Below are 144,179 nucleotides of genomic sequence, written 5' to 3'. Positions count from 1 at the left end.
ATCAATTAGACACATTAGTTCCAGCAAAGCCAAATTTATGGAGAACAAAAGAGTGTGGAGTTTGAAAGGAACAGGAAGTGGTTCTATGGTCATGTGATGCTCCTGTAGTTTGTATGGACTCACCTGTGGCAGGTATCAGGTGATACCGTCATCGTGGACACGTCTGCAGACACAGGAAGCAGCGTGGAACGCCGTGGAAGGAGATGCCACAGGACGCCACTGCTGACAGGAAGGAAAAACAGCTGAACTTACCCATGATCCTTCTGGGAGACCATACCATGAAGAGATGTAAAGAACATCAGAGCAAAGGGGTTGTGGGAGTGGCTTAAAGTCTGTCCAATCACAGGTCTTCCACGCCGTCCTTAACCATAAACTCTAACAAACAGGACGGTTTAAACCCCTAAAGACAGAGACGGTGTCCACCTCCAGAACTGAAACGAGGAGATGACTCCGTGAAAAAAGCCCCCCCCCCCTCAGTGAAGGGACGGTCCCCTGAAGGACTGGGGAAGTGGTGTTTTTCAGCAGAACTTCAGCTGGCCTCCTTTGTTTTGATGCTCGGAGCTTCATGAACCTCCTTTCAAAGGATGAGGACTGAGAGCACAGAGAGGAGGAGGAGGAGGAGGAGGAGGAGGAGGAGGAAGAGGAAGAGGAGGAGGAGGAGGAGGAAGAGAAGGAGGAGAAGGAGGAAGAGGAGGAGGAGGAGGAGGAGGAGGAGGAGGAGAAGGAGGAAGAGGAAGAGGAGGAGGAGGAGGAGGAAGTACCGACAGAAGGAGGCAGAAAAGCAAAGTGAGCGTTTAGCCGCTGGTGTGAATTGCCTTTCACACAAGACAGATTTCCTGAACCCATAATGGCTCGAGCTCGCGTTTTCTGGTGCAAATTCTTGGTGGCGCTTGTGTCAGCTGCACATGCTCCGGCGGCCTAATGAGGCAGCATTAGCCAGGGGAGACGCGGTAATTAGAGCCAACGTCAGCGCCGAGGACAGATGGCACGCTAAGACAAGCCTCTCCACTTCACCTCCTCTGTGTGAGTGAGTGTCTGCCCCGACAGCAGAGAGGGGAGGCGAAATGTGTCAAAGACGGAGAAAAGGAGGATGGAGGAGGCTGCCCAATGTGCCAGGAGAAGCTGCAGGAGAGAAAAACAGAAAAATAGCCGTCACTGAGAAAAAAAACAACAAAACGGAGATTCAATCCTTCAGATGTGTTCTCAAAGTGAGGAACACAGAAGCTCCGGCATGAGAACGTCTGCTGGAGGAACAGAGGAGGCGCAAAGGAGGAGCGAGTCAGGAGTTTATTCTAGACACAGATCCATTAGAACCTAGAAAACACAAATGCCTCCCTGAAGAGCCACAGTGTGCATGAAAGTTAAAATGATCCAATGAAGAACCAGAGCTGGGCGTCCTCCTCTGGATCTGGACCACCGTGACCGGACTTTAGGCCCGGTTCAACCAGACAAAGCAGTTTGTCACAGCTATCTTTGGTTTCTGGTTTGGTTCCTAATCACAGCGTCTGATTGGCTCCTGGACCATGTCGAGATGAAGAACAGGAAGTCCTTCAGAGATGAGAAGCTATGCTGGGGAAGATCCAACAACGATTCCTGCAGAGCTTGTCCCATTCCTCATTGGAGCCTTCACCTGTTTCACCTGTAGAGCCTGACTCCACCCACCTCATCCACCTGTGAAGGAGCCTCAGAGGATCCAGAGGAAGCGTGTATGGGACCACCCCCCCGCTGGTTACTCTGCTACAGTCGCTTTGGTTTCAAACAAGATTCAGTCTGAAATCTAACACTGGAACTAGAAGGAGCTGCATTTCCAGCAGAACGTGCAGCGTTGATGCTTTATTGCTGAATGAAGATGAAACTTAAAGGTTGTAATTAGAAAATAAAGAAAAAAAGAAATGATCAAAGTTGACCTTAAATAATGTGAAAACAGCACAATGAAAAAAAGATACGTTTGTGAAAAATGCCAAGCCGGGTATCGAACCAGCAGGCTTCTGCACCAAGGATTCCCCATTTATTTAATGGAGGCAAAAATCCTGGAAATCCTGGAAAAGTTCAAGGATTTGAAGGAGCAAAAGTCACAGCTGGAAAAAGCTGAAAGAGCTGAAACATTGTAGGAGTTAAGAGACAAACAATGGAGGAAGATACCAGAATAAAGAAAGAGAAACAGGAAAACAATGGATGGTTGAATACTTCACAGCAGTCACCCCACTATGAAATCTTAACCCCCTCCCCCATTTTTTTGCTTCCTTTAAACACAGTTGAGCCGTGAAGATCATCTGAGATGAGGAAAAAACATCAAAACAATGCATATAATGATCATTGAACATGTTAAATATGTTTTTAATGAAACATTTTTAATTAATGTGAAGTTTACCCCCCCCCCTTTACTAAGGATGAACTGACAGAATGAGTGAAACGTTTGTCTGTTTGGTGCTTTTAGAAGCCAGCGTGTTCCTGAAGTGATGCGGCCGCTCTAAAGATCCAGGAAATTAGAAAAATGTTGTTTTGAAAGAAGAGAATACAGATAAAAAAAGCTGATTTACCTCCAAAGTCTGCTGCAGTGGGGGGCTGAGGGGGGGTGATAAGTGAGAGCGAGGAGAAAGAGTGCTAAAAGAGGCAGAGGTGAGGAAGAGGAGGATCTAGTGAATAAGGGGAGGACAATAATAGAAAGAATGAAGAGGAAGAAGGAGGTGATTAAACCAGATGAATACAGGAGGAGGGGGGGGGGGGGGGGGGGTCCAGCTCTTCCTCTCCAAATCCCCAAACTGCCAGGCAAATGTCCGTGAACCCCGGATGTCAGCGCGTTGAGTCTGGGGTCCCAGGTTTTGGGGAGGCCCCGTTCCCCCTCCTAAGTGAATCTGGAGGCTCCTCCCTCTCGGAGCGGCGCTGAACTCCTCCATGAGCAGGTTCACTCAGGTGCGAGCTCCTGCTCGTTATCTCGTCTGCTCAGGTGTTGTTGACGTGCTGGTGTAATTAGCGTGGATAGCGCGGGAGCTCGGTGTTACAGCTCTACCTGTCCCTGCTGCCCCCCCTGACACCCCGGCTTCAACTGTACATAATTATTCCTGTCAGCGTTCTCCAGCGTGCTTGGTGTTGTTGGTGGTAATTTATTGTTCATGTAATCAAATATTGCCATGCGCTCTGCCTCTGCCCGCTGACACGTTTAGTGTTAATTAGGCTGCAGCGGAACAGTGAGGAAGAGGAGGAAAGCAGCAAAGTTGTTGACAGACGACCAACTTGTCACGTTCAGAGGAGACCGTGCAAATGGTAGCAGAGGCGCCGGTGGCAAACGGCTGCAGATCTGCAGCCAAGCAGCCTGTTTGGTGTCATTAGCGACTTTTCTCCTGTTTGTGTGGAAGGAGGGATTTTAATATGGTTTGTCAACTTCTGAACATATGAATCAGTGTTTGCTAATGAGACGCTCCGGAAAAGCTCTGCATCAGTCCTGCCTTCATGAGTCAGCATGGGTCTGCCTCACGTTCTCCTGAAGGAAGTTCTCCGGTGAACGGAACCACAGTCGGGTTTGATCTGGATCAACCCACGAAGAGGATTCTCTGCAGTCACATGACGCTGCCGTCCAATGCAGATCCAGAAAGAGCAGGAAGTTCTGTTAAGCAGATGGTGAACCGGAGAAACAGCAGGGATAAAGAAAACTCTCCTCCCACCCTCTGGGGGGGGGGTTCTCCTCCAAGCCGGGGTCCTCTACCAGAGCCGCTCCAGGGTGTGGCAGGCGTTTCCTGTCATTTCCAGACACTCCTTCAGTTCAGGGGTCACTGCCCCGAGGGTTCTGATCACCACTCTCACCTCCACCTTCCAGGCCTCCTTCGGTTCTTCCCAGAGTTCCTGGTATTTCTCCACTTTCTGCTGTTCCTACCTCGTGAAACTGTTCCGTTTGATGTGTCATGATTAGGAAATATGTGTGTTTTTGGAGGGGAAGAACACCATACCCACTGTGGAGCACGGAAGCGGGAACATCATGGTTTGGGGGGCAGCTTTCCTCCAAACGAGAAAAACATCCGTGCAGGAGGAGATTATGGACCAACATCACAGCTCTGGAGAAGATCTGCATGAATGAATGGACCAACATACCAGAAACAGTGAAAAGCTGCTGAAGACCTACAGGAAACCTTTGACCTCTGACCCTGAAACCAGCTTACATTAGAGTGTTTAGAGGCGGACTTTATTTTCTGCTCCATCATACAAAGACATTGTGTTGAGATAAAAATGGTGTTCTTATGTTCTTGCAGCATTTTTCTGATGATGAAGGACACAAATCAAAAGATTAAAACTAATAAAACGGCTTTTTGGAGTTTTCCTTTCTTCGAGTCGCTGTGAATCAGGAGCAGATGAAAAAAGGACAGTTGAAAAACATCTTATTTATGACGAAGAAGGCGGGGCCAAAGTGTCCCAGCTCCGCCCCTTTCTGACGCAGACCAATGGATCCATGAACGTCTTTGTTTTCCTGGTCTGAGCTGGAATCTGGATCAGAACTGGACGGACGGATGGATGTGATTCTGTTTTTGGTAGACCACTAATGTTAGCTTGGGGCTTGAGGGGCTGTAAGCTAGCAGAAGAGAGTAAACAGATGGATGATGGGAAAAAAACTCTTCTGCTCCTCTGTCAACATAAATACATTTATGTCAAATACAAACTGGTTCCAAATGGTTTGTGTTTTCCCGTCTTGGGTGACAAAGGTTTCCTGCAGGTCTTCACTGTTTCTGGTGTTTTTTTCATGACATCGACTTTTGTTTCTGATCATAAAGACTCCGACGGGATGCTGCAGTTTCACACAAGTCAAAAACACACAACAAGACAGAAAACACTTCCTGAAACGCCTCCATCCCGCCACTCAACAACACCTCCAGCGTGTCTTCTCACTTCTGAGTCTCAGACACACAACTTAGACATCCGTTCGCACACTGACACACAAAGCGGCAGACACACGTTCCATGTCTGAAAGCTTCTCAGCTCCAGGGGATTTTTAACTTTCCATATGTGCACCAGTCTATTTTTATGAGGATGCTGGCTGACATCAGGTGATTTCCAACCACACCAACCCTCTCATCATCCTTTAACTGCTGGAGGAAGTTCCCCCTCTGTGTGGAGTCTTCATCAACGTGAAGAAGGGTTTTTTCACTTTGACAGGTCTGGTCCTGCTCTGATCCAGGCCTGCTCTCCTCTGATGGTCCTCCTGGTTCTGCAGGTCTGAAAGCTCACCTGGACCAAACAGGAGAAGCAAATGCCTGCTGGGTAAAGGAGGAGCACTGAGGAGCAGCAGGAGCTTCTTCAGAGGACGGCTCCTCAGGAGTGTCTCAGAGCTTTTCCCACTAAAAAGACATTTATATCAGACAGAAACAGCTCCTTTCAGCATGGCTGCTGCTTGTGACTCCAAACTGATGAAGACTTTGGAGGATGGATCAGAGAAGACTGCAGCCCCAAAACCTTAATCCTTATGGTACGAGGTTAGAGGTCAGAAACCCGTGGAAATGTCACAGCATTGATGTGGCTGTTATTCTTTTGGGACTGACACACAAAGTCAAAATGATGAAGACGATGACTGATAATCTATGGGAGGTGACAGACTTCTGCGCTGCAACAGCACGTTAGCATAACTTCCAGGTAAACCTTTAACCATGGAGAGGTCGCCCGTGACACACGTGAAACACGCTCTTTCAATCCCCGCAACACTTCCACTTTTTGGCTCCAACGGATCCTGAGGCGGAGAAAAGCGGCTCTGGGCCGTTATCAGGAAGGAACTTCTGATCCAAACTTTCAATTTTCAATTTGCTCTACAATCCCATCAGAATCGGACGACTGTCTCCAGTTTGAGATCAAATGAGGTCAAAGCAGCAGTGTCTGGACCAGCAGCAGCTTTCCATATGCAGGTGGATTTTACAGAAAATCACAGCCTCCTGACACCAATCCCAGGTGTTTTGAAATTATTATTATTTTTATTTTTCCCAGGTGTTTCTTTTATTTATTTTTATTTTCTTTTTTAACTTAATTTTTTTGTTTTTCTATTTATTTATTTTATTTTTACCAGTTTTTCTTTTAAATGTATTTTATTTTATTTTTACCGGGTGTGTTTTATTTATTTTTCCCTTTTTTTTCCAATTCTTGTCTTTTCTTCTTATTTATAAATGTTTCTTTATTTTTTATTTTATTCTATTTTTTATGTTAATTTGACATTTTATTTATTTCTCCCAGCTGTTTTTCTCCCAGTGCTGCATGTTTTGTGACAGGTGGATGAAACTATGTTCAGACATGAATGCAAACGGTGTTTTTTCAAATCCAGAGAAGTATTTGCTCCTCTGTTCTGATTGGAGTGACTGGAGGACAGAGGAGTACCTGAACGGACGAGCTCCACCTCCCTTTGACGGTCACCTGCAGACGAGCGTGGCGGTCATGTGAGGTCATGTGAGGTAACTGCTTTGAGGCCAGTTCTTGTGAACATCCGAGACAAACCTCTTCCTGTCTAAAAAAAGGCGGGAAAACACACCTGTCAGTCACTGAAACAGAGCTGCAGGTTGAGTTTGTGTCACGACTCTAAAAGTGTGCGTCAGGAACCGTGTAAATATGGCGTCCATGCTGGGGGAGGAGTTACCGCATGTGGTGCATGGAAACTCAGAGAACAATCTGTGGTGACAACAAGATGCTACCTTCATTATCGTACCCCCCCGTACCCCCTCCTCTCAGCTCCACACCTTCCTCCCAGCAGCCTGCCGAACAGCTGAGGTGTCAAAGCTAAACAAGGCAGCGCGCGGGGGGGCGGTGGTGGTTAGAGGGGGCGAGGCTGTGGGTAGCTGGGCAGCGTTTGGTTCCCACCAGTGTCACATGAAAGCCCAAATCAGAAAGAGGGGCGGGTTCTTCAGCAGGAAGGAGAGGCAGAACCGTCTGTGTATTTCAGGCTTCTGTCTGCCTCAAAACGGTCCCGGTTCTGGTTTCAGATTCCCTCAAACCAAAGGTCTGACTCAGAACGAGTAAACTGGCCGAGGGGGTGGGGGTGGAGGGGCCCCGGTCCATCAACAGTCAGTGGTTCAAATCCCAAGTCTCCAGTGAGTGACAGTAGATGAAAGCGTCTACATAAAAACATTAAAGTTCTCCTCTGATCGTTTACTCAAACATCCCACCCCCACCCCCACCCCCAGAAGGAACTTAAGGCTGAGTCACTCGGGGGGGGGGGCAGAAGTCTTATGTCAACTCATTTCCCAGAATCCATTCAGATGACTGCCACCATGGAATAGAACGTAACCGAATAGAACTGAACAGAATTTACTACAGACTTGAGGCTTAAATGTTAACACTATAAAAGCCCACAGGACCTCCAGAAGATCTTGATGGCCACCATAGTCCACTGTTGCGTGATAGTTGTGATTGTTTACTAATGATGTAATTTCCTGAAGGATCACTAAAGTTTTTAAGAAAAACAGCCTGAGACAAAATTTGAACTAGAATCTTTTGAAGTTTTGAATGTCAGAGGATCTCATGACGATCTGGGCTTCTGAACAGAACCGCAGGATTGTCTCTGCAGACTGTTTAGTGGGTCCAAGTGTGTGTGTGTGTGTGTGTCAAGGTGTGTGTGTGTTTGTGTGTCAGGCTGGAGTTTGTGGTGGACGACAGATCGGCCCCGAGGCGCTTCAGGTGTTTGAGGTGAAGAAAGAGGAGGAGGCATTCAAAGACGGACAGACAGGTAGGAAAACAGACGGACGGTTGTTTACTTTGCTGTCAGACTCAAACTGTCTAGAAGATCGTGAGACCCTCAGGATCCCACTAGCCTTTAGGATCCCACTGGCCTCAGGATCTCACGGCCCTCAAGATCCCATCTCGTCTTTAAAAACAAATCTCACTCAAAGTCGTCTGGTTGTTTCTGTGTGTTTCTAGGCTGATGTTGAGTGTTTATGTGTGACCTGCACAACAACGGATGGTAGTTCATGGTGGCCAAGTTTGACACAAGCGGTAAAGATGCACATGTGTGTTAAGTACATCCTGGGCCAAATGTTGTTGTTGGTTGTAAACAGTCACTTTGTTTTTTCTGAAGGAAATTCAGAGTTTCTCAAAGAACATCAAACGCATCCTGGTGGGATCTGAAAGGCGCTCGGACTGGCAGCTGAGATGGACAGCTGCTCTGAGAACAGAGATGCTGGAGAGGCACCTGAAGGCATCTGTGGGATCTGAGGAGATACGTCAGTGAGTCACTGCTTCCTCTGCAGCTTTTCTGTCTCCAGTCAGGCCTATCTTGGTCAAATCCAGCAGCTCCTCTGGAACAGTCTGCTCTAGAATAGTCTGCTATGGAAAGGTCTGCTCTAGTATAGTCTGCTCTAGAACAGTCTGCTACGGACCAGTCTGCTCTAGAAAAGTCTGCTATGGAAAGGTCTGCTCTAGAACAGTCTGCTATGGAACAGTCTGCTCTAGTACAGTCTGCTATGGAACAGTCAGTTCTAGAACAGTCTGCTCTAAAACAGTCTGCTATAGAACAGTCTGCTCTGGAACAGTCTGCTTTAGAATAGTCTGCTCTAGAACAGTCTGCCCTATAATAGTCTGCTACGGAACAGTCAGTTTTAGAATAGTCTGCTATACAACAGTCAGCTTTAGAACAGTGTGCTATGGATCAGTCTGCTCTAGAATCGTCTGCTATGGCACAGTCAGTTTTAAAACAGTCTAATCTAGAACAGTCTCCTATGGAACAGTCGGCCCTACAGCAGTCTGCTATGGAACAGTCTGCTCTAGAACAGTCTGGTCTAGAACAGTCTTCTACGGAACAGTCTGATCTAGAACAGTCTGCTCTGGAATAGTCTGCTATAGAAAAGTCTGCTCTAGAACAGTCTGCTGTAGAAGGGCCTGTTATAGAGCAGTCTGCTCTGGAATAGTCTGTTCTAGAAAATTCTACTCTAGAACAGTCTGCTCTGGAAAAGTCTACTCTAGAACAGTTTGCTATGGAACAGTCTACTCTAGAAACAGTCTGCTATGGATCAGTCTGCTATGGAACAGTGTACTCTAGAACAGTCTGCTCTGGAATAGCCTGCTATAGAAAATCTGCTCTAGAACAGTCTGCTCTAGAACAGCCTGTTATGGAACAGTCTGCTCTGGAATGGTCTGTTCTAGAAAAGTCTTCTCTAGAACATTATGCTATGGAACAGTTTGCTCTAGAACAGTCTGCTATGGAACAGTCGGTGCTACAACAGTCTGCTCTAAAAGGGTCTGCTATAGAACAGTCTGCTTTAGAACAGTCTGCTTTAGAACAGTCTGCCCTATAACAGTCTGCTACGGAACAGTCTGCTCTAGAACAGTCTGCTATGGAACAGTCGGTCCTAGAACGGTCTGCTCTATAACAGTCTGCTCTAGAACAGTCTGCTATGGAACAGTTACCTCTAGAACAGTCTGCTATGGACCAGTCTGCTATGGAACAGTTTACTCTAGAACAGTCTCTTATGGAACAGTTGTCCCTATAACAGTCTGCAATGGAACAGCTTGCTCTAGAACAGTCGCTCTAGAACAGTCTGCTATGGAACAGTCTGCCCTATAACAGTCTGCTATGGAACAGCTTGCCATGGAACAGTCAGCTCGAGAATAGTCTGCTCTAGAACAGTCTGCTATGAAACAGTCGGCCCAGGAACAGTGTGCTATGGAAGAATCTGCTATGGAACAGTCATTCCTAGAACAATCTGTCTTCGAACAGTCTGCTCTAGAACAGTCTCCTCTGGAACAGTCGGTCCTAGAACGGTCTGCTCTATAACAGTCTGCTCTAGAACAGTCTGCTATGGACCAGTCTGCTATGGAACAGTTTACTCTAGAACAGTCTCTTCAGGAACAGTCGGACCTACAACAGTCTGCTATGGAACAGTCTAGTCTAGAACAGTCTGCTATGTAACAGTGTGCTATGAAACAGCCTGCTATATTACAGCTTTTGAATAGTAAGCTCTAGAACAGTCTGCTTTTGAATAGTCTGCCCTATAACAGTCTGCAATGGAACAGCTTGCCATGGAACAGTCAGCTCTAGAATAGTCTGCTGTAGAACAGTCTGCTATGGAACAGTCGGCCCTAGAACAGTCTGCTCTAGAACAGTCTGCTATGGAACAGTCTGCTCTAGAACAGTCTTCTATGGAAAAGTTTCCTTTAGAACAGTCTGCTGTGTAACATTCTGCTACGGAACAGTCGGTCCTACAACAGTCTGCTCTAAAAAGGTCTGCTATAGAACAGTCTGCTTTAGAATAGTCTGCTCTAGAACAGTCTGCCCTATAACAGTCTGCCCTATAACAGTCTGCTATGGAACAGTCTACTCTAGAACAGTCTGCTATGGAACAGTTAGCTCTAGAACATTCTGCTAAGGAACATTCAGTTTTAGAACAGTCTGTTCTAGAACAGTCTCCTCTGGAACAGTCGGTCCTAGAACGGTCTGCTCTATAACAGTCTGCTCTAGAACAGTCTGCTATGGAACAGTTACCTCTATAACAGTCTGCTTTGGACCAGTCTGCTATGGAACAGTTTACTCTAGAACAGTCTCTTCAGGAACAGTCGAAACTACAACAGTCTGCTATGGAACAGTCTAGTCTAGAACAGTCTGCTATGTAACAGTGTGCTATGAAACAGCCTGCTATATTACAGCTTTTGAATAGTAAGCTCTAGAACAGTCTGCTTTTGAATAGTCTGCCCTATAACAGTCTGCAATGGAACAGCTTGCCATGGAACAGTCAGCTCTAGAATAGTCTGCTGTAGAACAGTCTGCTATGGAACAGTCGGCCCTAGAACAGTCTGCTCTAGAACAGTCTGCTATGGAACAGTCTGCTCTAGAACAGTGTTCTATGGAAAAGTTTCCTTTAGAACAGTCTGCTGTGTAACATTCTGCTACGGAACAGTCGGTCCCACAACAGTCTGCTCTAAAAAGGTCTGCTATAGAACAGTCTGCTTTAGAATAGTCTGCTCTAGAACAGTTTGCCCTATAACAGTCTGCCCTATAACAGTCTGCTATGGAACAGTCTACTCTAGAACAGTCTGCTATGGAACAGTTAGCTCTAGAACATTCTGCTAAGGAACATTCAGTTTTAGAACAGTCTGTTCTAGAACAGTCTCCTATGGAACAGTCGGCCTTTCAGCAGTCTGCTATGTAACAGTCTGCTATGGAACAGTCGGTCCTACAACAGTCTGTCTTCGAACAGTCTGCTCTAGAACAGTCTGCTATGGAACAGTCGGTCCTAGAACAGTCTGCTATGGAACAGTCGGTCCTAGAACAGTCTGTTTTCGAACAGTCTGCTATGGAACAGTCTGCTCTAGAACAGTCTGCTATGAAACAGTCTGCCCTATAACAGTCTGCCATGGAACAGTCAGCTCGAGAATAGTCTGCTCTAGAACAGTCTGCTATGGAACAGTCATTCCTAGAACAATCTGTCTTCGAACAGTCTGCTCTAGAACAGTCTCCTCTGGAACAGTCGGTCCTAGAACGGTCTGCTCTATAACAGTCTGCTCTAGAACAGTCTGCTATGGAACAGTTACCTCTATAACAGTCTGCTTTGGACCAGTCTGCTATGGAACAGTTTACTCTAGAACAGTCTCTTCAGGAACAGTCGGACCTACAACAGTCTGCTATGGAACAGTCTAGTCTAGAACAGTCTGCTATGTAAAAGTGTGCTATGAAACAGCCTGCTATATTACAGCTTTTGAATAGTAAGCTCTAGAACAGTCTGCTTTTGAATAGTCTGCCCTATAACAGTCTGCAATGGAACAGCTTGCCATGGAACAGTCAGCTCTAGAATAGTCTGCTGTAGAACAGTCTGCTATGGAACAGTCGGCCCTAGAACAGTCTGCTATGGAACAGTTAGCTCTAGAACATTCTGCTATGGAACAGTTAGCTCTAGAACATTCTGCTATGGAACATTCAGTTTTAGAACAGTCTGTTCTAGAACAGTCTCCTATGGAACAGTCGGCCTTTCAGCAGTCTGCTATGTAACAGTCTGCTATGGGACAGTCGGTCCTAGAACAGTCTGTCTTCGAACAGTCTGCTCTAGAACAGTCTGCTATGGAACAGTCTGCTACGGAATAGTCTGCTCTAGAATAGTCTTTGATGGAACAGTCTGCCCCGGAACAGTCTGCTCTGGAGCAGTCAATCCTAGAACAGTCTACTCTATAACAGTCTGCTATGGAACAGTCTACTCTAGAACAGTCTGCTACGGAATAGTCTGCTCTAGAATAGTCTTTGATGGAACAGTCTGCCCCGGAACAGTCTGCTCTGGAGCAGTCAATCCTAGAACAGTCTACTCTATAACAGTCTGCTATGGAACAGTCTACTCTAGAACAGTCTGCTATGGAACAGTCTGCTCTAGAATAGTCTTTGATGGAACAGTCGGCCCCGGAAAGTCTGCTATGGAGCAGTCAATCCTAGAACAGTCTACTCTATAACAGTCTGCTATGGAACAGTCGACTCTAGAACAGTCTGCTATGGAACAGTCTGCTTTGAGCCACTTCATCCAGATGTTTGCATCTAAATGTGCTTCATCTGACACCTCAGGAAATTTCAACAGTTCCCGTCTTGTTTCTGCTGTGCAGTTAGAATGTCGGAAACACCAGTTACATTTTTTTCTGCACTTTCATCACTTTTCATTTTTTCAGGGGGGTGGGGGGAGGTTCCCAGAGAAAGGAGGTGAATATCAGAGAGGAGCAGCTGAGGACAAGAACGTTTCAAATGTCAGATATTGAAATAGACTTTTTTACAGCTAAAACTTGAACTAAAATAGGTAAAAACATTCAGATTCAGTCATGAAAAAGGTTGAATATTTCTGCAGCTGATTGAAGCTGAAAGAAGCTGAGAGGAAACATTGATGAGGAGATTCAAGCTGAAACATGAACAGATCAAAAGCTGAATAAAAGTCCTTAGCACAAACATAGAAGGTCATTTTAGGTGCTTCTGTCTGCTGTCCATCAGACTGTCCTTCAACTTCAGCTTCAGCTTCGGTTTCAGCTCCAGTTTCAGCTTCAGCATCAGTTACTCTGCAGTTCAAAGTGAAAATCAAAAATGTTCGTGACACGTTTTCAGACTCTTTACTTTCTTCTTCCCAGTGGAAATGTGGAATAATCTTTAAAGAAAAATGTGGTTGGCAAAGATGGATGAACCGTGACCCCCCAGTTCCAGGACGCCGTGTCTCATCGCCATCAGCTGCTGCTAATTACTGAGCAGCAGACGGTCGGTTCTCCCACACCTTTCAGTTTGCTGGCAGCGACATGTGACAGAAGATAATTTTGGAAAGTTAGTTCGTGCAAAGATGTCCTAGTTTGTCTCCTGATGGTTTCATTTGACTAAACTTTAGAATGAATTAAATTGTTCTTAGTGATGAAAGGCTTAAGGCCAGACGTATAGAAGGATAAAAAAGACTTTGGGGGCTTTTATATCAGACAATTTAAAGATATGTATCTGATTTGTATTTGTGGACACAAAAACTACTAAATGCTTGTCAAACGCAAGGAGCAATTCTCCATTGACTCCCATAGTAAAGTCCGACTGACTATGCTTTTGGAAAGTAGGTGGGCGGGGCTAACCCTGTTCAGCCCATTGAGGATTTGCTTTGTGCAGAATCCAAAGGCTCATGTCAGGGATTATCCAGTTATAAACATCTATGAATGAACGTGGTAGGGTAAAAATGAAAATGTGGGCTTGTAATATACCATCTACTATTATGTAGTTTTTATACTAGTCTGAGGTACATGAGGTTGGTCATGTAGATGTTGGTCATGTAGATGTTGGTCATGTAGATGTTGGTCATGTGGATGATGGTCATGTAGATTATGGTCATGTAGATGTTGGTCATGTAGATGATGGTCATGTAGATGTTGATCATGTAGATGTTGGTCATGTAGATGTTGGTCATGTAGATGTTGGTCATGTGGATGTTGGTCATGTAGATGTTGGTCATGTAGATGATGGTCATGTAGATGTTGGTCATGTAGATGATGGTCATGTAGATGATGGTCATGTAGATGTTGGTCATGTAGATGATGGTCATGTAGATGTTGGTCATGTAGATGATGGTCATGTAGATGTTGGTCATGTAGATGTTGGTCATGTAGATGTTGGTCATGTAGATGTTGCTCATGTAGATGATGGTCATGTAGATGTTGGTCATGTAGATGTTGGTCATGTAGATGTTGGTCATGTGGATGTTGGTCATGTAGATGTTGGTCATGTAGATGATGGTCATGTAGATGTTGGTCATGTAGATGATGGTCATGTAGATGTTGGTCATGTAGATGTTGGTCATGTAGATGTTGGTCATGTAGCTGATGGTCATGTAGATGATGGTCATGTAGATGTTGGTCATGTAGATGTTGGTCATGTAGATGTTGGTCATGTAGATGATGGTCATGTAGATGTTGGTCATGTAGATGTTGGTCATGTAGATGTTGGTCATGTGGATGATGGTCATGTAGATGATGGTCATGTAGATGTTGGTCATGTAGCTGATGGTCATGTAGATGATGGTCATGTAGATGTTGGCAATGTAGATGTTGGTCATGTAGATGTTGGTCATGTAGATGTTGGTCATGTGGATGATGGTCATGTAGATTATGGTCATGTAGATGTTGGTCATGTAGATGTTGGTCATGTAGATGATGGTCATGTAGATGTTGGTCATGTAGATGTTGGTCATGTAGATGTTGATCATGTAGATGTTGGTCATGTAGATGATGGTCATGTAGATGTTGATCATGTAGATGTTGATCATGTAGATGATGGTCATGTAGATGATGGTCATGTAGATGTTGGTCATGTAGATGTTGGTCATGTAGATGTTGGTCATGTAGATGTTGGTCATGTAGATGTTGGTCATGTAGATGATGGTCATGTAGATGACGGTCATGTAGATGACGGTCATGTAGATGTTGGTCATGTAGATGTTGATCATGTAGATGTTGATCATGTAGATTATGGTCATGTAGATGTTGGTCATGTAGATGTTGGTCATGTAGATGATGGTCATGTAGATGTTGATCATGTAGATGTTGATCATGTAGATGTTGGTCATGTAGATGTTGGTCATGTAGATGTTGGTCATGTAGACGATTGTCATGTAGACGATGGTCATGTAGACGATTGTCATGTAGACGATGGTCATGTAGACGATGGTCATGTAGATGTTGGTCATGTAGATGTTGGTCATGTAGACGTTGGTCATGTAGACAATTGTCATGTAGACGATTTTCATGTAGACGATGGTCATGTAGATGTTGGTCATGTAGATGTTGGTCATGTAGACGATGGTCATGTAGACGATGGTCATGTAGATGTTGGTCATGTAGATGTTGGTCATGTAGACGTTGGTCATGTAGACAATTGTCATGTAGACGATTTTCATGTAGACGATGGTCATGTAGATGTTGGTCATGTAGATGTTGGTCATGTAGACGATGGTCATGTAGACGATGGTCATGTAGATGTTGGTCATGTAGATGTTGGTCATGTAGACGATGGTCATGTAGATGTTGGTCATGTAGATGTTGGTCATGTAGACGTTGGTCATGTAGACAATTGTCATGTAGACGATTTTCATGTAGACGATGGTCATGTAGATGTTGGTCATGTAGATGTTGGTCATGTAGACGATGGTCATGTAGACAATTGTCATGTAGACGATTTTCATGTAGACGATGGTCATGTAGATGTTGGTCATGTAGATGTTGGTCATGTAGACGATGGTCATGTAGACGATGGTCATGTGGATTATGGTCATGTAGATTATGGTCATGTAGATTTTGGTCATGTAGATGTTGGTCATGTAGATGTTGGTCATGTAGACGTTGGTCATGTAGACAATTGTCATGTAGACGATTTTCATGTAGACGATGGTCATGTAGATGTTGGTCATGTAGATGTTGGTCATGTAGACGATGGTCATGTAGACGATGGTCACGTGGATTATGGTCATGTAGATTATGGTCATGTAGATGTTGGTCATGTAGATGTTGGTCATGTAGATGATGGTCATGTAGATGTTGGTCATGTAGATGTTGGTCATGTAGATGTTGGTCATGTAGATGATGGTCATGTAGATGTTGATCATGTAGATGTTGATCATGTAGATGTTGGTCATGTAGATGTTGGTCATGTAGATGTTGGTCATGTAGACGATTGTCATGTAGACGATGGTCATGTAGACGATTGTCATGTAGACGATGGTCATGTAGACGATGGTCATGTAGATGTTGGTCATGTAGATGTTGGTCATGTAGACGATGGTCATGTAGACGATGGTCATGTAGATGTTGGTCATGTAGATGTTGGTCATGTAGACGATGGTCATGTAGACGATTTTCATGTAGATGTTGGTCATGTAGGTGTTGGTCATGTAGATGATGGCCATGTAAATGTTGATCATGTAGATGTTGATCATGTAGATGTTGATCATGTAGATGTTGGTCATGTAGATGTTGGTCATGTAGATGTTGGTCATGTAGATGATGGTCATGTAGATGACGGTCATGTAGATGACGGTCATGTAGATGTTGATCATGTAGATGTTGGTCATGTAGATGTTGATCATGTAGATGTTGATCATGTAGATTATGGTCATGTAGATGTTGGTCATGTAGATGTTGGTCATGTAGATGATGGTCATGTAGATGTTGATCATGTAGATGTTGATCATGTAGATGTTGGTCATGTAGATGTTGGTCATGTAGATGTTGGTCATGTAGATGTTGGTCATGTAGATGATGGTCATGTAGATGTTGGTCATGTAGATGTTGGTCATGTAGACGTTGGTCATGTAGATGTTGGTCATGTAGATGTTGGTCATGTAGACGTTGGTCATGTAGACAATTGTCATGTAGACGATTTTCATGTAGACGATGGTCATGTAGATGTTGGTCATGTAAAAGATGGTCATGTTGATGATGGTCATGTAGATGTTGGTCATGTAGAAGATGGTCATGTTGATGTTGGTCATGTAGATGTTGGTCATGTAGAAGATGGTCATGTTGATGTTGGTCATGTAGATGTTGGTCATGTAGACGATGGTCATGTAGATGATGGTCATGTAGATGTTGGTCATGTAAAAGATGGTTGTGTTGATGATGGTCATGTAGATGTTGGTCATGTAGAAGATGGTCATGTTGATGTTGGTCATGTAGATGTTGGTCATGTAGAAGATGGTCATGTTGATGTTGGTCCTGTAGATGTTGGTCATGTAGACGATTTTCATGTAGACGATGGTCATGTAGATGTTGGTCATGTAAAAGATGGTCATGTTGATGATGGTCATGTAGATGTTGGTCATGTAGAAGATGGTCATGTTGATGTTGGTCATGTAGATGTTGGTCATGTAGATGATGGTCATGTAGATGATGGTCATGTAGATGTTGGTCATGTTGATGATGGTCATGTAGATGTTGGTCATGTAGATGTTGGTCATGTAGAAGATGGTCATGTTGATGTTGGTCATGTAGATGTTGGTCATGTAGATGATGGTCATGTAGATGTTGGTCATGTTGATGATGGTCATGTAGATGTTGGTCATGTAGATGATGGGCATGTAGAATAAATAAATTGATCATTTAAATTCCATGGTTCAGAGCAGTAAACCCCAACAGAATGTTTAAAAGACTGAAAGATCAAGCTGCTGCTGTTCTTCTGATCTGCAAACCTGAAGCAACGTGAAGAGGAACGAGCAGAGTTCCTCACAAACGCCGTCAATGATAGGATTATCATAGGAGCTGATCACATCAGAAGTGTCCTCTGCCTCCTTCTGCCTTCACTGATGGTAAACGCGGGTCAGAGTCCTGCTCTGCGCCCCTTAAGAGTGGACCATTTGAGGGAAAGGCATATGCGCGTGCATCTGCCAAGCCACTACGGGAAGAACCGTCGAGCCGCTGAAGACCCGTCCTAAAGCGAGCGGCCATCTGTCCGCTTCATCTCTGAGGCTTTCTTGGCATCCGGGGAGCAGCCGGTGGAGACGGGGGGCAGAGGAGCTGACCTCCCCTCAACTCACTGAGAGGAAAGTCTCTAAAGAAAAGAAGAAGTCGTCCAAACGGCTCCAGAGAGGACAACTCTTCAGAGACGGATCAGACAGCAGGGGGCGGGGGTCCGGGTTCAGACTGCAGCCCGTTAAACAGGATTCTTCCTCCTGAAACTGATGATCGCGGATACGACTGTCACATGTGAAAACGTTTGTGTCTCCAAAGAAAACTGCTTTAATAGCTGGAGTTAGTATTTACACAAACTAACAAACATAAAGGCTCCTGACTACACTATTACACTGCAGCTCCACAGGAGAACTTTGGTTATTTTAGATACGCTGCTCTTTAAAGAACATTTTATTCTGAGAAGATCTGGTGGTGAAATATGACATGTGACCTTAGCTGTTGTTCACCTACGGCGGTAAGTGAACAACCTCATTCAATGGCGTCCACGTTCGATTCCCGTCAGGGTTTGTTGCTTCTGGTCTAAGTGTGAAAGACGTTAGCCCCGCCCCCCAAGAAGAGTGGAGCATAAAGGCAGGTGAAGGTGTGAAAGTTAGTAGAATTCCCCGCCCATTTGGACCCGTGGGCCAGAGTGTGAAAGCAGCTGGGGGGGGCTGCGCTGAAGCAGTTTAGTCTTTCGGCTTAGCGGAAATAGCCACCCCCCCAAACATGAGGCTGAAAGAGGGGGGAGGAGCAGCAAATGTTGGCGTGCACGGTCGTGACATGAAACTCTCATCAGGCTTTCACGCCACCGCTCACCTCTGCACAGGAAGTGATCAGCGCACGCCTTTCCTGCTAATTGAGGAGCAAATAAAGGGGCGCGCACCCCTGGCTGCGGCCCTACAAATGAGAGAGGTATTTAGAGAGTAAGAAGTGGATGGGGCCCAACAGCAGGGGCCCCTTTGTGTCTGCACAACACCCAGAAGATCAGCAACCGCGAGGGGGGAGGAGTTTCCCCGTAATCCAAAAGGAACAAAGTGGGATTATCGGGTTCCCAGCGGCATGGGGCTTCTCCTCCCATAACGTCATTAACGCTTTTCTGTGAGCGCAAAGCCGAGCGGGCCGGCAGGAGATTAGAGCCCCGGGTCCGACTGACAAAGCGGGCCTTGCCTGTTAGTGATGTGATGTTATCCCCGCTGGCGCTGAGAGGGCTCGACAAAAAGGATTAGTAACGCTGATATCTGCAGGGAGACAGAGTTTACCTTTAAGATGTGGAGGAATGCGCCCTGCTGCCAACGCCACGCCAGCAGAGCGGCTTCAGCGGCCTGCAGCATCAGCAGAGGGAGTCCGGGTCGTCCTGCAGCAGAACCGGAGCATTGTTCAGGAAAAAAAAAACACCACAAGAGAAACGACGAGATCTGAGGCCTGTTCAGATCCAGCTGAGCATCGCCCCACACCATCACACTCCCACCACCGCTGTGAGCAGCTGTGCCACAAACATAAGCAGGTTCTCAGAAAAATTAAATTCACCTCACTGTTTAAATATTACCCATGAGTCTTAGCAGCTATGCATCCACATGGAGGTCACTTGTTACCAAAACTCATAAATTAATGCATAAATTAAGACATTTCAAACAAGACAAGCACAAAAACCAAGAGAGAAAAAGGTCATAGGTCAGCGCCTCCTTTAGCAGCTGAGATGATCGAGAGCGTCCAGCAAAGATGCTTCCGTCACACCTGAGCTCATCTGATCTCACAGAAATGTCCAGAATGAATTCTGTTTATGAACAGAAAAGTTCCTCAACATTTTTACAGCTGGTCTAAAGAAGCTGCAGCGAGCAGGAAGTCGTCTGTGCAGGAATTAGACCGCACCCTGCTGAGCTTCTCTGCAATCAGCCGATGAAGCCCAAACGGGATTGGTTCCAGAGCCCACCTGAAGGCCCGGTCCGGCGCGCACGGACGCAGGCCGTAATTAAATGATGATTAAGAGGCTGGAGCTTGATGAATGGGGGCCCAAACAGACCCCGGGCCCCCATGCTGCTCTGCTGTTGGACACAGCGTGGAGGACTTAATTGAATCGGGCTAATCAGTGGTCAGAATTAAAACTGTCACAGTTGTCTGAGGGAGGGGGGAGGAAAGTGAGTGGAAACCAGAGAGGAGGAGGAGAACAGAAGGTTGAAGTAAAGTGAGTGGAGGAGGAAGAGGAGGAGGATGCGTGTTATTGTGAAGGAAGGAGCGGCTCGGCAGACGGCGCTCGTATCGTCCTGCATAAATTAAGGAGAGACTTTGTAAACACATTGGCAGACAGGAAAGGAACAGTTTGTCAGACAATTAGGTGATATGAGGACTCATTAGTGCGGGACGTGACGGCCAACGCCGCCGCTGGCGCCTTCGCTTCCCTCCAGACCCAAAATCTGAGGATGGTTTCGGGTTCCATCTTGGATCGCACGCCGTCAGACGCTGATCCAAAGAAACCATGTCTGACTTTCAGTCAAGAAAATAAAGCCTCCCAATGCTCTCCAGCATCCTGGAGAACAGCTCAAGAATAACGGAACCAAAGGGTCCAAAAGACCAAAGAGGTCAGAACATTTCCCTATCAGGAAGGACGGATGAACCAATGAGGAACTGCTGTCCTCAGAGACACAAGCGTTCAACGTCTGACCATCAAATCATCTGATCAGAACCTCCATGTGGACGTTCTGGTTCTGCAGGTCCGAAGGCTGTGAATCCAACCATGGCTGAGCGGTTCCAGCGTGAATTCATATCGCGGTCACGCCGTTCAGAGCTCTGGATTCTGAAGCGTTCACCGCGTGCACAGAGGCGCTACAGGAGTGAAGTAGTGAGCATCCAGAGCCCAGCTGACAAGTGTAGCTGTGCAGTAAATGTCTTAAATACACAGCTAAAGACACAAAAACAGAAAAAACTGTCAATCATGTGAATGCAAAGAGAGAGCTGGTGGGAGGGGTTCAGAGAGACCCAGCAGTGGGAAACTGGATTTATGGTAACGACCCCAAAACAGCATTTGGGGTCGTTACCATTGAGGAGAAACCGTTGAGAGGAGCCTGTGAGGTGCTGTGGCCGAGCTTTGCATGTTTAGCAGACGGTTGGAAACCGTGTTTGTTGAAAATCGTCCAGTGTTTTAGAAAATGTGTAGTTCTACGTTCTAATGATAAAAAAGACTAACAGTGCTCAGAGAAAATCTGTGGGAAGCCCCTCCCCCTGTCACTGCAGACAGCCAATCAATGTGGAGAAACAAAAAACAAAGGTTGCTGATCCCTGCGGACTCTTCCTGGTCTCATAATTCGCCAAGTTCTGGATGTTCTGCATGTTTGAACTCGCCCTCAGCGGTTCCTTCTCTTGTGCTGCAGCTGGATGTCAAGGCGTCCATACGGCGTCCCACAGGAGGAGCAGAGCTGCCTGGAGACGGCAGGCTCCGCCTCCTTCACGCCACACTTCTGCATTCTGATCCTTTTTATTTCTGCAGAAGGAGACGTGAGTTCTGGTTCCTCAGCAGCTCTGAAATAATCCAAAGACCGGTCCTTGGTTCTTTGCGTTTCTATGGAAACGTTGTTCCAGGAGGAAAACAAACGGTCCTTCTCTCATGGTTCTGATGGATCGGTTCCGTCAGAGTTTCTGTTTGGTCTGCTGGAAAACTGCATCAGGATGAGAAACCAATCACAACTCGGATGAAAAGGGGGGGCATGGTCTCTGATAACCTGGCTGTGGTTTTCCTTACCGAGAAGGAAGGTAGGGGCGGGGGGCCCAAATCCAGGCCTGTAGCCCCGCCTCCTGCTGGTCCTGCAGAAACCCGGCCTTACCTGCTGCTGATTACCTGGTTCAGGTGTTTAGCCAATAAGGAGCTTCAAGGGCAGGTGGGCTGGAAAACAAGTAGAATGCCGCCCCCCCAGGCCTGGAGTCTGACCCCCCCTGGTCTAAGAGCAGGGAGGGTCCAGTTTAGTTTGTATTTTATGACAGATTTGATGTTTTGTCCAGTTAGTGAAGCCCGTTCAGACGTCTGTGTTGTGAAATTGAACTAAACTGGTTTGGTTATTGATGAAGGCCAAAGCCACAGATGGTCAACAGGAAATGGCGGCGGCGCCCTGCACCGTCATTCTCCATAAACGTCATCTGTCAATCTTCACAGGAGATCAGCAGAAACATGGAGAGGAACACAGGTAAGGACAGGTAAGCCTTACCTCAGCGTGTCCCTGAAGGTGAGCATTAACCGCCTTTAACATCTGCAGGGAGCTAGTTAAGGAGCGGCCCCAGGGTCATCATTAGTGTAACTAAACTCCCCACTTACCCCGCCTGATGAGGGGGGGCAAACATGGTAAACAAACAAAGGAACGAATTGGAGGACGGCGGGAAAAACAGCATCAGAGGTGCAGCAGGGATGGGTTCTTTACAGCCGGACAGGAGAACCGACACGGGTCCATGTGGAACGCCTTCAGCAACCGGCCGGTGGTTAGAATCCAGTTTTACAGACTCCTGTGGTCGACCCTCACAGGCTCCACAAAACTAACATCATTCTTCAGAGACCAGGACGGGAGGCGGCCATGACACTTTTAGGACGGTGGTAAGATGTAAGATGTACGATCAACAAAAAATCCATCAGAGGATCCGATCATGGATGTTCTGGAGATCCATGCAGGGAAGGAGACGGTTGGGAGGAGGAACGGGATGAAAGGATGCTGAGGGAAAGAGGTCTAGAGGGACCGAAGAGGAGGAGGACGGAGGACATGAGAGAGGAGGATGAAGAGGAGGAGGAGGACATGAGGATGAAGAGGAGGAGGAGGACATAAGAGAGGAGGATGAAGAGGAGGAGGAGGACATAAGAGAGGAGGATGAAGAGGAGGAGGAGGACATGAGGATGAAGAGGAGGAGGAGGACATAAGAGAGGAGGATGAAGAGGAGGAGGAGGACATGAGGATGAAGAGGAGGAGGAGGACATAAGAGAGGAGGATGAAGAGGAGGAGGAGGACATGAGGATGAAGAGGAGGAGGACGGAGGACATAAGAGAGGAGGATGAAGAGGAGGAGGAGGACATGAGGATGAAGAGGAGGAGGAGGACATAAGAGAGGAGGATGAAGAGGAGGAGGAGGACATAAGAGAGGAGGATGAAGAGGAGGAGGAGGACATGAGGATGAAGAGGAGGAGGAGGACATAAGAGAGGAGGATGAAGAGGAGGAGGAGGACATAAGAGAGGAGGATGAAGAGGAGGAGGAGGACATGAGGATGAAGAGGAGGAGGAGGACATAAGAGAGGAGGATGAAGAGGAGGAGGAGGACATAAGAGAGGAGGATGAAGAGGAGGAGGAGGACATGAGGATGAAGAGGAGGAGGAGGACATAAGAGAGGAGGATGAAGAGGAGGAGGAGGACATGAGGATGAAGAGGAGGAGGAGGACATGAGGATGAAGAGGAGGAGGAGGACATGAGGGAGGAGGATGAAGAGGAGGAGGAGGACATGAGGGAGGAGGATGAAGAGGAGGAGGAGGACATGAGGATGAAGAGGAGGAGGAGGACATGAGGGAGGAGGATGAAGAGGAGGAGGAGGACATGAGGATGAAGAGGAGGAGGAGGACATAAGAGAGGAGGATGAAGAGGAGGAGGAGGACATAAGAGAGGAGGATGAAGAGGAGGAGGAGGACATGAGGATGAAGAGGAGGAGGAGGACATAAGAGAGGAGGATGAAGAGGAGGAGGAGGACATGAGGATGAAGAGGAGGAGGAGGACATGAGGGAGGAGGATGAAGAGGAGGAGGAGGACATGAGGATGAAGAGGAGGAGGAGGACATGAGGGAGGAGGATGAAGAGGAGAAAGAGGACATGAGGATGAAGAGGAGGAGGAGGACATGAGGGAGGAGGATGAAGATGAGGAGGAGGACATGAGGATGAAGAGGAGGAGGAGGACATGAGGGAGGAGGATGAAGAGGAGGAGGAGGACATGAGGATGAAGAGGAGGAGGAGGACATAAGAGAGGAGGATGAAGAGGAGGAGGAGGACATAAGAGAGGAGGATGAAGAGGAGGAGGAGGACATGAGGATGAAGAGGAGGAGGAGGACATGAGGGAGGAGGATGAAGAGGAGGAGGAGGACATGAGGATGAAGAGGAGGAGGAGGACATGAGGGAGGAGGATGAAGAGGAGAAAGAGGACATGAGGATGAAGAGGAGGAGGAGGACATGAGGGAGGAGGATGAAGATGAGGAGGAGGACATGAGGATGAAGAGGAGGAGGAGGACATGAGGGAGGAGGATGAAGATGAGGAGGAGGACATGAGGATGAAGAGGAGGAGGAGGACATGAGGGAGGAGGATGAAGAGGAGGAGGAGGACATAAGAGAGGAGGATGAAGAGGAGGAGGAGGACATGAGGATGAAGAGGAGGAGGAGGACATGAGGGAGGAGGATGAAGAGGAGAAAGAGGACATGAGGATGAAGAGGAGGAGGAGGACATGAGGGAGGAGGATGAAGATGAGGAGGAGGACATGAGGATGAAGAGGAGGAGGAGGACATGAGGGAGGAGGATGAAGAGGAGGAGGAGGACATGAGGAAGGAGGAGAATTTTTAAGTGTTTGAATTTTCAAAGCTCATCTGAGCTGGAAGTTGTTGTGTACTTTCATCTGAGTGTGTGCATGTGTGTGTGTTCATGTGAGTGCACGTGTGTGTGTGTGTTGTGGACTCTGCATGGAGACTCGGTATAATCATCTCTGTAATTATCCTGTATTTTGTAAAGTGTCGGCTCTTTTAATTCCTGATTAGATTTTCTCACCTGCAACGACCAAGAGCCTCACCTTCACACATCTGCCCCCCCCCCACACACATGCGTGCACACACACACACATGCGTGCACACACACACACATGCGTACACACACACGCACGCACGCACGCACACACTTTTGTCCCAATGTGAACATTGTCCAAACAATGACAGGGAAAGAAACGCAGGAACACGTGCGCCCCCACTGGCCCCTGACGGTACTGCAGCCGTCGTTCATGGAGCACAGAGCGACAAGGCAACAAGTCACACGCCAACTTCTTCTGCTGTCCTTTGGTCCTCCAGGCAGGACGAGTCACTGATCCACCTATGATGCTGCACAACAGACCCACACAAACAACAGACACACAACAGAACCGTGCAGACACACTTCCTCACCGTGTGACGGACATGTAACATTTGTTGTGAGGAGGTGTCAGACGCTGGGAACAGAGTCCATTTGTGCAGAACAACAAGAACTCCATCCAACATTGATGTTCTGATGACAGACATGCAGAGAAAAAGGCTCTCTGACATCAGAATGTAGAAGCAGTAGAACCGTTTTCTCCGTGTTCATCTGTGTTCAGTAAAGCAGCAGCTGTTCCGTCTTCATGTAAATATTCCATCATGATGTCCGTTTGCGTCCTGATTCCCTCCGTCCTCAGTAAAGCCTGGTCAGGTGTGTGAGGTAAGCCTGTCGGGCCGTGGTTCCTGTCAGCCATGGAGCAGCATCAGGCTGAGCCGTGTGAGTGCTGGGAGATCGGCGTGACAGTGATTTGTGGGGAGAGGCGCTGAAGGGTGACCGAGTTTCTTTCCTCACTCCAGAGCTGTTAATCCTCTAAACGCCTGTATTCAGACGGCTAAATGCTTCCTGAAACACTCAGGTGTTTGCAGCTGTGCGTGAGCGGGAGACCCTGATGGGCTGACAGCCGTGTAACTCTATAGCCGTTTGATGGAGCCCTTTAGGTCACGCTCACGTTGACTTCACCAAACCCAAGGGCCCCTCTGCTGACAAAACCAGCTTTCCTTTGGAGTGCAGGTTTTTCCCCTGCGATCACTCAGGCTTATGTGTGGACGGTGGCCCTGAAGGTCAAACCACACCCCTTAATGCAGAAACATAGGAACGATCACAGCGACAGTTAAAAAAGCAAAACAAATCATGAAAAAAACAACGTCACGTTTTAGAAATCAAAGCAAAAGTCCAGAAAAGAAAAAAATCCTGAAAAAGAGTTTGGACCTGCGGTTCCTGTTCTGGTACCGGGGGAATCCAGGCATCTCTGTGGACGCTGTGATCGAGGGCAGACTCAGACTGACTGACCGTCATCTGTGGCGTCTTTACTGAATACTAAAAGTGGTTCGGCAATTCAAAGTGTGGAAACGTTTTGTCTTTTCAAAATAAAATGATATTTTTACTTCCTGTTTAAAGTTATGAAGAAAAGAAAAAACAATCAGCCGCTTTGGTTTTCTCAGATTAAGGAGTCAACACGTCGTCAGAAATAAATTACACCATAAGTGGAACTGAACCCACAATTAAAATTCCTCCGTCCAGATGAGTGACGGGCTGGAAGGCAGAGGCGGAGCCACTGGGATCTGTTCTCACTCATAGCCTGCTGGTTCGAGTCCAGGACCAACGAGCCGAACGCCGCCGGTGTTTACATTCCATACGGCGGATGACTGACAGCTGGCACATCACTTCCTGTGCTGAGAGGAGGACGGGCTGCAGAACGCCACCACGTGTAAGGAGGGTCTCAGCATGGCGGGGGGAGGGAATGGTATGGGCTCAGGGCACATTTTGGTAACACTTGTGACCCCAGGCCTGGAAGACCACTACCCCACCGTGACAAATCTGTAAGTTTGAAGACACGTCAAGCTGGAGTTGGACGTCCAGCTTCCACTAAACGAGGACGTCCTAAGGGCGGGTCTTTCTTCTGTAACCCCCCCCAAATTCAGTTTAACTTGATCAGAACTTTGATCCTCTCCATGACAGACCCTGAGATGTGGGCGGAGCTACTACGGTGACCTTCCGGTTGATTCCATGACGGCTAAAGAGGAGCAAAGCTTGAACTCTGAGGACCTGGTTGCTTCGCCCTGATACCAGAAATCTGTCTTCAGATCCCAACTTTGGGTGGTGTCAACGTTTCTGTCGTGCTGCATAAGCCCGACATGGGGAGGGGGTGGGGGGGGTTGGTGAAGCAGGAGTGAGGATGGTTTTCTGCTGATGCTTTCCGGAAACTGCCCCACTAAAGTATCAGATCCAACATCTGAATGTCTTCATGCAGAGGCGTGTCCCAACCCGAGCTGAGTCACCCCGCCCCCCCGGCAGGCTGACAGCACAGGTGTGCCCGGCGGTTTTGTAACCGGCGTGTCCTTGGCATTCCTCGCACGTGGCGTGGCGATGGGCGCCGTGGCTGTGTCAGCAGAGCCGTTTCAGAGCCTCATCCACAGAATGAGGTTCTGCTCTGAGCCGCTTCAGCGTCTGACACCAAACGCGTTCCCGCCTCTGGAGGGGTCTGAGGCAGAACAAAAACCCGCAGAGAGGCGGTGAACTTTAACCCTCCTGCTGCTGAAAAACATTTGTAAACGCAGCCGCAATGAAGCCCCCGTCATGGCCGTGCTTATGCATCTCTGCAGCATTTCTGCTGCCCTGCAGGTGTCTTCATGTCATTTTGGGCCCGGGGAGGGGGGCTGTTAGGGCATCTGAGGCTCGTCTGGGTGGAGGGGGCAGAAGTCTGAACGTGGGAGGTGGGAGAGAGGAGGCGGAGTCCATCCTTATCTGATCCAGACCTCTTTGGGAAAACACCTGTGGGTCCAGGTCAGTGTGTTACCACCTAAGTAGCCGTAACTGCCCCCCAGGCTGAGTGTTGGAGGTGGGAAGAGCTGTCAGACAGTGACGACCCTTTATTTATGTGAGGAGGGGGCGGGGCAACAACAGGAAAGACTGGAAGTAACTCTGGTGTGGGGGGGGCAAACATGTGTCACATGTTCAGAACCTCTTCATCCTTCAGTCAACTCTTCTTCATCAGAAATGAAATGAAGGTCTTTGAGGGGGGGGGGGGCTGGTGGAACTCGTTAAAGTGATTGATCTCTAATCACCTCACTTGGTTTCTAAAAAGTCGTCCCTGATTTTTCTAATGACAAAGAATCTGCACATTTTTTTATTTTTCAGACTTTGAGCATTTCTTTTGTGTTTCCATAACCATGAAGTCCTTCACGTCTGTCGTGTGATTTATTGATCCGTGACGTATGACAGACGTTATGAGGCAGGTAACGAGAACTCGTCATGAGACGGTAGAACAGGGGCGGGGTTACAGAAGTCCCCCTCTTTCCACGCCCTTTAAACCCATCTAGGAGTTGATGATAACTGTTCTATGTTTGATACGTCTTTGTTGGTAAAACTCAGATTCTATTGTTTGTGCATTACTCTGGCTTTGTTTGAAATAAACCATTTCAAATCCAAAGCTGATGGTTGTCACTCACCTGGATGTACTTCAGTGTGCAGGTCTCACGCCACCCGGCTCTTGGGGGGAGTGCATTAGATGTTTCTGAGGGAAGAAAGTGATGCTGGCAGACGGTCCCTGACCGACTGGAGGCCACTTCCTGTTTGGGTTCCAGTCCCCCCCCCCATTTAAGATCGTCCCTGGCGTCTGTTTGTCATTTACAGAACTGCAGCAGTCGGTAGACGGAGGACTCAGGGACTCATGGACAGATCCACTGGACTCTGGGGGGGTCTCCGCTCCTGGGGGGTGGAAACCTACGCCGCTACAGGAAGCCCCTGAGGCCACAGAGCGGACTCACCTGGATGAATACACTTGACTGAGAAGAAATGCATGAATGTTCCCGAGCAACACACCTGAAGACAAAAGCAGTGTCTATCACCAGCACCCGCTCACACACCAGACCCCCCCTCTCCGGACACCTGTCAACACCTGGGACGTGGAATAAACATCCTGTGAACCGGTGGAGCAGGTAACATCAGCAGATCAAAGGACGGCGCCGACAGGAACGCGATACCTCCACGTACGTGCTAATTGTCAGGCTCCGATAATCCTGGTAATCCCTATCGGGATCATCCGACTCTCCCAGGATCACTCTCTGATCTCTCATTTGGATGAATCCTGATCTTCTGATTGAGAGTAGCGTGTTCAAACGCGGGAATTTGTGAAGAACATGTGTGGTTCTGGCAGCAGCAGCTGGTTGTTATGGAACCGTTCTATGAAAAAAACATCTATGCGAGCTGAGATAAAGGATGGCAGACTCACACTTCCTCGGCCTTCAGGAGACGTGTTCTTCTCAGGCGGAACGCTGACGTCCAGAAACGTCTGGGTGACCCAGGTGACCCTCCTCCACAGGTGAGGAAGCAGCATTTCAGACTCCCGGTATCTGACTAGAAATCACTGGATTTTTGTTTGAGTAAAAAGTTTTTAAAGTTCTCCTTCTGACCTTTCTGGAGTGTGAACCTTCACTTAATCCAGGGTGAGCCCCGTCTTTACCCAGTAGTGGTTGGGATAGGCTCCAGCAACCCTGGGATCCAAGGATAGGATTAATCAGACTGGGTTTGTAAAGGCAGATCATTCAGGACCTCTGCAGAGATCTTTTCAGAGCAGGAGACCCGAGGAATTGGTGTCAGGCTGTTTCTGCTCCTGCAGAGTCGGGTGGACGTTTGTGGGCGCGTCCCCGGCGGCGCCTACCACACGAGGAGGCGTCTGTCTGTAGCCAGCAGCGGTGGAGGCCATTTACATGGAGCAGAGGCGTCGGCGGAGGTCGTGCAGAGACACATCGTCCCCGCTGCCGGCTTCACGCCAATAGATGAGGTGCTACTTTATAATGGAGTCCGAAACGGCGCTCAGCCGGACTCGTCTGTCGGAGCAGAACTTCCCTCTGGACACGCAGAAGAAGAGCGAGGCGGCCACGAGAAAACACACCCCGTGACGGGGATTCAGTAAAGACGGAGCGCTTCAGCGTCTGGTCGTGTCTCTGCTTGGGTTATGACACCGACGCCGCCGGAGGACATTCCCTCCGTGTTCTTCATCTCAGCTGGCTGTCCGTCATCCTGTCGTCTGATGACAGGAAGTTCTCCAACACTAATGGCGTTCTTTACTGTAGAAAAATGAAGGCGGAGGCTGGTGACAGCACGCCAACCACTCAGACGCTCCATCCCAAACATGCTGAGAAGCTGAGAGAGAAACCTGCTTCATGAAAAGTACTTCCAGGTCATCGTCCAGCTAAAGTGACCCTTTAGCCTCTACATTTGTCATTACAGCAGCTTCAGCATAGACAGCTGATTCTGACGCTAACCTTACGCAGAGTGGGCATCCTGGTTGGAATCTGGTCATAGTAAAGTGCTGCACATCAGTGCAAAGCTGCGCGTCAGAATTAGCTGGAATCGTAGAGTTATAATTGTTTTCTGTAGCTGGAGATGGTCCCTACATGTAAAGGGGAGGAGCCTCCTAAACAGAGGGTGGGATTAAAACATGGTATAATAATCTGTCAACAAGGACCCATAAACGGTAAAAGGCGTATACTTATGTAGCGCTTTCTAGAGGCAAGGAGGGGTTCAGTGTCCTGCCCAAGGACACTTCAACACATGGGAGAGCAAGGCAGGTATCGAACCTGCAATCAGAGGTCAACCGCTGCTCCACGGCCGCCCATAAGGTGAAAGTTCACTCAGTTTGGCTGCAGGAAGTATTAGGCTGGAAGTTCTTGACGCGTCTCCTTCCGGTCAAAGGTGATCTCTTGGTGTGTCCAATGGCCGTCCGGTTTACTGACTAAGAAAAGAACTGGATGGAACCGACCCGGTCCCTTCTGTCTCATAAGTTTAGAAAGTTCTGGATTTCTCTAGAAACTGTCAGAAGAAACCAACCCAGACGCTGTCAGGCCGCCACACAGCTGCCCCCATAAGAGCTTTAGCCTGAAAGATGGTTAGCTTTAACTTTAGCGGTGCAGTGAGAGTGGAATTTCTCCTCAAACCCGTTTTTTCAGGCCTTTGAAGAGAAACATTTGCACCACAGCCTCCTGGATCAGTTAATGTTGGAGTGGAAGCCTCTTCGTTCAGACAGCAGCCGGTGTTTCCATGAAGGACGTGAAGCTCTTTCATGACTAAACTCCTGAAACATCTGCGCAGACGTCTGCGCTGATCCTGAGGTCTGCGCAGACCTCAGGATCAAAGAATCGCCTCAAACATTTGGGCCTGGAGTCCTGCTGAGAAACCAAAGCTGAAATGTTCCAGGGGACCCCCTGGGGGGCTCTCGGGCCTCAGCTTCTGGGCAGCTGTCACTCAGCGTTGGAGGCGCCGTGGGCAGACAGTCATCTCCGTAAAGGTGATCTATGAGCTGCTGTGGAGGACAAATTGCTGCAGGAGGTGAGCGATTAGCTGCACGGCGTGGAGGAGCGGCGTGTTTCCACCTGCAGCCCAGCTATTCCAGAAATGTCATAAAGCCGCACCGCCAGCGGCACGCATGCTTTCCTAGGTAAGAGGGGGCGGAGCCAGTCAGACGTGTACTGTAGAGGCTGACAGTCATCACAGGAGCAGGTCTGAACCCCACTGAGCACATTTAGGTGTGACTGCCCCCCCGAACAGGAAGCTTCTCATTTAAAAGCAAGACTCCTTCATGAGATGCAGAAGGAGGTCAGACACAAGAGTGTTGCCATGGCAATGCACCAAAGAAAGCGGATAATACAGTCATCAAGAGAAAGAGTTGGATAAAGTCAGTCAAGAACAGTTTCTGGTTTTCAGGCGGCTTCATCCCATCAACCGCAGGTCAAAGGTCATCAGAGAGGATGTTATGTGATCCTGGACGCCAGTTTCTTTAACTCCAGCCAAGGCAGTATGGACTCACCAAACTTCTGACATTCTAAGGTCCGGTAACGGCGACGCCCTTTTAAGGTGGGCGGAGTCACGCTTTAGACTGTCCATCAACCTGCTGTCATTTTGTACCAGGAGGTTCTTTGGGGTCTGGAGCAGAGGACGTTTCTACAGATGATCATGAACTTTATCATCCATGAGGAGCGTCCGGCTGCCACAGGTCCCAGACCCCCCCCGCCCTGAACCCATAGCCATGGTTCCTCCTGACCCCCCCGCGGTGAGCTGTTTGAACAGCATCTGTCCGTCAGAATCCAGGCCTGGAGGGCCGGCGTCCTTTACAACCAACCTGAAGCTCCTTTTTGGCTAAACTCACCTGATCCAGGTGATCAGCAGCCGGCCTCCTGCTGGTTCTCCAGAACCAGCAGGAGGCCGGGCCTGCAGGCCTGGATTTGGGCCCCCCGGGTCTAAACCGGTGTGGCCTTTCAGTGTTCTGGTGCTGTAGTCCAGTGTGGTGTGGTGGGCCTCTGTTTTCCAGCTTCAGGGTCAGAGGTCATGAATGGATGTTATAGGCAGGAGCACGGCGCCCTCATGTGATCATGCTCAGTATTACAGCCTAAAACAGGTGTTTGGACACGGGGTTCAAACCCGTGACAGACTCGTGATCCTCTATACCGGGGTCCCGCCGGACCATTGTTTGGTCTAAAATTCCTTCTTTGCTTCTCAAAAAACAAAAACAGGGGAAGGCCCGGGTCAGCAGAATCTCCTCCTGCCCTCCATGAGCAACGGGTTTGAATCCCGGGGGCTGTCACACGCTCTGCTCAGAGGCTCGTGAACCACGAGTGTCTGTCAGGCCGGAGCTTCCAGCAGCAGCCAATCAGAGCGTGCCAGACGCGCCAGAGCCCGGCCATCTGTTGGTGGACGGACGCCACGTTTGGCGTGTTTTTGTCCTTCCAGAAACCGGTCTTTTCCAGAAGTCTGCAGCTTCTTCTCAGACAGGACGGGAACCCGCCACGGAACCATCTGCAGGTTCACCGAGGCTTCGTGGTCACAGAGCCCGGCCCGGTCCAGACGTCTGCAGAACCAGGCGGGAAACGCTGAGGAGCTCAGAGGAACGTCAATGACAGATACCTGGAAGAACTATGACTTTCTGCTGACGTCCTGTTCTAGTTCTGACCGCAGGGTTCTGACACCTGCACAGGTTCTGACACCTGCACAGGTTCTGACACCTGCACAGGTTCTGACACCTGCACAGGTTCTGAGACCTGCACAGGTTCTGACACCTGCACAGGTTCTGAGACCTGCACAGGTTCTGAGACCTGCACAGAGGCAGAGTCCAGAGAACCCGGGGTTCCTTCATGGAGGGGGCGGAGTCTTGTCTGCATCTTCATGGAGCTGAAGGAAGGAAGACAAGACGACAACGGAAAACTGGACGTCTTTATTTTGGCGTGCAGGGCTGCGTTTGCAGAGTCCAGCTGCAGGTGTTTGAGTCGGGGTCACCTGCTGAGACGCCCGCTCCGCTCAGCGCCACTGAACCGCAGAGAGCGGGACACAAAGTTCACTCTGGTCTGGAAAACGCCGTCAAACGTTCTAAAGGAGCCCCGACTCTGATCCCCCCGCCGCCTTCATCAGTTCAGTGGAAGTAAGGGTCAGCGGCTGGACGCCGTTACCGTCGCCGTGACGACAGAGCTCTAGCCCAGCAGGCACCACGGCGTCTGGCTCTGGTCGCACTCCAGCTTGGTGCTGATGACGGTGCAGGGCGCGCCGCCGATGGTCAGCTCCTGCCGGGACTCCACCGCGTACCTGAGGTTGGTCAGCCCCCCCTCCAGGTCCACCTTGAACTGCTCCTAGGGGGGGGGCACAGAGACGGTTCAGGGAGGGGGCCGGGGCTCTGCGGTCCAGTCACAGACATCAAGCCCACAGGAACCAAAGGAGAACTTCAAACAGAACCTGCTTCTGGGACGCCACCCTCTTCTGGTCCCTCTTCCTCCAGGCGGGGTCGTGGAGGTGGAGGAAGGTTTTGGACCCCGTGGTGATGCCGCTGGGCCGGTACAGCTGTGGAAGAAACCACATTCAGCCCGGGTGGGTCTGGATGACCTGAGAGCAGCCCCCCCTTCCCTTTACCTGGAGCTCCGCCTTCCTCAGCCGCCTGTAGAACTCGTCATCCTCGCGACCCCAGCCCCAGAACCGGTTGGACATCCCGTTACACTGCAGGGAAGCAGGAGGAGAAGGTCTGATTCACAGAACCAAGAACAGAACCAAAACCAGCACACAGAAGTTCTGAGAAAGGATCCTCCCCAAAGACAGCAGAAACCGCCCAGTAGGTCCAGAGATCCACAAACCCAAACCGGGAGGTCCAAACACCTCAGCTGCTCCTCAGACTGCAGCGTCCCGACATCAGGAGCATTCAGACAGGAACTTCACCGAGTTCAGAAACCTGCACGTGGCTGTGCACGTGGCTGTGCACGTGAGTGTGCAAGCAAAAAGCCACAGGCGCGCTCTCCTCTGAGTGGTTTAAACCCACTCCATCCTGATGAAGCTGACGGTGTTCAGACTGCTGCCGTCTTCTGCTGACTCTGCAGAGGTCCAACAGCTCCACCCCATGGAGAGCTGAAGACACTGCAGGCCTTCAGTGAGCAGGCCCCCCCACCCCGCCTCACTCAACCGATGAGGAGCCAGAAGAGAAGATGAAGAACCGTCCTTCATCTTTCAGTTTTCCTGAACAATTTGCAGAAGTTTGGCTGCTTTCTGGATGGAAGCAGACAGGAAGCTGCAGAAATGCAGACAGGAAGCTGCAGAAATGCAGACAGGAAGCTGCAGAAATGCAGACAGGAAGCTGCAGAAATGCAGACAGGAAGCTGCAGAAATGCAGACAGGAAGCTGCAGAAATGCAGACAGGAAGCTGCAGAAATGCAGACAGGAAGCAGACAGGACGCTGCAGAAATGCAGACAGGACGCTGCAGAAATGCAGACAGGACGCTGCAGAAATGCAGACAGGAAGCTGCAGAAATGCAGACAGGAAGCTGCAGAAATGCAGACAGGAAGCTGCAGAAATGCAGACAGGAAGCTGCAGAAATGCAGACAGGAAGCAGACAGGACGCTGCAGAAATGCAGACAGGACGCTGCAGAAATGCAGACAGGAAGCTGCAGAAATGCAGACAGGAAGCTGCAGAAATGCAGACAGGAAGCTGCAGAAATGCAGACAGGAAGCTGCAGAAATGCAGACAGGAAGCTGCAGAAATGCAGACAGGAAGCAGACAGGACGCTGCAGAAATGCAGACAGGAAGCTGCAGAAATGCAGACAGGAAGCTGCAGAAATGCAGACAGGAAGCAGAGATGTCTCCAGCGTCTGCAGCTCTTACCATGCGGTAGTGCTTCTTGGTGAGCAGCAGGATTCCTCCCACGTAGGTCTTGTAGTGGTAGAGGGGGTGGAGCTCCGGCGAGGCCACGTGGAAGGGCCCGTCCTCGGGGAAGCCGTAGTCCAGGGCCTCGTTGAGGGGCAGCAGGTCCACGTCGTGCATGGCCAGGTAGTCGGTGTCGTTGCCGCTCTCCAGGTATCCCACGTTGATGAGCGATGCTCGGTTAAACCTGAAACACAAACGTTCGTTTTCTGGCCAAGGCGTGGATCTGGCCTCAGGGAGCGCCGGAGCCCCGCCCTCACCTGTAGTGGTCCACCTGGTTGATGACGAGGATCTTGTGGCGAATCTTCTTTTTGTTCAGGAAGGCGTGCAAGAAGGGAACGAACACCAGCAGCTCCTCGAAGCGCTCCCTGAACGGCACCACCAGCGCCATCTTATGGGGACCCCAGGAGGGATCTTCCTCTGCCGGGGGGGCCGCGGGGCAGGGCCGCAGCGCCGGCTGCTCCTGCGGGGCGCGCGTGTCGTGCTGCGGCGGCGAGGACGGGTCGGCAGAACAGCTGAGCTGCAGCCAGAGCAGAGAGGCGAGCAGCAGCAGCATGCACAGGCCGAACAGCTTGTAGACGGTGCATCGCCTGGAGAAAAGGACGGAGGCCCGCAAGGGTCAAACCAGAACCACAGACTGTCCAGCTTCACATGCAGCATCCTCAGCGATTCCTGTCCGGACTGACCTGGAATGTCTCACTTTACCAAAACCACGGAGGACATGAACTTATCCCATTTCTACTGTTCCTCACTAAAATGTTTCCAGGATTCATTCATTTATCAGAACATTTCCAGGAAAACAATAAAGCAGACAAAGTTCTACTTCATCTAGAAAAACAGAAAAGGAAGAATAATTCAGGACGTAAAGCCACAGAGTTTGATTCAAACGAACATTTGGTTTCATTTGACTGCAGAAAATGTGCTGTTATGACTGAACTGGAGCTGTGGGCAGATGTTATGCAGGAACAACCCAATAATGGATCAATAACAGTATTTGGTCATTATGGCTCATTATGAGTGATGATGGAAACGATGTGATCCAGTCTGGTTCTGAAGTTCAGCTTCCATCTCTGTAGTTTGAGGATCAATGGCTTCATTCAGAACATTTCTGGTAACCCTCTCCTCTATTCTTGATCATAATTTATCATTTAGTTCTCCATGCCTCTGTTTGGTGCAGTGATTCATGTATTGTCCCTCTTTTCCTCTCCCCTCCTGGGGAGTGGGAGTGCTTCCAGACTCCAGTTGGTTCATCCGTGCTCCAGTTCCTGACCGAGTACCTCGTCTCTGCTCCTGCTCCTACACCTGGCTGTGGATCCTGCCTCTGGCTCATCTCTGGCTCGTCTCTGCTCTGTACCTGACCGAGTACCTCGTCTCTGCTCCTGCTCCTACACCTGGCTGTGGTTCCTGTCTCCGGCTCGACTCGCGCCTTTGACTGTCCCCACAACCACGGCTGGATGAAGCTCGTCTGCTGGACTTTATATATGTAGTTGTAGATTTAGATAAGTTAATTCTTCTCTAAGATTTCTGGTAAATCGCCTGTCCGTCCTGGGGGAGGATCCCTCCTTCATGTGCCCCCCCCTGAGGTTTCTTCATTTTTCCGGAATCCTTTTTGTTTAGGAGTTTTTCCTTACCGCGAAGGGGGGTCTAAGGGCAGGGATGCCAGTATAGCTTAGTCAGTTTGTTAGTTCATTTTAGTATTTTTCTATTGAACTCTTTGTATTCGTGATCCTTTTGAGTTCATGTTTGACTTAGAAGCCCATCGAGACGACTGTTGTTGTGATTTTGGGCTATACAAATAAAATTGAATTGAATCGAATTGAATCGTCCTAAAGTGTTCAGATGTCAGTTTGTTAAAGCATTTCAAGGATTTAAGCCGTTTATGTAAAGAAACGTGGCGTTTAAAGGAAAGATCTGTTGTTTTCAATAGGAACACTTGATCATTTGTTTTTTATGTATTTATGTTAAAATGTTTTGTTGGTGCTTCTCAAAGTTTGTTTTTCTCATTTAATTATAAAAATCACATTTTTATTATCTGCAGTGGTTTCTGTTGATAAACGATTTAAATGATTGAATCTGAACATTTGGGAAATCAAACCATTATTTAACACATTCCATCAATTCTCTACGTTCTTTGAAGATGAGGAATGAAAACCATCTGGATCATTTGTGTTGGATTGTGATTTTTTATCCTGTTCTTGTTTTTTTGGGTTTTACTTTCTGATTATTCGGTTCTGACTCTAGAATAAGTTATGTATTTGTATCTTATGTTTTTATTTTTTGTTTATTTTTTCTTCCTATGGACCACATCTGAGTCTGAAATAAAAGTTTGATTGAATAAAAATACGAGCCTCCCTGAACGCAGCACGAGCATCATCATCGCGGTGAGTACTGAGAGTAATCAGATTACTGAGATCTGACGCGTTTAAATGAGATGTGAGAGTCTGGAAGTTCTGGTTAACAATTCTGAGCCCAGTAGAACTTCTGGGCTCGTGCGGTTCCACCATCCCAACAGAACCCCCCCACCCCACCCCCCACCTTCGTTCCTCTTTGAAGTACAACACGGGCTTCCTCCTTGATGAATACATCATCTTCAAAGTCCGGTTCGGCTGCTTCAGGCTCGGTTCTGGAGCTCTTCACGGCGGGCGGCTTTGGTTCGGAGCTTCCCTGGCCTCCCTTTTCCTCATCTCTGCGTCACGATGGGAATCGAACCGGCCTCCATTCTGGATCTCAGAGCTTTCACTCACGGAACCGGACCGGGCCGTCGGCCGCAAGCTGAGGCTGGACACGTAGCGGTTCTCACGCGCCGCGGCTCCGGGTCCTCGCGCGTTTCGGGTTTAGTTCATGTTCCGGTCCAGAGTCTTTCAGAATCAGCCGAATAATGTTTGAATTTAACAAATATTCACGTCCCGGAACCAAAAACAAAATTAAAACAACGTTAACGGGATTTAGACGCAGACAAACGTCAGGAAATGCGGTCCCACGTCTATGTGGGTCCGACAGGAAACAGCCACACAGACTCGATGGTTCCGGTCCTCCTCCTGGATAAATGAGCCGTCAGAAGGTTCGGTTCTGCTCAGAATAGACATGAAATTAGATGGAAATTGTGCAGATTCTCATCAGGTTCTGGTGCACAGAAACCCAGCGGGAAAACAGTTTGAAAAAACTTTATTTACAACAATTATCAAAGTTAGAAGATGGAGGAGCATCTCTGAAAATGAAGATTTGCAGAAAACAGAACAGTCACCTAAACCTCCTTCATTTATCTTATTTACACTGAACGTTTCTTTTGTTCAGAAATGTTGCTGAAGAAAACGACGAATATTTGTCCCCATTCTCTGTTTTTCATTCCAGCTTTCTTATTTTAGAGGAACTGAAATATGAAAAGTGGCCGTTTTGAATCGTACGTGACTAGATACACCATCTAAAATGTTAATTCACTACATTTTAGATATGAACATTATTTATAGGAATCACTTTGCCTATTTTTTTCTATTGAATATTTGGCTTCTTGACCATTCTGAATGATTTGATGAACATTTAATGGAATCACAGAAAGTAGAAACATTCAGAGTCGACACAGACATTCATCCATTTTCTATTCCGTTTTTCCCTTTCGGGGTCACGGGGCTGCTGGAGCCTATCCCGACCACATGTGGACGAAGGCAGGGGACGCCCTGGACAGGTCGCCAGTCTGTTGAAGGGTAGAATGTCCACAATCACACATCCATTCACTCTCCTAGGGACAATTTAGAGTTACCATTCAACCTATGCAGCATGTTTTTGGACCCACGCATGCACAAGGAGAACATACAAACTCCACACAGAAAGGTCCCCATTCATGTCGTTTCTCACGTCCCCCCAGCCGGACTTGAACCGGGGGCCTTCTTGCTGTGGAAATGATGTGAAACGTTTTCATCCCCTTTTCTCAGAAGTGAAGGTTTCTGTCTTTGATTTGGACCCGCCTCAGGACCAAGGCGGGTTTGCCGTCGGTCCCTCTGGTGCTGCTGTCACTTCAGATCAAAGTGGAGACCGACTTCAGCAACATTCAAAACACCCAAACCTTTATTGGGAGCGTGTTCAGAGCAATGTGGCGTGCAGCCTTCACACAAACAGCAACAAAACCTCCACCGACCACGGCGGGCGGCGGATCTTCAAGTTCATGTGAACCTGGAATAACAGCATTGAACAGCTTCGTTTGATAGAAATCAACTTTAATCCATCCTCTCACAAATAGAAACCAAAGTCCAAAACCCAAAAAGATTCACCAAATGAAGGTTTTCTTCTGCAGAAATCAAAGCTGTGATGTCTGCAGAGGAACAGTTTTTGTGCTTCCAGTAAAGCCGCCGTCGCTTCACTTCCTGGGAAATCTCGCGTGCTCAGTAACAAACTGGCAGGACCCTGCTGGACCAAGCAGAGGCTCTTCAGACAGGAGGACAGACTTTCTGCAGAGCGTCTGACCCCGCCCCCTCCAGACCTAGACCAGCTTCTTGGCCTCAAAGAAGCTCTTCAGGTGTCTCATCTGCCAGATGCCGATGGCCACCAGGATGAGGGTCTGGACGATGGACCACCACAGGACGCGCTGGTTGGTGCTCTCGCTGGTCTGGCGGAAACGCTCCTCGCGGTACTGAAAGCAAACGGACAGCAGGGGGCGCTCAGCTGGAGTTCTGCTGTGAAACCTCAAATCAGATGTCTGGACTCAGACGGAGCATCTGCTTCCTGCGGGTTCTGCTCTGCTGGGCTTCACTCACCCTCTGGTAGTTCTGCTCCTTCTGGATCTGGTCCACCTGCTCCACCAGCTGCCGGACCCTCAGCTGCAGCTCCGTCAGCTTGTCCTTGGCGGCGATCTCGGCGTAGTTGTTTGCGTGTTCGCCCACCTGGATGTCCAGGTGAACTCTCTGCGGCAAACAGACGGCGGTTAAAGCCGTGGGTGTGAAGGTAAAGGGGCGGAGCTTACGCCGACCGCCTCCTCACCAGCGTTCCTCCCACAAACAGGGAGAACTTGGAGGAGTTGGAGTGCAGGCAGATCTGGTGCTCTCCGGGCGTGTGCGACGTGAAGGTGAAGCGTCCCTCCGAGCCGTACTGCCGAGACAGGATCACCTGCAGGCGAGGGAGGAGCTTAGAGTCCACTCCACCAAAACCTCCACAGAAGACTAACAGCAGCAGCTCCAAGTCCTCCTCTGGATGTTTACGGAGGTCAGGACGCGGTTGCCGTGGTTACAGAGACCATCTAACGAAGAGACCTTCCTCAAAGTGAGCATCACGGCACTAACGTGTCAGGAGGACCTCCTCCGGCGCTTACCTTCTCGTCAGGATCCTTGACCTCCACAAACATGCCCAGACCCGGGCTGGCCGGCAGGTACTCCTCCTTCTGCTTGTCGTACAGCTGCGTGCGGTAGTTTCCTGCACACAAACACAAGCGCCCCACAGTCAGTGACAACATCCGGCTGAACGCAGCACTTCCGGTCCTTGGACGCGCTGGTCAGGACCGTTGGACCCGCTTTCCCGGTTCTGCAGGAACCTCAGGGAGCGACCGGTCCCAGACAGCTCCTTCAGAACGAACCATCATCAACTCTGGTCCGGACCTCCACCTGCTGGTTCCTCCTGGAGGAGCTGCCTGCCCATTCTCCAGGAGAACCGCTTGGGTTCCTGGTCTAGGTTCGGGGAACGGGCTGGATTCTTCAGGCGGTTTGGTTTGTTATCCGCGTGCTGATAGGATGAAGTTAGCTTAAACCGTCCTCCGTTCCCCGGTAAAAGACCGATCCTACATCCTCACCAACTTCTACTACGAGGTGTTCGCCAACGTCTCCGTTCATCAAACGGTTCACTAACTACTTCTGGCGGCGTTGGGAAACTTTTTGACGGCGAACCGGAACTTTGTGAGCGTTAGCCGCGCGGCAGCTAGCTTAGCCGCTCACCGATGATCATGGTCTCGTCCGGGATCTCCTCGATGAAACATTTCTTCTCGAGCTCTCCGATGTGGAAGTAGAGCGCGGGCGCGCGGCTGCAGAAGAGCGCGAGCAGCAGGAGCGCCAACACGCACGGCTGCATGCTGATCCGGACCGAACCGTCTTCCAGCCGGAACCACCGAGCTCAGACGGAGTCTGCGCGTCCGCAGCAGTGCCACGTAAACCCTGGCGCGCCTTCGACCAATCAGAGCGCTGCGATGGCAAGCTGGGTATTGTAGTTGTGTGCTGGGCAGAGCGGATGACATCAGAACCAGATTGTGAAGGTTCCTCCTCCTCCTGGAGTCACTGTGGGTTTTTTAATTCAACTTCAAAGGATTACACATTCATGTAACTACAATAGAAAGACATAACAAAAGAAAAAAAGAGTAAGATACAAGACAAATAAATAAATAACATTAGAACCGTAGTTCAGAGAACTAGGGATTGTCATTTAACATGTGATCTTCAATGAAAATTGACAGTTTTATTGCATTTAAAATATAAACAGATCTCTTTATGAAATGTATTGAATAATGATTTGATTTGTAAAAATCTGCCTTTTATAGATGAAAAATTTCCCAAAAATTAATAAAGTATTAAATGCCAAACTAAATAAGTTATCACCAGAAACGACTCCAAATAATACAATGTGTAATACAATGTGTTTTGTAACCAAATAGAAATAAGAAAATTTGAAGAGAACCACCAAAAGAAATCCTCCCAAAACCTGTTAGTATTTATACATTTAATAAACAGATGATCAAGTGTTTCTATGTTGATGTCGCAGAAAGAACAGTTATTTTCTTTAAATGAGGTCTCTGAGGGTCCAACAGGAAACAGCAACAGAAACCCGCATGTCACGTGATTTCAGACCATTGATGATAAAAGGTAACATCGACTAATTATGTATTTAGAGTGATTCAGTGGTGAAACTGAAGAACATCCATTAATAAAATAATGTGAAATTGTTTCAAATATTAGTGTCTTCTGTTTGCTCATCCTGACCAGCAGGGGGCAGCACGGAGCCCCGCCTGACGCTGTCCAGGGAAGAAGAGCCGTTTCCATAGCGACCACAGCGGCTCAAACATGGCGCCTGGTGAGTGTTTTCTTATCATCGTCGCAGAAAGAACGGCGCAAAAACCGCAGGCCGTCTTTCCCCGTCATTTTTCTGCAGCTATCAGAGACGGACGGAAACACTTCCGGTCCGCCGTTGATTTCCGGTTAGCGGCTAAAAACATTCCCACTCGGTGTTTACCTCTGAAACGTTCTTAAACCACCGTCTAAAGCTAAAGATAATCCGGTCCAACAACCGTCACGTCTCCTAAACGCTTCTTAAGCCTCACGTTCAGTTTCACTCTCAGTTTGACAACATTTTTGTCTCACCGCGTCTGCAGGGAGCCGACCAATCGTATCCTTCTGCTGTCAGAGGGGGCGGGGCCTGTCCACCAGCCGCAGTTGTCCTTGACCACGCCTCCTCAGCTGTCCTCCACGCCTCTGCAGGTGCTGCTCTACCTGAACAGCTGGTACTTTGCCGCTTTCTACCTGGCGGAGATCCTCATGTTCATCTACAAAGGTGTGTGGCCCCGCCCCCCTGCAGGTTCACCACGGCTTCACCTGAGAATGAAGCCGAAGGTGTCGTAGAACCTCCAGCCTGTCCTCTGTTCCTCTGCTGGACGTCATGGAGGAGCGTCTGACGGTTGCTGCTGGTGTCGCTGCAGGGATCCTGCTGCCGTACCCGTCTGACAATCTGGTCCTGGATGTGGTCCTGCTGCTCCTCTTCCTCGCTCTGGAGGCTCTGCGCATCTTTTACGGTGACGCCAAACACAAACATCTGCTTTGCTTTCTCCAGAACCGCAAGTGCGGCTGAGAGGTTCTGGAGAACAAAGATGGAACATGCAGGATGAAGAGGATGCAGACGGGCCTGACATTGGTGCTGGATGAGCTAACGTCAGAACAATCACGGTTCTATGCTAGCATGGAAGTGTCAGAAAGACCAAGAATGTGGTTTTCAGATTTAAAAAGGACTTCAGAGCATGAAAGGCATGCTGGGATGTGTAAACGATGATGATGCTGGAGATCAAAGCAGGAAGAAGCTTGGTTCCGTGTGTGAATGTGTGACCTTCATCGTTGTGTTCGGAGCTCCGCCTCTGAAGGTTCTGTTGAAGCGGAACCTTCGGTGCAGAACCTCTCCACGCCCGTCTGAGCGGTGGTCCAATGAGGAGAGAGCGTTCTCACTCTTCACCTGGACGGCCTCCCAGACGGAGGTGGAGGGTTCTCCTCCTGGGTTCCAGGGTTCTGTCTGTGGAAGTGACATGACCCCCCCCCCCCCCCCCCACGCCAGAATTTATATCCAGCTATGAAAAAATGATCAGTTGTGTTTTTGCTTTCAAGTTGAGGCTAAATGAAAGTCGGTTTGAGGAGGAGTGGTTCTTCCTTGCACCAGTGGGCATGAAGGGGTTAAAGCATCTCTGCAGACGTTTGCTGCCTGGAAACATCAGACTCAAACCTGCGGCGAAGCGTTCAGCCGCTCAGGCTCTGTGCTGGTTCTCAAGGCCGGCTGCAGGCGCTGACGCTGTCCCCCTGTGTCGATTCAGGCTGGAAGGGGAACCTGTGTGAGCGCTCCCTGACCTCCTGCCTGTCGCTCTTCATCCTGGTCTCTTGTGCGGCGCTCGCCGTCTACTACCTGCTGCTGCAGACCTTCGTTCTGCGGCTGGAGTTCCTGCTCTGCGCCGTCCTGCTCTGCTTCTACGGCCTGGAGTTCCTGCTGGGATTCATCGCCTTATCTTCCTTCTCCAGGTACCCTGAGCCCGCAGGCCGGTTCTGAGAGCCGGGAAGTCTTTGACCCTCGATGTTCTTGTGCAGGTCCAAGGTGTACTGAGGACAGAAGAGCGGTTCTCTGGAGCCCAGAGGGACACCAGGACAGTTGTTAGCATATGTGCCGCTGACACAAGTTTCTGTGATTCTTCAGGGATTTTTGTAAATAAACATTTTTCTGCAGCTTTGTGAGTTCTGTGTGTCACCAAAATCAGATGAAGCCGGCCACGGGCCACTAGAACCTCCACAGGTCTGAGTTTCAGCTGGAAAACCTTTGATCTGTGTTTGCATGAAGGCTGTCCGTCCTCTTTTCTTAGGAATCACGAGGCCGTCCCTCAGCTGTCAGTGCGCAGAAACATCTGCGCAGAAACGCAGACGGGTCCATCTGCGCAGAAACGCAGACGAGTCAATCTGCGCAGAAACGCAGATGGGTCCATCTGCGCAGAAACGCAGACGGGTCCATCTGCGCAGAAACGCAGACGGGTCCAGAAATGTAGATGGGTCCAGCTGCGCAGAAACGCAGACGGGTCCAGCTGCGCAGAAACGCAGACCGGTCCATTTGCGCAGAAACGCAGACGGGTCTAGCTGCGCAGAAACGCAGACGGGTTCATCTGCGCAGAAACGTAGATGGGTCCAGCTGCGCAGAAACGCAGACGGGTCCATCTGCGCAGAAACGCAGACGGGTCCAGAAATGTAGATGGGTCCAGCTGCGCAGAAACGCAGACAGGTCCAGCTGCGCAGAAACGCAGACCGGTCCATTTGTGCAGAAACGCAGACGGGTCTAGCTGCACAGAAACGCAGACGGGTTCATCTGCGCAGAAACGCAGACGGGTCCAGAAACGTAGATGGATCCAGCTGCGCAGAAACGCAGACGTGTCCATCTGCGCAGAAACGCAGACGAGTCTCTGTTACACTGCAAAAAGAAAACTTCAAACCTGTTTCACCATCAGCTGCTTTCCCACTAAATGAAGTCTTTACAGAGGATTCTGAGTCCAGATGCTGCGGTTCCACCTGAAGACCGTGTCACCTGGATGGATGAGAAGAACCAAGTCAGCGAGTCCAGAAAGTTCTTTGTCTTCAAAGGTCAGAGAAACCTCCGGGCCTCTGAAGAGCCGTGTTTTTGCAAAAGTTCAGCAAACGTGACGTTTCTGAGCTTTATCAACTTCTGAAGGAAAACTTTCCTCCTTAAGCCGTCTCTAATCTCAGATGACTAATTTAACAGAAGGTGAACAGGAGAAATGTGAGCGGCGGCGCTGCAAAGAGGATCAGGGAAGCTGGATTCTTCCTGACCCAGGCGCCGTTGCGGGGCATTTGTTCTGCTTGTCGGCGTCTGATTGGCTGAGGCTGGTATTAAAGAGCTCGGCGTATCGGCACGCGTCCTCGTGGCTCCGGGTCAGAAAGCTGGGAGGTTTCATTACCGAGCCGGGCCGTTCTGCCACACTCAGGAAACAGAGCAGCATGACTGCAGCCGTCGCCATGGAAACGTCTTCTTTAGCAGAGGAGCGGCAAGACTCCAGCATCTGTCTGTGGGACCCTGGAACCAAACTTTTTCTCAAAGTTCATTTAAGAGTCATCTGAAAACAGGAGAACTTTGGTTTGAGGAGCTGGTTCTTCATCACAATAACCAGCTCCTCCTCCTCCTCCAGAGTCAGCAGTCAGGCATGGAGACCCATCCTCTCTGTTCTCATCTCTGATTCTTTCACTGGAACTAAACAGCTGTTCAGACAAACGAGCTCAGGAGACGGAAGGACAGAAACGATTAAAGCAGAGTGACCTCACAGAAGAAAACCTAGCTTTGATCAATCACCCAGAAAATCACAGGGTTCCCAAAAAAAAAGTGAAACTTCGGTGGAGGAGCAGAAACATCTGGACCGACTCTTCCTCAGGAGTTCATGTTCAGCAAAGTTCTGGTTCTGCTGGGTTCCTGCTTATGGCAGACGTTGGTTTTTCTACAGTGCTGAACTCACTCAGCTCCTCTCACACGCCTTTCTGTGTAAAAGGGGCGGGGCCTGTCTATGTTTCAAACATACCTGTTGGCTCCAAATGTCTTCACATACAAACATGTACACAACCCAACTACAGTTCACACACACACATGCACACAAACCAACACAGGGAAAGCATTTCATTCAGTCATGATGCTATTAGTGCAAAGGTGAGCTGACACCTGTGCTCAGGTGAGTGTTTGTGTTCTGCTGGAGTGGATGATGGAATGTAGAAAGTGCCCTCGTCGGAGCGTGTCGGGTAAACTACTTCCACAGTAATCTGGAGATAGAAACTCTCTGACAGAGCTTCTATCTCCAGATCCAGAAATGCTGCAGTTTTTCGGCTTCTTTCTGTCAAAACAGTCTCAGTCTCTGCAGCTGAAGGTTCCTCTTCCAGCTCCTCCATGCAGTCTGTAATGTCGCCCTCTGCTGGCAGGACTCGGCATCGTCACAGAACCGAAACATTGTTTTATTTTAATTTGATCCACTGAATGTTTATGAAGAAATTCAACGTTTTTGCATCTGTGATCAAAGTGTAAAAATACCATTCTATTGTTATTATTATTCTATCAGCATGTAAACACCTGAACAACAGGTAAACGCTGAAGTTTCCTCTTCCGCCTCCGTGGAGCGTTTATCTGTCTGAGGATTCGTGAGGCTTTTGTTGGCTGAAGTTCTCCCACATCCCGCCTGTAAACTGCAGAGGTGGCGCCGCTGCGGCGGTTATTTATGAAGGTTTCAAACCGTTTAAAGCCAAACTTGATAGAACTGGTTTGCAAATGATTCTTTAAACGCACCAGGAGAGTCATCAATTATCATCAGGCTGTTAAACTGTCTGTAATATTCCAGTTTTTACACTTAATGAGGTTGGGAGGTTAAGCAGCCAATCAGAAGAGCTGCAGCCTAACGAGCCTGTGTGTTGACAGAAAGCAGAAAATGATGATTTACTGTTAAGCTTTTATTCACGCCGTGTCCCAGATGAATAAAGATCAAATTAGAGGTTTATGAGCTCCGCTGTCTATCCTGACATTTATATGAGCTCTGGGCTCCACTCACTGTGATTTATGTTTACAGCCGCGCAGGAGGCAGCAAAAGAAAAATAAAAACAAATGAAGTCGCCTGAAATCCTATTCTAGTGCTCCGTCAGCACAGCTGCATGCTGGGATGATGGAGAGACGCGTGGACGGCCTCACCGGGAGACTCAGGAAGCTGACCTCCTCTCAGCGCCGCCCGCTGCTCGCCATGTCAGATAATGGTCCAGCTCCGAGAATGATCTGCTTCCCAAAACCTCCAAGAGCAGCTTTAGTTCCCTAAAAACACTTCAATGCAGATGAGGCTCCTCTAGGTGGGCGGAGTCTCTGTTACACCATGGAGAACCCTCCATGAAAGTTCCCATGAGTCCTCAGAGGTTAGAGGTCACAGATGGGAGGTCGCCGTCATGCAGCAGAACGCCGCAGCTTCATCACGTCTGCTGCTCTGAGGCTCGGCTTTGAACCGACACACAGCTGCAGCGGTGCAGGTCTGAGCCAGGAGACGCTCCGCCTGCAGCCACACGGTGGCAGTGAAGCTCCACCTCTCAGCCGGAGGACGCCGGCGACCATCATCACAGAGGAAGAGGAGTGGGAGAGCATCCGTTATGTATGCAAGCAGGCAGGAGGAAACGCTGAGGAAGATTTACTGAAGTTCAGATCTTCATCCTGACCATGAAGCCGTCTGTCCGTCACGCCGCTGGGAGACGCCCACCAGAACCAGAACGCACTAAAACATGAGGAAGACTATCTGTAGAAGTGTATCTTCATGGTTTTTTCAGCTTTGGTTGGTACTTGGAGGCTTTAAGCTGCCAGACGTCCGGTTGTCGTCTGAGGCCTTCAGGATGAAGGCTGGGAGCTCCTGGAGTCTCTGTTCTTCTCGTCTCCATGTCGCCTCAGAGAACACGGAGAACGTGGTTCGGCGTGGAGATCCTCTTCCTCCGGACGCGGTGGATAAAGTAGCAGATGTTTCATGAAAGCGCCACATGTTGAGCTTCATTTCTACCGGACAAAGAGCAGCTGATGCTCCTCCTAAAGGAACATTGACCTCAAACCCGCGGCTGGACGGGACAAGGAGGACAAAGGCGAGGAGGCGTGTCAGACGGGCATCATCTCCTGTGTGCGCACAGGCTTGACCTTCGTGGCGTGGAGGTCTGCATCAGAGGGAAGGACTGAGAAGACTCTCTGTTAATGAGTCTGCTGCTGCTTTAATGTTTCTCTTTTCAGCACAGAGTCTGCTGCTAATTCAACAGACAGCCCAATTAAAAGTTTGGACATCTGTGGAGATCCGTGGAGATCTGTGGAACGTGCCGCGTGATTTGTTTCTGCTCATAGCGGCACAGGCAGGAGTGACGGGGTTCCACAGGGCTCCATGCTGGGCCCCCAGGCTTTTGAGAAGAACCTCTTTGGTTTTTAAGGAATGATGAGTAAGTTTCTGTACAGAGAACCAGAGCAGACATGCCGTGATGGAGGGAACCTCAGTGTTGAAGCAGGAAGGAAGCTTCCAGAAGACGTCATCAACGTTTGAGTGGAAGGAAGTTGAATAAAAAGATTCAAACACTAAAGGTGTAAAAGTTCCATTTATGTCAGTTTTTATTTTCTGATCTGTCAATCCTCAGATGAAACGGCATCATTGTCAGTCTGTAGATTTTCCTCTAAGTGTTTCGTGTTCTTAAAGCATTTCATTCGTTTTCTTCTGATGTGACATTAACTCATGTGGAAACGCTGGAGAACATTTGACATGAACAGACTTTCACACACAGGATCCTTTCAGTCTGTAGATGAAACCAAACTTTAGTTCAGCGGTTGTAGAAGCCACACCATTAGATCTGAGCTCATTGGACTGTTCAGCATGAACCCTGACCTTTCTCAGATGGGTGGTGGGGGGCGTCTCCTACTGTCCTGAGAGGCCCCGCCACACCCTCAAACAAAATGGTGTTCAGAGGGAGCTGCTGGTCCCTTCAGGTCTGGCTGAGCTTCTGCTGCTGGGAGGACTGGCAGGAGAGGAAGTCCAGTCTTCACAGCCTTTAAATGCTCCAGTCAGGCACCATCTCTAGAGAAACCTCCAAGGGGAGAAACCAATGGACTTACATTATATGATGTTTCTTTGTTTTGCTTCTGTTGGTTATTAGTCATTTTGTTCCACTTTTGACGGTTTTTCTTTACCCCTAAGACCAAGTATTGTGTTTAGTCTTTTCTTTCTAGTCTTTTTGTCAAATGTCTATGTGAAATGTTAGCCCCCCCTTGTTTCTCAGATGCTCTGATCTAGAGGGCTGCATTGGGTTGGGTCCCGCAGGACCAACCCAAATCTTGCGGGAGCGGGCGGTAATGGTCAGAAATTCGGCGGGCGGGATGAAGAAAACAGTCCCGCGCAGGCCTCGACCTCAAACGCACCACCAACAGCCTTCACTCATCTCTCACCTGTGCAGGTGAACTCCTGCAAGGAGCCGTCAGGACTTTTCCAGCTCGAAGGCCTGTGACTTCAAGGACAGCTTCTGAAAGAAACCGATGAACGCATCTGTCCGCCTGCAGATGGCGGGAAAGGTGTGACCCCGTCAGACGAAAGGGGAGGGCTCCTCAGAGAGCGCGCTCGCCGCCGTCCGTCAGTACCTGGCGTTCTCCGTCACACCGCCTCCTTTCAACGCTAAACCAGAATAGTCAAACGTGGCGTGCGACGCCTGCAGCGACGGCGGCTGCTGCCGACTGACATCTCCACCAGAGAACAGGCGCCTTGGCCCGCTTAGCGTGCAGCTCGTGAAGGGGAGAGGCTGCCGCCACCCACGTTAAAGCGGCGCCGGAGCCGAGCTAACGGGACTCAGGTGAGGGTTTAATCCTGGCTGGATTAGCAGATCAGCGGCAGAGAGCTCAGCGTTTTAGGAAGCTGAAGAGAGAAAAAGGTTCTTCAGTCTCCTCTGCAGAATGACAGAAATAATCTAATCTGGTGTTTCAGCTGCAGGCGTTGGGGTGAGGAGGTTTGCTCTTTGGATGGATTCCCGTCTGTCCCTTCTCTTCCGTCGTTTTCAGGAGATCAGCTGCTGCATCCTGACATGTTTACAGTCCAGACTGACTTAGATGGGACCACAGCCCCGGCGACCCGCTCAGCCTCCCAGGCCTCGCCGTCACAGCCTGGTTTAACAGCAGCGAGCGCCGGAGGACGAGCAGGACGGCCAAACGTGACCTTTCTGCTGTGAACAGTGAGCATCATGCTCCTGTTTTGATTAAAGGTGGGCTTCCACCATCATCCGTCATGCATGAGAGAGCCCGCTAATTAGCTGGCATTTACTACCAGCTCTAATTGAAGACGTCCCGACTGTAAACGAGCACGGAACAGTTTTAATTATCTGAACGCACAGAAAAATACGAGTTTATGCACCAACTTCAGTGGTTAGCGGTGTTAGCCTCTGAACGTCAGCTGGAGGAGTGAAAGCTGTAACACAGACTAAAACATACAGTAACTTACTGCAAAGGAATCCATTACAGCAGCAGACGACCAAGTGGGATTAGGTTTCCTCAGGTGTTATCCATGCTGCTCTTCTATTATCTAAGACGGAACAAATCTAATCAGCAGGAACCTGAAGACGACGACCACAAACCAAACGTTTTCCTGCTGTTTCTGTCAACTTTCAACTCATAAACACAAAGACTTATTTGTTGTGATGTTCTCCTGACATGCTGGTCTTTTTTGGGATAAATCATCTCCTTATTCAAACCAAATGATTCAGGATCTACTTAATTGGTTGTCCGGCCCATTTGGACCACCTTAAATCCAGTGGTACCACCAATGCGGCGCCATTCTAGCACTGTGATTCTGTGATCAGATGAGAGGTAATCTGTAGGAGGGGAAGCAGACGTCTTCACCATCATCTTCATCAATATCAACATAAAGACGTTCATCCTATCCTAATAGAATCACATGAAGACCTCTAGTTGCTTCTAACGAATCCAAAGGAGTCTGGATGTCTGAAAGCTGCAGAAGAAACACACAAAGGTGTGAAAGTGGTTTGTTTCCAGCTTCATGCATGTTTGTGGGATCTTTGGTTCTGATCCGCTTCGTGTCATGGAAACCAGTCTCTCCCCTAAATGTGTCCGTTGGCTTTCATGTTTTGTGAAAAAACCTTTAGAGGAATTTAAATATTTGAATGTTGGATGAGTGTAGATTGTCCCTCATCCAACCAGATTCCATCAGGCAGGAAAAGGCTTTCCTCATTCTGTTTGTGGATGCTGATGGATGCTGATGGATGCTGACGGATGCTGATGGATGCTGACGGATGCTGATGGATGCTGACGGATGCTGATGGATGCTGATGGATGCTGACGGATGCGGACGGATGCTGACGGATGCTGATGGATGCTGATGGATGCTGATGGATGCTGACGGATGCGGACGGATGCTGACGGATGCTGATGGATGCTGATGGATGCTGATGGATGCTGATGGATGCTGACGGATGCTGATGGATGCTGACGGATGCTGATGGATGCTGACGGATGCTGATGGATGCTGACGGATGCTGATGGATGCTGATGGATGCTGATGGATGCTGACGGATGCTGATGGATGCTGACGGATGCTGACGGATTCTGATGCATGCTGATGGATGCTGACGGATGCTGATGGATGCTGACGCATGCTGATGGATGCGGACGGATGCTGATGGATGCTGATGCATGCTGATGGATGCGGACGGATGCTGATGGATGCTGACGCATGCTAGTGGATGCTGATGGATGCTTACGGATGCTGATGCATGCTGACGGATGCTGATGGATGCTGACGGATGCTGATGGATGCTGACGGATGCGGACGGATGCTGATGGATGCTGACGCATGCTGATGGATGCTGATGGATGCTGACGGATGCTGATGGATGCTGACGGATGCTGACGGATTCTGATGCATGCTGATGGATGCTGACGGATGCTGATGGATGCTGACGCATGCTGATGGATGCGGACGGATGCTGATGGATGCTGATGCATGCTGATGGATGCGGACGGATGCTGATGGATGCTGACGCATGCTGATGGATGCTGACGCATGCTGGTGGATGCTGATGGATGCTTACGGATGCTGACGGATGCTGATGGATGCTGACGGATGCTGATGGATGCTGACGGATGCGGACGGATGCTGATGGATGCTGACGCATGCTGATGGATGCTGATGGATGCTGACGGATGCTGATGGATGCTGACGGATGCTGACGGATTCTGATGGATGCTGACGGATGCTGATGGATGCTGATGGATGCGGACGGATGCTGATGGATGCTGATGGATGCGGACGGATGCTGATGGATGCTGACGCATGCTGATGGATGCTGACGCATGCTGATGGATGCTGACGCATGCTGATGGATGCTGACGGATGCTGATGGATGCTGATGGATGCTGACGGATGCGGACGGATGCTGATGGATGCTGACGGATGCTGATGGATGCTGATGGATGCTGATGCATGCTGATGGATGCTGATGGATGCTGACGGATGCTGGTGGATGCTGATGCATGCTGATGGATGCTGATGGATGCTGACGGATGCTGGTGGATGCTGATGCATGCTGATGCATGCTGATGGATGCGGACGGATGCTGATGGATGCTGACGCATGCTGATGGATGCTGACGCATGCTGATGGATGCTGACGCATGCTGATGGATGCTGACGGATGCTGATGGATGCTGACGGATGCTGGTGGATGCTGATGCATGCTGACGGATGCGGACGGATGCTGATGGATGCTGACGGATGCTGATGGATGCTGATGGATGCTGATGCATGCTGATGGATGCTGATGCATGCTGATGGATGCTGACGGATGCTGACGCATGCTGATGGATGCGGACGGATGCTGATGGATGCTGACGCATGCTGATGGATGCTGACGCATGCTGATGGATGCTGACGCATGCTGATGGATGCTGACGGATGCTGATGGATGCTGATGGATGCTGATGGATGCTGACGGATGCGGACGGATGCTGATGGATGCTGATGGATGCTGACGGATGCTGGTGGATGCTGATGCATGCTGATGCATGCTGATGGATGCTGACGGATGCTGATGGATGCTGACGCATGCTGATGGATGCTGATGGATGCTGACGGATGCTGGTGGATGCTGATGCATGCTGATGAATGCTGACGGATGCTGATGGATGCTGACGCATGCTGGTGGATGTTGATGCATGCTGACGGATGCTGATGCATGCTGAAGGATGCTGGTGGATGCTAATGCATGCTGATGAATTCTGACGGATGCTGACGCATGCTGGTGGATGTTGATGCATGCTGACAGATGCTGACGCATGCTGGTAGATGTTGATGGATGCTGATGGATGCTGGTGGATGCTAATGAATGCTGACGGATGCTGATGGATGCTGACGGATGCTGACGCATGCTGATGGATGCTGAAGGATGCTGGTGGATGCTAATGAACGCTGACGGATGCTGACGCATGCTGGTGGATGTTGATGCATGCTGACGGATGCTGACGCATGCTGGTGGATGCTGACTTATGCTGATGGATGCTGACGGATGCAGACGCATGCTGATGGATGCTGACAGATGCTGATGCATGCTGACGGATGCTGACGCATGCTGACAGATGCTGATGCATGCTGACGGATGCTGATGGATGCTGACTTATGCTGATGGATGCTGATGCATGCTGACTGATGCTGATGGATGCTGGTGCATGCTGATGGATGCTGATGGATGCTGACGGATGCTGATGGATGCTGACGGATGCTGATGGATGCTGATAAATGCCGATGGATGTTGATGCATGCTGACGCATGCTGGTGGATGTTGATGCATGCTGACGGATGCTGATGGATGCTGATAAATGCAGATGTATGCTGACGCATGCTGATGGATGCTAATGCATGATGATGAATGCTGACGGATGCTGATGGATGCGGACGGATGCTGATGCATGCTGACGGATGCTGATGGATGCTGACGGATGCTGATGGATGCTGATGCATGCTGACGGATGCTGATGGATGCTGACGGATGCTGACGGATTCTGATGCATGCTGATGGATGCTGACGGATGCTGACGCATGCTGATGGATGCGGATGGATGCTGATGCATGCTGATGGATGCGGACGGATGCTGATGGATGCTGACGCATGCTGATGGATGCTGACCCATGCTGGTGGATGCTGATGGATGCTTACGGATGCTGATGCATGCTGACGGATGCTGACGGAAACTGATGGATGCTGACGGATGCGGACGGATGCTGACGGATGTTGATGGATGCTGATGGATGCTGATGCATGCTGATGGATGCTGATGGATGCTGACGGATGCTGATGGATGCTGATGCATGCTGAAGGATGCTGACAGATGCTGATGGATGCTGATGCATGCTATAGGATGCTGGTGGATGCTAATGCATGCTGATGAATTCTGACGGATGCTGACGCATGCTGGTGGATGTTGATGCATGCTGACAGATGCTGACGCATGCTGGTAGATGTTGATGGATGCTGATGCATGCTGAAGGATGCTAATGAATGCTGACGGACTCTGATGGATGCTGACGCATGCTGATGGATGCTGAAGGATGCTGGTGGATGCTAATGAACGCTGACGGATGCTGACGCATGCTGGTGGATGTTGATGCATGCTGACGGATGCTGACGCATGCTGGTGGATGCTGACTTATGCTGATGGATGCTGACGGATGCGGACGCATGCTGATGGATGCTGACAGATGCTGATGCATGCTGACGGATGCTGACGGATGCGGACGCATGCTGACAGATGCTGATGCATGCTGACGGATGCTGATGGATGCTGATGGATGCTGATGCATGCTGACTGATGCTGATGGATGCTGGTGCATGCTGATGGATGCTGACGGATGCTGATGCATGCTGACGGATGCTGATGGATGCTGATAAATGCCGATGGATGTTGTTGCATGCTGACGCATGCTGGTGGATGTTGATGCATGCTGACGGATGCTGATGCATGCTGACCGATGCTGATGGATGCTGACGGATGCTGATGCATGCTGACGGATGCTGATGCATGCTGACTGATGCTGGTGGATGTTGATGCATGCTGACGGTTGCTGATGCATGCTGATGGATGCTGATGGATGCGGATGGATGCGGACGGATGCTGATGGATGCTGACGCATGCTGATGGATGCTGACCCATGCTGGTGGATGCTGATGGATGCTGACGCATGCTGATGGATGCTGACCCATGCTGGTGGATGCTGATGGATGCTTACGGATGCTGATGCATGCTGACAGATGCTGATGGATGCTGACGGATGCTGATGGATGCTGACGGATGCGGACGGATGCTGATGGATGCTGACGGATGCTGATGGATGCTGATGGATGCTGATGCATGCTGATGGATGCTGATGGATGCTGACGGATGCTGATGGATGCTGATGCATGCTGAAGGATGCTGACAGATGCTGATGGATGCTGATGCATGCTATAGGATGCTGGTGGATGCTAATGCATGCTGATGAATTCTGACGGATGCTGACGCATGCTGGTGGATGTTGATGCATGCTGACAGATGCTGACGCATGCTGGTAGATGTTGATGGATGCTGATGCATGCTGAAGGATGCTAATGAATGCTGACGGACTCTGATGGATGCTGACGCATGCTGATGGATGCTGAAGGATGCTGGTGGATGCTAATGAACGCTGACGGATGCTGACGCATGCTGGTGGATGTTGATGCATGCTGACGGATGCTGACGCATGCTGGTGGATGCTGACTTATGCTGATGGATGCTGACGGATGCGGACGCATGCTGATGGATGCTGACAGATGCTGATGCATGCTGACGGATGCTGACGGATGCGGACGCATGCTGACAGATGCTGATGCATGCTGACGGATGCTGATGGATGCTGACTTATGCTGATGGATGCTGATGCATGCTGACTGATGCTGATGGATGCTGGTGCATGCTGATGGATGCTGATGGATGCTGACGGATGCTGATGCATGCTGACGGATGCTGATGAATGCTGATAAATGCCGATGGATGTTGATGCATGCTGACGCATGCTGGTGGATGTTGATGCATGCTGACGGATGCTGATGGATGCTGATAAATGCAGATGGATGCTGATGCATGCTGACGCATGCTGGTGGATGCTGATGGATGCTGACGGATGCTGATGCATGCTGACCGATGCTGATGGATGCTGACGGATGCTGATGCATGCTGACGGATGCTGATGCATGCTGACGGATGCTGATGCATGCTGACTGATGCTGGTGGATGTTGATGCATGCTGACGGTTGCTGATGCATGCTGATGGATGCTGATGGATGCGGATGGATGCTGATGCATGCTGATGGATGCGGACGGATGCTGATGGATGCTGACGCATGCTGATGGATGCTGACCCATGCTGGTGGATGCTGATGGATGCTTACGGATGCTGATGCATGCTGACGGATGCTGATGGATGCTGACGGATGCTGATGGATGCTGACGGATGCGGACGGATGCTGATGGATGCTGACGGATGCTGATGGATGCTGATGGATGCTGACGGATGCTGATGGATGCTGATGCATGCTGAAGGATGCTGACAGATGCTGATGGATGCTGATGCATGCTATAGGATGCTGGTGGATGCTAATGCATGCTGATGAATTCTGACGGATGCTGACGCATGCTGGTGGATGTTGATGCATGCTGACAGATGCTGACGCATGCTGGTAGATGTTGATGGATGCTGATGCATGCTGAAGGATGCTAATGAATGCTGACGGACTCTGATGGATGCTGACGCATGCTGATGGATGCTGAAGGATGCTGGTGGATGCTAATGAACGCTGACGGATGCTGACGCATGCTGGTGGATGTTGATGCATGCTGACGGATGCTGACGCATGCTGGTGGATGCTGACTTATGTTGATGGATGCTGACGGATGCGGACGCATGCTGACGGATGCTGACAGATGCTGATGCATGCTGACGGATGCTGACGGATGCGGACGCATGCTGACAGATGCTGATGCATGCTGACGGATGCTGATGGATGCTGACTTATGCTGATGGATGCTGATGCATGCTGACTGATGCTGATGGATGCTGGTGCATGCTGATGGATGCTGATGGATGCTGACGGATGCTGATGCATGCTGACGGATGCTGATGGATGCTGATAAATGCCGATGGATGTTGATGCATGCTGACGCATGCTGGTGGATGTTGATGCATGCTGACGGATGCTGATGGATGCTGATAAATGCAGATGGATGCTGATGCATGCTGACGCATGCTGGTGGATGCTGATGGATGCTGACGGATGCTGATGCATGCTGACCGATGCTGATGGATGCTGACGGATGCTGATGCATGCTGACGGATGCTGATGCATGCTGACTGATGCTGGTGGATGTTGATGCATGCTGTTGGTTGCTGATGCATGCTGGTGGATGCTAATGAATGCTGACGGATGCTGATGGATGCTGACGGATGCTGATGGATGCTCACGGATGCTGATGGATGCTGACGGATGCTGATGCATGCTGACGGATGCTGATGGATGTTGATACATGCTGACGGATGCTGATGCATGCTGATGGATGCTGACGCATGCTGGTGGATGTTGATGCATGCTGACGGATGCTGATGGATGCGGACGGATTCTGATGGATGCTGATGGATGCTGACGCATGCTGGTGGATGCTGACGGATGCTGATGCATGCTGATGGATGCTGATGCATGCTGATGGATGCTGATGCATGCTGACGGATGCTGGTGGATGCTGATGCATGCTGACGCATGCTGGTGGATGTTGATGCATGCTGACGGATGCTGATGGATGCTGATGCATGCTGACGGATGCTGGTGGATGCTGATGCATGCTGACGCATGCTGGTGGATGCTAATGCATGCTGATGAATGCTGATGGATGCTGACGGATGCTGATGCATGCTGACGGATGCTGGTGGATGTTGATGCATGCTGACGGATGCTGATGCATGTTGACGGATGCTGATGCATGCTGACGGATGCTGATGGATGCTGACGGATGCTGATGAATGCTGATGGATGCTGATGGATGCTGATGCATGCTGGTGGATGCTGACGGATGCTGATGCATGCTGATGGATGCTGATGCATGCTAATGCATGCTGATGAATGCTGATGGATGCTGACGGATGCTGATGCATGCTGACGGATGCTGGTGGATGTTGATGCATGCTGACGGATGCTGATGCATGTTGACGGATGCTGATGCATGCTGACGGATGCTGATGGATGCTGACGGATGCTGATGGATGCTGATGGATGCTGATGCATGCTGATGGATGCTGACGGATGCTGATGGATGCTGATGCATGCTGATGGATGCTGACGGATGCTGATGCATGCTGACGGATGCTGGTGGATGCTGACAGATGCTGACGGATGCGGACGCATGCTGATGGATGCTTATGGATGCTGATGGATGCTGACGGATGCTGATGGATGCTGACGGATGCTGATGCATGCTGATGGATGCTGACGGATGCTGATGCATGCTGACGGATGCTGATGCATGCTGATGGATGCTGATGGATGCTGATGCATGCTAATGCATGCTGATGAATTCTGATGCATGCTGACGGATGCTGGTGGATGCTGATGCATGCTGACGCATGCTGGTGGATGCTGACGCATGCTGGTGGATGCTGATGGATGCTGACGGATGCTGATGGATGCTGACGGATGCTGATGCATGCTGATGGATGCTGACGCATGCTAATGCATGCTGATGAATTCTGATGCATGCTGACGGATGCTGGTGGATGCTGATGGATGCTGACGGATGCGGACGCATGCTGATGGATGCTGACGGATGCGGACGCATGCTGATGGATGCTGATGGATGCTGATGGATGCTGATGCATGCTGACGGATGCTGATGCATGCTGATGGATGCTGATGCATGCTGATGGATGCTGACGGATGCTGGTGGATGTTGACGGATGCTGATGCATGCTGATGGATGCTGACGCATGCTGGTGGATGCTGACGGATGCTGATGGATGCTGACGCTTGCTGGTGGATGCTGACGGATGCTGATGGATGCTGACGGATGCTGATGCATGCTGATGGATGCTGACGGATGCTGATGGATGCTGACGCATGCTGATGGATGCTATTGCATGCTGATGGATGCTGACGGATGCTGATGCATGCTGATGGATGCTGACGCATGCTGGTGGATGCTGACGGATGCTGATGGATGCTGACGCTTGCTGGTGGATGCTGACGGATGCTGATGGATGCTGACGGATGCTGATGCATGCTGATGGATGCTGACGGATGCTGATGGATGCTGACGCATGCTGATGGATGCTGACGGATGCTGATGGATGCTGACGCATGCTGATGGATGCTGACGGATGCTGATGCATGCTGATGAATGCTGACGGATGCTGATGGATGCTGACAGATGCTGACGGATGCTGATGGATGTTGATGGATGCTGTTGGATGCTTCCTCTCATCTCAGTTCAGGTGAGTTTTTCCTGTTTTCTAGAATCAGCTGATCGATAAATGATGCCATCATTTGATTGTTGGTGTTGGCTTCATCATTTGGAAAACAGCAGCTTCCTCTTTCAGGTACGTTTGTTGGTGTTTTTACAGATTAACCCTGCGGGTGGGGGATGTGAGGCTGGGGGGTGGTGCAGCGTCCCCCTTTCATATTTTGTATAAAGAAATGGGAGGGAAACTCTTCCTGACGTGGAAATTGCGTCCCAAAGCGCTGTGGGTAATGAGCCTCGGTTCCCGGTGTCAAAGCGGCGGATTGCCTCGTTTGTGCGCTTTCAGCCGATTCCAGGAGATCTGAGCTCATTGGACTGTTCAGCATGGGTGATGGGGGGCGTATCCTACTGTCCAGAGAGTTGACATTTTCCCGTTCGGCATGAGGAAAACAAAAGGGCTCATCCATATGGAGAAAATTCCCTAACCTTTCCGCCGGTCGTGGTGTTGTGGGATTATCTAGGCGATGGTGGCGCGGGTGTGGATCCATCTGATCTGGATCCATCTGATCTGTCAGTTAAATGAGATCCATCACAGACCCAGATAATGGCCCCTGCAGATTGTGTGCAAAAATCTGCATCAATAATTCAGCCAGCGCTTCTATTATGCATGAGCCGGGACTCTCCGAGGCCGCCGTGAAGAGGCCGGCGCTTCTTTAAAGGAGGCGTCCGCCGAGTTTTACCGCTGCAGGTCTACAACCTGAAACGGGAGGAGACGGGAGGCTGCAGCGCCCCCTATGGAACATCCTGGTTGGCTTTATTTAGAGGAAGAGCACAGGAGGAAGACTTTCTCCAAACAGGGAGAAACAGAAGGAAAGAAACAGGATTTACTATGATCCCAACTGTTGATTATTCAGTATGTGACTAAAGTGTGAAGATTGATGTTTATGTTACTGGAAAGGGCGTGAAGGGACCTTTCCAGGAACATAAACATCATTCAGGTAGGTCCTAAAATAAAGTTATAGCATTTGAAGTGATCACATGTCACTTTATACCTGAATAAAAGTCAAACTAAATGTTTGTGACCCGAATCAGAGAAGAGTGTCACTTTCTCATTACTGTCCAATCCCAGAGAGGAGGCATCATTGCAAAGCTAGTCAAAAGAACAAGAGTTTACGTCAAATCCATGTTTATTTCCTTATCAAGTAATAATTAAGTATGAAAATAATCAAGAAAATGCTACAGTTCAATTGAAGTTACACAGATGCGGTGAGGCATCTTCAGCAGGACATAATATGTATATAAAATGATTTAGCTTAAAAATAGATACATTTTAAAGTAGACTTCTGATTTACACTACATTTCCTGGGTTTGAACTAAACGTGGCATCACTCCCAGCATCACCTAAGGAGGGGGGAGGGGGGGTTCACAGCAAGAGCCATATCATTTTCCATAAAACACTCCTCTCCCTACAACACAACAGCAAGTATTGTACTTGTGTTTATTTCAGGGAAAGTGTCCACCCTCAATACACACATCTATGCAGCTTAGCCAGAGTTAACACAGTTAACCCTGGAGGTCAGAAAAAACTGATGATTGATGGAACATTCAAATATTCTCACCAGCAGGTTCAGTCAGGTGTGTTTTCCAAACTCCATCTCAGAGTTTCTCACCTTCCTGCAGTGATGGATGATGATCTCAGTGGCATTTCTCTGGTTTCTAGTGATCCTCTGCAGATCAGATTCAGTCGTAGCCTCTCTGATCAGTTCCTTTATGTGAGTGTCAGTCAGAACGGACCGATGTCTTATATCACCTGTTTCCAGGTCATAACAGGGACTGGCAGACATTGAGGAGAACATCACAGCAGCTTAGAGCAGCTCTTTGACACACGGGGATTTCTCTGTTCTCCAAAACGTAACAGGACCTTCATTCAGAGAGATTTCAGCTCAATCATCTCCGGTTCTCTCGCTGCCTCATCAGTGACCAGCGGGGATCTCATCAGTCAGTCTCTGCATTAGAGGATCCATGAGAAAAGTGATCTGCGGTCGTTTCTGCTGCAGGTCCTCGAACCACAAAGTCAAGTTTCCGTCACGTTCTGCTTTATTCATGTGGACTGCAGCTTCTGCTGTGAGCTCCACAAAGAAGGAAAGTGGAATGATGGACATTTGAAAAGCTTTAACTTGTTAATAAAGGAGACGATTTGTGTTGATCAGGAAGTGACTTGCTATTCCGTTCAGTGAAAAAGTAAGAATCTTCCTGTTCTTCCAGAAACATCCTGTGTTTGTCTTTATTTTCTGAATTAAGCCACTTTGACCATGAGGGTAACGTTCTGCACGCACATAAATGTTCAGTCATTTTTTCCGGCATTGAATGTAGTTTAAGAGGGAAAAACTATGAAATGAGGATCAGTGTATAGAAAATGAGACACAAAGAGCCGCATGCTCATTGGCCAAGAGCCGCGTGTTCGCCCCCCCCTGACCTAAACATTCTTCATCTTTGGAGACACAGAGTCCAAAACTGAAAGCAGAGAAAATATAAACTATGAATATGCAGGTGGCAGAGCAAATGTTCATAAAAAAGGTAAAACACATGATGAAAGTGAGTAAAATAGTCTGCAAAAATATGAAACTAAAGGATAAAAATACTATGAAAGTCGGGATTATTTTTTAAATAATTCAAACAGTTATTTGATTAAAAATACCCCACTCTAAACGTATTTCTTTAAGCTACATCTGCTCCCGTATGTTTGTGGACATTGGCTGCAGCCAATCTGCTCACTCAAAAGCGGTCACATGACCTCGTGTCCCAGCATTCACTGCTTGGACACAGAGGTTGTGAACACAGAACTGCTAACTGTTATTTTGTGGTGACATTTGCAGGAGGTGGAGAAAACAACGACAGAAATCCTCCAAACTAGACACCAACTAACTCACCTTGGAAAGCTGACGAGTGTCTGAACCACAAATTTCATCTGGAAAATGTCCTAACTTGTTCTGCACGGATGGAAAAAAATCAAAAAGCAGGTTACGGACAAAACTGTGGACTAATTTACACTAGATTGGTCTGCATGTACACGAGCCACTGATCTAGTGAGGCTCATTCTATAAAGGGGAGGACGCTGCCGTCTGTGGTCTGGCAGGAGGTGGTTAAGCTAGGTCATGTGTGCATGCCTACATGCAGGTTGAAGTGAGTGTAGGGTCAGAGGCAGACATGAAGGACAAAACGCTCAGGAGTTTGAACCCCGTTACCTCATGGTCCAGGTGAATCCTGCATTCTGATTGGCTGCAGGTTGTCCAGGAAAAAGGGATAAATTTCACCTGAAATAGAAAAATTCTGGTCACATTACGTTCCATGTTTCAGCTCTGGCCTCGATGCCGGTTGGTAACCATAGCAACAGATAGTTGGAACATAGGGGGACAGACGTTACACCACAGCTGATCCCAACAGAAGACGGTCTGTCCTTCTAGCGTCTCTGTCTCATCAGCACCAATGTTCTGTTTTTCTGTCCGTTTCCCTCGGATACGAGTTTATAAATAGTTTGTTTGCTGATCCACATTTGGGATCAGAGTCAATAAAGGATATTTCTTTATAAAGTGCGTTGAAAAAGAGGCAGCGGATGCAAACCGGGCGCATGGATTGGTGCGTTCACGCCAGGGTTGGTGGATCTGTTCACAGGCGTTGTTCCCCTGAAAGACTGGTTCTCTGATGTTTGATTGAATGTTTCTGTCTCTGCAGTGACCATGGTTTGCAGAAACAACCTCTCTGGAGTCTGTTCATCTGACCATGAACGCCTAAAAACCACTTCAGCACAGTAGATGTGCCTGAAAAGCCTGGATAGGTTTAGCTCGTTATAAAGGAGGAATGCAGATAAAAACATGTCCCCGCTTCAGGAGGAAGTGGCTGAATGGAGACGGCGTTTGACGGTCCTCCGTCTCCTAAAGAAAAGCACTGAACAGGGAGGAATCGAACGTTGGTGAGGGGAGTCGGGCCTTCACTGACCATCAGCCCTGACTGATGTGCGATTGTCCCGGATTAAAATGGAGAACGTGAGGCGACGTGCAGATGTTCCTGTCAGGAGATCAGTCAGAGAAGCAAACCTGAAGCCGGCTCGGCTTTATCAGAGCAAATCATCAGCCTTTAATCGTTTTTTAATGAGTTTGTAGAATTTGCTCCGGCGACAGGCTAATAAAGGACGAGACTGGGGCTAAATAATGGATCAGGGCAGAAGCAGCTCTAATGAAAAGATGATGAGAGGCATTCCTGAGAGAGGGAGGGAAGGAAGGTGGCAGGAAAAGCTGAAAGACAGACCCAATTAATCTCCATGTGCTTACACAAGCCGCCAAACAAAGGCGGGGAGGGGGGCGTGGCGGCGAATGGCGCTTTGAGGAGACACGGGGGTGGGAACAAAGCCGACCTGTCTAATGATTTCCAAGACCTGAGAGGAAATGGACAGGAGTTTGAGTGAAGATGAGACGGAAACAAAAGCCATGGACCTAAAGGACGGAGGGAAAACGCCGTGAGGTGGGGCGGAGCAAAGACGCAGGAAGAACAACATTTCAGAAAGTCACACTGATTCATGACGGTTTTCCCTTCCTGGTCGGAGCCCCTGTGTGTCAATACTGCCCCCGTTAGGACAGCTGTTGTTACTGCATCCTGTCCACAGGCGCTCAGCCCTCAAGGGCGCAGTGTGAAAGCAGACCAGGGCTGAGAAAGGAGCAATGGGGCGGAGCCACAACAGGCCTCAAGACAGGAAGTAATGGATTTGTTTCCCAGCCCGATCCTGGTTGGGACTGCAGCCTGACTGTCAGCGGCGTGTCGTACAGAGTGGAGCGGCATCCTCAGCAGCCTGAAAGTGGAACGAAAAGACTCGACTCCGTTCCAAAAGATCTTTAAACAGACATGAAGGAAGATGAGTTCATGGGCTGACAGGTTCACACGGAATATTCCAGTGCTCATGGATCTTAGTGGATTCTGCTCTAGATCACGTGGTTCTTCATCTCCTTCAGATTCAGGGGGGGGGGGGGGGGGGGGGGGCATGCCCTGTGTCTTCCAGGTTTGTCCACAGACATGTTCCTGGGGAGTTTCCTGCATCTCAGAGTTTAGTTGTTGCTCCATCATCCAGATGTGACTCCTCCCCCTTTCGTCATCTGTTCATGGCGGATCCTCCACTGACGGACGCTTCTCCATCAAGCATCTGATTGTTAGCTGTGAATAATCCTGCAGGTCAGCGGTGACACGCCCTCGCCGTTTCCTCGCCGTCATTGTTAGCAGAAACATGCGATGGAGGATCAGCCTGACGCTGGTCTCTGCTGCTGCTGTGGATAAACCGCTCTCTCTGCTTTAGCCCCCACCACCCTGAAGAAGCAGTGGCCCCCGCACCCAGGGGCCTCACTGCCATCCCTCATTATTTATGAATCGGATTAATACCCCCCCCCCCCCCCCCCCACCACAGGAGAGGCTGAGATCCATAAAAGGACCCAGAGGAGATGCAGTAATTCCACCTCCACGCTGCAGAGACGGAGCAGCTTCTCCTCCTGCTCCTAATGAGGAGGAGAGGCGAGCCCACGCCGCCGCAGACGCCACGGAGGAGCAGTGGCAGCCGTGGGGGGGTTTCAGCAGCGGGGGCAGAGGCGGTTTTGCTGTTTCATCAGAAAAACTTTAAACATGAACTGAAATGTAGGAAGGAAACTTTGGTTTTTTTCTTTCATCATCGTCCCGTTTATAGATTTAACCATCACCTGACCAGAGGGTAGGTGTAGAGTCCACCTTAAACTGGAGAGTCCAGGGTTTGAGGTCCCGGTCACGCCATGCCAAAGACTAAAACTAGGACCCAACGCCATGAGCATCAAGCTCTAGTTGGAGCGGCTGCAGCTGCAGCCTCCCTCACCAAACAAGCTGCTGCTCCGGACCAACCGGGTCAGAACTATTTAGATCAGAAGAAAGGTGACAGCTCGTCTCTTCCTCACCACAAGACCCAAAGGAACCGGCCTTCACCGAGATCCACACGGTCAGAGTCTGTGAGGTCATCCACCGTTTGCTGCTCTCTGAAGACGACGTGGCGGTTAACCGATCCGTCACATCTTCCTTCAAACTTTTCCACAGGAAGAAACCCAAACTTGGAGTTTTGTTCTCCGTCCAGCTATGGAGTTTTTACGCCAAAGCTGTTTGTTTTAATGAATGCGAGTGGTTTAAACATCCAAGTCTTCTTTAATGCTCTTCCATTTCTCTTCCTGTGTCTCACAGCAGAGCGTGGCTCATTAAAATGACGAGAAGGTCCATCACTCAGACGCTTTCATCCCAGTCTGCTGAACATTTGACTAACTTTCCTCGGCGGCGGAGCGTGGAGGTTTGGGTAATCGTCTTTTAACTGCCCACGGAGGAAAGCTTCACAGGAAACCGATTCCCCCTCCTGCTGTAATCACTAAGCTAACGGCAGCGTTTAACCGTCAGCACAGGTGAGCGGCGGCGGCGAGGCGAGACCAGGAAGTCCTGAAGACGCTGCACTTTGGAATGAAAGGCTGAAAGCTGGAAACTCTTTTCCTGACTGTCACTTCCTCGCTGACCGGGACGTGTTTGATCCCTTCCTCACACAGATTCAATGCCTTGCTGAAGGGCTTGTGGCAGTCAGCTGTGGTGGTGGTCAATCTCTGCTCAGCGACAACAGTTATTCCAGAATCAGACACAGAATCTAACCTTTAACATTTCAGGAATTCCTGGAGCAGTGTGTGTTGATGTGGGTGTGTGTCCAGCATGTTCAGTTTAAGGTGGACGGCCGCTCTGTGGACGCGTTTGATTCCCGTTTTCTGGTTTCTATTGAAAATCAATGAAATGAACTGAAATGTTATAAATGCTCGATTAGCAGCTGCTAATGCAGAAAAACCACAAACAGAAACAGAAATGACCACTTCTCTTCATTCTTCCTCCTTTTTGGGAGAAAAGTGAACTTCTGACTGACTGGAAGCACTTTGGTAAAACTATGACATGAATCCAGACAGAAGTCAGAGGACCTTCTGCAGGAGTCTGTAAATGTTCAACCTGCTCTGCAATGCATGATGGGAGATAAAAACCTGAGCGGCTGGTTTGGGAGGTCCTCATGACGTCATCAGAACTGATGAAACCGGTTTTACCAGACGTAAGGAGAAGTCGTCCTCCTCCCGGCGTGTCCCTCCCCGTCCTCCTCCAGGCGTGTCCCTCCTGTCCTCCTCCCGGCGTGTCCCCCCCCCCCCCCCCACCCCGGCGTGTCCCTCCTCTCCTCCTCCCGGCGTGTCCCTTCTCTCCTCCTCCCGGCGCGTCCCTCCTCTCCTCCTCCCGGCGTGTCCCTTCTCTCCTCCTCCAGGCGTGTCCCTCCTCCATCTCCTCCCCAGCGTGTCCCTCCTGTCCTCCTCCCCAGCGTGTCCCTCCTCTCCTCCTCCCGGCGTGTCCCTCCTGTCCTCCTCCCCAGCGTGTCCCTCCTCTCCTCCTCCCGGCGTGTCCCTCCTCTCCTCCTCCAGGCGTGTCCCTCCTCCCGGCGTGTCCCTCCTCTCCATCGGCTCATTTGTCTCGCCCGTCGTCTGTCACACCTGAGCAGCGTCTCTCTCTGCAGAAGATCTACCAGTCCTGGATTTCCTCTTTTCAGCGTATTTACCTGGCCGTTTGTTCTCATTTTTTCTCACTGATGCGGGTCATTTGACAGTTTGGAGTCGTCTTGGATCTCCTCCTCACAAACGCTCGTACATTAAAGCAGGCCTGCGTCTTTCTCCTCCTCTCAGGCTGCAGGGAGAGCAGAGAAATACGTTTGCACCACACGCTGATTTACAGCCAGCTGCCACTGGTGGCTGATAGATATTTGCTTCCACTCGACCGCCGGGAGTCAGACGGCGACTGTTGCGGCGCCTCGGCATCCTCCACACGTCTGATGAGCTCTCACAAATCCACGTGCAGAATTTCTCAGACACGGTTTATGGAAACCGGACGAAAACAGGAGCTTTGCTGGCCTGCAGCACAGATCAGAGCAGCAGCTGAAGAGTCACAGAGAAGTGGAAAACAGGCAGAAGGTGAACTTCATGATCCCTTAACTAACCTGAGATAATGAGGGGATTGGACTATTTCAGACGGATCCAGCTGTTTAGGATTCCCTTTGCTTCTGACACCACAACAGTTTAGGATGGATTTATAATAGAAGTCAATGGAGCAGAATGTTCTGGAGTTAGAATGGTGACATCAGCCAATAGAGAGAAATGTTCCAAACCATCACGTCACTATCCTGCTTTGGATCCACAGAAAACTGTCTGGATCAGCATGACACTCCCACCGCCATGCATGACAGTGTTAGAGTCTCTTTCCACAGAGTCCCTCGTGTCTCATCAGAACATCAGTGGTGGATCAACCAGATGTTCCTCTGTGTTCTTATTCCTTCATCCGTGAACTCTCTCATGGATCCAGGTTTGTCCCGTTCTGACAGTTGGATCATGACCTTTGACCTGAACCCAGTCCAGCGAGGTCTGACCTTCTTTCCATCTTCTTTCGCTTCCTCCAGGGTGAGTCCTCCTCGTGTTCTTGGACTCATTTTGGTCGCTGGTTCCTGTGAAGGTTCTCCTCTGTTCTGCAGGAGCGTCAAAGTCGGAGACTTTGGTTCAGTTCTTGTGATTGTTTGGACGCAGCACGAGTCTGTTTTATCAGAATGGTTTAAGAACAAAGTTTGTTGGTCAGTTTTCAGTCTTTGTGTAACATTTTTCTGTGAGTCAGAATCCAAACAGTTGATAAACGATGTAGAAAGAAAATCAAACGCTGCGGTGAGGCGTGTGGTGGATCTAAAAAGTCTTTTCTTCCTCGCCGCTGCCACTTTGAGTATTCCTTAAGAAGGAAGCTTGTTGTTGTGGGACTCTGAGGACCCGACTCGCTCAGATCACACGCTCCCCCCTCAGTTTCATATCAACTCAGGAATGCCAGTTCTGCAGCCAAACTCCCGTCCAGATGGCTGCTGATCCGGAGCCTCGGAGGACAGCGGCTTTGTTGGTCTCTGCCACGGAGAAGCCTTCCGCGTGTCTGTGAGCTTTAGCAAACCTTCCTTAATTGTTGGACATTAATCAGGAAACCTTCGTCACGCCGCAGGTCTGGAGCTCGCCGAGGCTTTCTGGACACACATCAGCAAAAACATCTAGGGAGCCGCAGAGGAAACCCAAACAAAGTTTGACCCATGAATGGAAAGAAGCATCAGGGACCTCATCCGTCTCAGGGTGTTGCCATGGCAACAGCACAAAGGTCCGATCAGGCTTCAGAGTTGCGACGTGAAGTCAGTCAACTTCTAAACGGTGGACGTGATAATAAAGAGCATGGTCTTGTTTGGGAGACGCAGACGGTCCCTTCACTCAGATTAACCCTCAAAGCTCTGCTCTCCGTCCAGCCTTTTCCATCACAGCGCCCCCTTCAGCCCGATGCTCTGAAGTGTCTCTTGGAACTGGCCTGTTCCTAAATGCACATTCATCTGGTGGGAATGGGCGGGGCTAAAGTAAACGCTGATTGGTCAGAAAACTTACTCTGAAGTAAAAACATAAATGTGGCCTGGTGGTGAACAGCTGATCCGGAACAATTTAAAGGAGAACGGACAGGATTATTTTAGAACTCAGCTGTTTCCCATGAAGGTAGGGGGCGTGTACCAATTTCAATTTCAATTTATTTGTTTAGAGGATAAGCCCCTTGAGATGTGTCATCTCGTTTTCAAGGGGGTCCTCAAAATACAACAAAACAAGCAAATAAATAAATAACCGACAGATACAGCTGAGTTTTACATATATCAAAACAAGACAAAAAGAACTTAAAATTTACAAGACAACAAACAGGCACACACCCACACACACACACACAAACATAGGCATTTAATGCACCTACTAGTAATTAATAATTAATTTAAGGTAAGGAAATAAAATAATAAATAAAAGGCAGAAAAGAAATCAAATTAAATCAAAAACAGTTACATGAGTGTTGAAGATGAACTAAACAGGCATTTTTAAATGCAAAGAATGAGGTTAAAGAGCGAATGGATGGAGGAAGATTGTTCCAGTCGGAGGGAGCCTTATAATTAAATGAATATTTTCCAATTTGTTTTTTAACTCTTGGAACAGCAAAAAAAATTTGATCTGCATGACGTAAATTATAAGAAGACTGAAAAGGAGTTAAATATTGTTTGAGATAGTCTGGATAGCTAAGGTTAATACATTTGAAAATGAACAATAGCCAGTGAAATTGACGTCGAGAGGATAGGGGAAGCCAGGACAGTTGCTGAAACATAAGACAGTGGTGAGTTCTAAATGGACAACGAAGAATAAACCGACACAAACTGTTATAAATAACGTTCAGTGGTCGGAGGTTAGTGAGAGTAGTGTTTTGATAAATGATGTCACCATAATCTAAAGTCGGGATAATCAGTTGTGAGATGATTTTCTTCCTGACTGAGAGAATAAAACAATTGATTGATAGATAAAGTAGTTTTAAACGATACGAAATTTTGTGGACAATGGACTGTATATGAGCACTAAAAGAGAGAGAGGAGTCAAGCCACAAACCAAGATATTTGAATTTTTCTGCTACTGAAATAATTGACATGTCCAGGTAAGTTAAATGTATTTCACTTGCAGCTACAGGACATAGTCTTTTTTGAAACAACATAAAATAGGATTTAGATTTGTTGAGTAGAAGTTTATTGGATTGTAACCACAATTGAACAGAATTAAAATCATGTTGAATTGAATTCTGAATGTCAACAATGTTGGATTTAGAGGACTACCAGCAGTGTGTGTTTCTGTGTTGTGATTGGTGGATGTCTTTCCAGTGAGGTCAGTATCTTGGTTGAAGCCAGTTCTTTCCAGTTTAACCCTTGAACACCGGAGATGTCGCCAGCGACACCTCAGCGTGAATCAGCTTACTGACCCAGAGAGGAGCAGCTGTTCCCATGACCTTTGCACCCATGTGCATCACATTCCGAGCACGGTAAACTCATCAGTGTGTAGGCGGGGTGTGCCCGTCGTCTGCAGCGCTGGTTTCAGTCTGAGGCGCTCAGATCATTTCATTTGGACTGAGTAAAGCTGAGGAACCTCCAGTGGTTGGATGATCATCATCAGTCACCTTTACACCCCTGAAACATTCAGTACGTCTCACTCTTCCTCTGCAGGTTTTATAAACACTAACAGTCATGATTACAGTTGTGAGGCAGTAATCCTGTTAGTAACAGATCACCTTTGACAAAGAAGTACATGTGTAGTGGATTACAGCGTGGCGTCACCCCAGCAGTCGGGTTTCCTGCTGGTGTTTGGAGCGAATGCAGAACCAAAGCTTTTCTGCAGAAGCTGCTCCTGCAGCTGGAATTAGGAGGAAACATCAAGTGTTTTGTTCCTGCTTTGAAGTGAGCGTGCACGAGCATCAGCGACGCTCGTCTCTGTGCAGATCTGTGTCGAGCCCAAGGCAGCACAAACAATCAAAGACGACCAGCAGGCGTGAAGGAGATCCAGGAAGCTCGTCAGCCGTCACCCTTTTGTCAAACACGGAGCCGGAGGAGCTTTCAGTGAGGTCAGACTTCCTGATGCTGTAATTAGCTCTGCTTTCCCGCTCCTTTAGTGAACTTGCCAACATGAGGCGGTTGAGCTTTGAGAACCCTGAGGTCGGCGCCGATCAGCTGATACGGAGACGGGGGGGCGTATCCTTTGATCTTGGAAGCAGTGGAAAGGCAGCTTTGAGATGATCTGACATGGAAATCAGGGAAGTCCTCCCAGCTCAGTTCAACACTTTCACACAGTTACATCATGAGGAAGAGGCGCCATTTAAACCGGTGAGAACGCTGCGTGGACACGCATGAGGAACACCCTTCTTCAAAAGAAAGCCCCCACCTCTTTTTGAGGGGGCTTGTTTTTGAAGTGAGTAAATCTGCAGAAAACATCTTGTTCCTAACTGTGGAGCTTTTATGATTTTAGCTCAGATTTAGGATAAAAGAAAAGGAAAACTGAGAAGCTCATTTCTTTGGTAAATAATTACGCCCTGCTTCAGGACTGACAGGCTGGAGCTGCCTTCAGCTGGTGCGTCTTCCTGAAAGATTCATGACGCTCTGCTGGACCGCCGCTCGATGCAGCGGCCCGTGGTGAGACAAACACGAGACCTCGCTGCAGGTGAAGCTCCGCCCGCTTCAGCTGCTCCTCAAACGACACGTCAGAAACCGACCCTCCACTTGGAGCACAGACGACGCCACGAGGAGATGACGGTGATGAAGATGAAGGAGGTGCAGGCAGCTCCCAGTGTGGGTCAGGAGGAGGAGGTGTGGCCAGAGAGGAGCGGGTCGGAACCGCTAAACGGTCACGTTGGTTTTTACCATCAAAACTCCTAAAATGAGACTTTTCAAAGCAAAATCCCAAAAATGTCTGTTCTCAGTTCACTTAACTGTGGTTTTGATCCAACTTTCCTCAGTTCTGGATTAACAGAAGATAATCTGAAGGATTATTCTTTATTGATGAGGTAGAGAGACTCCAAGAGATCCGGCCACCGAAGGAAAACCCTCCACAGGGAGAGGCGGGCCGGCGAGGACCACGATGGAGGAGGAGCCATAGACTGTATCAGACCTGGACGGAGAGAGAGTGATGTCATCCATTCAAAATGGTTTATCCCGGCTCCAACTGAATGAAGTCAATTCAGTCGCCATTTATTGCCATACAGATAAGATACGCAGCGATTGGTCCGAGCTGGTCTGCGTCATCGTTTCTATAGCAACCACTCTCACCAACCAGGAGCTTGCTGGAAGGCCACACCCCTATCACTTGAAAACAGGCTAAATGAAATCTGTCAATCAAATGCTTTGAATGTTGGATGTGGGGACCAGCAGGCTCCACCTACTTTTATTGAGGCATCTGATTGGTCAGTTTGACTTGAATGTCTACAGAATAAAATATGACAATTAAAATGTATTATCAAGATGTTAAAGAAGGTTTCAGGTCCAGAACGGATCTTCTGACCAATAGAATGACTGAGGAACAGCCTCTTATTTCTCTACAGATGTCACTTCCTGTTTGGAACGCCAGGGGGGAGGGGCCACTCAGTCAATCTCTCTTTTACAGTGAATGGTAGGACTTGTCAGAACATCAAACCTGTTGGACTGAATGACTTGGTGTGAACAGGATCAAGAGCAGAATTACGGCCCTTCTGATTGGTTGAAGCTTTATCTGATGAAGAAAACAGAACCATTCCGGTTAGAGTGGTTCTTCAGCCTGGCTTGAACCCCCTCCTCTTGTTCGTGGGGGTGTTGGGCTGTCAGCATGAATCTGTGGAGTGACAGCTTTCATTTGCTGCCCCCCATCACTGTGGTAAACGTGCTTTTAGGGGACGTTCACGGGAGCTCTGACCAGCCTCCTGGGTGGATTCTGCAGGTAGTCCAGCAGGTTTCCCTCATAAATCCTCCGTCCTGCTGCAGGGAAATAACACCTGTCACGCCAGAGGCGGCGGAGGATCACTAATGGGCTGCTGCTAAAGATTTGCGGCATGGGCGATCTGTCAAATAACCAAAATAATACACGAGGGCTGTGGTGGGGGGAGATGTATGGCTGTGCGAGCGCGACCAACATCTCATAAATAACCCATTTCCATTTTCAACAGAAGTGATGAACTCTGTGTGCTCACCTGTTTGATGACCATCAGCTTCTCATGACGAAGAGTCGCTGCTTCACACACGGCCGGCGTCCCCCGACCGCCAGGCTGCAGCGTGATTTAGGACAGACTTCATGGGGGCGGAGTCTGTTCTAAGAGCACTTTGTAATAAAGTTTTACTCCACAGGACAACGTCGCTGTCACACCGACACGTTTGAGGACAGAAACTCAGGGAGAGAGACGTCACACGCCGTTTGGTTTCTAAGAAGCCAACTCCTTTCTCAGGAAACGCTTCTCCATTTACGTTTCAGCAAACGTCTGCTTCTAAACATATTCATGTTACTTTCCTGTTTGAATCTGTTTTCACTACAGATTCACTCCAAAGTCAGTCAGATTGAGGTTTGAAGGAGGATTGAGAATTTTCCCTTCACGAGTTCCTGTTTCTACCAAACTGGCTGGACTGCTGAGTGGGCTCTTTCTTCAGACTCCGCCCCTCTGCGGCCTGCTGACCCGTTTGGAGCCTCTCTAATTGGACCTGGTTAATTACCTGTGGGGTCCCTGTCGTCCTCGTGGATCTCTGGAACAGACCTGGCGCTTGGAGCAGCTCCTGATTGGACCACGGGCTTCTGTCATCCCACCTCACGATCCATCTGCCCCCACCTGAATGGCAAGGAGGGATTTCTGGGGCGGTCACACCTTCAGGGGCTTTGGTTAGTTTTCAGATTTCTTCCTCAGAGGCTCACGGCGCTGGAACTTCTGTTGGAGCTAATTACATGACAGAAGAGCCTTTTTTCTGAGGAGCAGAAACTCCTCATCAGTGAAATCCTGCTGTTGTCACATGACTGCACCTCCTCCAGTCAGCTCTTCTGACAGAACGAGGGACTCGAACCACAGACCTGACTGGCCTTTTTAGGACGGTCTCCACCATGAGTCCCACAATTCTCCATCAAAAACGGAACCGTAAGCTCCAGCATTGAACCAGATGGTAGAGAAAGTGAACGGCTGCATCTGTGCTGCAGATGTGGAAAGAGTCAAACAATGGTGCTAAATGTAAAGAGTTAGTATTTACTATTTCATCACTACAGCAGGCTGGCCCCAGTGACCTGTTCAGGGAGTCGCAGGATAGGCTCCAGCAGCCCCGTGACCCCAGAAGAGACCGGATGGATGTTGACAGCAGGTTTAGTGACTCAAAGTGTCTTACTTTCGACAACCAAACGACAACCAAAGATTTTACCTTTGGTTGTCGTTTTGTGAAACACAAGTATGTGGAACTGAAACAAAACCGTGACCCAAAAGTCCAGATTTGAACTGAACTTTTCCTGAAGAACTAAAGCAAAAACATCTGACAGTTTGCTTTTGCTGTGCTCATCATGGCAGAAACAGAAGAACTCTTCAGAGGTGACACTGGAACGATGTGTTTGGAAAACTCCCTTCAGGGTTTCTGTGAGCAGAACAGAAGGAGTCCAGACGAACAGAAGGAGTCCAGACCTCACCAGCAGCGATGCAGGCGGATCTTCTCTCACACCGGATGCTGAGGATCCACCTTCAAGAGGGTCAAGTCCATCACAGGGTGGAGCTGAAAACTGAAGTCCTGAATGAGAAGTGGAGGGCTTTCGTGTGAGCTGTTGCTGGTTTGGATCCGCCTGAATCCTCCTGCGGCGCTATGTCTGCAGCTTCTGGAAGATGGAGTTCATTACAGGCAAAGTGGTGGAGGCGTCTGCAAAGCTGAGCTGCTGGGCTGCTTATCTGAGAGGTGTGAACAGGTATTTACTCCAGCTGGGAGAGGCTACCTTTCTAACGCCGGATTAGCGGCGGGGCTCTGTCAGCGCGCCGCCTCCGGGGAGCGCCGTCAGCCTGTCAGCGGTGTTAATGCCGGTGGAGACGGGCTGATCAAACGGAGGCCGGTGGGTCCTGCTGAGCTTCTCCACAATTATCCACAGTCTGAAGATCCTGAAGCGTTTCTGCTTCATCAGGGCTTCAGGTGCAGAAGAAGAAATGTCTGTTTGCAGCAGAACTGACTTACGTAGAAACAAACACCTTTGGAATGATATCTTCTGATTTTCTGTGAATCCTATCCTTCATGGGATTTGGGTGGCGTTTTCATCGTATGTCCGTTACTTCATCCTCTAAAACCGTTTTGGAAGAACAGAGTGATGAAACCAGACTATAGACGAGGTCCAGACCAGCGAGGTCCGGACCCCTGGACCTTAGCTGAACAAGGAAACCAGACGGAGACCTCAGGCACAGGAACCAAGACCTCTGGGGGTGGAGCCTGTCAGCGTCTGGTGGATGCGATCCACACAACCCACTGAAATTTGAGTATTTTTACTGTAATTGCCAAAGCAAATCAGTCCCAAGTATCAACGATCGGCCTGACATGGGTCATGGGTTCCCAGCCTTCCAAATGTGTGGCCATCGCAGAAAAAAAGACCATTGAAAAGCAGAGACGTACGAAAACATGGACAGACCCCACAAACCCCACAGACGCGTTCTTCCTGCAGGTTCTGAGGAAACGTTTGGACCGCGTTCCTCCTGCAGGAACGCGGTCCAAACGTTTCCTCAGAACCTGCAGGAGGAACGCGGTCCAAACGTTTCATCAGAACCTGCAGGAGGAACGCGGTCCAAACGTTTCCTCAGAACCCTACCTGCTGCGAGGATGGACACGTTGGAACTATTTCTGGCATGTCTCGGGTCGACCGGGCCGCTCCGGTCCTGGCTCTGCAGATATGAATTACAGCCATTGAATTATAAAGAAGCCCATGTTTCTTTCAGACAGTCCTCCTCCCCTCCAACACAATTAAAATGACGACTTTGAAATAGTAACCAGACTCTCTTCCTGTTTAATTTGCTCGTTTTTCCTGAGGTCTGGCGTCCGCTGGACGCCGTCCGTCCGTTTACGGCGGAAGACTGCGGTGAAAAACGAGCGGCGTGATCAGTGCGAGGGAAGAATGAGGCCGCAGAGTTCAGCGCTGCTTAATTAGTCTAGTGTATGTGTAATTATTCCTGCATTTTTAAAGCCTCTCAAGGCGCCGCCGCTCCCCTCCCTCCTTCATTTTTAAAGATCTGGCTCAAGGATGTCCTGCAGTTACGAATCAATCCGGCATTAGGCGCAGAGACTTCCATGTAATTACATCTTTGTGTTTTTTCTCCTCCTTCACCGAGGCATACGTGTGGATTTAAAGCCGGGCCATTTTTAGATCCCAACACTCGTCATTGTCCTGGTCTGTGGAAGCAGCAGATCCGCTCCGAGACGCCGCCAAGTTCTTCACATTTAAAAGTTTCTTCTTCTGCAGAGGAAGATCAGCTGAAGAGCGTCAGTTTGGAGGTTCCTCCCCTTTAGCAGCTCCTTTCTAAACGTCCAAACTCAGGAGTTTGATGTTTGACACAATCTCAGGAAAATGGTCAGGGTTTCTATCTTCTTGTTTCCTTCATTTGTCCTCTTTGGTTTCGTTTAACCTTCATCTGGTCTCAAAAACATTTGTTTTTCACCTTTGCTGCTACAAATGTTTCCATATTTCATCCGAGCTTTTTCATACTCTTCAGTAGGGGTGTGCCAAAATATCGATATGGCGATATATCGCGATATTTAGTCCCGCGATTGATTCTCGATGCGTCTTCATCAAGAACCGAGCTTTTATTTACATTTAAAGACCCTGTAAAACGTTATATTAACCATCCTTTGGTAAGACAATTCTTTGGAGGGTCGATAGGGGGCGCTCGTTGTGAGATTGGCTGTTGCGGACAGATGAAGAAGAAAACACATTCAAACAAAGATGGCGGGGGGGAAAAACAAGGAGAAGCCAGAGCTGCAACTTAAAAGACTCGCCGGCAGCATTGAAGCTGCATCAACAGAGTTGTGTGAGAAAGCCGTGGCTGCTGCTGGCCTGAAGTCGACACAGGATACCTTTTTCCAGACGAAGCTACCGCCGTCTTTTGCGAGACAGAGCAGCGGCAATAACAAACGGAAAACGGTGTCCCCGTCCCTGCAGCGGTGGAGAACGAGGGATTTGGGTTTTTATTGAATGCAGTAGAGCCACGCTTCGACATTCCCTCTCAGAAATACTGAAGAAAAAGATCCCTGCACTGAACGCCCAGACCAGAGCTATGGTTGAGATGGAAAGGGAAGAGAGGCATCCCTGACCTCAGACCCCCCTTCTCCTCAACGGTGGACGAGCAGCTTGACGCTAAAAAGCCTGTGGTTCTCCAGAAACACATGAACATTTATACACACATCACATTGTTCACAAAGATGTTTACTTTTGGATGCACTTTAAGTTCTTCATGTATTTTATCCCGGGTCATTTATTTTGAAAGCAGTTTATGTCTTAAATAAAGTTTGTCGCTACTTGATTTTATTTTTCTGGGAGAATTTTATTTTTGTTTCCACCACATTTGTCATTTATTTTAACAAAGACACTAGAATTTGTTCACAGAATTTATATCTGATTCACATCTATTTGTTTAAATCAAGCAATGGCTATGTTTGTTTTTCATAAGTTAATACCAATGTGCCTGCCAGCTAATTGACTTATTCATTTTTGATCCTGTTTACAGCAATTTTGTTCTAAAAAATGGCTGCTGTTCATGTTCACTGTTGTTTAAACCAAATTTTACAGATATTTCCAAATGAAAACTGTCATTGTTTGTCAAAGACAGAGTATTACTGATTTCAGCAATGTTACACAAAAGTCTGTCATTCATTACACCAAACAGGACACAAGTAGTTTATTATTATGGTGTTTAAAAAATAAATGGGTAAATATTTTCCAAGAAACAGTTTTTCAAGTTCTTCTTCTTCGACAGAAGACATTTATTTTTCCTTCTCTCCAACGTTGGAGCTTCTCATAAATATTCCAAACTTTGACCTGGACTTGATCTGAGAATCTCTTCCTCTGGGACTATTTTCACAGGCGTCTGATCAAACAGTCAAAGAGTAGGATTTCTAGAAAGTTTCTCGTTTCGGAGATTCTTTTCTCGTCTTTTTAAAGGTCCACTTTTCAGTGGGATCAGGAAACAGCAACATCTTCCAGCTCTGGATGCTTTCAGGCCTTCAGGCCGTCTACACATGCTGCCTCCACTCCAGAGCGTTCTCTGGAAGCAGACGGTGTCTGGGATGAGCTCAGAAGTCACTTTGCTCTCAGCTTTTCAGCGGTGTGGAGGACGACAGGCGGCTGTTGCTCCTGGAAGCTTCCATGGCTTTAGAGATTTCTGCTGCAGCTCCAGTTTTCCTCAAGACTTTGGTTCAGGTCGTCCCTCGTTTAACTGCAGAAGGTTTTTTCTTCAGCTGCAGGACCCAACAGCTGATTGGAAAGTCCTCGTCTCGCTGGACCCCCAGGAAGTGTCAAACCCATCCAGCGGGATCAGTCTGAAATGTCAGGCTGTGACGTTTCTACGTCCCACTTTGGCCTCAAGATGTTTTGAATCCAATGTTGTGATCTGTAGGAATTTGTGAAAGTCTTCAGGGAGGATGTGAGCCTAAAAAAAAAGAGCCTTAAACCGTCTCTCTAAAGCTCTAAAAAAAAGAGTGATTAAGATAAAACAAATGTTTCTGTAACATATAAAAGTAAAAGAGGAAAGTTCAAGAAGAAAGAGGAAGACACAGAAGTTTCTGGATTCTTCAGAAGAATCATGTCATTCATGGAGTAAAAGTTTCCAAAAATCAATTCCTGATCAAAGATTTCAGATGGAAAAGTATTAACACCGACAAGAAAGAACATAAAATGAATGTTTTTTAATGTTTCAAGAGTCAAAGTTCATAAAAGAATCTGAGAACAAGACGAAAAAGCAGAAGTCGATCCAAAGAAGCTCCGATTTAGTCAGGAACTGGTGGTGTGGGACCCAGAATGCAGGAGAAATTCACCCATTTAATAAAGAAACTGAAAGACAGCTGAGAATCCTGATGACCCTCACACTGGTGACAGAACCCAGAACCACAGAACCCAGAACCACAGAACCCAGAACCACAGAACCCTTACAAAGGTTCAAACTGGAAATCCACCTGATGAACCCGAACTCTGAGCTGATGCTCCAGAAAACCAAAACCAAACATCAAAAATCTTAACTGTAACCCTTGTGCTATCTTATGACCCCCCCTTACATTGAGGTGTTCCCCCTACCATGACAAAGGTGGATAAAGGTGGAAAGATTTCATGTAATCCATGGACACCAGTGAAGATCACAAATCATTGAAGAAAAAAGGTTCAGAGCACTGTCTAGTGGGTCTAGATGACCCCACTCCCAATGTTAACGTGCCTAGGATAGAACAAGGGTTACAATGCAGGAAGTGAAGAAGAGCCTTCAACTTCAAAATAAAAGAAAACCACATTTAACAGACAAAGCCTGGGAGTCTTTTTATGGAGTCCTATACTGTTCATAATTAAATAAATACATATTTAATTCAATAAATATGACCTCATGCAAATACACAATCAACCAATGAATCTCTCATAAATATATAAAAAGATCATGATTTAGTGAAAAACCTGCACACAGATTTTAAATTAGCCATTATATCATTCAATATTTTTCATTTTGCTTTAAAAACCTGTTCATTATTTTAAAACAGCGTTTTAAAATATTCATTTTTAATCATGTTGAATATTATTATAAATCTACGTCTTTTTCAGAAGCTTGGATTTCAAAATCAATATATTCCAAAGTAGCTTTGTTTTTATTTCATGTTGCTGTTTTTCACAATGGCGTATTTATTTCATTAAGAACTTTTTCAGTAGACTGAGTCTGTCTGTCAATCAGTGAAAGTGGGCGGGATCTAAACGCTCATTGGCTCATCCCTGGAAATCGATTCATATTCCTGGATACCCGCTCAGCGGTGTTCCAGTCAGAGAGATGACATATTTCAGCGATATCTGCTTTGCTTACATTAGAGATCAAATAGAGACAAACCATCTGTCTGCTGCAGAAGATGCAAACATCTACGACTCTGTTTTTGTAGTTTGAGGGTTCGTGTGGACCAAACCACAGAGGAGCTCCGGTCGTCCACATCTTGAAGTCCCCCGTTGCAACACTCCTCATTCTTACGCCATTCACTCAGAGCTCACATTGTGCCTTATGTCGGCTGGCAGGAGGCGAGCTGGCGGACCGACAGAGTCAGACCAGGCAGCTGCGCAAAGCGGAACAAGCCTGCTCGTGCCTCCTGAACCTTATGATATTTTTCTATTTTCATTGAGACAATGATTAAAATCAGGTCCTCTGATTTTATTTTTCCCTCTCGGGGAAAATGTTGAACCTTTCCTGCGATGACGTTTCTGACCGTGGTCGGAAAAAGCAGTAGAGATCCGGGGTTTGATTTGGGTTCACTTCCCCGTTCGGACGCTTCCAGAGCGGGTTAAAAGAACCAGGCTCTGTACTTTGGAGGAAACCTTTTTTTACTATTACTTTTTCGGGGGACAGGGCAACAGACCCTTAACTTGCGCTCACACACACACTCTTGCGCTGTGCGCTCTGATTTAAACGTAATTTAAGACGTAGTTTCACTGCAGGAGCTGAAGCAGAGACTCTCTGGGATGATCTCATGAACTCAAACATGGAAACATTGTTATCATGTGAAACTATTCAAAATAAATAAACCTGATCTTTTAACACCCCGTGTGCATTGTGCATCCATGCATTGTTACTGAGATGAGCACAGGCAACCGCTCCATGTGGCTATCAGGCTAAAAACATTAGCTGGTAGCTCCTCCCACACGCGGCATGGTGCGTTCATGGAACTCCAGTTCATAGAAGCTTAGTGGAACTCCAACAGCCACCCAGCCTAACTTAGACCACTACTAGATGTTCATGAGAAGATGAAAACCGCCGAACCGACCACAGAATCACCAGAATTATGCACACTCGCCCAAAGCCACTTTTATCCGCAAATTTAGAACCAAAACTGCCCAATTTCTGGTAACGCTGTGGATGTGTTGAGGTGCAGACTCCCCCTAGTGTTGAGGGGTGGGCATTGTGCCGTCAGGTTTGCTGAAGCATCTTCGATCGATGTAGTCAGGGTGCAGCTGCTCATGTCTGAGTAAACGAGTAGCCAATCACAAAAGTGTCTCCGCCTTGTCTAGTTTGATTGACAGACTCAGTCTGCTGAAATGTTCTTAATTAAATAAATAAGTCATTGTGAAAAACAGCAACATGTAATAAAAACAAAGTTACTTTGGAAAATATTGATTTTGAAATCCAAGCTTCTGAATAAAGACGTAGAATTATAATATTCCACATGATTAAAATGAATATTTTAAAATGCTGTTTTAAAATAATGAACAGGTTTTTAAAGCAAAATGAAATATATTGAATGATATAATGGCTAATTTAAAATCAGTGTGCAGGTTTTTCACAAATTCATGATCTTTTAATATATTTATGAGAGATTTATTGGTTGGTTGTGTATTTGCAGGAGGTCATATTTATTTATTGAATTAAATATTTATTTATTTAATTATGAACAGTATAGGACTCCATATCTTTTACTCCAAATTTGGATTTATTGTGACAGTTGTTCCCACAGACCATAATAATAATCAATTCAATTTAATTTGTATATCTCAACAGTCGTCTCAATGGGCTTTTACCAGAAATTATACAGTAAACATACAATCAAGAGGATCATAAATGCATAGAGAACACTAAACTTTAATAAACAGACTAAACTGGGCATCTCTGCCTTAGACCCTCCTTTCATAGCAGGATATTCAGCAACCAGCTGTCTTAATGTGACCGTGCTGCTGCTAAAACAGCTGTTCTGACGGTGGACTCATGTTTAGATTTAGAAAATAAAAGTTTTAATGAAATATTGTCTGACATTAAACGGCCTACAAAGGTTGGAGACGACATTTTGAGAATGTTTTTCCTGGGAATCCTGCTGGAAGAGTTTTGAGGGGACTGCAGTGATCCAGAGTGGGTTCGGCTTCACCGACGTTCATATCCGTCTGCCTTCACACCTTCCATGGAAATGTGCAGCTCAATATGCAGCAAAGGCGGCGGCGTGCTGACGAGAGGCGAGTCTGATGTTGTGTGGCAGATGAGAAAGTCGGCGGCCGCTGTGAGATGTGCGTTTTATCCAATCCCGCCATCACCTTCAACAACAAATATTACCTGAGCCTCGGCGCAGCAACAGCTTCCAAATCTCATCAAGTCTGAGACGACAGAGGCAGCAATTGTTTTTTATGTTATTGCCCCCCCCCCCCCAACACACACTTCTCATTTTGCCTTATCTGCACTGTCAGGGCTAAAATAAAAGCAGAGGAAGCTCCTCCTCCTGCAGCAGCGCCTTGGGCGCAGCGACAGGACTTTCTCATCAAATCATTGCTTTTATTAACGGTCAGATGGGTTTTTAATAGATTCGCTTTATTATGTCATTTCTCATTTTCACGCTGGCAGTGAAATTTCCTCCTGTTTTGTTGATGTTTTCTCATTTCATATTTTCCTGTGTTCATGGCTGCGGGGCGGCGGCGGCGTGGAGAGGAAAGACGGTTGGTTTGTTCTGATCATTTGTTTTTTCTAGATGTTTCACGGTAAAACAGACCAGGTGGGGTTTTCACCTTCATCCAAGCGCGCTGGTTCAGCTGCAGGCCTCTCAGCTGATGTTTGAGAGGAAGACAGCAGCTTCAGGATGAAGATGGTTCTGATGGGATCCACGAACGAGGAGGTGAAGAGCTACAGACACCTCCGCACAGGGAGCATCACGGATAAAACGGATGGGGGGAGGAGTTAGCAAACCCAATGCCACGGCGCCAGCGGGTAAACCAGGGGTGTCAAACTCATTTTGGTTCAGGGGCCACATTCAACCCGTCTGATCTCAAGTGGGCCGGACCAGTAGCGTAAAGGCAAAATAAAGCTTTATTCTTGTTTTTTTACCCAATTGAAAAACATGCCTCAACCAACATGGTAGACTAATCATTTCTTATTACACATTCATTCACATAGGTTTCATTTTTGGCACATGCAGAGTTATGTTGTTTCACCTGTTTAGCTTTTCCTTTGCTCCCCCTAGTGGCGGAATTGCGCATTTCGGTTATTTCTTTAAAAAATCATAACTCGCCACAGGAATGGACTAGAAACTTGCTTTCTTTTTTGAACATCCTTATGATTTTTACTCTTCATGTGTGGGCCGGACTAAACCACCTGGCAGGAAGCATGCGGCCCGCGGGCCAGAAGTTTGACGCCCCTGGGGTAAAGGTTTCCATGGAAACAAAAGCTGGAATTATCGCAGGTAAAATAGAAACACAGACGGCCAAATTGAATGGAAGACGTTTCATAAACTTTATTTTAACGGGATGGATGCACCTCAGGAGTGCCTCAGGGGTCAGTCTTTGGTCCAAAGCTGTTCAGCCTCGACTTGAAGCGTTTCTAGATGAATAAAATGTACCTATTTCTGCAGACGACACTGTTTTTTTTCTGTACGGGTGATAATGTAAAACAAACGGATGTAAAACTGTCAAACTGTAAAAAATTATATTTTTTGATATTTAACAATAGAGATATAAATTGATGGCATTTGTATCAAAGGAGTAACATTAATATTGACCTTTCATTGAAATCTCATATTGGCTATTAAAACAAAAAGATCAGAAATACTGCTGTATAATGTTAAACTGTCATTAGATACCTTTGAAACATTATATAATCCTCTATTTCTTCCCTGAGCAGCTGCATTAATATTTAGGGAAATGCCAAAAAAAGTCTATAACACTGATTTTCATTTTACATTTATAAAAATGATCACATGAAATAACATTGGAGACCCATATACTCCGTTATTTTAAACAAAAAATATTAAAATGAACTGATTTAGCAAAACAAAGCATTTTAAAATAATGTATAAACCGAATCATTAATGTTTACCTTATAATTTACAAAACACATGAGAACAACGACGATGATTATAATTTAAAAGGACCCTTTTTTTAATTAAACTATCATTACAATTTAGAAATTAAAATAAAGATGTTTTCCAATTCAACATATAAGATTACGGATGATAATCATAAACCAAAGAAGCTAAATCAAAAAACATTTTATAAATGTAATATTCAAAAACATGAGAACGATAAGAAATATTGTCCATTAGGTCAATATTTCTTATCGTTCTGTGTTTATACTAAAGAATCCACATTTGTTGGTGTTTGCTGACTTTTGTATGTTATTGTTTTGAGAAGATGGAAAAGTGTTTGAATTATTTTAGTAAAAGAGCCAGAAAAAAAATAAAGGTTTTCTTTTTTCTCCTCTTTTCTTGACACAAAAACAGGATTTACATGGATTGTTCCTTCGTGCCGATGATACTTTGACTCTCAGTCTAAGAGCAGTTTGTGTCCCACAGTAGCTTTTTATTTGACCTCTGAGACTGTAATACTAGAGCCTTAAAGTGTCTTTCATTCTGTCAGAAAGAAAAACAAACGTTGGAGATACTGTCTGAAAGGTTTTCAAATGTGGAGAACAAATATCAAATCTTTTCACCTTGTTTGTTTCTGAGGCGTCACGTTTACTTGACTAAACCCACACGTGGGGCTCCTTCCAGATTTTAGGAAAACCATATTGAATATTAGTTTCATTTGGGTTTGCTGAACATATAATGATGGTTTTATTCCCGCTTTAACTGCAGCTGATTATCTGTGGCTGGAGAGGAGGACGGAGTGACTGTTAGCTGAACTGGCAGGTGGTAAAACAGCAATTATAAAACCTAAACTGTGTTGCCTCTCAGGAAGCGTGTCGTATTTGTAACAAGTGAAGTGATAAAAGAGGAAAATAATTGGATTTTTTTCTCCCTCTGCCGATATCACCCTCCAAGCTTTAAATGTTTGACGAAACGGGATCTTTGAACAAAGTTTATTTCATTCTAACCTTTGATTAACGCTTTCCCACTTGAGGCCATGCAGCAAAAGAAGCAAATTATTCTCAAGATCAAGCTGTAGTCGTCTCATTATCTATTCGCCGTCTCTTCACAGCTTTCACTGAGTTCTCCTACAGAATAAATGATGAGCCTGTCCAGTCAAAGTTGTCCTTTAGCTGCTCATTTGTCTCTGTTGTGCTTTTGTGCGACTCTGTTTGTTGTTTTGTTCAGGAGGCCAATTAAAAGCTTTGACCAACCCGGCTGACATTTCACCGACCCCCCCCATGTGCTGCTGATGTGGCTTCAGATCCAACCTTCAAAAATACAATCAACTGCACTTTGTAGAGAAAAGATCCTAAATAAAAGTCAAGTCCATGACGACAGAGCCTCTGAAACCTTCTGCCATTGGACGCCTGCATAAGCTCCACCCCTCAACTTCATCAAACCACCAACCGGAACATCAAGGGGAAAAAATACACAAAAACCCTGTTTTAGCTCATGATTGTTACAGCATTAGTCTGGAGCTGAAACCAGTCATAACTTTACAGACTCATTCATTGATAGTCTTCCAAAACAGCAGATGGTGACATTGATGCAGATTCAACCGTCTGTGCTCCTTGAGAGCTCTCTGCTTGTTCATTTGTCCTCATCCTTCATGGCTGTTCTGTCTTGGATTGAAGCCTCAAAGCTTCAGGTGCTTCTTTTCTGACTCTAATAACAGTTTAAATAGATGTTTTCTTGGAACATTTTAGTCTGAGAGGCCGGTCCAGATCAGAAGATACCAGGTTTTTAGACCAAACATCGTGGTCAACGAGCTCCTTTCTGCTGTTCCTACAGAGCTTTAGGCTTCATCCATCATCCATCCTTCATCCCCCATATTATCTGGGGCAGCAGTCAAAGTGAAAATGTCCAGACATTCCTCTCCTTGCAGTAGGAGAATCCAGAGGCGTTCCCAGATCAGGAGAGACACAGAGTCCTGGGTCTTCCAAGTGTCTGAGAGACCCCTCCCCCTGCATGGTGTTCCAAACAGGAAGGACCCGCTGGCTGTGGTCTTTCAACAAGCTCAGTCCTGAGTGTTGGGAGTGGTTGCCATAGAAACAATGACTCAGAATGATTCGGACGATCCCTGTTTACTGAGGACATCAGGCTCCAACAGGCCGGCGTTCGTATCGCACAAAATGTGGACTGAATTGAGTATTTGGTTGGAGCTGGAATCAACCATATCCTGTGGATGACATCACACTCGCTCAGTCCAGTTCTCCATCCAGGACAGCAGATACAAGCAGATGTGGGTTCTGTAAACATTTTGAAAGGTTGCCCATAAAACCCCCCAACCATTCTTCCCCCACCACCGTGCTTAACGGTGCGTGTTTGAGGCGATACCGTTTTAAAAACTTAGGTTTGGGATTGCAGATGGGTTCGTTTCTGAACTTTACTTTCCCAGCATGTTGTCATCATTATGGAATTTGGGTTGGAGTGCTGAGTCATGGTTAGCTCCAGTTAGCTTTGAGGAAGCTTTCTACACCTCATTGTGGATTTTTCTCAGCGTTTCCCCAGCTGTGTTCCAGCTTCAGAACTCCGACACGAAACAGTCTGCTCCTCAATATTTCATCTGCAGCGATGTGTCGTGCTGGATCTGCAGCTCAAACTCTGGAATGGAGACATGAACTTTTATTTTCTTAGTTTTGCTCCTGCAGCTATGGGTGAATTATTAAATTTGACTTCTGCCTGCAGCAGAGAACCCTCTCCTCACATTCAGATTTCACTGCTTCCTTAGAAACATTGATTTTAGTGCTAAATAATGCAGAACAAAGATGGAGACAGCAAATAGCGGATCAATGTACAGAAATGTAAATATGGAAGCAGAGGCTCAGACTAGTTCCATGTAATGAGGTGGAGGCTCAGCAAACATTAGCTTTAAATGGTGGCAGCGTTTAGCCGCAGCGTGACCCGAGCTTTGACCGCGGTAATTATTTTCCTCTCTTTGGGCCCGGCGCAGAGAGCAGAGACCTTGGAAAGAAAAAACAACATCTCACAAATATGGAGACAAACGCAGAGGGAGTTTTTCCTCACTAACAGGTCAGAGTCTTTCATCTCCTCTGCAGCTGTAGCTGAGAAATATCACCAGCTCATTTCCTCTGAGCAGCAGGTTTCACTTCACGACTGATTCTGAAAGGATCCTGCAGTAATGATGAACATCTGCACTTCTGTGAAGAACTTTATCTGCTGAAAGTTTGGTTGTTATTAAACCTGTTTATCCGTCAGCAGCCCTCACAACGGAGTAAAGCGTCTGAGAACAGACGAACATCAAAACCCTTTCAGACTATTGATTCTTTGGGAGGACTCCCTCAGGGAAATGTGGCCTCCAGCCGCTTAAGGAGGAATGATTGAGCAAAGGCAGCACAAAGACAGTAAGCAGACAGAACAAACAAAGGATTGTTCCACAGGAAAAAGGCCGCCCATTCATTTCAGCTCCTCAGTTCCTACTCCTCTAGTGTCAGAGTCCAGCATGCGTCAGGAACAGGTTCAACTTTCTGCAGGCTGCAAGGACCAAAGCTCCAGCAGCAGGTGGTCCTCCGTACGGCGCCCCAGACCCCCTACTTCTCTCTACATCTCTGACCTTAGACCCTCCTTCTTGGAAAGGAAAAAATAAAATAAAAATAAAAACGATTCTGGAAAACAGAAGAAACCTTAGGGGGTGTCCACATGAAGGAGGGATCCTCCCCCAGGACGGACAGCGATGTACCAGAACTCTTAGAGAGACTTCTCTTATCAAACCCTACAACTACATGTTTGAAGTCCAGCATACGAGTCTCATCCAGATGGAGTTGGGGGACGGCTGGGGGCTCCAGACGAGCCAGAGACATGATCCACGGAAGTTATAATGTTTGACTTTAGTGCTGAGGAGGCTAGAGTGACATTACTGCTAAACCACCTCCTTTCCCTGAAATCCTCTAGTCCACTGATCATAATTTGTATGCAACAACTACTAGCCTTCTCAAACAGCATTTTTCCTGATTTACAATGAATCTTCATGGGCGTCCTTCACTTTCAGAAACATGTGCTTTCAGGTTATACCACTCGTGTGGTAAATGGCAAATACTTGCATAGCACTTTTCTACCTTCCTGGAAGGCTCAAGGTGCTTTACAGTCACATTCACACTCTGATGGCAACTCTGCCTTCCACCAGAGGCAGGGTGGGGTTCAGTGCCCAAAGACACTCCAACACATGGGCTGGAATCCAACCTGTAATCTTCAGTTCACCGCTGCACCTATGGCCGCCCCTGCATGAGTCACAGTGAAGGTCCAATCACCAAAAAGTAAATAAAATCCACAGGTACCGTTTTAGCAGTAACTACGTGAAGCTACAGTCTGCATTAAACTCAGTTGTAGCTGATTGGAACACAGCACACACAGAACCGAGCTGTAGGTTCTGTTCTGGATGCACAATAATGCTGCTGCATCCTGACGGAGTTCCAGTTTTAAACCACCTCGATACTTTTAAACCTTAAATGTTGGTAACTTTCCCTGCAGGGTCTGGATTTTGTCATTCTGTGTGTTTTTATCTGTAGTAAAAGACTAATAAAGTCCCATAGAAGGAAATCTCAGAAACTCTTCTAAACAAGCTGAATGGTGCTTTCACTGGATGGAACAGAAACATCAGAATGCCTTTATTTCTCATTGAGGTTTAGAGTTCAGAATGAAACATGAGGAGATAACTACCACAAAAACCCAAATGTTTTGTCTTTAAGTGGTGTCAGGGAATCAGTGTGGGGGTGTCCAGGTCCCTAAAATCCCACCCAACGGCCTCAGGAAGCTTTGGTTTGGATGTAAAATGAAAAGGCAGCAAAAAAGCTTCATTTTCTTTTCATTGACAACGTTTCCTCTGATGGTTTCCTTCGGGCGATCCCTCACAAACCCACCATTCCGGAAGCTCATCCTGGCTGTGCTGCAGCGGCCGACCCGCCAGACTTCAGTCGAACCGGTGTGAGGCAAAAACGGACCGTCAGTGATCAGGCGAGTCCTCCGTCTGCAGAAACCTGACTGCTTCCACAGTGCAGACTCTCCGCCCTGTGGGCGGGTGCCACGCCAACACACCTCCTCCTCCTCCTCATTACTGAAACTGTCCTCTGGGTGAGAACGTAAAGCAATAACAGATGAAAGCTAATTCAGTTAACCAACAAGCACATTGCCCCCCATACAAGAGAGAGGGCAAAATCTAATAGTCAGGTGGCAATATGTGTGCAGAATCAGAGCATTAGTTTTCATCAGTGTCGCCCCAGCAGCGAGGTGCGGCTGCAGAACATGTCTGCTCAAATCTAATTGAGGGGAAAAATGCATCAACTCGGGGACTGTTTGCTGTGTCCCCCCCCCCCAAAAACTTCTGGATGGTGCTGCTGTGGCGGAGCGTGCACGGCGTTTCCACCCGGCCTCTGACAGACGTGACAAAGAGGGAGACAACCGACACAGCTGCACTTCTACTAAAAAAGGAGCGAGTTTTCTCCTCAACTTCTCCTTGTTTGATGTCAGGACCGGCGTCTGCTCCGCCTTTTCTACCGCCGGGAAAAAGATCTTCAGCAGCCGGAAAAGCAGTGATGACAACGGCTCATCTTCGCCACCGTAATTGGCCTTAATGCCAAAGTTGGCAACCGGGTACCAGTTGCCCAGCAACCGTCTCCAAAGCTTTTCATTTAGAAGCTGCCCACCAAATTGATTTTTATTTGGGATGTTTAGAGCAAACAGGGGGAAATGCAAGTGTTTGTTAGATTTGGACCCCCCCTCCTGGGGGTGTGTGTCAGCAGGTGGGGGGCTGTGGCTCTGCTGCTGGAGGGTTGGTGTGTCTCCTGAACATGATGTCCAGGTTCAGGACGTCCCCCTGTAAAGGTGGACAAACCTCAAAGCGGGTCCACTCTGCTGTGCTGCAGCGGAAGCCTCCTCAGGTCCAGGCTTTGATACAAGGGGGGGGACCTTTAGTCAATAACGTGCACAAACACATACGTGCACGCTCACATGTGCTCTGCTTTCTGCCCCGGTTTGGGCCCAGAGGCAGGTCACAGGAAGCTGCTCTGTTCAATAAGTTATTAACACTTGATGCTGGTGGCCGCCGTGCATTATTCAGCAATAATGATAAGGGCTGTTCCATTATAGATTACAGCACCTGCAGACCCCCTCCCTCTTTGAGGCACACCTTTCAAAGCAGAAGTGAAAGAAAGACCTGCTGCTGAAGACAAACCTGAGGACAAGTTTGTGCCAGAGGTTTGGAGCGCTGCAGGAAGAAACGGTGAAGTCTGCCTTGATGAAGCTCAGACACGATCAGGATGTTGATCCAACCAGGGAGAGCAGATCTTCAGCACAAGGTGGTTCTGGACCGTCAGAGGTATTTAACAGTTTCTGCTGAACGGCTTACTATGACATCAAGATTTAAGGAGGTTTTTAACTGATTTGCATAAACATCGACTACAAAAGCCCTCCTATAGGCCTCCATCATCATGTTGTTGGTGTTTTCAACATGTTCCTGTGGCATTTTTCTGATAATGGAGGACATGTATAAAGAAAATTAAGATTAAATTGCATTTCTGAGTATTTTTCTTTATTGAAATCGCTGAGAATCAGGAGCAGATGAAAAAAATGCAGTTTCAAAATGATCTAGATGTGTAAAAGACGCTGGGCGGACCACAAGCTCCCTGCCCCGAGCTCTCCGTCAGCAACAGGGAGGGGAAGAGGGGGCGGGATTGTTCCGCACCAACAGCCCCACCCACAACTCAGGTCAATCTTTAGTGAAATCCTGCCGTTCTGCAGAAACCATGTCCAAAAAGATGACACAGGTTTCTGATTTTAGCTGACAACAGCTTCATCATCATTAAAACCCACCTGGAACACTTTGACTCTGCAGGATCAGAAAAAGAGTCTCAGAAGCCAAAAGATTCTCTCCCCGTTTTTCTTTGAGCCGATTCAAACATTTGCTAAAGAAAAACTGACTGACTAATGCGGCGAGAAGAGCGAGTAGCCATCTTGGGCCTGGGATTGGCTTCCATGTCAGGAACACGTTCCAAACAAAAAAGTATCCAGTGGAAGATGTTATGGACTCCATGATGCTGTGATGTCATTTTAACGTCCACCGTTTAAAAAAAACACCACCGTGGATGAGTGGAGCGGTAATTATGGCGCCTTCGCAAAGAGGATTTTCTCCAAGACTGGCGTCGTAAAAACCGACGTTCCCCGGATACAGTCCCCACATTCACCTATGGGCGGCGCTACAGAGGTAAAGAGGTGTGCTGCTCCTATCCTCCTCGTCTCGGGCAGAAGACGAGCAGGAAATATGAAATGATTCTGATATCTCCTTCAAAGAGGAAGCGTCTCTCCCCTTCCTGAGTGTCACAGATAGCAGAGAGAGCTGGCGGACTGCTAATGCTCTCCTAAGACCAGATAGGCTCATTATACGGCTGCTGTGAGGACAGGAAGGAAAAAAACATGTCAGGTCTGCCAGACATGTCTGCTCCGTCCCTTTGTAAAGGTAAAAGCCAGTTGCTTCCTCTCACCTCTTTCAACCTCACATAAAAACACCAACTGGAAGCCGGGAAGCCTCAGTCTCGACTGCAGCGACAATAATTGGCCTTCATGGGAAGTGGGCGTCCTGCTAGCGCCCGGCTAATGTCAGCTTGGCCCTGATTTGTTTGCCGTTTTATTCTTCCGCCGGCAGAGAATTGGAATTGCTGCCCTCCTCACCGATAAACCTTTTCCTGTGAAGATTAACTGCTGCTGGCCTCATTATGAAGGACTGAGTCCTCACGGCGAGGCTCAGAGCGAGTCAAGTCATTAAACCTGGACCCTGCCTGCGTACGCGGCGCTGCTGGAGCTTCGTGCACAGAAAAACCTGCGCGGCGTGACGAGTCTGTGAAGACCAGCTTCAGGAGACGAGAGCGTCTCCAACTCTGCTCTGAACAACTAAGTTCAAGCAGCTGCTGTGGGTTTGGATGCTGGAACTTCACGTTTGCGGCTAAAGCATAAAGACAGTTTCATTGCTTTTGCTGGAGCGTCAAACACGCATCCTACACATCTGTTCAGTCATGTCACTGTTTTAAAGGCTCCAAGCTCATCTCAAAACATCCATCCTGACTGTGCTCACTATCTGATTCCATCCAGGCTGAGGAGTCTCAGCAGGTTCCAGAGAGGAGGTCCAGCTCCACCGGCTGAACCAGTCAGAACCAGAATCTGAGAGCACAAAAACCCAGAACTCTGGATCATCAGGGGTTCCTGATGATACCCCCACTGTTGGAGAGGGGTCCTGCCGCCCCTCTATAGCGGGGTTCATCCTAACTCAGTCTGCTCAGAGCTGAACTTCAGTTGATCTGAAGATGTCCAGTGGAGACGGCTGAAGGTCTAATGCTGACTCAGCAGAATGACTTTCAATACTGTTATGGGTTTTGAAAAGGTTCAGAGGGAATTTAAACTAAAGTCAGAGCAGCATCTTTTTCTTTTTGTTTATTTCAGGGGGGGGGGGGGTATATTACAGGATGGAGTTCTGTGGAGGAAAATGAATTAAAATGAAACAAGGCTCCTGCAGCTCCACTCCCATCCTTCTGTGTCCGTCCTGCATTTATCAGCCCCACAGCATCCACAGCCTCTGTAATGAGGAGGGGGGCGCGGGTGGGGGCCCCTGGGTGGGTGGAGGTTTATTAGTCCAGTTGTGAAAAAGTGCGCGGGCAGCTCCTGCTGCATTATTGATGCGGCGGTCATTTCAGAAATCTTGCAGCCAGTTCGCCGTGCGTTTTGTTTTTTAAAGCCACAATAACACAGCCGGCGCGATCTGAGCGCGCTCAGAACCGGCCAGTAATTACAGAGCAAACTGGCTTTAAATGAAGGGATGAGCTGCACTCTGGCAGAAAGTGAACCCCTGCAGCCGTCTGGTCCAATCCAGGGACAGACACCGTTTTACGCACCAGCCGGACTTTAATGAAGTCCTGGATGAACCGCTGTCACCTCATGACACGGCATGGGGGGGGGGGTTTAGACTGAGCTTCATTTAGGTTTTCTGAAATGATCTGGTTTAGAAATGCTCATCAATTTTTACATAGGATTGTCCTGAAACCTTTCAGACATCTTTGAGCCCACACCATCACTCCTCCACCGCCATGTCTGTTCAGTTTGTTATCCTCAGTGCAGGTCCTTCATCAAGATCAGCTGTGCTGCATCAGTGAGTAGTTCAGGTGCAGTTAAGTGCAATGTTTGCTAAAATACCAACTTTGGACAAAACCACAGAGATCCACTTTAACTGAAACTGATGAAGTTAGTTAGTTAGAGGAGATCAATCGTTTAGGTTCTGCATCTGACGAGGAAAACGCTCAGAGGTTTGTTCCTGCTGCAGATTTCCTGAAAATAAAAACAGTTTCTTCAATGAAGGACGTCTGTAATTTCCCATTTACCTCCATCCCCTCACTGCTGTCATCAACAATTATAGCTGATTAAAGGTGGAAGAGCCCACAATGCGACCCCGCGGGGCACATCACACGTTTCATCTTCAACAATGGAGGATTTCATCCCGTCTGTTTATCTGACAGCTTTTTCCCGCCGTCGCTCACGCCACGCAGGAAAATACAATCAGAGGACAAAAGACTAAAGGCCGAGCCGAGTTTGATTAAATCAGTACAGAACGGGATTGGGAGAGCGGCCATTGTTGCAGGCTGTTCAGAGAAGCTGTGTGGTTTACTGTGTGAGTGTTTCATTCATTAGTGCAGCCATGGCTGATGCACCGGTGAAGCATTCAGGGGCAGAACGCAGCAGAAACATCTTTACAAGGCCTCAGACGTAGCAGTTTTCATGCATTCAAACATTAGCCCTGACGGGGCTGCAAACCCAACAGGAGCTGGATTTCTTTAGAAAATAGGATGGTTCACGAGTGTTTAGTGTGGTATTAAGGAGAACAGCTGACACAGTGGTCACATGACCTTTTCAGAATGATTCAAAGATGATGGACAGGCAGAATTTGGTGCAGTATGTTGAAGTCTTCATCCTCTGGTCTTCTGTGGAGGAACTCAGCGGCTAGTGGACATAAATAAACCTGAACAGAGGAATTCCCTTTAGTTTTTGATCAGTTCTAGTCCACTCTTGTCTCTGCTGATGATGATGCTCCTGCTCATCTCCTCTGGGCTGAAGCTCAGAACCACGCAGGCCAGTCTCTCCTCAGAGACGAGGTGGAGTTTTCATGGAAAAACAAGACTGACAGACTCCACTGAGATGCCCACAGATGCTCCCTCCCCTCCCTCAGCCGTAATCCCCCTCCCGTAATTGCATTTGGTGTTAAAACGGCTGGTGTTTATTTCTGCCTTCATTAACAAGCCTCCAAAGTCATCAACAAACACAGAAGAGGCTCCGCCTGTTTCCTCGGAGGCTGAAGGCTCTCTAACTGCAGGAGAAGAGCCTGTAAAGCAGCAGACAGCGAGCAGCCCAAACAGCTGCCTGTTTCACTCCCATCCATCGGATGGTTCTGATGGCTCCTCTCCACTGAGCCCGCTCTGTGGCCCCCCAGCTCTGATTGGGCTTTCACTGCCTGACTTTGTGAGGATGAGAAAAGGAAGCTGGAGAGGTTCTCCTGCTCCAAAGGCTTTTCACAGTTTCTTTTCACTGCGAGTGTCGCCGTGCTTGGTGAAGCCGCACAAAGCAGACAGCTGCTTCTGTCCTTAAAGCCCTCCTTTAGTTTCAGGCTGCAGAGTCGAGCTGTCGAGCTGAACGCACGGCTCAAAGCCTCAAAAGCTCCACCTGAAAGCAATCAAGTGTTTTCACGCAGCACAAAAACTGCAGCGAGCGGCGACGCTCATTACAAGCAGCAGGAGGCGCTTTAGATGAGTTGATCTAAAACCCATTTTCCAAGTCTTTGTTATCGTTTCCCTTTTTGTAGAATCTTTCAGACTCTTCTGGTCTGTGTGGGGAAGTGGAGCCATGTGAGGATGTAAACAACCTCCACATCAGTTCTTTATGTCAATAGAGAAATAAAAAGAGTAAAAACTTTAATGCTATTGCTATAATAAAACGAGGCAGCAGAATCTCAGAGATACACACGCAGTAAACAGTGCTGCACACTAACACAATGCACTAGATTTCAGTGTCTTTGTCAGACTGTTGCATTTATTCACTGACATTTTAACCAACACAAATCCCAGCAGCAGCCACTCTAAACCATTCAAAGTTTGCTCCCTGTGTTGACAGTTTACACCAGAGGACTGCAACCTGACGCTCTGGGGACACTTGACTCCTTAACCCCTCCCAGGAGACTCCTTAACCCCTCAAATTAGACTCCTTAACCCAGGGGTGTCAAACATAAGGCCTGCGGGCCGTATCTGGCCCGCCAGGTGGTTTTGTCCGGCCCACACATGAAGAGTAAAAATCAAAAGGATGTTTAAAAAAGAAAGCAAGTTTGTAGTCCATTCCTGTGGCAAGTTATGATTTTTAAAGAAATAACCGAAATGTGCAATTCCGCCACTAGGGGGAGCAAAGGAAAAGCTTAACAGGTGAAACAGCAAATATCTGCATGTGACAAAAGCGAAACCTAACAGCTTTGTGTCTGGGTAGGCAGTAGTTTGGTTCCCTGTGAGCCTCACCACTGAAGGATGATCAGTAATGACACCCTAATGATCAAAATGTTGTCATAAAGAAAAAAAGGTTGAAGTGAAGTCCTGAGCTTTCCAGGAAAATGGAAAACGTTTTATTTGTTCACGGAGCTGAATGCAAACCTGCATGCTTGGTATGTCATCAACAGGTTCTCCAAGAATTTAACATTCAGCACCACTATGAGACTCTCCACAAAGAAAAGTTTCACCATTTACAGTTAAGAAAAAAGAAGATTTAGCAACTATTAGCTGGACCGATAAATAACCATCTGGATTTACTGCAGCCGTGACGTCAGTGATGGAGCAGTGAAAGCTAGCTACCTTATTGCAGACAAGTTGGAGCAAACATCCAAACCATTTTCTGATGGTGAACTTATTGAAAAATGCTGAAGGCTGCAGAAGTCTTGTTCCCAAAAAGCAGTCGACCTTAAACACGAGTCTGTCAAGAATTACGATCAGATCCAACATCTCTGAGGAAACATGGGCAGCCATATGAAGGAATCTAGTCATTTATTGTATTTTCAGGCACTATTGATGAAAGCACCAACATCACAGATGTGTACAGCTGTGCATATTTATTAGAGGTGATGAAGAGACCGTCACAGTGGAGTTTCTGGAGTTGATGGACACAACAACAACTGATGACATAGTCAGCTCTCTAGTTACTGTGCTGGACGATGTTGGAGTGAACTGGTCACATGAAGTAATTTTGGTCACTGATGGCGCTCCATCAAAGGTCAGGAAGAAGGCAGGTGTTGCCACAAAATTCAGGCAGAAACCAGGAAACGATTCTTATAATAATGAATGATAATAATGGACATTTCATTGTGTTTTGCACACTTGAATGACAGTAAATGTGTTTCTGCACAGGATTTGAATCCTGATATTGACGGTCTGGTGAAGTTTCAGGAGAGATAGGAGGTTAACTCCAAACTCTGATTCTCACAAATGTTTGCAAGTTTAATTTAGTGTAATTTTGTCATCGTTTGGACGTTTACATTTTAGGAAGATGTTTCATTTTTTTCTGTAGCCCCTCTTGAATTTATTATCAGGATTGCTTCAGTGTCAGTTTTAAAATATTCAGGCTGTATAAAATTGAATGGGGCCGGTTTAGCCCGTGCTGGTTTGCGACGCCTGTGAATGAATGTATAATAAGAAATGATTAGTCTACCATGTTGGTTGAGGCATGTTTTCCAATTGGGTAAAAAAACAAGAATAAAGCTTTATTTTGCCTTTACGCTACTGGTCGGGCCCACTTGAGATCAGACGGGTTGAATGTGGCCCCCGAACCAAAATGAGTTTGACACCCCTGGTTTAAGCCCTCCCACGAGACTCCTTAACCCCTCCCTTTGTGACCCTCTGATTAAATAAAAATAGTTCTTTTTAAAAGCGGCGCATTTTTTAGACCACAAGGCCCATCAAGGGGAACAAATCGGTCCAGTAAGTTCAGCCTCATTCACACTACGTTTCCCTTTCCAATGTCATCCTGCAGGCTGTGGAAGCAGAACAATCCAGTCTTTGGTGGTTTCTAATTACTGGGTGACCCACAGACTCAAACGCATCTGTTCGGTATACTCCTGCCTTCACTAATGTCAAAGTGCTTTACAGCCACGCCCAGCCATGTTCATTCATACTGTTGTGTAAAAACTAAAAGTTTGAAATGATAAATATGGAACTTAAATGACAAATCTGTTGGGTTTTTGCAGAAAACCATGCATTTGATTTAAAAACAGTTTACTGAGAAAGACATAACACAATGCAATTATTTTCATGTCACAAATGAGTTTCTCAGCTGGAATGGATCTTCAGAAAAAGAAATGATCAGATCTTTGGAGCGTGGAGTAAATTTGGTCAAACCGGCGGGAATCTTTAAAGATGTTTATCAGTGTCAGCTAAACGCATACAAATGAGCTGCAACTGTAATTTCATAGTTTAAATATTTGCTCCACAGCCAATTTATCCGGTAAAACGAGTCTGATAATTATGGAGATGATTATAGTCGGCGAGGGCTGCGAGGATTCGGACACTCGGGGTTCAAAGAAGATGAGGTCTCCTCTCAGCTGCAGAGCGCCGCCCCCAGCATGTTTGAAACGGAGCTTCACAGGAACAAATCAACAAACCAGAACCAGCCGTGTCCCTTTTTATTCCACTTTGTGTTTTCATAAAACACCTGCAGTGCAAAATTAAAGTGATATTGTAATAAGAGGCAGAAGCAGCAGAGGAGAGAGGCAGGCGGTGAAGCTGATTTGTGGAGGAAGCCCAGCAGCAGCGGCGCCTCCTCTTCCTCCTCCTCCTCCTCCTCTGCAGCTCGTCAGGGTTTGATGCTGCGGAGCGAGACCAGAGAGCACAGAGACAAGCTCATTTCAGGGCCGACTAATTTCTCCATTATAGGCACACAATTATCCCAGTGTGACCGGCGAGGCAGATATGGAGACATCAGTGAGGTGAGGAGCGAAGGAGGCCGTGTTTGTGGGCAGATGAGGGGACGTCAGAGTTTCACCTCTACTTTCAGGAGAACCAGCAGCACCTGGAAGCTGCTGTTCAGGAACCCACAAACATCCAACAAGCAAAACGACACGTTCTGCAGCCACAAGACAAGTATGCCTGTGTTTGTCCTGCTGAGAGTCACATGGGTAAAAAAACCTGCCGTCATTTCATTACAGATGAAATTTACTTCAAAATAATCCAGAAAATGTTCAGCAGCAGCAGGAGAAAGTTCTGCTGCCGTCTCAGATGAGTAGAGATTTACTGAAACATCCGTTTTATCTGCATTTAAATTCAAGATGAAAACGAGACTAAGGTCATTCTGACACTTTATTTAAATTGATTTGTTTATTTAGTTTGGCCTAAAGCAAACAAAAATTAATTAAGAAGGGAAGCAAAAAATACAGATACGATATTTCTAAACAAAAATGTATTATCTACAAGTTACAGCTGAAAATATTCAACTAAAAATGACTAAACAGTTTTAATAGAAATAATTAAAATTGGGTTTCTACACATTTCCAAGCCTTTTCTTTGATTTTGGTTTGCATTTTCCCTTTTTGTCTCGTTCTTTGAAGCAAAGACTTCTCAGCAGGATTCACACGAGTTCTTCACATGAGTTATTGCAGTGCTGCTCAATTATTTTTTGCCAGGCCCCCCCTAGGAAAAAGTAAATGCCCCCCCCCCCCCCACACACACACACCCGAACGGTGACAATATATTAGGTTAGCATCTATAAAAAGTGAAGTACGTGTAAGTATACCTAAAATAGTATCTTTTGACAATAAAAAAAAGCAAAAAGCAAAATGAATCCACGTATAACAAATATTACATTTATTTATCCACAGAAACTCTGTTCTAGTTTAAAACAGAAAAGAAATTAAAAAAAAATATTAGTCCTTATTTAAACTAGAAACATTTAGACCAACTGAACCATTTGATGCTGAGAAAAATAATTAAATCAATAAATAATATTAAATGTAAATTGATCTGAAACATTAACAGCACCAATATATTTAACGTTTTTAGTCTGAAGAAATAGATAAAAATTGTACTGATTTTTCTTTCTAAATGATGGATTGTTTACTATGTCAAAGTGCAGCAGTTTTCCTGCATTACCTGGTGTCTGTATGTCAAATACTGACACCAGGTAAACCACAGGCAGACAAAGAATATATTGATGGAAAATAAAGACACGTCATCAAAATGTCTACAATAGTTCATAAAGAATGACATTATTAGCATGAGCTGAGTCATCTAAAGGCACGTGATGATCCTGGTGTTGGGCAACAGAGGCCGTGCTTGCAGCGCTCTGCGTGCGCCGTTTCACCTGCAGCCTGAGCCCACTAGCCCTCCCCTTTCGTTCTCAGTTTCAGGCTGTTACAAACTCTGTCATAGACCAGATAATAGGAAACCAATGGAGGTGCAGATTTTTCTCCAAGCACTGAGCCACTGTCACCCCCCCCCCCCCCCCCCGTTAAATTTACGCCCCGGGCAATTGCCCGTATTACCTGTGCCTAAAACCGCTACTACTGCGTGCCCCCCCCCCCCCCCCGGCATTGCATCGTCCCACTATTTGAGAAGCACTGAGTTATTGAGTGACGCAGCATTTTTCTGCTGGACTGGTTTCATGTGAATTCCTGCATCCAGTTAATGAAACAGAAAAAGGAGCAGCGTCTGCTGGTTCCTGTCACACAGTAAACTAAACCCCATCTTCATCCGCCAACTCGGCTGTTCTCAGCCCCTCCATGCCTTCCAGTCTTTAACTCAAACAGCAGATTTACAACAAACGTCAACACTTTATCTTTACATTAGAAAACGGTTCACATTTAGTATTTGTTTCAAATCTGTCTGAAAAATGAAATTTTTTAGGAGAAGCGGTTGTTTTATTTATGCATTACTGAGGTATTGATGAGAGTCTGGACTCTGATCCACAACCGATTTTGGTCTCGGAGGTTTGGTTTTACTTGGCATTGTGGGGTGGTGTAATTGGCCGTAAACATTTCTGAGAGTGGAACCGATGGCGTGGTCAAACTGACAGGATGTGGCTCAGAATGAAGTGCAGCAGAGTTCAGATCTGCGTCTGTAAAACGTGTAATAACGGCTGCATAGTTCAGCAGCATCCTTGTCTGACTTTAATATGGCTTCTTATTTAATGCTTCAGTTCCTTAAATGGATTCCGTCAGCTTCCTGCCGTCAGAGCTGGGGGCGTGTGTGTCCATTGTTGGAGTGTTTTCTTGTAGTTTGATGAATCTGCTGCCTGACACATTGCTGCAGGCGTCTCTCTAACCGAATGCAGATTGGGGAGCTTTTCCAGAAGTGACACGAGTCTGACGGGTTATTTTGCTTACTGCTACAGTTCTGGGGGAAGTGCAGCTCAGCGCCTTTGGAGTTTGAAAGGGGGAATTGTCAAAAGTCTTCTCAGGCTTTTTGTCATTAAGATCACTTTTATGATTTTTCTATCAAAGGAGGCTGATTCTGGGATTTGATCAAAAGATGGCGCCGTTTCCCGAGGTCTCACACAAACACAGTTGTCCAGATGATCAGAGCTTCTTCAGCAGCGTCACCGTCTTCCTGCCGGCAGGCTGTGCTTGGCTTCAGAATGCTGGTACAGCTTTGTGAGAACCCTTCTGATGCACTCACGTTAACAGCGCTAACCTGAATCTGCCTCCTCTTCCAGATGGCAGAAACTGCAGCACTGCCTCCGTCTAGGAAGAGATGAGGAAAGTCGAATCGCTGCTGCAGATTTATCTGCTGGAAATCTCACACGCTGCAAGAATCCATGATAAGACTGAGAAGTACTCCAAGGAGTCAAGACTGATGTTCATCCCTCATCTCTGCAGATTCTTTGAAAAGAACTCGTCCAATTATGAAATAATCCAAGGAGATGTCAAAGATGTGTGAGTGGAGCAACCACTGGCAGGAAAATGGAGCAAACTGGAAAAATACTTTCAAAAAGTGAGAAAAACTGAACTTCTAACAGACTTAACAAAAAAAATGATGAGAAGACAGAAGACCAGACAGGAAGCAGCTACAACCAATGAGGAACGATGGAGCAGATGCAGGAAACTAGAACCTGGTGGTTCTGCAGCTGAAGACGGGCAAAAACCTAACGGGCAAACCTCAAACCAAGGATCTGATTCACAACACTCAATCACTGGAGTTCATCAGCAATTTACCTCAAGAGTTGCGGGCGGGAATGTTGGCATGGAGTTAGCCTCAATTCACTTCCCATCATCCCTTTGTTTACACTCTCTCCCACTCACTTACTGCCCCTCACACCACCAACCAAACATGACGCACGAGTACAGGACCCCGTCCCCCGAAGGAGGATGAGACGCCAGTCTCTCTAAAGCAGTTCTGAGGAGCCTGAACTGTACTGAGGAGTCCAACCAAAACCACTGCTGCCATGCTCATGGATAGATCTGACCCGGTGGACCAGTTCAACGAAAATGGCGAGCGATCTGGAGCGTAAAGTTTAGATCCAGATTCCAGCTTAGACGAAAAAACAAAGACGTTCATGGATCCATTTCAATTCATTTTTATTTCTATAGCCCAATATTACAACAACAGTCGTCTCAATGAGCTTCATACGGTAATTGTATAATAATAATAATAAGAACGTGACATCCGTCAGAAACACAGTAGGTAATGGCTAAAGTAAACAAACTACTGTCATTTCCGGATTATAAGCCGCTACTTTTGTCACAGGCTTTCAACCCTGACAACCGCAGTCACACAAAATAAACACAGCAAAAAGGAACAAGCTAAGTTGCTAACACATGTTTTCAGTGCACAGGAGGAAGATGAAGAAAGCTCTCAGTGACTTTTATGTTTGTTTTTTAAAACAGCCCTGTTAGTGCTGTGTGTTACAGTGTGGCACTGTTGTGGAAGAAAACCTCCAGCGCCTTGCTTGCCTCTGCGCATAGGTGTGCCGCGCAGAGCCTATAAGTTACTGCTGCTCTCAGTGACTTTGACCGGTGTGTCTTTTTTAACCAGCCCTGTCAGTGCGGTGTTACTGCCGCGTCTTAGTGACTTCAACCAGCCCTATTTGTGCCGTTACTACCATATTGCTGCCGTGTCTCAGGTACTGTTTAGAAAGAAAAGCTCTGATATATTATTAAAACTTTGAAAACTCTGTGTACAGTCTTTCTTTGTAAATATATTATGTGATGAACCTTTCCTGCAATTACTGTTCTTCTTTCTGATCGGGGTCGGAAGATGCAGGGAAGATCCTCTCTGCCAAAGGCGGATCTTCCTTTGGGGTTCACTTCCCCATTCAGACCCTCAGAGCCTCCAGAGCAGGTTAATAAGGAATCATTCACCGTTCTTCTGGGGGCAACCTATTACAGTTCTCCTTCACTCTGTATATCAAACGTGAACGCGCACCTAGGGGTGTGACGATAACCGCATCCGCATAATGCATTAAGTTCTGCATATGGTGCATGATTTGAACTATAATAAACACAATCATCTTTGCTGATAATTTACTTTTTCTGTGAGTCCTGTGTTCAGACTTCAAGGGCTTCTGGGGGAATTTCCATTACAAGCTGAGTGCATTCTTCAGTGCGCGACGCGGCCGCCCGCTGTTTGGAGTGGGGTAGGGGTGGGGTATTGCAAGAGTCCCAACACCGCCATTCTTGCTGCTTCATCACAGCGGTGATCAAAAATCCCACACCGTCACAGCTCTACGCACACCCCAACACACTTCCGCTGCACACACTCCCTCCTCTTTCTTACACGCGAGTGCGGTTTCAACACATCCTCATTCTACAACACATTTCAATGTGGGCACATGCGGCTTATAGACAGGTGCGGCTTATGTATGTACAAAATGGTTTAGCCTTTAAAAATGTCATGGGTGCGGCTTATGATCGGGTGCGCTCTATAGTCCAGAAATTACGGTGAGTTAAATTGGGCATCCCTGCCCTTAGACCCTCCTTCTCTGCGAGGATTTTTTTCATTTGTCATCTGCAAGTGGATGCATCAGGGTGGGGCGGAGCAGGGGGCTTGTGGCCCGCCCACTGCAGCACCTAAGTCACAATTATAATCTTTTTTAAACCACATTTTTTCCATCTGCTCCTGATTCACAACGGTTTGAAAAAAAAAAAATTCCCAGAAACGCAGTTTTAAGTTGAATTTTCTCTATACGTGTCCTCCAGCAAGAAAGAGAAATGCAGCAAGAACTTGTTAAAGCAGCATTTCCATCAGACTGGGCTTTTGATAATGAAGAAACATCCCTAAGTTCCTTTGTTTTCTCCAAATACAGAGCTTTTCTGCTCTGCCTCAGAGGCGTTCAGGGCGCTCATCCTACATCACCAAACAATATCAACATGAAACTTTTGTTTCAAAGATGTTGCAGGTGATTTTTCAAAGGAAACTATTGGAAGATTTTCCTGCAGCCTCCCTCAGCTTCTGTGTGGAACATGGCTGGGAAAGCAGGAGGTCATGTTTAAAAGGACGTTTCTAGAAAGCCCAGCAGAAGGTTTCCAGGAACCGGGGTTACACTGAGGGCTGCAGCAGCTTCTCAGACCGGCGCTGAGGCTCTGTGTCAGCTGCAGGAGGCTGTCGAGGAACTTCTGAAGAGCTAAACAGCCGTGTTTACTCACCAATTGTGTTCTTTTGTTTTTCTCAGTTGACTTCCTGAACAGAACGCTTTCTTTTGCGCCTTCGTTTCCTCTCCTACTCTTCCAATTAGACAACTCTCCCAGGATCAAATGCAACATTTGTCTCCATTAGTAATGTAGGTTATGAGGAGAGAGCTGTGAATTGTGGGTAAAGCCCAAATGAAAACTTCCTGGAAGCCTCATACAGAGATCCAATTACAAGCTGCGAGTGGCTGGCTGTGAGGGGGAGGCTGCAGCCAGAATCCCCTGATGGCGCGAAGCAGCTTGTTCTGCTGATTTCAGCAAACGTTATAAATCACACCCTCATTGATTAGCTCGGCTCGCCACGATCTGACGGCCCGTCAGCCGGGGTTGGCGTTAGACGCTCAGCTCAGAGGAACTGCTTCTGTGAAATGTAACGTCTTCAAAACGACAGACATGGAAAGTGGAATGAGGCTGGGTTAGACCGGCTACTTCTCCTGGTAAACAACATCCAACCGTTACACTCAACATGCCTCATCCATCCATTTCCCATCCTTCCACTGCAATCGCTCCAACCTTAAAATCCAGGAGTCCACATCAACACTGATTCAAACCCTCATCCATGAAGTCTGTCCGTCTCTCTAGAACCCCCCCCCCCTGTCAAAGGAGAGACAAACCAAACTGACAGGACCGTACCAGGCCCAGACTGGGACCGTACCAGGTGTTTTTTTTTTTTTAACTCAATCTTGTCATCTGACTTCATTTTTCTGGTTTGGGGTTTTTGTACCAGACAAACACTAACTTCACATGCAGATCGTTGTCTCATAATTTAATGCTGAGGGCAAGGAGACAGGAAATCTTAATGTTTATTTTCCTTTTTCTTGTGATCATTTTAAACATGTTCTAGAGGTTCAGTCTATGATGTAACAAACATGCATGTTTTCAGTTATCCTTTCAAAATAAAGCCCCCCCTGAAAGTTTGTTGTAACTTTAATGTCTTTGCTAGTAGCAGCAGTAAGATAGAAAACTGACAGAAAATGTCTTGTTTGGTTCTGACCCAAAGTTCTGCTATCAGAAGACTGGGAGAGATGGGATCCAATTGTTTAGCCTTTTCCACTTTATCTTGCAGCTTCAGCGAAGTTTTGTGCTCACTATCACAGAATTGAGAAATTAATTTTGTTTAGAAAATGATAAAAATCAGAGAACATGAAGATGTTTGAGACAAATCCGTTTTTTTCTCTTTACTGTGGTGAAGCTGCCCAAGGGGGCGTGGTCTCTCTGCTATCAACTCAACATGGAAAAAAAATGAAGATTTGATGTCTTTTTACTTGGGGGAGGGAGGGAGGGCAGCAGTTCTTTGTAAGAGAAAAAGCTGGTACACTATTACCGAGGGGGGGTATCAATCTGCAGGAACAGGAGCGCGGCTGCAGAGTGATGGGACTGCTGGTGTGAACCCGTTGACAGGTCAATTATTCCTGCGGCTGAATTACAGCGTCTAATATCTAAGCAAGCAGAGGGAGCGCAGATGAAAACACCCCGCGGATAAAATCTGCCACTTCCTGTGTATTGACCCCACACCCCCCCAAATGGCAAAAATCAAAGTTCAGTCGTGGATCCAGCAGCAGACGCCGTGTTCTTCTCTGTGAGGAATAATTGTCAAACTCCCATAAATCAGCCTTGTTCCTGTTTCACCATTCTTTGTGTTTTTGTGTGTGTGTTGGGGGGGGCAGAGATGCTGAGCGACACGCCGAGCTGCCGCAGCTGATGATGGCTTCAGGCAAAGGTGGTCAAAGGTTGGAAAAAAAAGTCATTCTGCGAGGAAAAAACTAAACATTTACACGCAGGCGGAGATGTAAGAAATCCACGACTGTTGGGACGGAGGCAGGAACAACCGCGGGACTGGAGACAAACGCAAGAATGATGGATTCTGGGAAAAATGAGTCCTGTACGCTCAGCAGCATTCTGCAGGGTTTCCCTCAACGCCAGTCTCTGTAAAGCAGCTCTGAGGAGCCTGAACTGCACTGAAGAGTCCAACAAAAAGCACTGCTGCCAGCCCATGATGACGATGACCATCATCATCATCATCATCGTCGTCCTGTGGGGGACGGCGTCTTGTACTCGTGCGTAAATCTGACCAGGTGTGCTCTGGAGGACCAGTCAGATCTTATTCAGTTGCTTAAATGGAAAACAGAGCAGCTCAGAGTAGCATCGACCACCAGGTGATCATTTTCACCTGAAACAATAATAATAATGGATTGGATTTATCTGTGCTTTTCCAGACGCTCAAAGCGCTTACAGTGTGTCCATTATTCATTCATACTTGGTGATGTAACTCTATCTAGCCACAGGGGTTGCAAGCCAGTTGCCTCTGTGCCGGTCCCAAGCCCGGATAAATAGAGAGGGTTGCGTCAGGAAGGGCATCCGGCGTAAAAATTGCCAAAATAACCATGCGAATCATCCACAACACTTTAGACATACCGGATCGGTCGAGGCCCGGGTTAACAACGACCGCCACCGATGCTGTTAACCTACAGGGTGTCGGTGGAAATTTGACTACTGTTGGTCGAAGAAAGAGGGGAGGCAGAAGGGTCCGTGGCCAAAGAGAGAAGGGAAAAGGCAGGAACATAGGTTTGAAAATAGGGACTCTTAACGTTGGCACAATGACAGGGAAAGGCAGAGAGCTGGCAGACATGATGGAGAGAAGGAAGGTAGATGTACTGTGTGTGCAGGAGACAAGGTGGAAGGGCAGCAAGGCACGTAGTATTGGAGGAGGATACAAACTGTTCTATCATGGTGTTGATAGGAAGAGAAACGGGGTAGGAGTGATTCTGAAGGGGGAGTTTGTAAACAGTGTTCTAGAGGTGAAAAGAGTCTCAGACAGGATGATGAGCTTAAAGTTAGAAATCGAAGGGGTGATGGTGAATGTAGTCAGTGGGTATGCGCCACAGGTTGGCTGTGAGTTAGAAGTGAAGGAGAGATTCTGGAGTGAGTTGGATGAGGTCATACAGAGTTTCCCCAGAGGAGAGAGAGTTGTTATTGGAGCAGACTTTAATGGGCATGTTGGTGAGGGCAATAGAGGTGATGAGGAGGTGATGGGCAGGTTTGGTGTGAAGGAAAGGAATCTGGAGGGACAGATGGTGGTGGACTTTGCGAAGAGGATGGAAATGGCTGTAGTCAACACTTACTTCCAGAAGAGAGAGGAACATAGAGTGACATACAGAAGTGGAGGTAGGAGTACTCAGGTGGACTACATCCTGTGTAGACGAGGTCATTTGAGAGAGGTTATTGACTGCAAAGTGGTGGTAGGAGAGAGTGTAGCCAGACAGCACCGCATGGTGGTGTGTAAGATGACTCTGGAGGTCAGGAAGAAGAAGAGAGGGAAAACAGAAAAGAAGACCAAGTGGTGGAAGCTACAGAATGAAGAAACTTGTGAGGAATTTAGGCAGAAGTTGAGGCAGGTCCTGGGTGGTCAGGATGAGCTTCCAGAGGACTGGGAAACTACAGCAGAAATTATCAGGGAAACAGGTAGGAAGGTGCTAGGTGTGTCATCTGGAAAGAGGAAAGACGGTAAAGAGACTTGGTGGTGGAATGAGGAAGTACAGGAATGCGTCCAGAGGAAGAGGTTGGCTAAAAAGAAGTGGGATGTAGAAAGGACTGAGGAAGGTAGACAGAAGTACAAGGAAGCGCAGCGTAGAGTGAAGAGAGAGGTGGCAAAGGCCAAACAGAAAGCTTACGATGAGCTTTATGACAGGTTAGACACAAAGGAAGGAGAGAAAGACTTGTACAGGCTAGCCAGACAGAGAGACAGAGATGGGAAGGACGTGCAACAGATAAGGGTGATTAAGGACAGAGATGGAAAGGTGCTAACAACCCAGGAGAGTGTACAGAAAAGATGGAAGGAGTATTTTGAGGAGCTGATGAACGAGGAAAATGACAGGGAAAGAAGGGAGGAAGATGTGGTTGTTGTGGAGCAGGAAGTAGCAGAGATTGGAAAGGATGAGGTTAGGAAGGCTCTGAAAAGGATGAAGAGCGGAAAGGCCGTTGGTCCTGATGACGTTCCTGTGGAGGTATGGAAGTGCTTAGGAGAGGCAACAGTGGAATTTCTAACAAGGTTGTTCAATAGGATTTTAGAGAGTGAGAAGATGCCTGAGGAATGGAGGAGAAGCGTTCTGGTTCCGATCTTTAAGAACAAGGGTGACACGCAGAACTGCAGCAACTATAGAGGAATAAAGTTGATGAGCCACACAATGAAGCTGTGGGAAAGAGTAGTGGAAGCCAGGCTTAGGAAGAAGGTGGAGATCTGTGAGCAGCAGTATGGTTTCATGCCCCGTAAGAGCACCACTGATGCCATTTTTGCTTTGAGAATGTTGATGGAAAAGTACAGAGAAGGTCAGAAGGAGCTGCATTGTGTGTTCGTAGATTTAGAGAAGGCGTATGACAGGGTGCCGAGGGAGGAGCTGTGGTACTGTATGAGGTCGTCTGGAGTGGCAGAGAAGTATGTCAGAGTAGTTCAGGACATGTATGAGAGAAGTATGACGGTGGTGAGATGTGCTGTAGGTCAGACAGAGGAGTTCAAGGTGGAGGTGGGACTACACCAAGGATCAGCTTTGAGTCCTTTTTTGTTTGCTATGCTGATGGACAGGCTGACAGACGAGGTAAGACAGGAATCTCCCTGGACAATGATGTTTGCGGATGACATTGTAATTTGCAGTGAGAGTAGAGAGCAGGTGGAGGAACAGCTAGAGAGGTGTAGGTTTGCTTTGGAAAGAAGAGGCATGAAGGTCAGTCGTAGTAAGACAGAATACATGTGTCTGAACGAGAGGGATCAAGGTAGAAGCGTTAGGTTACAGGGGGCTGAGGTGAAGAAGGTGCAGGAGTTTAAGTACTTGGGGTCAACAGTTCAGTGTGATGGGGAGTGTGGAAAAGAGGTGAAGAGGCGAGTGCAGGCAGGTTGGAGCGGTTGGAGGAAAGTGTCAGGAGTGTTGTGTGACAGAAGAGTGTCAGCAAGACTCAAAGGAAAGGTGTACAAGACAGTGGTGAGACCAGCTCTGCTCTATGGGTTAGAGACGGTAGCAGTGAGACAGAGACAAGAGGCTGAGATGGAGGTAGCGGAGATGAAGATGTTGAGGCTCTCCTTAGGAGTGACCAGGTTAGACAGGATAAGGAACGAGTACATCAGAGGGACGGCTCATGTTGCCTGTGTTAGCGACAAAGTCAGAGAAGCCAGACTGAGATGGTTTGGACATGTTCAGAGGAGGGATAGTGGATATATTGGTAGAAGGATGTTGGAGATGGAGCTGCCTGGCAGGAGGGCAAGAGGACGGCCAAAGAGGAGATACATGGATGTCTTAACAGAGGACATGAAGTTGGCTAATGTTAGGGTAGAAGATGTCCATGATAGAGTGAGGTGGAAAAGGATGATTCGCTGTGGCGACCCCTGATGGGAAAAGCTGAAAGAGAAAGAAGAGACTTGGTGATGTAACTACTGATGTAGCCTCAGCTGCCCTGGGGCAGACTGACAGAGGCATCGCGCCTACGGCCCCTCTGACCATCACCGGGACATTCACACACAATCACACACCAGCGGAGCCACACTGGAGGCAGGGAGGGTGAAGTGTCTTGCCCAAGGACACAACAACAGTTGACTGGGGGGGATCGAATCGCAGACCCTTCGATCATTGGACAACCTGCTTAACCGCCTGAGCCGCTGCCGCACAGATCACACCAGAATGGGGGGACCAGACAGACCAACTGAAACAGAACTTTAAATCCAAAGAAGAAGCGTGGCAGAAACGGGACAAAACCAGAACCACAAAGGACAAAAGAGCTACCATGAGATCTGACCTCATCACCAAGGACTACGTAGACAGAAAAGACCACCAGACCAGACACCTCGACTTTTTTCACATAAATTCATCTTTACGCTACAACTTCACTAATTCTTGGTTGTGCAGATTTAAAAATGAAACCCAAATTATTCCCCAGTCTGCCCTTTGTTTCATTCTTTTGTTGAGCGAGTAGAAGAAGACTCCTATAGACACCCAATTAGATTCTGCTGATTTTCACCCTGATGCCCCTCCCACATTAGAGCGCCGCTCCGCTCCTGCAACATTCAGGAGTAGAACTGCCTTTAAGAGAACTTTCTGCAGGAACCAGTCGACGTTCCTCTGGATAAAGCATATACAGACGTGCAGCTGCAGCCTGAAGGCAGAAAAACGTAGTTTATTATTATTCTGTGGATTTCACATGAAACAGAATTGATTTGATTAAAAAAAAAGAGCCAATTAATATTTTGTTAGCCATCTGAGCATGTTTTTAGTGGAGGGTTTTCTGGCAGCACAGAGCAGCTGCTCAGTGACTGGAGCTGACAGATGGACCCCTGAAATCTGTAATTGTTCGTCTCTTCCAGCAGCAGCTGTATTTGTTCTGTTTTAGAACTCCACAGTTAAGTTAGTCTCAAGCAAAGCGAAAAAAATAAAAAAATAACATCACTGTCACAGGAGCCGTAATGAAGACTGAATGTCTCCGGCGTGTGCATGTGTCGCGTACGTGGCTCTTCCTCTGCGAGGCTTAAACGACGTTTGGTGGGTCCGATAATTTGTTTGAAAACCAACATGGCTGAAGACGACTCATTCCAGACAATCGTTCATCGTCCATCCATCAGGTGCAGACATGAGAGTTCATGAGGCTCCAACAAACCTCCGTCATAAACTGATCGCCTCTTTGGAAAACATTTGTTTTTACTCACTTCCGGTGCTTGTGATGGTTAGATATGGAAGGTTGGATGTATGGAGGCACGGATGAACTGGTGGATAGATGAAGAAAAAGGATGGACAGATGTATGGAGGCATGCATTAAAGGACGGACAGAGGGTTGAATGGATAAATGGATGGATTTAGTGGTGGAGGACATTATTGCATAGATAAAGGGATGGTCGAATGGATAGGTAGACACATTATGGGGGGGGGGGTGGATGGCAGGTGGGATGAAGGGACAAATGGAGACTAGGAAGAAAGGATAGATGGACAGTGGGATGGATGAATGGATGAAAAGATGAATGGATGTGTAACATTCAATCCATGTAATCTTCATTAACTGATGATTAAATGGTGATAGAAGTTATTGTTTGAAGTTTTAATTATTATTGATTTTGGACTGATTTCAATTCAGGAATAATGTTGACGGTGCCTCCGTTTAGCAGATAAAAACAAAAGGTTAAGTTAATTTTTAAATCCTACTAATAATTTTGTAGATGATCAAACTAACTGTCCAAAAGATTTCTTTGTTTTGCTAAATACAACACAGTTTACAATAAAAAAAGGTCAACTTTCGTGTGAATAATATTCAAAATAAAACATTTCAGCAGAATGTCACATTTACATTTCCAAATTCCATTTTTCTTTCCATGTTGCTGAATCGCTGCTGGAGGTCGTCATGGCGTCAAAGAAGATGTCCCCTCCCCTTTAGAGTGGATGACACGTGCACGTACTCACGCGACCTTCAGTGGACGGCAGATGCTAAGGCGGGCTTCACACGAGGCGAGGCGGCGCCGGATGAGCACGCGCCCTCCTGTCATTCGTGGAGCTTCGAGGTCCGCCGACAGGGTCCAGAAAGGATGGACTTCTCTGGTCCACTGCACAAAAGTGTCCTTTAGTGTCCAAAACTGCATTCAAAGTCTTCATACTTTACATATGAGAGCTAATCCGAAAGCTAGCTTCGCGGCTAGCGCGCTAACGCTACACACGATTGTCTACATTTTCTGATCCAATCGCTTGACCTCACAAATATAGAACTTACAAGTATGACGTTGTCACAAACAGAAAGTAGAGTCTGCTTCCACTTATTCTACTTTGAGTCAAACTGGTCGCTCAGCCTCTCTCTTCCTCGGACTAGTCCTCCTCTTCTCTGGAGCCTCGGGACATTTTCACCAGACACGTCAGCGCCTCTGATTGGACATGGCAATCTCTTCATCCAATAGGAACACAGAAGACTAAGATTGACGTTAACACGCTAGGTTGGGAAAAAAAAATATAAAATTGCAAATCAAAAAAACTTGATTACGAACCAAAAATCCACATAAAAAAGAAAAACTGCTTTTCTATTAATAATTTCCCCCTTTTTTTCTTTTTAACTAAACTTTTACCTATTTACAAATTTTGTGAAATAATTTAAAATTTTGTCAAACTATAACCTATTTCTTTTAAATTGTTTTTATTAACAATACCTATTTACAAATTTCCTATTTATTCTAATGAGTGTTTAATTTATGGCTTTAATATGCTCAGTCTGAAATGTAGTTTTTAGACTGGACTACAGATGGATGAATGCTGGGATGGCTGGAAGTTAGGTTAGATCAGGGATGTATTTATCTGTCATTTTATAATTACATAACAGATAAGGTGCTTTATTCTGAAAACAGACAGCAGCGACACGTTTCATGCAGTAAACCGTGTTATTGGGGCATGATGTTTCTAAAGCACGGCTGGTCTCACTACAGCTGAGTGAACGGCGGCCCCCGCTCCTTGGACCGGGCTCCAGCAGCGCGTCCTTGTGGGCACTGCGGCCTGAGTGGCCTTGAATCCCGGCGGGAACCGCAGGCGCCGTGGCAGGAAGGCTGGGTCAGGTGGGGCGTTCCGGACCCACTTCTGATCGAGGATCCGGCGTGGGCCTCAATAAAGGCTTCTGCGGGCCGCAGTGGTCGCAGCGGGGCTTCTGTCAGCCCCATTGCATGCTGGGAGAAGAAGAAAGAATGCATTTTTCAGAGAATATTTGATTAGCTTCTCTGCACGTCATTTAAGTGTATCATGCCGAGGATGCTGATTCGCTGACGGATTTATTTATTAAATATATTTGTATTTGTTGTTAATTTTTGGCGATCGGCCGGTTGATCAACGTGACGAGTACCTCTGGATGGATGGATGACTAAAAATCCATCCCTATCCCTTTTGGCATCCTGGAGGTGAGGTCAAAGCGCCAAAGCGCTGCGCCACCGTTGATAGAGTAAATCAATTTAATATGAGCAAACTGAAGTGAGTGATGCTGTTGTGAATTTATGCCTATGGAGTAAAACAACAGCCGACCTTTGACCTCTGCCGGTGAGACCCACAGGAGGGAACCCCCCCCCCCCCCCCCTCCTGTGGGACCCCCCACATCTGAGCTGGGAGCTGAGAAGTTGGGGAAGAAATGTTGTTGGGAAGAGTGAGTGTTGGTGGCCGGCCGCCGGCGGCGAGGTCGGAGGGAGAGACTCTGGGGAAGGAGCCAGACGAAGACGCAGCTTTTCAGGGGTTCAGAGGAGCCGGCCTTCCTCCGCCTGTGTCTATGGGAGGATGTAAATGAGCCCGTCCTCCTGGGATGGGGAGCTGTGCCAATTAATTCCCCTTTGGAAAACGTGGAAAGTTGGAGAGACGGAGAGGCAGACTCATGAAAGCAGAGCAATTTGGTCTTTTTGTAGCCAGCCAGTCATCAAAGAGCCGCACTCTTTGTTGGAGCGGTTTGTTAGGAAACAGCTGAGGGAGGGGGTGCAGACCCTTCAGCCTCCCTCTGAAGTGCTCTTGGGCAGCAGCCCCCGGTTCCCACCTCCCAGCTCCAAAGTGGGAGGGGCAAACCCACACAAAGTGGCAAGGCTGTGAAAGCCTGAGGATGTGCATGAAGAAGATGGTGACCACAGAGGGTCCACATCCTGCAGGCATGAAGGCATCAAACCCTCTGGGGTTAACTTGAAAACCTTCTTCTTTCAAAAACCTACAGCTTCACAAGGTTCCTCCTGACGGGGGACACACCTGAGGCAGGTACTCAGGCTGGACTGCTGGAGCGTCTGCTCCTCCTTCAGGTTCTCTAAATGAAGCTTCTTCTGCAGCAGAACCGGCTCACCTCCAGAACCAAAAGGTTCTGAGCCTTCTAATAGGGATTTAGAATCAAGGATTTCACTGCGGCAGCCTTTTGTTGACCATCTTTGGGTGGGACTCACAAAGTTAAATGTTGATTAGTTTTTACTGAAAGTGAGACAGAGTTCTGGAGAACACACATGACCTTTAGTAGTGGGTTCTGTCTGAGCTATGATGACGTCACTGATGATGGTTTATTTTCCGTCAGCATCAGAAGATGCAGAGATACTCCGGCCTGCACAGCTGCAGGACCCAGATGTTTCCTTCATGAGGGTTTAGATATCATCGTGTAACCACAGCTTTTCTGTTTCAGAAACAAACTGATGGGATTTGGTGAGACCCGGGTGTGATCCAGAACCTGCCTGAAGCTGTTTGGGGTTGAAACAGCGTGGGGGTTACTCTGAAGTGGTGCTGCAGACTCCTGTTATCGTCCAGACAGCTGGGTAATGACAACACGCCTCTTCATTTGCGGTGACCCCGCCTCTTTCCCGCCGCTCGCCCTCACAAACATTCGCTCCGGGCTCTGACAGCCGTTTAAAAGCCTCTTCGCAGCTCCTGCTCGGCGCCTCTGACATTTGGATTGAGATTACTTCTATTATGGTGGCCAACTTGATGCATTCTGGGTAAATATTGCAGGTGAAGGTCTCAGAGGGAGCAGTTTGTTTTACAAAGTGAAGCCTGAGGCTGCTGCTGCTACGCTCACAGAGGCATTTTCCGTCAGAGGAGAAGCTTTTTTAAGCGGCTAAAAGCAGCAGCTCTCCGTCTGATGAATCACCGAAAAGATGTTCAGCTGGGGGGTGGGGGGTGTCTGTTTACCACCGAGGCAGAGGAGTCCAAGTCCTCCATCAGTGCAGCTGATTGATCTCAAACGTCTGATGAAAAATGATCAAAACGATCAAATCCACTTTTTCTCCTGAAGACAGAACGAAGGTCAAACAAGTTTAATCTCTGGATAACTAGCTGAAGTTAGCATCACATGTCATGTTTGTTTGGTCATTGAGGAGCACATGCCCCCCCATGCAGCAAACACTGCTGCAGCTTTATCCCTCGCACCCCCCACAGAGCAGTGAGGAAGAGGAGGGTAAATGTCAGAGGGAGCGCTGGGATTCAGCAGGAAACTGAACAGGCGCTGGAACCTGGAACACTTTGTTGAACAGTTTAGTTCAAGTAAACTGTTCAAATTTCAGGGAAATGAGTCCGGATACTTTCACCGGAGAACCTGCACCTCCTGAGAACGTGTGAATGCGGCAAATGCCTCAGTGGGATTCACCAATAAAGACTAACGGCAGAAACAATAATTCATTTTCACGTTACGTCCTCAACGCTGAACTAACAGGAAACAGAAAAAACAAATGCTGAATGTCTCAGGCTAATTCAACCAAAAATAGTCTAAAACTATTGCAATAATTCAAACAAACTTCTCCACATTTACCTTAAAAAAACAAAATCCTGTTGGACAAAAGAAGGAATGAAGGTCCACTGGAATGATATCATGGATGAATCTGAGGCCTTTGGGGGAACAGTCGATGATGCGTTGGAGGGAAATCAGCTCGAGTCCGCCGGAAGATCAGGAGACGGGATCAAACCGCCTGCAGGTGCAACAGCTGCTCTTTTGGGGGCGCTGCTGTCAGGGCTGAGTTCTGAGCAGGACGGAGGGAAGAAGAGGAAGAAAAGATTCCTGCAAGCAGCAGAAAAATCCCAAATGTACCACCAGCGTTCCGTGCACTGACACACCTCTGACTAAAAGGTGGTTCATGTTCACAACCAGGCTGCACGGAGCTCTCAGCGCCGTCTGTCAGGCGGGAAAGGGTCCATACAGCAGCCGGTGCCGGTTCCTGTCAGCTCTCAGTGACGACGTGGACGCTGACTGTGCTGCAAATATCAGCTGCCAATCGCCCCGCTCCTGACCTTTCCGTCTGCTGCCAGGCGGCGCAGAAACAAAGGAAGGGCTCACCTGGAGTCCTGCTCCAGGTGAGCGCCGAACCCACAGCACGGTCTAACAATAGCATCTGCTCCATCACACGATCAGAACCGGGGCAGAATATTTACAGCTGATGTGAAAGACGGAAGGTCTGGTCACGGACAGCCGTCCTCATGTTTGTCTGCAGACAGACTTTCAAAGGTTCTCCATCCTTATTGTTCCCTCAGGCAGAAACGTTTCAGGCTCAGAAGCGGATCCGTTTCTGTGTTTTTACGCTCCATCCTTCTGGGTTCAGACTCAGATGAAGAACAGTTTGGAGCAGAAACTCCACCTTAAACTAACAGGACCACACCCACCTTCACCTGTGACATCATCACGCCAAACTCCAGCAGAGAAGCTCTATGACTGCAAGGTAAACACGCTGACATCATCATCATCCTCCCCCCACCGTGCCTGCAGTTCCTGAAGGTTTGTGGTTTCGGTCGTTTTTACCTCGTTTGTTCCTGAGGTCAGCTTCATAACATCTGACTCCAAACTCCTCCCAGGAGGAGCAGAAACTGGGAAGCTCAGGGGGCATCTTCACCTTTTAGAGTCCTCCATCACCCCCGCCGTTTGAAAGAAAGGGAACCGTGACTAACGAAGGAAACGTTTCACCTGAACGCATCATCTGTCCAGGCCGGGCGTCACCGCGACAAACAAGACAGGGAGCGATGCTCCAGCGGCGGCGTGACAGGCGTGACCGCGGGCGGACCGTCTTTACGTCCGACAAACATGGCTGCCTGTGTTTCCTGCAGCCGTGAGCGGCTGGGATTTGTTGGACTAGACCGCAGAAAGCAGGAAGAGGAGTCGTCAGAGTGTGAAGCACCGCGGGAATTCCTCCTCTCCCTGTTTGCTTTGCTCAGTTCCTCCTTGAAGCTGTCAGTCAAAGCAGAGCTGGAGGTCTTGGTGTTTGATTTGTATCCAAGACAAACAACAGCTCCTCTGCTAACAGCACTCCGAGTCTCGGGGGGGCCGTAGCTGCTGCTGCTGCCCTCCTGCCCCCGAACCAGCACAGCCTGGATCAACAATCTCAGGACACCTGAACAGGTTTCAGGCTGGAGTCGCCCTGCAGGTGTTTACATCCCAGCATCGAACGCTGCTCTCACCTGTAGACAGTTCCTGCTTTGATTTTCTGCTGCTGCAGCTTTTTAGTTTTTCCACACCGAAAAAGTCAGGAAAACAATCTCTCTGCGTGCTTGTTCTGCTCGTGTCAAATGTGAGGCTGCTGCGGGTCTCGGAACATGGTTACCATGGTTACCGGGCTGCAACATCCCCTGTTCTTTTCAAACAGTCTGGAGATGTCTGAGTGTGGAGGTCACGAGTTTCCGTCCCACTTTCTTAACAGCTGAAGTTCGCCTTTGCTCCTGGGAGACTCCGCCCCCTCCGAGACATCCGTGTTGCAGGCGTGACATCAGTTCCCAGCTTCCAGCCAGCCTCCCAACTTCTCTAAAAGTCAGCATCGCTTTTGGAAGCAGATCATTTTGTAAAGAAAAGATTTGTCGTCTTTTTTCTTCAGTTGCTGCTGGATCAGGTTTGTGGATCGGACTTTTTGAAAACCTCCTCCTCCCCAAACGCATCCTGAAGACCAAAGCTGCTGAGGCTCTGGCCTGCGGGTCGGGGGAACGAAAAGCATCACAAGTTTGAGGAGAAAAACAACAACTACTCCAGAATTTGAAGTTTGGACCTTGAAACTTCTTTCCTGACACTTCTGTGAAGCATCTGCTGTGTGTGAAGACGCGAGGACAAAGCATCTGCAGAAGAAAACGCAGACAGCAGAGCCAGCTCAGGTGAGCATCCTGGCTGCCATTGTTCCTCCTCCAGCTTGTCAGAGTCTCATCACGAAACCACGGCGCTCGTTTATCAGGAAATGGGATTTGTGCGGGGCGCCGCCGCCGCGCGGCCATTGTTTGTTGGGACAATGTGAATGATGGGCTGTGTCGCTGAAGAACAGCGTTCTGCATGACAATGGCCCTGCAGCCGCAGCACGCCGAGCCCAACGCAACAACCCCACAACTTTCAAATTAGACGTCGCAGAACAAAAGTCTAATTGACTGCAAACTCAGAAAAGGAAAAAATCCACTTCAGCTTCTGACAAAATAATTGCTGGATTATTTTCTGCTTTAATTAAGAGGCTAAGGCTTCTTACAAGTGTAAAAAATTTAATCCTTTTTTAAATCCTGGATAATTTAATGTGAGAGAAATCAAATAAATAGGAGGCTGGGGCTCTTCTGTCAGAGCGTTTGATACGGGTGATTAGGTGAGCGGGGCGTGAAGAAGCCCATTAGGATTGTGCGGTGTCACCGCCACCGCGGCGGGCGCCGGCCCTAATCCGCTCCTCAGCCGCCGCCATTTTCTTCTAAATTGCTGTGGCGTCGCAAAGGCGAGCGGCCATTGATTGATTTTTATCCCGTTAAAGAGGCGGGCGGCAGATAAATGCTGAAGTAATGAGAAGCAATTATGAGCTGTGAAAAGCTTCATTACAGGCTGAGGGCCCCCATGAGCCCCACCGAAAAACCCAGGATTCAGGAAAACGCAGATGATTCCACCAAGCTGTGATGATCCGAACGACGTCCTGAACATTCCTCTGGTTCTCATCGCAGGGAGACAAACTCCTGCAGACGGAACCGGACTGCAGATGTGCTGAGGTTCTGGATGAAAAACAAGAACCCGGAAGAGGGACGGACACACCAAGAGGAGTTTCACCTCAACAGCAGCCCAAAAAGGAGAAGGACAAAGCGCTGGGTCCACCCACCTGTCAATCTCCTGTCAATCATCTGTCGCAGTCAGGCAGGCATGTGAGAACCAGGAACACAGACGTAACGGAGGCCCAAACATTCATGAGAGGGAAAGCCTGACAGTCCAAGATCCACATGTGATCAGCTGATGGGAGAACGATCCAGAACTGGAGGACTGACAGTGAGGAGCACAAACATGCTCCTCCCCCATAAGGAGGACAGTGAGGAGCACAAACATGCTCCCCTATAAGGAGGACAGTAAGGAGCACAAACATGCTCCTCCCCTATAAGGAGGACAGTGAGGAGCACAAACATGCTCCTCCCCCATAAGGAGGACAGTGAGGAGCACAAACATGCTCCTCCCCCATAAGGAGGACAGTGAGGAGCACAAACATGCTCCTCCCCCATAAGGACAGTGAGGAGCACAAACATGCTCCCCCATAAGGAGGACAGTGAGGAGCACAAACATGCTCCTCCCCTATAAGGAGGACAGTGAGGAGCACAAACATGCTCCTCCCCCATAAGGAGGACAGTGAGGAGCACAAACATGCTCCTCCCCCATAAGGAGGACAGTGAGGAGCACAAACATGCTCCTCCCCCATAAGGAGGACAGTGGAGGAGCACAAACATGCTCCTCCCCTATAAGGAGGACAGTGAGGAGCACAAACATGCTCCCCTATAAGAAGGACAGTGAGGAGCACAAACATGCTCCTCCCCCATAAGGAGGACAGTGAGGAGCACAAACATGCTCCTCCCCCATAAGGAGGACAGTGAGGAGCACAAACATGCTCCTCCACTGTAAAGGAGGAGATCCAGCTCCTTCTGATGACTGACCAACTGTTCCAGAACAAAACGACTGAACAGAAACTGAAGGCAAACCAAGAGGATTTGAATCGTTTCAGGACGGCTAACCTGAGCTGCACTGGGATGAAGATGAGGAAGGTGAGGAAGGTGAGGAGAACCTTTCGTTCATTCTGGAGTGACATGAGAATCCCTCTGAAGGTCATTCTGGCTCTTTTTAAAACAACAACCTTCTCATTTTACTCCTGGAAGTTTCATGCATTAATAGCAGAGCTGCTCCTTTGGGGGGAAGACAGGAGGAGTGTTACCCGCCTGTTGGGGGTTGTGGGGGGGTGTAAGCCTCCTCCGGCTGCCTGCAGCCCCCCTGCTGGGATGCTCTAACTGCTGTTACGGTTCCCTCAGGAGATAAAGCTGCTGAGAGCTTTGGGGGAAAATAAGAAAAACCATGAAAAGACTTCTTAACATTCGTTCATCAAAACCATGTGAGACGGCCCAAAAGCCCGTTTGATCAGACGGTAGAAGTTTGATCAGATGTCGGCTTCGTCAGAAGAGACGGGAATAACAGAAGATTTTCATCTGGCAAATGGAATAAAGTGAAACATAAAGACTGTTTCTGCACCAACAATCAAAGAGGAATCAGAATGTTTCTGTGTGTCTCTGAAGTTCAGAGTTTCTGATTCCATCTGCAGGTTTGAAGCTGCAGATGTGAGTAAACGTCTCTGACTGCACAGAAAGAGCAGCACTGCAGCTTTCATCCGCACAACCTTCTGGACCCTCTGCCTGGGATTGGCAGTCTGGCCTCAGACAAACAGTCTGATCTGAAGGTTGATCAAAGGCTGCAGCCACAATCCTGCAGCCAGGGTCCTGCAGCCAGGGTCCTGCAAACCGGGTCCTGCAGCCACAATCCTGCAGCCGGGGTCCTGCAGCCACGGTCCTGCAGCCGGGGTCCTGCAGTCGGGGTCATGCAGCCACGGTCCTGCAGTCAGGGTCATGCAGCCGGGGTCCTACAGCCACAGTCCTGCAGTCAGGGTCCTGCAGTCGGGGTCCTGCAGTCGGGGTTCTGCAGCCACGGTCCTGCAGTCGGGGTCCTGCAGTCGGGGTTCTGCAGCCGGGGTCCTGCAGCCGGGGTCCTGCAGCCGGGGTCCTGCAGTCGGGGTCCTGCAGCCGGGGTTTTGCAGCCACGGTCCTGCAGTCGGGGTCCTGCAGCCAGGGTCCTGCAGCCGGGGTCCTGCAGTCGGGGTTTTGCAGCCACGGTCCTGCAGCCACGGTCCTGCAGCCGGGGTCCTGCAGTCGGGGTCATGCAGCCAGGGTCCTGCAGTCGGGGTTCTGCAGCCACGGTCCTGCAGTCGGGGTCCTGCAGCCGGGGTCCTGCAGTCGGGGTCATGCAGCCGGGGTCCTGCAGTCGGGGTCATGCAGCCAGGGTCCTGCAGTCGGGGTCCTGCAGCCGGGGTCCTGCAGCCACGGTCCTGCAGTCGGGGTCCTGCAGCCGGGGTCCTGCAGTCGGGGTCCTGCAGCTGGGGTCCTGCAGCCACGGTCCTGCAGCCACGGTCCTGCAGTCAGGGTCATGCAGCCGGGGTCCTGCAGCCACGGTCCTGCAGTCGGGGTCCTGCAGTCGGGGTCATGCAGCCGGGGTCCTGCAGCCACAGTCCTGCAGCCACAGTTCTGCAGGCTTTTCACAACGTCATTTAGAGACAATCTACAACAAAAGAGGAAAATCAGGGAAGAGCAGAACCTCAATCCTGATCTTTAAACCCTAAAGTTTCTGGTTTGGACTCCTGGTGTCAGAAACTGGTAGGAGGTGTAGATGTGAGAAGTTAGCATCATCCTTCATCTACTTCAAGCGGCTTTGAAGTTTTGTTTTTTTCATTGGACCTCAAACAGATTTCTTTGACTCCACTTTTCATCACTAAAGAAAGGTCTCCTTCTAAAACGTGACAGATGTTTGTTTGAAAATGAATGTTTGGCTTCTGTCAATTCTGTGGAGATCTGAACTTTGAGGCTTTTCTTTTCCAGGAGAATCTGACGGAGGACCTTTGGTGTCTTCAGAAAGACCTCTCCTTCCGTCTGAGCTGCAGACGCTGTGATGGGATCTTTCTGTCCAGGACAGATCAGAGTGACGCCTGGATCCCAGCAGCATCTGAGCCTCTCTGCCTCTGATGACAGTAGGAACACGGCGGACGTTTGTGTTTTAGAAATGATGCAGCAGAAACTGTCAGAAATGTGATTCCAAAGAGAAAAACAACAATCAGGCGTTTTGGTGAACAAAAGGAGGAGAGCGGAGAGCCGCTGCTCTCAGCGCCTCTCCGCTCTCCTGTTTTTATGCTTCACATGCTTTCATCTGCCGCCGATCCAGACTCAAGGTGATAAACATGGAAATAAAAAGCTCCTTTTCACATTTTCATATCCTGCTCAGAAGCAGCCTGCGCTCTGTTCGCTCGGCTGAAAGACAAGGGCACATCACACAATCATCCGTGCCACTAATGGCTAAAAAGCATCCCTCATCCTCTGCTAGAATTTTAATGAGCTCTAATAGGTGCAGTTTGAAATTACAATGCGATTCATAACATGGTGAGAACTTTTCAAGGTTTTTCCAATTTCAGACGGCTGCTTCAATCATCAGGCTGCAAATTAAAACGGTAATTAAAAGCAGCAGATAAAAGCTTTGCAGCCCTGAGGATGTGTTTGTGGAGAGCACACAGAAATGTTCAGAGACGCAGCATCCTGAGGGCGCCACCGCCGCTCCCGCGCCGCAAAGCTGACATGCGACTTCCTGTTTCTCCCAGAACAGAGCCTGGCACATTTCAGGCCAAAAGCAGTTTCACACACGCTGTTATGGTTTATTTTTACATGTAAATCCTGAAAGTGAGAAGCAAACATTTAGAAAACTTTGGAGCAAATTCTCCAGAAACACCAGAGAAGCTGTGAAACTCAGAGAGGAGACGGTGCTGTGACAGCACGGACGGAGGCGAAATGCTGCAGTGTGTTCACACAGACGGACAGGGGGACCTCCACTGACGTGGCTCCAAACATCCGGGAGGTTCTGACCGAACCCTTCTTCTTTATTCATTTTTCTTTTTTTTTAGTTTGTTCAGATTTTATGAAACTGGAACAACATTTGTAGGAATCGTCCTCCAAACCAAACCCAGAGGAGGGGATTTGGTTTCTCAGCTTCAGCTTTTCCTCCATCGCACCAGATGATTCACCTGCAGCCCACAGCGGCAGCAACAGCTCATCGCCCGTCTCAGATTGGACGATTTGGGGTCACGACACCGGCAGTTTGCCGCCAACATTCATCTCAGATCTCCTCAGAGGTCAGGAACAGACTCCTCCATCTCTGCAGATCTTCCCGAACAGAAAATATTTGACATTTCCTCCTCGGTAACACTTTTCCTCTAAAGGTTTTCGTTATCGCGGCGCAGCGGAAAGCTGATAGGATTCAGCAGCTTCCAGAGCCAAGTCTGAGGAGGACTTCCTGTTTGCTCTGACACCGAGGCAGGAACCCCGCGTTCCTGCCGTGAATATGACGAGGACGAGAGGTGCTGCGTGATGAAACGAATATTTTAATGCCAGATTTTCTCTATAAGACTAAATCATGTCCTGAACACCAGAAACCATCTTCTCTGTTATTTTACAGGCCGTGCAGATGTTTGAACATCCCAGATGTTCAGAGAAAAGCTGCTGCTGGTTTGGAAGGAGCTCAGACGCCGACTTCAAACCTGCCATGAAACATCAAAACAGAGAAGAGCTTCAACCTGGAAGTTCTCTGGGATGTAGAGCAGGCAGAGGTCAGGTGAGAGGTCATGAGACATTCATGAGGCTTCCCGCTCAGCGGGGCGCCATGGCGAGCAGGGTAACATGAATACTTGAACGCGTCAGGACAGTGGGTCTACATCACCACACTTCTTTAGTTTCAGCCTTTAATGCAAAGTTTTCCTCTACCACAAAACTAAATGCAATATTTATAGAAAAAAACATTCATTCTCATCTCCAAGTTTTGTTTGTTTTGTCTCCTGCACAGCTGAGGAGTTCCTACTTTAGATTCACTATAAACTGCATGATTTGGAAATGATGGATGGATGATGGATAGATGGATGGATGGATGGATGGATGGATGATAGATGAATAAATGATGAATAAACGATGGATGGATGATGGTTGGATGATGAATAAATGATGGATGGATGATGGATGATGAATAAATGATGGATGGATGGATGATGGATGAATAAATGATGGATGGATGATGAATAAACGATGGATGGATGATGGTTGGATGATGAATAAATGATGGATGGATGGATGATGGATGAATAAATGATGGATGGATGGATGATGGATGAATAAATGATGGATGGATGATGAATAAACGATGGATGGATGATGGTTGGATGATGAATAAATGATGGATGGATGATGGATGGATGGATGGATGGATGATGAATAAATGTTGGATGGATGGATGATGAATAAATGATGGTTGGATGATGAATAAATGATGGATGGATGGATGGATGATGAATAAATGATGGTTGGATGATGACTAAATGATGGGTGGATGATGGTTGGATGATGAATAAATGATGGATGGATGGATGGATGATGAATAAATGATGGTTGGATGATGAATAAATGATGGATGGATGGATGGATGGATGATGAATAAATGATGGATGGATGGATGATGGATGGATGGATGGATGGATGATGAATAAATGATGGATGGATGATGGTTGGATGATGAATAAATGATGGATGGATGGATGATGAATAAATGATGGATGGATGATGGTTGGATGATGAATAAATGATGGATGGATGAATGGATGATGAATAAATGATGGATGGATGGATGGATGGATGGATGATGAATAAATGATGAATAAATGATGGATGGATGATGAATAAACGATGGATGGATGATGGTTGGATGATGAATAAATGATGGATGGATGATGAATAAATGATGGATGGATGGATGGATGATGAATAAATGATGGTTGGATGATGAATAAATGATGGGTGGATGATGGTTGGATGATGAATAAATGATGGATGGATGGATGGATGATGAATAAATGATGGTTGGATGATGAATAAATGATGGATGGATGGATGGATGGATGATGAATAAATGATGGATGGATGGATGATGGATGGATGGATGATGAATAAATGATGGATGGATGATGGTTGGATGATGAATAAATGATGGATGGATGGATGATGAATAAATGATGGATGGATGATGGTTGGATGATGAATAAATGATGGATGGATGAATGGATGATGAATAAATGATGGATGGATGGATGGATGGATGATGAATAAATGATGAATAAATGATGGATGGATGATGAATAAACGATGGATGGATGATGGATGGATGGATGGATGATGGATGAATGGATGATGGATGGATGGATGGATGGATGGATGATGGATGGATGATGAATAAATGATGGATGGATGGATGATGGATGAATAAATGATGGATGGATGATGAATAAACGATGGATGGATGATGGTTGGATGATGAATAAATGATGGATGGATGATGGATGGATGGATGGATGGATGATGAATAAATGTTGGATGGATGGATGATGAATAAATGATGGTTGGATGATGAATAAATGATGGATGGATGGATGGATGATGAATAAATGATGGTTGGATGATGAATAAATGATGGGTGGATGATGGTTGGATGATGAATAAATGATGGATGGATGGATGGATGATGAATAAATGATGGTTGGATGATGAATAAATGATGGATGGATGGATGGATGGATGATGAATAAATGATGGATGGATGGATGATGGATGGATGGATTATGAATAAATGATGGATGGATGATGGTTGGATGATGAATAAATGATGGATGGATGGATGATGAATAAATGATGGATGGATGATGGTTGGATGATGAATAAATGATGGATGGATGAATGGATGATGAATAAATGATGGATGGATGGATGGATGGATGATGAATAAATGATGAATAAATGATGGATGGATGATGAATAAACGATGGATGGATGATGGATGGATGGATGGATGATGGATGAATGGATGATGGATGGATGGATGGATGGATGGATGATGGATGGATGATGGTTGGATGATGAATAAATGATGGATGGATGAATGGATAATGAATAAATGATGGATGGATGGATGGATGGATGGATGATGAATAAATGATGGATGGATGGATGGATGGATGATGAATAAATGATGGATGGATGGATGATGGATGAATGATGGATGGATGGATGGATGAATGATGGATGGATGGATGGATGATGGATGGATGATGAATAAATGATGGATGGATGGATGCATGATGGATGGATGGATGGATGGCTGATGGATGGATGGATGATGGATGGATGATGGATGGATGGATGATGGATGGAGGGATGGATGATGAATGGATGATGAATAAATGAAGGATGGATGGATGAATGATGGATGGATGGATGATGGATGATGGATGGATGATGAATAAATGAAGGATGTATGGATGAATGATGGATGGATGGATGATGGATGATGGATGGATGGATGGATGATGGATGATGGATGGATGATGGATGGATGATGAATAAATGAAGGATGGATGGATGAATGATGGATGGATGATGGATGGATGATGGATGATGGATGGATGATGAATAAATGAAGGATGGATGGATGAATGATGGATGGATGGATGATGGATGGATGATGAATAAATGAAGGATGGATGGATGAATGATGGATGGATGGATGATGGATGGATGATGGATGGATGGATGATGGATGATGGATGGAGGGATGGATGATGAATGGATGATGAATAACTGAAGGATGGATGGATGAATGATGGATGGATGGATGATGGATGATGGATGGATGATGGATGGATGGATGATGGATGATGGATAGATGATGGATGGATGATGAATAAATGAAGGATGGATGGATGAATGATGGATGGATGGATGATGGATGGATGATGGATGGATGATGGATGGATGATGAATAAATGATGGATGGATGAATGGATGATGAATAAATGATGGATGGATGGATGGATGGATGATGAATAAATGATGGATGGATGGATGGATGGATGAATGATGGATGGATGGATGAATGATGGATGGATGGATGATGGATGATGGATGGATGATGGATGGATGATGGATGGATGATGGATGATGGCTGGAAGATGGATGGATGATGGATGGATGATGGATGGATGATGGATGGATGATGGATGGATGATGAATAAATGATGGATGGATGGATGAATGATGGATGGATGATGAATAAATGAAGGATGGATGGATGAATGATGGATGGATGGATGATGGATGGATGATGGATAGATGATGGATGGATGATGAATAAATGAAGGATGGATGGATGAATGATGGATGGATGGATGATGGATGGATGATGGATGATGGATGGATGATGGATGGATGATGAATAAATGAAGGATGGATGGATGAATGATGGATGGATGGATGATGGATGGATGGATGATGGATGATGGATGGATGATGAATAAATGAAGGATGGATGGATGAATGATGGATGGATGGATGATGGATGGATGATGGATGGATGGATGATGGATGGATGATGAATAAATGAAGGAGGGATGGATGAATGATGGATGGATGGATGATGGATGGATGATGGATGGATGGATGATGGATGGATGATGAATAAATGAAGGATGGATGGATGAATGATGGATGGATGGATGATGGATGATGGATGGATGGATGGATGATGGATGATGGATGGATGATGAATAAATGAAGGATGGATGGATGAATGATGGATGGATGGATGATGGATGGATGATGGATGATGGATGATGGATGGATGATGAATAAATGAAGGATGGATGGATGAATGATGGATGGATGGATGATGGATGATGGATGGATGGATGGATGATGGATGATGGATGGATGATGGATGGATGATGAGTAAATGAAGGAGGGATGGATGAATGATGGATGGATGGATGATGGATGATGGATGGATGATGAATAAATGAAGGATGGATGGATGAATGATGGATGGATGGATGATGGATGATGGATGGATGATGAATAAATGAAGGACGGATGGATGAATGATGGATGGATGGATGATGGATGATGGATGGATGATGGATGGATGATGAATAAATGATGGATGGATGGATGAATGATGGATGGATGGATGAATGATGGATGGATGGATGATGGATGATGGATGGATGATGGATGGATGATGGATGATGGCTGGAAGATGGATGGATGGATCGATGGATGATGGATGGATGATGGATGGATGATGGATGGATGATGAATAAATGATGGATGGATGGATGAATGATGGATGGATGATGGATGGATGATGAATAAATGAAGGATGGATGGATGAATGATGGATGGATGGATGATGGATGGATGATGGATAGATGATGGATGGATGATGAATAAATGAAGGATGGATGGATGAATGATGGATGGATGGATGATGAATGGATGATGGATGATGGATGGATGATGGATGGATGATGAATAAATGAAGGATGGATGGATGAATGATGGATGGATGGATGATGGATGGATGATGGATGGATGGATGATGGATGATGGATGGATGATGAATAAATGAAGGATGGATGGATGAATGATGGATGGATGGATGATGGATGGATGATGGATGGATGGATGATGGATGGATGATGAATAAATGAAGGAGGGATGGATGAATGATGGATGGATGGATGATGGATGGATGATGGATGGATGGATGATGGATGGATGATGAATAAATGAAGGATGGATGGATGAATGATGGATGGATGGATGATGGATGATGGATGGATGGATGGATGGATGATGGATGATGGATGGATGATGGATGGATGATGAATAAATGAAGGATGGATGGATGAATGATGGATGGATGATGGATGGATGATGAATAAATGAAGGATGGATGGATGAATGATGGATGGATGGATGATGGATGGATGGATGGATGATGGATGATGGATGGATGATGGATGGATGATGAATAAATGAAGGAGGGATGGATGAATGATGGATGGATGGATGATGGATGATGGATGGATGATGGATGGATGATGAATAAATGAAGGATGGATGGATGAATGATGGATGGATGGATGATGGATGATGGATGGATGATGAATAAATGAAGGATGGATGGATGAATGATGGATGGATGGATGATGGATGATGGATGGATGGATGGATGATGGATGATGGATGGATGATGGATGGATGATGAATAAATGAAGGATGGATGGATGAATGATGGATGGATGGATGATGGATGGATGATGGATGATGGATGGATGATGAATAAATGAAGGATGGATGGATGAATGATAGATGGATGGATGATGGATGATGGATGGATGGATGGATGATGGATGATGGATGGATGATGGATGGATGATGAATAAATGAAGGATGGATCGATGAATGATGGATGGATGGATGGATGATGGATGATGGATGGATGATGGATGGATGATGAATAAATGAAGGATGGATGAATGATGGATGGATGGATGATGGATGGATGATGAATAAATGAAGGATGGATGGATGAATGATGGATGGATGGATGATGGATGGATGATGGATGGATGGATGATGAATAAATGAAGGATGGATGGATGAATGATGGATGGATGGATGGATGATGGATGGATGATGGATGGATGGATGATGGATGGATGATGAATAAATGAAGGAGGGATGGATGAATGATGGATGGATGGATGATGGATGGATGATGGATGGATGGATGATGGATGGATGATGAATAAATGAAGGATGGATGGATGAATGATGGATGGATGGATGATGGATGATGGATGGATGGATGGATGGATGATGGATGATGGATGGATGATGGATGGATGATGAATAAATGAAGGATGGATGGATGAATGATGGATGGATGATGGATGGATGATGAATAAATGAAGGATGGATGGATGAATGATGGATGGATGGATGATGGATGGATGGATGGATGATGGATGATGGATGGATGATGGATGGATGATGAATAAATGAAGGAGGGATGGATGAATGATGGATGGATGGATGATGGATGATGGATGGATGATGGATGGATGATGAATAAATGAAGGATGGATGGATGAATGATGGATGGATGGATGATGGATGATGGATGGATGATGAATAAATGAAGGATGGATGGATGAATGATGGATGGATGGATGATGGATGATGGATGGATGGATGGATGATGGATGATGGATGGATGATGGATGGATGATGAATAAATGAAGGATGGATGGATGAATGATGGATGGATGGATGATGGATGGATGATGGATGATGGATGGATGATGAATAAATGAAGGATGGATGGATGAATGATAGATGGATGGATGATGGATGATGGATGGATGGATGGATGATGGATGATGGATGGATGATGAATAAATGAAGGATGGATCGATGAATGATGGATGGATGGATGGATGATGGATGATGGATGGATGATGGATGGATGATGAATAAATGAAGGATGGATGAATGATGGATGGATGGATGATGGATGGATGATGGATGGATGGATGATGGATGGATGATGAATAAATGAAGGAGGGATGGATGAATGATGGATGGATGGATGATGGATGGATGATGGATAGATGATGGATGGATGATGGATGGATGGATGATGGATGGATGATGAATAAATGAAGGATGGATGGATGAATGATGGATGGATGGATGATGGATGATGGATGGATGGATGGATGATGGATGATGGATGGATGATGGATGGATGATGAATAAATGAAGGATGGATTGATGAATGATGGATGGATGGATGATGGATGGATGATGGATGATGGATGGATGATGAATAAATGAAGGATGGATGGATGAATGATGGATGGATGGATGATAGAAGATGGATGGATGGATGGATGATGGATGATTGATGGATGGATGATGGATGGATGATGAATAAATGAAGGATGGATGGATGAATGATGGATGGATGGATGATGGATGGATGATGGATGGATGATGAATAAATGAAGGATGGATGGATGAATGATGGATGGATGGATGATGGATGATGGATGGATGGATGGATGATGGATGATGGATGGATGATGGATGGATGATGAATAAATGAAGGATGGATCGATGAATGATGGATGGATGGATGGATGGATGATGGATGATGGATGGATGATGGATGGATGATGAATAAATGAAGGATGGATGGATGAATGATGGATGGATGGATGATGGATGGATGATGGATGGATGATGAATAAATGAAGGATGGATGGATGAATGATGGATGGATGGATGATGGATGATGGATGGATGGATGGATGATGGATGGATGATGAATAAATGAAGGATGGATGGATGAATGATGGATGGATGGATGATGGATGGATGATGGATGATGGATGGATGATGAATAAATGAAGGATGGATGGATGAATGATGGATGGATGGATGATGGATGATGGATGGATGGATGGATGATGGATGATGGATGGATGATGGATGGATGATGAATAAATGAAGGATGGATCGATGAATGATGGATGGATGGATGGATGGATGATGGATGATGGATGGATGGATGATGGATGGATGATGAATAAATGAAGGATGGATGGATGAATGATGGATGGATGGATGATGGATGGATGATGGATGATGGATGGATGATGAATAAATGAAGGATGGATGGATGAATGATGGATGGATGGATGATGGATGATGGATGGATGGATGGATGATGGATGATGGATGGATGATGGATGGATGATGAATAAATGAAGGATGGATCGATGAATGATGGATGGATGGATGGATGGATGATGGATGATGGATGGATGGATGATGGATGGATGATGAATAAATGAAGGATGGATGGATGAATGATGGATGATGGATGGATGGATGATGGATGGATGATGGATGGATGATGAATAAATGAAGGAGGGATGGATGAATGATGGATGGATGGATGATGGATGGATGGATGATGGATGGATGATGGATAGATGATGGATGGATGATGGATGTAAGTTTGTGTGTCTTTGTGGGATTTCTGGACTGAAGCACTGTCCAGACTGGAACCACATTTATTCTGGAGTAGCTGGGATAGGCTCCAGCATCCTCAATGGCTCTGCACAGGAACTAGTGGAAACCGGAGAAGATGAACATGTGTTTAGAAAGAGCTTCAGTTAAAGAAGGTCAAGAGTTGACAGAGTTGGGATTTTAGTTTGGAAAGGCACAGGAAGTGCTTCACATGACCAACGTGTGACAGTAAGAACGATGAAACTTTTTCAAAGCGCTGAAGAAAAAAATTATCTTTAAAATAGGAGAAAAATGACGAGGATCTGCACATTTCAGTGTGTTTCAGCTTAAAGTCTGAACTGAACGTATCCCTTAAAAAAAAGGCTTGACAGTTATTAAAGCAGCTTATTCCAAATATCATTTCCGATGTCTGGCAGTCTCACTGTCTAAATCCAAAGGGAAGTTCAGGATGTTGGATGTTTGGCATGTGGTTCAGGTCTGACCTGCAAGTGAGGAACCGGCAAAGCTATGAGGGGAAAGGATGCTGTTTATCTGAATCTGTGCAAAAACTCTTTAGCAGGTTTGGAATCATAATCATACCAAAACGCAGCCAGAAAAGAGGATGTCTGACATCAGAGCAAATCCTCAAGAAACAACAGGAAAACTGAAGCAAAGAGAAAAAAATCCAGAGACAAGCAGGAATTCCGGAGGAGAACCTGCAACCTCCACTGACTGTGCAGATGAGCATCAGGAGGACATGCTGGTTTGGATGGACTTACAGTTATTATCTACAGCTGCAGGTGAGTCACAGAAGCTGCAGGTGAGTCACAGCAGGTGAGTCCCAGCAGCTGCAGGTGAGTCACAGAAGCTGCAGGTGAGTCACAGCAGGTGAGTCACAGCAGGTGAGTCACAGCAGGTGAGTCACAGCAGGTGCAGGTGAATCACAGCAGGCGCAGGTGAGTCACAGCAGGTGAGTCCCAGCAGCTGCAGGTGAGTCACAGAAGCTGCAGGTGAGTCACAGAAGCTGCAGGTGAGTCACAGCAGGTGAGTCACAGCAGGTGAGTCCCAGCAGCTGCAGGTGAGTCCCAGCAGCTGCAGGTGAGTCACAGCAGGTGAGTCACAGCAGGTGCAGGTGAATCACAGCAGCTGCAGGTGAGTCCCAGCAGCTGCAGGTGAGTCACATGTGTGAAAAAGAACCGTTTAGGAAGTAATTTAAAAACGTAAGTGGATGTCTTTGCATGTGTTGGACTGTACCTCGTTAAATCAGTTGGTATCTCCCAGTGTTTGTCCTGAAGGAGACCAGAACAGGTGAAATGCTTCTCTCATCCACCTTAATGCAAATCGGCTTCCGCTACACCACAGCCCAAATGCAAGATGGCTGAAAGGTTCCTTTATAGCAGATGTTTCCAGTAAATAGTGAAGCCATTGGCTCAGAGAGAACGTCAGCTCTCATCCGGAACCTGAACTCTGATAGTGGGGGCTTCCTGTGTGAACACCAGAGGAGAAGTGGGTTCTGTGTGGATTGACGGGTTGGGTGGGGGTCTTCTGGAAGAAGGCTGTTTGGGTTTATATGAAGGGACTTTCTGAGGAAACACAGAACTGCTGCATACAGTTGAACTCCTGCTAACCGCTAAAGGACTTTCCTGAACCCGTGCTCATTGAGCAGACGTGAGGGTTTGGGCCCCCGGAGTCCGGCCCCCTGCAACATCAAGCAGGAAATCCCCCTGAGGTGCGGCGGCATCAACCATTCTGTTCCGGCTTTGTCTCCGTCCAAAACGTAATGTTGGAAGCGATGCGGTAATAACGGTCGCCCACTTTGAGCTCCATTGTGCCTCCATCCTCCAGCTCTGTTCACAGCCTTATCTGCTCGCCACCAGGTTATTAGTTCCTTTGCCGTTGTCATGGCAACAAAGCAGTGCCTCTGCCTGGCTGCCATCCATTATGTTTCAGAGCGGAAGGAAAAGGTGTGTGTGTGTGTGTGGGGGGGGGGGGGGTAGATGTCGTGGAGGGATGGATCACAGCCAGCTGGTCACTTCTGTGACGGATGAGGAGGACCCCCCCCCCAAAGAAAAAGATAGAAAAGAGAAGAAAACTGAGTTCTGTCTGGTTTCTGCTGCTGATGAGACTCAAACAGACACGCCCCATTTCTGATGACCCCCTCCATCCGGCTCCGGAAGAGCGGCTCACAGTGTGAGCTGATCCGCCCAATCAGGCGTAGGACCGGCAGGTAAAAGGTGAACATTTCATCAGTTTTTTTTTTGTTTTTTTTTTAACTTGTCCTGTCCAACAGCTGTCCACAGACAGATGAGAGCTGAGGGCCTCTTGTGTTGGACATATTTTACTTTAACAAGAGGGGTTATGAATCTTCAGACAAACCAAAGGTGTGACTGAATAAACCCCTTTTGGAATTGAGACCAAACTTTATTCATTTCAATCATGTTTGAAAATCTTTGGTGTTGGACCGGACGGAAAAGGAAAGAAGGGAAGAAGAGGGAGGGACGTTAGAGAGGGGGGGGGGGGGGGGGTAGGAGGGTGATAATAGGAGAGGGGGAGATAAGACCATGAAGCAGCATAGAGCAGCAAGTTTACTGGTCGTTAACTGGAGTTTCAGTCAGACAACTCTTGCAGTAAGAAATATTTATTTGACATTTTTCCACATTCTTTAAGTTGGCATTCACATATTTTCGTTTGGCATAAGGCTCCGTTCAATTCCATAAAACTTCCATAAAATGCCATAAAATTTCCATAAAACTTTCGGGTAACAAAACCCCCCTTTACGGAGCCCACAGGTGGAAGCCGGGGAGGAGGGTGGGGCGAAGAATGAGCGCTGAAGGTAAGAAAGAATGAACAACTGCGCACCTGGCTTAAATAGGACGCTGAGCAGGTGAGTTAATTAACTGAACCGCCCTGGGGTATTTACCTGAAAACACTGCTTCGAGTATCTGCCCGAAATACGATAAATCGTCATTTCAGTCAGACAACTCTTGCAGTAAGAAATATTTATTTGACATTTTTCCACATTCTTTAAGTTGGCATTCACATATTTTCGTTTGGCATAAGGCTCCGTTCAATTCCATAAAACTTCCATAAAATGCCATAAAATTTCCATAAAACTTTCGGGTAACAAAACCCCCAACACTAAAATCATCCAGAAGAAGAGAAAATGTGAATGTATAATCAGTGTGTAATAAAATGGGGTGTGTTTTCGGCAGCATTCCATTTTCATTTCATTTCCCATTATGACTGCTATGTGTGACCCGGCACCATTGACCGTTTGGGCCGCCCCCGTTCGAGTACAGCGCCACGAAGGGAACATGCTATCTAGTGGATCTGCTATGTGTGACCCGGCACCATTGACCGTTTGGGCCGCCCCCGTTCGAGTACAGCGCCACGAAGGGAACATGCTATCTAGTGGATCTGCTATGTGTGACCCGGCACCATTGACCGTTTGGGCCGCCCCCGTTCGAGTACAGCGCCACGAAGGGAACATGCTATCTAGTGGATTTGCTATGTGTGACCCGGCACCACTGACCGTTGGGCCGCCCCCGTTCGAGTACAGCGCCACGAAGAGAACATGCTATCTAGTGGATTTGCTATGTGTGACCCGGCACCATTGACCGTTGGGCCGCCCCCGTTCGAGTACAGCGCCACGAAGGGGACATGCTATCTAGTGGATCTGCTATGTGTGACCCGGCACCATTGACCGTTGGGCCGCCCCGTTCGAGTACAGCGCCACGAAGGGGACATGCTATCTAGTGGATCTGCTATGTGTGACCCGGCACCATTGACCGTAGGGTCGCTCCCGTTCGTGGAAACCACTAGAGGAACATACTATCTGAAAGAGAGAGGGAAAGAAATAAAAGGGGAGCCAACATAAAATTACTTATACGTGATCTTAGAACGTAAGCTCACTTCCGCAAAACGCTGTGCAGAACTATAATTTAAACCGCCAAACAACCCGTATGATACACTAACTTAACATCCAATCCAAAGCTTCCGATGGCGTATGACATGCTTAACAGCCATTAGTGGAACTTCTATTAAACCAAGAACAAGTTTGATGGCCATAAACTCTTCCATTTTGGCAACTATATATACACGCGCTTAAGTAACATCCATTATTTCGAAGCTCCCAACGACAGTACCACGAACGAGCTTAATAGCCATGATTTTTCTCCATTTGGCATACCAATTATAAGCGCTCAAGGAACATCCATATAATTGAGGTTCCATCTCAATATTAAGAACGAGTTCAACGCCCATATTTACTATGCTTCATTGGCATACTACAAACAAATGAGCTTAAGAACCAGATTCGAGCTCCGCGCATACTATGATACAACTTAGAGTAACCTAAATTTTGAGGCTTCCACCTGGCTATAATTTTCTTTTAACATCTATAATTGAAGAATTCACATTCATTCTGCGGTTGACATTGATTAATTAATTCAGTCAGAAGTGTCATTGGAATGCAGAGGAGGTCCAACGCCCCGTCCCTTTCAGTGCAGCAATAGGTACGTCGAGCAGTCATCGTTGCAGCACCAGATCAAGGAATGCATGGGTGACATCATTTCCTGGAAACGGAGAAGCTGATCGGGGCGTAGGGGTTCGCAGGCTCAGGATGCGATGCATAGATAAAAACAAAGCAGTATTAGTCTTGACAAGAATATATAAATAACCCAGAAACTGATCAGTTTCAAAATGATTGAGATAAATTAAATAACAGTGCTTTTCAAAAAAAAAAAAACAAATCTGAGAAAGTGAAATTTAATAGATAGTTAAGGTAAAGACCCATTGTGGATTTATCGCACCCTAGAAACCACCATAATTACAAATTCCAACAGTGAAATGATAGTGAAATATATGACCTGCACGAAATCTTAACACCAATTTTTTATATACTCCAATGATGAGAAAAGTAACCTTTGACAGTTTCAGAGGGACGCACCTTCAGGAGGCCATCGAGGAGTAGGAGTAGTAGATGGGAAGAGTAGCCAAGGAGATTTGTAGATGAGGAAGGTCAACATCCCACGTAGCAAAGGATTACAGCTCGGCTGGATTTGATGCCTTGTATTTGATATTAGTGGTTCTCAAATTTTTCAATTAGCCAAGGGCGACTGGATACTGCAAAAGAGAACTTGAGAGCCATGAGGGATCATAGGTTTTGATAGTATTTGTGCTAGACTGAACCTTAAGCATTTAGAGGCGGAGTATAACAAGCCTCTAAATGGGGATGCATCTAGCAGAGTGTCATCTGCTTAAACAAGGCAGATGGAAGACTGACTTGTGGACACAAGATTTAACTCTTGAACTAAGCTTGAGAGCGCAAGTGATATATTTCCTACGGTCAGGGTAGAAGTTGCTCAAGGTGTTATTTAAACATTAACCAAGTCAACCGATGACACAATACTATCATTCAATATTGAATCAGCCTTAATATAATCTCCAAGGATGAAATAACCGGACGACCCCTTAAAAACCATCAGAGCTGTAGATTCCGGCGGCCGGACAAACACAAACCACTCTTCTTAAATCCTTTTCCCCCAAACCAGAAGGCGCAGACTCAGGAGAACAAGTGGAGGGAGCCTGAAGACACAACAGGTATCACAAAACCACTCCAGGCATAGAGAGGGAAAGATCAAACGCAAAACACGAAAATCCAGAACAGGAACACGTGGCCCAGGATCGAACTACCCAGAACAAGAACACAAGATGAACGGATGACCATAGGACCAAAGCTACAGCAAATGTCAGGTGGCCCAATCATTGACGAATCATATCCAGCCAAAAGTCGAAGAAATAACATGCTGCACAAAAGCTAGAGATGACATAATGGGGAGAGACAAGCATCAATGAACCACCCAAATCTATAGAAGAAAAACAATCCGGACGGGTGGAGGACCATACATTATAGATAACGTGGAAACCCAATTTTTGAAAATAAAGTTTTTCCACAGAGATTCAAAAGACCAGGGATACAGAGTAAAGTTGGCCACCAAGAAATAATCAATAACATGCAAAATGAAGGGCACCCATCGCCTACAAATATCCAGTACAGGGCGATAAAGTCGATTTTATGAGGACTGCCACGACAACGGAAGGTAAACCGACAAACACCTCGAGCGCCAACTGAAGGCCAAGAGACGCCACTGAGAGGCATAGAGGCAGAACAGTGAGACCATCAGTGACAGTCATCCTCAGCCTTATATCGCGTTCGGAGGAAATTCGTGGAGACAGCATGGGGAGCTGAAGAAAATATATACCAATCCTGAAGGCGCATGGGGAACCAGGCCACTGATGCCCAGAAGATTAACTGCGAGGTGCTAGCAGGTCCAAACAAGTCACGTCAACCTGAACACTTCCTAGGGGCCACCCTCAGTGGCAGCTTTGAAAACGATGCCCCGGAAGAATCCATCACATAGCCCCCACAAACCTCCAACCAACCAGAGAGAGAATAACAAATTAACTGTCCAGCCGAGAAAACAAGGCCGCGACGAGACCGACACACTCACTAATGCGGCCGACGCAAGTCCCTGAAGCCAGGGAATGACCCACTGGGGTACACAGAGCGGGGAAAAACAGGCGGAGCAGAACCAGATGCAGAACATGCGGGGGCAATGAACGAGGATCGCAGAGTGAATAAAATGAGCCATAGACGCATAAGAGAGACCAACCATAGGGAAAAATGTCCACAGAGCAGAGACGGGTCCAAGAGACACTGATTCACATTCTAACTAACCAGCAGCTACAACAACGAAGAAAACAAACAGAAGAAACGCCATAATAATAAAGCCAGCATCAAAGTAAAGACAATCAAGATTTACACACAGTTCCCAAAGAACAAAACAGCAATAGAAAACAAACGCCAAAAGCCACGATAAATTCAGCCAGCACGAGAAACCTGTCCAAACGAGGTCTGCCAGCCTTCACAACCACAGAAAGGACCCCACAACCCCTGAAAAAAAAAATAAGACAACCGGACGACGCAGAACTACGCAGCAGAAAAAGAATCAGAAGAGCATCATGAAGGACCCGGAGAAAAACTACAATTCCCAGGGTCCTTAGGGGCGTGACGTCACCGAAGTAAACAGGAAGTGAGACGCAGCCATAGAAAACTACACGGGAAAAGTACCGCAAGACGCTCACCGTGGATAATTGGGGTGACCACGGCAGACGAGAAGACCCGGACCACTCCTGATCGGGGGGCACGGACATCCCGAACATTGCGGAAAGCACACCCCCTGCAGATGCACGCGACCGCGGCGAAACGAACGCGCTGTGCGCCGTCAGCCGCCCGCGGATCGTCAGCCGCCCGCGGATCGGAGGAGAAAGTAAGGAGAGCAGACGCGGCGAAACCAAAACCCCACATCAGAAAGATGGGGATCATCCTTCCCAAGGACGGGGGAACACGGCAAGACGCCGAAAGAGAAGGAGACCCGCGGGCTCGGAGACCGGCGAAGAATGAGCGCTGAAGGTAAGAAAGAATGAACAACTGCGCACCTGGCTTAAATAGGACGCTGAGCAGGTGAGTTAATTAACTGAACCGCCCTGGGGTATTTACCTGAAAACACTGCTTCGAGTATCTGCCCGAAATACGATAAATCGTCATTTACTGGAGCGCCGCCCCAGCCCAACCAGGAGAGCAGCCCCCCCCGCCACGCCGGAAGAGCCCAACGCAGGGCCCCACCCGAGAAGGGTGCACACAGCCCCAGACGAGTACCCCATCACCACCCAGGAGTTCTGGGCATCCCCCGCCACAATCCCAGGTACGAGCCAGGACCCCCCAAGGGAGACCCGCTCCACCCTCCAGGCAGCCACCCACCCGGCCCACGGTTGGTCCAGGGAGGAGCAAGGCAGGGGCCAGCCGTCCCCGCCCAAGAGGGGGGCATCCCAGGGAAAAGGGGGGCCCACAAAGGGTGTTGTAAACTTGGCCCGACCAGGCTCGGCCACAGTTGGAAATTTGGCAGGGCCCAGCTCCCAGGGGCAAGGACCAGGACCCACCCCCCAGGGACACGGACACACCCGGCTCAGGTGTAATGTGACATCCCCCCCCCCCCCCCCCCGCTCGCAGAGAGCACGGCCGGGCCCAGGGAACCGGCACCTAGGGGATACGGCAGCCATTGCCAAAGGCCCCGTACCCCCCACCAGGGAAGGGGTAAGGGACAGATGGTCCTAGGTCCCACCTTGCTTGCAAAATGTGTGTGCGTGTGTTAGTGAGGGTGTGTGTGTGTTTTATGTTGGAATGGATATTTTGAGGGTGGAGGGGTGTGTGTACTAAGGGGGGTGCAGTTAAAATTGGCGGGTAGGGCCCTGAGGGGACATCTCCTGATTACTCACAGTGATATCCCCTCACCCTCCCCACCTAGGGACCCTAAATGTCTAAGGTGCGGTTAAAATTGGCGGGTAGGGTGCCAGGAGGACATCTGCTGCTTGCTGGCAGTGATGTCCAAGCACCCCCCCTACCAAGGGCCCTACATGTCTAAGGTGCAAATAAAACCGAAAGAGGGGGGGCCCACTCCATACGGCAACCATGGGAGGGGGGCCACTGCCAAGTAGCTCCCCCCCAAGGCGCATCGCAGGCTAAACCCCCCACCCCCTCCCCCTAATATGAGGTTTTATGAGGAAGGGGGTGAGTTGGGGACAGCTGGTAGACTGTCCCCCGGTGGTCAAACAGCCAAACATTTCATCAGTTTTAAACATTCACAGCTGAATGATGCCCCGCCCCATCTCACATGCCCCGCCCCATCTCTGACGACCATTACTTTAGACACGCCTCATTTTCTGCAGTTTAATTGTGGAATCAATGCTGTTTTTCTTCTTTTCATTTGTTTTTTTTCTCTTTTTGATTTTTTGTAGATCCTTGTTAAAAACAGTCATCAAAGCCGTAAAAAACAGCTCTTTAAAACAAATAATCATCTGAGGATCTTATTGATCTGCTGCATAATAGATCTTTAACGGTGTAGACAGATCTTCATGTTTCTTCAGATAAAGGAAGAAAACGAGTCGTGTCTTGATTGAAGAACAAGTCATCCCAGTCATTTGAATTTTAAAGACGCTCTGCTGTTGGTCTGCTGGCTACTGTGTCCGTCTGAAGGTTTGTCTCCTCTTCTAAACCTTTGTGAATATTTAAAGATGGTTTTTGGTCATTTCCTGACGTTTATTGATCAAATCACCACTAAATCTCGTGTTTTCTTTGGTCAAGTTAAGTTCATAAAACGGTGAAACTCAAAGGCTTTTTGTTCTCTATGAGACTTTTGATTGTGGTTTGAGGCGTATTTTAACATCAGTTACATAGTAACTGACATAAAAACAACAACAGAACTGGAACAACTGGAAACACTGTCATTCTGATTGCATTATCATCATCATCTCATCTTCATCATGGACTTTCTCTCCTCGCTGAGCTGTTCTGCAGTCCTCCGTGTCTCACTGAGAGGAAGTGGATCTTCCAGCATCTCTGCGGCTAAAAAATACAGATTTACATCATTTCTTTATCTGACAATAAACATGATTCTGATTCATTACTATTCCTACACAGTACCGACATAAAAATAGAGATTTTCCTCTAAACGTTTTCTGGATGAAAGTTAGTCGGGACAAAATGTCCTGATAGAAGAATTAAAACCAGATCCATCAGGACGTTTTGGAGGTTCTGTTCTCGCTATGAAGTTCAAAGCTAATGCCGTCTGTGTTTAAATAAGTGAAGCTGTGACTCACATGTGCTTTGGGTGAACTCTGTGGGTGGGGTCCCAGTTTTAAACTGAAAACTGGTCGTTAAAGAAAAGATGAAATGTTTCTCAGAGATGAAACCAAAACAGTTTCAATCAGAAGAATGCTGCTGCACCCCCAGGGTTCTACAGATGTCACACCTTTGGTTCTGCAGGAGCAAATGGACCAGGAGCTAAAGACCCACAGCATCTGGAAAGAACCAAAAACCAGGAAAGCTCCTTAGAGCAGAGCTGTGGCACTTATGCCCAATTAGATGAATATTTAAGCAGAATTAACGCTGCTGAAATATTCATGACTGCTGCTGCTGCTGCTGTGGTAACAGTGGTCTGGAATCCTCTTGGGGGCGCCATGCTCCTGTGGAGTGGAGGGTGATGTTGCAGCGATGGAGACTGGACCGTGGGAGGAGAAGATATTAGAGCAGCTCTGGAGAAGCAGCATCAGTTCCTCCTTCATCACGCTGCAGCCTCCCGGCGCCGCTCCTCATCATCAGGACCGCGGCTGCAGCAGCTCGCAGTGTGAGCAGATCAGCCCCAATCAGGGAGCAGGACCGGCAAGTAAAAGGTGAAAACCCACATTTAGCAGATATTTCATCCATTTTTTGTCCTGTCCAGCAAATGAACAGACTGCAGCTGAGAGGCTCCTGTGACGGACATGTTTGTTTGATAGTCGAGGTTGTTTGTTACTCTTGGAGTTTGTTCATATAAACCCCTTCTGTAACAGATGAGAACTTTATTGAGTTTAGCCATTCGGACAGGACGGGGGTGTGTGTGGGATAAGGTCATGGGATGGGTGCCATACGTAACTTACATTATATGTGTTGATGCTCATACACACACATACACACACCATCAGGCAGCATCCACACAACTGTGTCTTAATCATATCTACACAAACTGGATCAGACCAGGATCTGATCAGACCAGAACCTGATCAAACCAGAACCTGATCAGACCAGAACCTGATCAAACTAAAGCCTGAACAGAGCAGAACCAGATCAGACCAGAACCAATTCAAACTAGAACCTGATCAGACCAGAACCAGATTAAACTAGAACCTGAAAAGAGCAGAACCTGATCAAACTAGAACCTGATCAGAGCAGAACCTGATCAGACCAGAACCAGATCAAACTAGAACCTGATCAGACCAGAACCAGATCAAACTAGAACCTGATCAGAGCAGAACCTGATCAGAGCAGAACCTGATCAGACCAGAACCAGATCAAACTAGAACCTGATCAGAGCAGAACCTGATCAGACCACTTGTTTACCCTCCATAAATCCTGTTTTGTGAGCAAAGCTGCAGAAGTCCTCTAAAAAAACCATTAGTCTGAAGAAATGAAATGGCTTTGAAAAACTGAACTTTTTTGATAAAAAAATCTTTTCTTTAGAAAATAAAGTGACAACATTCCAGACCATTTGGCGGCGGTTTGACCTCATCAACCTTCATGTTGACAGTAAAACGAACAACACTTTAGATTTTCTGTTCTGTTCACGCTATTCTGGACCCGTTTTAGCACCAGCAGGTCAGCAGGACGCCACCACTCACTGAAACACCAACATTTGGTCCTGGGTGGTCTTCAGTGGACTCAGACTGGAAGTCTTTCTGTGAAGATCTGAATAAAGTTATAAAACCAGAAAAAAGCAAAACCGGTAAACTGGCCAAAAGATTCAAACAGGGAGGACCAGTCAGCTTCTTCTCAGAGACTCAGGTTCAAACTGTCATGACGACAAGACCTGAGGGGGCGGAGGCTGATGTTTGTGGGCGGGGCTTTTAACCCAAATCTGGATGATCGCCGTCTGAAAATCAATAATCAGAATCACTATGGAAAATAGAAATCAGCTCAACTTTACTGATATTTCCAGATGTGTGTGAATGCTGCACGTTACTGTGCACGTTACTGTGCACGTTACTGTGCACGTTGAGACGTGCATCATCTTCCCAGAGCGGACATGTTCCTGTTCCAGCACAGGCTGTAAAAACCCATCGTGAAAACAGCTGTTAGGAGGGAAAAAGGGAAACATCTGCCTGGAAACTGCAGCAAAGCATCTGCTCTGCTCTGCCGTCACTGTCTGAACATTCATCAGGAACATCTGAGGAAAGAAGCCAGAGCATTTTGGGTCTGCGTTCTGAACTCAAGTCCACGTTTGTTATTGTAAAAGAGTTCAGGAGAACCGCAGAGGAACATGAAGAACAGAAGAACTGGAATCCTCTAAAACGTCCTCACCACGTTTGGAAAGATTCCTAGAAGCAGAAACATCACACCAGCACCGATGATGTCATGGGTTTGTTCGTCTGCAGAGTGGAGGCGGTTTTTGGTCAGGCCAGCTGATAGGTGGGGTGGCGCCGTGGGGGCGGGGTCTCTCCATGTAGATGCCTCTAGAGGAACTTCAGGCAGGCAGAGACACAGAAAGAATGGAAGGCTGACTTCAGGAAGGAAGTCAGAGCCACGGGCTTCCAGCACCTTCATCATCCTTCAGGAGCAGTTGGTAGAGAGCAGGCAGCAGATGCCTCGCCGTCCACCGCCCATTAATCCTCCCACCAGCCGCCAGCCCGGTTCTCCGCCATCGCCACCGACAGGCGGTGGAACACACGGCAAGGGTGAAGGTGGGACGGATAAATGGGGATGATTGCCTCCCCTGAAGGCGTTCTCCTCAATTTCCCCGCCGCTCTCCAAACCGTCTGTTTTCCTCCTGTGGTCCTCTGGCGGCGGGCGCTCATCCCAGCTGTCCCACATCTCCTACGGTCTTTGGCAACATTGCTGTGAAGAAGCACCAACGTTCTTTCATCATTAACATTCAAGGAGAAGAAGTTTGGCTTCCAGACGTTCACAGAGCAGAACATTGTTTTACAATGTGAACATTGAGCTCTAAGTGAGCAAAGAACTTCAACTAACTCAGCTACAAACATCCTGCAGACTTCTAACAGCTCTGGAGTAAATCTATGGTTTGTACCAGAATGCAGTTCAAGTTAATGGAGACTTTTTTAGTTTGACATCATGTTAAAGATGTTGGAGCTGATGGTTTGATCAGTGATCGCCTTTGTGGCCCTGCAGTAGCTGGAGGTGACGGCTGCCATGTAACAGAACAAGTCCTGTGCAGATGGATGGCCGATAGGACACGTGCACGCGTCTGGGTGTCACGTCAGCAGCAGGAACATCTGGACGACGGCAGAAGCTGTAATCTGCTGGCAGACATGTGTACGGAGGGACATTAGAGGTTTCTGTGACACCGAGCAGCTGTTTCTGGTAATTCAGGGCAGCTATGCCAGGCAGCTTCCTATCTGCTCGCTGCATCCAGGGGGGGTCAGAGCAGAGCATGCTGGGACACTTTTATTGAGTTTTAGAGTGTGTTCACACCTAACCTGCAGGCAAATGAACTCGGCTGTGTTCCCACATTAAGCCTGCCTCAGTTAGAGGGAACTTCAGAGAACAGGAATGATGCACGGAGTGATTCTGCATCAGATATGTCTCCTTAGAACTGAGGCTTTTGAAAAAGTGCCTTTTTCTGTCTCGTCTTCCATAAATACTCAGTCTAATGGAGGCCTGTTGTGTGGTAAAATAGTAAAAAAAATAAAACATTCAAAGAAAAGCTTTAGAAGTTAAGCTCTTTTTCAAGTCTTTAGTTGTGTTGACTTGCATTCATCAGTTGTGTTTGTCTGCAGTCATCCATTGTGTTGACCTGCAGTCATCAGTTGTGTTTGTCTGCAGTCATCCATTGTGTTTGTCTGCATTCATCAGTTGTGTT

The 144,179-nt window shown here is 47.5% G+C and overlaps 3 protein-coding genes and 1 long non-coding RNA gene across 9 annotated transcripts; 1 reads left to right on the top strand and 3 right to left on the bottom strand.

Moving 5' to 3' along the window:
* Nucleotides 1-32,852: 32,852 nt before the first annotated feature.
* On the bottom strand, nt 32,853-37,851 carry b4galt7 (xylosylprotein beta 1,4-galactosyltransferase, polypeptide 7 (galactosyltransferase I)). 2 transcript variants are annotated; one of them, XM_023958946.2, is made up of 6 exons: nt 37,366-37,851; nt 35,091-35,420; nt 34,792-35,017; nt 33,554-33,637; nt 33,380-33,484; nt 32,853-33,276 (listed from the first exon to the last, which is right to left on the bottom strand). In XM_023958946.2, the coding sequence occupies exons 1-6, from the start codon at nt 37,416-37,418 to the stop codon at nt 33,121-33,123; spliced, it is 954 nt and encodes a 317-aa protein (XP_023814714.1). In that variant the 5' UTR covers nt 37,419-37,851; the 3' UTR covers nt 32,853-33,120. The 2 variants fall into 2 exon arrangements, with proteins under 2 accessions (XP_023814714.1, NP_001098251.1); NM_001104781.1 differs by having other exon boundaries at nt 33,096-33,276; nt 35,091-35,212; nt 37,161-37,429.
* Nucleotides 37,852-39,024: 1,173 nt separating this feature from the next.
* tmed9 (transmembrane p24 trafficking protein 9) lies at nt 39,025-40,953 on the bottom strand. The gene is made up of 5 exons (XM_011480598.4): nt 40,746-40,953; nt 40,130-40,230; nt 39,802-39,927; nt 39,579-39,725; nt 39,025-39,454 (listed from the first exon to the last, which is right to left on the bottom strand). Exons 1-5 carry the CDS (start codon nt 40,876-40,878, stop codon nt 39,305-39,307), a joined length of 657 nt encoding a protein of 218 aa, XP_011478900.1. The 5' UTR covers nt 40,879-40,953; the 3' UTR covers nt 39,025-39,304.
* Nucleotides 40,944-43,772, top strand: tmem216 (transmembrane protein 216). Of its 3 annotated transcripts, none has more exons than XM_020706839.3 (8): nt 40,944-41,083; nt 41,563-41,663; nt 41,787-41,871; nt 42,170-42,183; nt 42,255-42,348; nt 42,494-42,586; nt 43,370-43,571; nt 43,638-43,772. In XM_020706839.3, the coding sequence occupies exons 3-8, from the start codon at nt 41,862-41,864 to the stop codon at nt 43,651-43,653; spliced, it is 429 nt and encodes a 142-aa protein (XP_020562498.1). In that variant the 5' UTR covers nt 40,944-41,083; nt 41,563-41,663; nt 41,787-41,861; the 3' UTR covers nt 43,654-43,772. The 3 variants fall into 3 exon arrangements, with proteins under 3 accessions (XP_020562498.1, XP_020562497.1, XP_078810570.1); XM_020706838.3 differs by having other exon boundaries at nt 41,784-41,871; XM_078954444.1 differs by lacking the exon at nt 40,944-41,083 and having other exon boundaries at nt 41,163-41,663; nt 41,757-41,871.
* Nucleotides 43,773-60,265: 16,493 nt separating this feature from the next.
* Nucleotides 60,266-131,682, bottom strand: LOC110015806 (uncharacterized). Of its 3 annotated transcripts, XR_013658692.1 has the most exons (8): nt 114,512-115,912; nt 110,993-111,926; nt 110,689-110,828; nt 74,477-74,661; nt 74,180-74,362; nt 73,234-73,346; nt 62,021-62,080; nt 60,266-61,604 (listed from the first exon to the last, which is right to left on the bottom strand). It is a non-coding gene; the product is annotated as an uncharacterized LOC110015806 (long non-coding RNA). The 3 variants fall into 3 exon arrangements; XR_013658691.1 differs by lacking the exons at nt 60,266-61,604; nt 62,021-62,080; nt 73,234-73,346; ... (1 more) ...; nt 74,477-74,661; nt 114,512-115,912 and adding exons at nt 81,156-81,766; nt 131,487-131,682 and having other exon boundaries at nt 110,576-110,828; XR_013658690.1 differs by lacking the exons at nt 60,266-61,604; nt 62,021-62,080; nt 73,234-73,346; nt 74,180-74,362; nt 74,477-74,661 and adding an exon at nt 81,156-81,766 and having other exon boundaries at nt 110,576-110,828; nt 114,512-115,767.
* Nucleotides 131,683-144,179: the final 12,497 nt, after the last annotated feature.

Source organism: Oryzias latipes, chromosome 10 (genome assembly GCF_053564925.1).
Source record: "Oryzias latipes strain Hd-rR chromosome 10, Olatipes_Hd-rR_3.1".
Lineage (NCBI taxonomy): Eukaryota > Metazoa > Chordata > Actinopteri > Beloniformes > Adrianichthyidae > Oryzias > Oryzias latipes.
This window is presented reverse-complemented; position numbering and strand designations above follow the sequence as displayed.

Coding starts and splice junctions, on each gene's coding strand:
- b4galt7 (XM_023958946.2), bottom strand. CDS start 37,418: ATGATGTATTCATCAAGGAGGAAGCCCGTGTTGTACTTCAAAGAGGAA. Junction 33,638..34,791: donor CCAAGAAGCACTACCGCATG/GTAAGAGCTGCA, acceptor GCTTCCCTGCAG/TGTAACGGGATGTCCAACCG. Junction 33,277..33,379: donor GGGTGGCGTCCCAGAAGCAG/GTTCTGTTTGAA, acceptor CCCCCCCCCTAG/GAGCAGTTCAAGGTGGACCT.
- tmed9 (XM_011480598.4), bottom strand. CDS start 40,878: ATGCAGCCGTGCGTGTTGGCGCTCCTGCTGCTCGCGCTCTTCTGCAGC. Junction 39,928..40,129: donor TCAAGGATCCTGACGAGAAG/GTAAGCGCCGGA, acceptor CCTCGCCTGCAG/GTGATCCTGTCTCGGCAGTA. Junction 39,726..39,801: donor TGTTTGTGGGAGGAACGCTG/GTGAGGAGGCGG, acceptor TGTTTGCCGCAG/AGAGTTCACCTGGACATCCA.
- tmem216 (XM_020706839.3), top strand. Junction 42,349..42,493: donor CCTCATGTTCATCTACAAAG/GTGTGTGGCCCC, acceptor GTGTCGCTGCAG/GGATCCTGCTGCCGTACCCG. Junction 42,587..43,369: donor GGCTCTGCGCATCTTTTACG/GTGACGCCAAAC, acceptor GTGTCGATTCAG/GCTGGAAGGGGAACCTGTGT.